Source organism: Zalophus californianus, chromosome 5 (assembly GCF_009762305.2).
Source record: "Zalophus californianus isolate mZalCal1 chromosome 5, mZalCal1.pri.v2, whole genome shotgun sequence".
Classification (NCBI taxonomy): Eukaryota; Metazoa; Chordata; class Mammalia; order Carnivora; family Otariidae; genus Zalophus; species Zalophus californianus.
This window is the reverse complement of record NC_045599.1, coordinates 130,099,615-130,243,793: the sequence shown is the minus strand read 5'-3', so window position 1 is coordinate 130,243,793 and position 144,179 is coordinate 130,099,615.

The window sequence follows — 144,179 nt, the reverse complement described above, 5'->3', positions numbered from 1 at the left end:
TTTTTTTTTTTTGAGCAATTCCCCAATCATCTTAAATATCCAATTATGTTGAATAAATAGAGAGAAAATGGGCACAATTCTTGACACCAGAAAGGTCCAATTAAGCAGAAGTTGCTATTCCCTAAACATTACGATTAACTTAAATTTATATTTTGTTTGTGTATAGAGCATGCAAATCTTGATATCTGAAAGTACTGAGATCTGTACTGAGATATTACTATGGCTTTTTGACATTTACATTCTTTCAGAACTAATTTTAATTTTCTTTACAGAGCATGAATTCTATCAATTTTTGAATATATAGCATGCACATTTATGATATTACTATGTATTTTCCAATGCTTTTGAACCATGGAAATAAAATATATATATATCCATTATGTCCCATAAGATATCTGAGATATTAAGAGTTACTTCTTGGGGCACTGGGTGGCTCAGTTGGTTAAACATCTGCCTTTGGCTCAGGTCATGATCGCGGGGTCCTGGGATCAAGCCCCGCATCAGGCTCCCTGCTTGGCCCGAAGCCTGCTTCTCCCTCTCTCACTCCCCCGGCTTGTGTTCCTGCCCTTGCTCTCTTTCTCTCTGTCAAATAAATAAATAAAATCTTTAAGAAAATAGAGTTACTTCTCAGATAAAGATTTTTGTTTTCAAAATACAATTTAGTAAACTAAATTTCATGGATCTACATGTCTTATATTAGATACATTTTAAAATAAAACAAATAATAATTTTGTTAAAACAATAAATAATTTTGTTAAAATAGTCATTCAATAAAGGTAAAGCTGATTTTCTACAAATACTATGCCCAAATCTAGCTCTGCTCTGTAAATATTATCACCATTACCAGTTTATTCTTTTATTTATAGATTATTCAATATAATTACATACTTATATAAGAATCAAAGAAAAACATGGTATTGTTTCTTTTTTTAGTTTTATATAATTTCTCGGTGACTTGCTCTTCCCATTTGTGAAATGGTTATAACAACATTTCTGTTTGTAAATTTGGGGGGGGATTACTCCTGTTGATATAATTTTTTTCTTAGGTTAATGTCTGGCATATAGAATCATATAGAATTTTTTTAAATACACTAAGTATATTTTTATAAATATGCATAAAATCTAATATTTTTTAACCACTGCAGTGGATTCCATAGAATGTGTGTCTGTGTGGTTTATTCAAATAATCCTATGGATGAATTCTTACATTTGTTTTATTTATTTATTATTTTTTTTTACTATTTAAAATCTCTCTATCATCATCATTCTTGTGAAAGTTGCTTTGAACATATATGTTGAACTATAGAGATGCAAATATGTGGAATTTTTATAGGTATTGTTAAATAGCCTTCTAACATACATTGGATATATTCTTTCAGTTTTTTGTTATGTTGGTTGGTAAATACGGCATTTTTAATTTTAGTTGTTATTTCCTTGATTTCCATTAAACTACACATTTTTATCTATTAGTAACAATTAGAACGTCCTACTCAGTAAATTGTCAGTTCTTACTCTTCACTTCCTATTCAGATGTTTGTCTTTTTCTTTTTAAACTTGTTATAAATATTTGAAATATTCCCTATCAATCTCTTGGTTTTTCAACCTTTTTAATGATATATCTTCCTGGGTCAGAAGTTTATAATCCATCAAAGTAATCTATCTTTTTCTGTGCATCTCATATTGTGTCTAAGATGACATTTGGTAACAAAATGTCATAAACTTACTTTTCTCTATTTTCTTCTAATAAAATATTTTTATCTATTTTGTCTTAAATTTATCAGAAATTTAATTTACTTTGGTAAATAGTATTTTAAAGATTTCTGTTATTTTTCAAATAGCCACTGATCTCAAAACAGTTTATTGACCTGTTCATTCTTTCTCTAATGTCTCAAAATGCCACTGTTACAGTTAATTCTCACACTGAACTTTTTCTGGGCCCACTATTTTGTTTTACGATTTTTACAAAATTGATTTGGCAACCTCCTATTTTTTGCTTTCATCGAGTTTTAGAACCAGTTCATCAGGTTACATGAAAACACTGTAGCAATTTCTTAATAGCATTGCACCAAATGTATGTATAATTAAGGTAGAAATGACATATTACAATACTGAAGATTTTTATACAGAAACATGGTATGTTTCTCTATTCAGTCGGAGTTTCTACTCATTGGGAAAGATTCATACTTCTCTTTATGTGGGTATTATACATTCTGATTAGTTCTATTCCAATTTATTTTATAATTTTGCTACATTATGGCTGACAACTTTCTCTTTTATTTTAAATTGGTTTTTGTTGATGCATAATAAACCTATTAACTTTTATGTTAATCTTATATCTGCTCATATTGTTAAATTCTCTTATTTTAATGTTTCTCAATTGATTTTATTGTATTTTTTAGATTGATTATATTTTCTGCATATAAAAAAGATTGTGTTTAAACATAATGTACTGTTTGTACTTTTATTTCTCTATTTTTTGAACTAGAAATCCAGTGGCTTTTTATTATTGATTAGTATTAATGAGGGCAGTCATCTTATCCATGTTACTTAATTTAGATTGCTACTAATACATACATATATATATATACACATATATATTATTTACTGAGTATGAATTTTGTTGAAAATCTCTCTTCTCTTTCTCAAATACAAACACATATCAGATGGATATGGAATTTTACAAATACATTTAGATTTTCAATTGAGATTAATACATACTCTCTTTAATATATTTATGAATACCTTCGCTTCAATATTATTTTTAATGTGAATCATTTTGCTATGGCAAGGCATGAGTGGGAAACTCACTTGGTTCTAATATATTATTGTGTTGGTACACCAATATACTTAGTTAAATAATGTTTTATTTAAGATGTACACCCCCATATGGATATATGAGATTGACTTTGGGTGTTGGATTTATTTTGTTGTTTGTTTGCTTGCTTGATTTAAAGCTAACCTATGTGTTTTCCTTTATTTTTATATTTCATGCTGCCCTTACCTAGTTTTGATTGTGGGGATATTAGTCTCATTAAATACACTAAATAGCTTTCATCCTCTTTTGTGATCTAGAATACTTTATTCAATTTGGAAATTTTCTGTTCCCAATACTTAGACACTAAGCTTCTTGTCAAGCCGTTTGGAACTGGTGTAAAATATAAGTATAAACTTGTGACTTCCTTATTATATTGTTATGACTTCTCCAATTTTCAGGGGCAAACGTTTAAAATTTCTATAAACAAAGAATATTACCCATTATTTCTAAAATAAGACTATTATTAGAGTCAGGATTGGAATAGTAATAGCTTGTGTCTTTTTCTAATTTGAAACACTTGTTATTAAACCCATTGTGTGGGTTTTTAAAAACCTGAATCCAACCAAAACTGGGTGTAGGGGAGATATGGGAGAAAAAAACTTTAATTTGGTGAAGCTAGAATTTTGAATACCTCTAAATTATGGCTATGTGTTAATACCTGAGAAGGTCCTAACATAAACTATGATATCTGTGCATACTTGTATCTAATGTAGAGGTAAGAAAGAGTGATCCTACAAAGTAAATTTGAAGGAGGTGTAAATAAAAACATAGAAGTTGCTTTCTGTCTACTCCAAACAGATGCCAGCTTGCTCCATAAACCAGTTCCACTAGTGACCAATATTATTAGAATCTTCAGGATACAACTCTTACACAGTAAAGAAATCTTTATATATAAATTATTATGAAGTTCATTTTATCTCCCCATTGCCTAGCCCTTCCTTCTTTAAGAATAGTACCATTGTTTATAGCAGCAATGTCCACAATAGCCAAACTATGGAAAGAGCCAAGATGTCCATCAACAGATGAATGGATAAAGAAGAAGTGGTGTATATATATATATATATATATATATATATATATATATATATATACAATGGAATATTATGCAGCCATCAAAAAACCCCGAAATCTTGCCATTTGCAATGACATGGATGGATCTAGAGCGTATTATGATAAGTGAAATAAGTCAATCAGAGAAAGACATGTATCATATGATCTCACTGATATAAGGAATTTTAGAAATAAGACAGAGGATCATAGGGGAAGGGAGGGAAAAATGAAACAGGACAAAACCAGAGAGGGTTTCTTAACTCTTAAGAGAATCTTAATCTCAGGAAACAAACTGAGGGTTGCTGGAGTGGTGGGGGGTGGGAGGGATGGGGTGGCTGGGTGATAGACACTGGGGAGGGTATGTGCTATGGTGAGCGCTGTGAATTGTGTAAGACTGATGAATCACAGACCTGTACCTCTGAAACAAATAATACATTATATGTTAAAAAAAAAAAAAAGAAGACAGTAGGAAGGGAAAAATGAAGGGGGGTAAATCGGAGAGGGAGACAAACCATGAGAGACTATGGACTTTGAGAAACAAACTGAGGGTTCTAGAGGGGAGGGGGGTGGGAAGATGGGTTAGCCTGGTGATGGGTATTAAGGGGAGAGCATGTATTGAATGGAGCACTGGGTGTTATACACAAACAATGAATCATGGAACACCAACTGAAAAACTAATGATGTATTGTATGGTGATTAACATAACATAATAAAACAAAATTTAAGAAATAATAAAATAAAAAATAAAAAAAGAATAGTACCATTGCTCTTACCACCATATTACTAGTAAAGTATTTTTTTCTGAAACAAAGGAACCTTTCAAAATTAATTCAAACTTCTGTCTCTAATGAAACAGATAGTTATTTTTGATTGACACTTGAAGTCTAAAAATGGCTGCTGTTCTCACTCTGAGCTGAATTCTATTCTTCAACAATTCAGAAAATACAATCACTCTGCAGTTATATTCCCAGTATCTGGTGCTACCACCTGCTATACAATAGGTACTTAATAATGCTTAACATATGTCTCCTACACACACATACTCAACAAAGGCACATACACACAAGATAATGATCCACGTTAACTTTTTCAGATCTATGCTGTTGTGTCCTCAGTCATAGTTAAGTCGGAGCAAAATTGTCTCCAATCTAACACCCTACCCTAATTCAACAGTCTGTAAGCAGAGAACTCCAAAGTGAGGTCTCTTAATTTTATTACCCATTCTTCTCAGAGAAGTAGACAATTGAGATATATTTTCTACTTATCTTTGTTATATTGATTTGCAAATACTAAATTTAGCTAAATTGGAAAAAACAGTTATGTAGAGGTATTGAAACATGATTTTAAATAATAGATTTGGAACTTTAATACATTATTCCCCCCTTTAGAAACCCAGCACCTTTTTGCATATGAGGACATGAGGAAATTAGGGCAATTAAGCAATTTGGTAAGAAATATTTGTGGATTTTTTTCTATTAACATATAATGCATTAGTTGTTTCAGGGGTACAGGTCTGTGATTCATCAGTCTTACACAATTCACAGCACTCACCATAGCACATACCCTCCCCAATGTCTATCACCCAGCCACCCCATCCCTCCCACCCCCCACCACTCCAGCAACCCTCAGTTTGTTTCCTGAGATTAAGAGTCTCTTGTGGTTTGTCTCCCTCTCAGGTTTCATCTAGTTTCATTTTTCCCTCTCTTACCCCATGATCCTCTGTCTTGTCTTTCAAATTCCTCATATCAGTGAGATCATATGATACATGTCTTTCTCTGATTGACTTATTTCGCTTATCATAATACGCTCTAGATCCATCCACGTCATTGCAAATGGCAAGATTTCGGGGTTTTTTGATGGCTGCATAATATTCCATTGTGTGTGTGTGTGTGTGTGTGTGTGTGTGTGTGTGTGTGTATATACACACACACCACATCTTCTTTTTTTTTTTTTTTTTTTTTTTTTTTTTTTTTTAAAGATTTTATTTATTTATTCGTGAGAGACAGGGAGAGAGAGAGAGAGAAGCAGAGGGAGAAGCAGGCTCCCAAGGAGCAGGGAGCCCGATGCGGGACTCGATCCCAGGACCCTGGGATCATGACCTGAGCCGAAGGCAGACGCTTAACCATCTGAGCCACCCAGGCGCCCCCACCACATCTTCTTTACCACATCTTCTTTATCCATTCATCTGTTGATGGACATCTTGGCTCTTTCCATAGTTTGGCTCTTGTGGACATTGCTGCTATAAACATTAGGGTGCACGTATCCCTTTGGATCACTACATTTGTATCTTTGAGGTAAATACCCAGTAGTGCAATTGCTGGGTCGTATGGTAGCTCTATTTTCAACTTTTTGAGGAACCTCTATACTGTTTTCCAGAGGGGTTGCACCAGCTTGCATTCCCACCAACAGTGTAGGAGGGTTCCCCTTTCTCCACATCCTTGCCAACATCTGTCATTTCCTGACTTGTTGATTTTAGCCATTCTGACTGGTGTGAGGTGGTATCTCATTGAGGTTTTGATTTGGACTTCCCTGATGCCGAGCAATGTTGAGCACTTTTTCATGTGTCTGTGGCCATTTGGATGTCTTCTTTGGAAAAATGTCTGTTCATGTCTTCTGCCCATTTCTTGATTGGATCATTTGTTCATTGGGTGTTCAGTTTGATAAGTTCTTTATAGATTTTGGATACTAGCCCTTTATCTGATATGTCATTTGCAAATATCTTCTCCCATTTTGTCAGTTGTCTTTTGGTTTTGTTGACTGTTTCCTTTGCTGTGCAAAAGCTTTTAATCTTGATGAAGTCCTAATAGTTCTTTTTGCCCTTGCTTCCCTTGCCTTTGGCGATGTGTCTAGGAAGAAGTTGCTGTGGCTGAGGTCGAAGAGGTTGCTGCCTGTGTTCTCCTCAAGGATTTTGATGGATTCCCATCTCACATTGAGGTCTTTCATCCATTTTGAGTATATTTTTGTATGTGGTGTAAGGAAATGATCCAGTTTCATTCTTCTGCATGTGGCTGTCCAATTTTCCCAACACCATTTGTTGAAGAGACTGTCTTTTTTCCATTGGACATTCTTTCCTGCTTTGTCAAAGATTAGTTGACCATAGAGTTGAGGGTCCATTTCTGGGCTCTCTATTCTGTTCCATTGATCTATGTGTCTGTTTTTGTGCCAATACCATACTGTCTTGATGATTACAGCTTTGTAATAGAGCTTGAAGTCCAGAATTGTGATGCCACCAGCTTTGGTTTTCTTTTTCAACATTCCTCTGGCTATTCGGGGTCTTTTCTGGTTCCATACAAATTTTAGGATTATTTGTTCCATTTCTTTGAAAAAAGTAGATGGTATTTTGATAGGAAGTGCATTAAATGTGTAGATTGTTCTAGGTAGCATAGCCATTTTCACAATATTTGTTCTTCCAATCCATGAGCACGGAACGTTTTTCCATTTCTTTGTGTCTTCCTCAATTTCTTTCATGAGTATTTTATAGTTTTCTGAGTACAGATCCTTTGCCTCTTTGGTTAGATTTATTCCTGGGTATCTTACGGTTTTGGGTGTGATTGTAAATGGGGTCAACTCCTTAATTTCTCTTTCTTCTGTCTTGTTGTTGGTGTATAGGAATGCCACTGATTTCTGTGCATTGATTTTATATCCTGCCACTTGACTGAATTCCTGTATGAGTTCTAGCAGTTTTGGGGTGGAATCTTTTGGGTTTTCCACATAAAGTATCATATCATCGGCAAAGAGTGAGAGTTTGACTTCCTCTTTGCCGATTTGTATGCCTTTGATTTCTTTTTGTTGTCTGATTGCTGTGGCTAGGACTTCTAGTACTAGGTTGAATAGCAGTGGTGATAGTGGACATCCCTGCCGCATTCCTGACCTTAGGGGAAAAGCTCTCAGCTTTTCCCCATTGAGTATGATATTCGCTGTGGGTTTTTCATAGATGGCTTTTATGATATTGAGGTATGTACCCTCTATACCACACTGTCAAGAGTTTTAATATAGAAAGGATGCTGTATTTTGTCAAATGCTTTTTCTGCATCTATTGAGAGGATCATATGTTTCTTATTCTCTTTTTTATTAATGTATTGTATTGCACTGATTGATTTGCGGATGTTGAACCAAACTTGCAGCCCAGGAATAAATCCTACTTGGTCGTGTTGAATAATCCTTTTAATGTACTGTTGGATCCTATTGGCTAGCATTTTGGTGAGAATTTTTGCATCCATGTTCATCAGGGATTTTGGTCTGTAATTCTCCTTTTTGATGGGGTCTTTGTCTGCTTTTGGGATCAAGGTAATGCTGGCCTCATAAAATGAGTTTGGAAGTTTTCCTTCCATTTCTATTTTTTGGAACAGTTTCAGAAGAATAGGTATTAATTCTTCTTTAAATGTTTGGTAGAATTCCCCTGGGAAGTCATCTGTCCCTGGGCTCTTGTTTGTTGGGAGGTTTTTGATGACTGCTTCAATTTCCTTTCTGGTTATATGTCTCTTCAGGTTTTCTCTTTTTCCTGGTTCAGTTTTATAGTTTATGCATCTCTAGGAATGCATCCATTTCTTCTAGATTATCTAATTTGCTAGCATATAGTTCTCATAATATGTTCTTATAATTTTATTTCTTTGGTGTTGGTTGTGATCTCTCCTCTTTCATTCATGATTTTATTTATTTGGATCCTTTCTCTTTTCTTTTTGATAAGTCTGGCCAGGGGTTTATCAATCTTATTAATTCTTCCAAAGAATGAGCTCCTAGTTTCATTGATCTGTTCTACTGTTCTTTTGGTTTCTACTTCATTGATTTCTGCTCTGATCTTTATAATTTCTCTTCTCCTGCTGGGTTTAGGCGCTATTTACTGTTCTTTCTCCAGCTCCTTTAGGTGTAGAGTTAGGTTGTGTATTTGAGACCTTTCTTGTTTCTTGAGAAAGGCTTGTATTGCTATATACTTTCCTCTCAGGACCACCTTTGCTGCGTGTGGATTGTTTTTTATGACTTTACTAAAGTTCTACTACCAGGAACAAAACACCCAATGTGCTCTAATATATTTTAATTGTATTTTTTTATACATTGATTCTTTAGTCTCTACACCATATTTGATACCTCTATGGTCCTAAGGGCAACAAGGACTGCTTTACATTTCAGTACATTGAATTTCTTATATTGTATGTTTCTGGAGAATGAAAGGTAGAGGCATCCTTAGTTTTTTATATCCCTGTTGCCAGGCTTTATCTATGTTGCTAATAAAGCTAATAGAATTCTGATGGAAGCAGTAATCTGTAAAGGAATGTTTGGCATCAGGTAAAAAAATAACATAGATCCAAACACTGAGGCCTATGAATTCCATAGAAAGGACTTGAAAATACTGAGTGACACAATCCCAACACCATCACCCCTACCTCAGAAAAATGAATCATTCTGAATGTACACAGAAATATATTTACCATCTCCCACCAACTTTCAGAAGCTATGTCTCCATCACCCACATCAGAGTGGAGCATAAATTATTAACAGTGAAAAACAAAAACAAAAACAAAAAAACCTTGAACTGACTCTCAAGGGAAACATGACTCCAAATGGAAACAGCTGATCTGAGGTTGTTAAGGATGAGAAGGGTTTTCTCAAAACAGCCTGGTTTCCTTTTGATTCTTATATGATAAAGAATAGACATGATTACAGGGGTAAATTTCCTAATGAATGTTAAATTTATAAAAAATAAAAAATAAAGGAGTTTATTTGGGACAGAATTCAGGATACTTCTTATTTATGAAAAAATGTATAAAAATCTTTAATATATATGTTGTCCATGGCCAGCAGATGACTTTTATGCAGAAAAGGAGTATTATTACAAATTATTACAAAACCTATCAAACTAAATTTTGTATGGAGACTTCTATATCTTCCAATATATCCTATGTGGTAAACTATCCTTTATTATCAACTTGATCATATTTTGAAATGAAGTACAGAGGCATGAAAGGATATATTAACTCCTATGAATTGCTTAAACTTAAAAAAAAATCACAGATGATGTCCTTTTCCTGGAACATAAAAAATGTTTTGAAAATTAGTTGAAAGAAAGCTAGAACTAAGCTGACATTCAAAGCAAAAACATTCTCATATGAATTCTGGTGACCTAAGTGTCTATCTCTCTTTATCTCTGTGTTTCTCTCTCCTGCACATACATCACTAGTGGACTAAATGAAGAGAATATTAACAATGTTCTCCTAACACAATAGGATATAAGGCTGAAGTTTATTTCTTTATAATTTTTATTTTGCTTGACTACTCAAATCCAAGTAATTTTAAGGATATGTGATCTTTGCAAATGAATGATAATTCACCTTCTAAAAGGTTCATCAGATCTATGGATTTAGCGATGTGGATGCATGAATAGAGTCCAAGTTCACTGAATACTAATCCCAGCCCTGCTGGTGATTTATGGTGTGAAACTGGGCAAACTGCCTCACATCTCAGTTTTCTCATCTACTAAAAGGAAACGATAAAGCACTTCTCCTGAAAGAATTGGGTGTGGTTCAACTAATCAAATATGTTAAAGTATTATATAAACACTTTTTCATAAATTATGTTCATGAAAGAAGGCCTCTTCTGGTTCAGATTTAGAAGAATTCAAGTGAGATTTTTTTTTAAAGTTTGCCCATAATAAATCAACATTTTTGTCCATTCAGGATTCATCAGAAATGTACACTTAGAAAGGTCTTAAAACACAAATATACACTTAGTAAGCTTAAAACACCACACATTTATGGTGAACTGATCTTTCACAAGGGTGGGGTAACAAGAATACACAATGGAAAAGAATAGTCCCTTCAATAAATGGTGATAGGAAAACTGGATATTTACATGCCAAAGAATGAAATTGTCCATATTATGCCATACACAAAAATCAACTCAAAGTAGATTTAACAACTTAAATGTATGACCTGAAACTATAAAATTCCTAGAAAACATAGGTAAAAGGCTTCTTGGTAATAGTAATGATTTCTTGGATATGAACCAGAGTATAAAGAACAAAAGCAAAAATAGACAAATGGGACCACATCAAACTAAAGTGCTTCTCCACAGCACAGCAAACCAACAGAGTGTAAAGCTAACCTATGGAATGTAAGAAAATATTTGCAATACATCTCAAAAAGGCTTAATATCCACAAGAAAAAATGCTCAACATCACTAATTGTCAGGGAAATGCAAATCCAAACCACAATGAGCTATCTCCTTACACCTGTCAGGATGGCTAAAATAAAAAAGACAAGAAATATGGCGAGGATGTGGCAAAAAAGGAACCCTTCCTTATGCACCATTGGTAGGAATATAAACTTACACAGCTGTTGTGGAAAACAGTATGGAGATTTCTCCAAAATTTAAAAAACAGAAATACAATATGATCCAATAATTCTAGTACTATTTACCCAAAGAAAATGAAAACACTAATTCGAAAATATATATGCACTTCTATGTTTATTGCAGCATTATTTACAATAGCCAAGATATAGAAGCAACCTAAGTGTCCAACGATCAGATGAATGGATAAAGAAGAAGTGGTATATCTATATCCCATGGAATATTATGCAGCCATCAAAAGGACGAGATCTTGGGGCAACATGAATGGACCTAGAGAATATTATGCTAAGTGAAATAAGTTAGACTGAAAAAGACAAATACCATATGATTTCACATACGTGTAATCTAAAAACCAAAACAAATGAATAAACAAACAAACAAAAAGCAGAAACAGACCTATAAATACAGAGAACAAACTGGTGGTTACCAGAGGGGAGGGGGCTGGAAGGATGGGCAAAATGGGTGAAGGGGAGTAGAAGATACAGGCTTCCAGTTACGGAATGAGAAAATAATAGGAATGCAAGTTATAGCCCAGGGAATATAGTTAGTGACACTGTAATAGCATTGTATACAGACAGTGGTAGCTACACCTGTGAGCATAACAATGTATAGAGAAGTTAAGTCACTATGTTGTACATCTATACTCAAAAACATTTCTTAGATATACAGGACCAGAGATAGAGGATGTAAAGAGGGAAAAGATAGGAAGAAAGAAATTCATGAGATGCAGAATATGGAATAGTTTTAAGCATAACCATTGTAATTTATTAAATTTCAGTTATAGGGATTTCAAAAATCTTAGTTGATTCCCAAATGCTATAGACACTTAAATCTTGTGTTTTAAGTGCTGAATAAAAAAGGCTTAATATTCAAAACATATAAGGAACTCCTAAAACCCAATAGCAAAAAGCAAAAACCTAATTAAAGAATGAAGTACCTAAATAGATATTTCTCCAAAGAAGACATACAAATGGGCAACAAGCATATGAAAAGATGTTCAATTTCACTAGGCATCAGGGAAATACAAATCAAAACCACAGTGATATCACTTCATACCTCTTAGGATGGCTATTATCAAAAACACAGGATAACAAATGCTGTCAAGGATATACAGCAAAAAGGGGCACCTGGGTGGCTCTGTCGTTAAGCATCTGCCTTCAGCTCAGGTCATAATCCCAGGGTCCTGGGGTCGAGCCCCACATCAGGCTCCCTGCTCAGCAGGAAGCTGCTTCTCCCTCTCCCACTCCCCTGCTTGTGTTCCCTCTCTCACTATGTCTCTCTCTGTCAAATAAATAAATAAAATCTTTTAAAAAAGGGATATACAGAAAAAGGAACACTCGAACACTTTTGGTGGGACTATAAATTGGTACAGCCACTATGGAAAACTAACAGACAGTAGAGGTTTGAGGTTCCTCAAAATATTAAAAATAGAGCTACCATATGATCCAGCAATCCCACTTCTGCATATTTATCCAAAAGAATTGAAATCAGGATCTCAGAGTGATATTAACACTCACATGTTCATTGCAGCCTTATTCATAATAGCCAAGATTTGGGGGAAAAAAACACTTAGGGGCGCCTGGGAGGCTCAGTCGTTAAGCGTCTGCCTTTAGCTCAGGTCATGATCCCAGGGTCCTAGGATCAAGCCCCGCATCGGGCTCCCTGCTCAGTGGGAAACCTGCTTCTCCCTCTCCCACTCCCTCTGCTTGTGTTCCCTCTCTCACTGTGTCTCTCTCTGTCAAATAAATAAAATCTTTAAGAAAAAAAACCTAAATTTTGACAGATGAATGTATAAAGAAAATGTGATATATACATATTAACGGGATAATTATTCAGCTTTAAAAAAGGAGGAAATTCTGCCATATGCTACAACGTGGATGAACCTAGAGGATGGTATGCTAAGTGAAGTAAGGCAGAACAAAAGAACAAATACTGCATGATTCCACTTATAGCAGGAATCTAACAGTAAGGGATACAGAATCCAGTGGTGGAGGGCTCAGGGCTCAGAGGAGGAAGAATTGGGGAGGTATTGGTCAAAGGGTATATAGTTTTAGTTATACAGGGTAAGCATAGTGCATATAGATAACAATACTGTATACTGCAAACTTTTTTTTAAAGATTTTATTTATTTATTCACGAGGGACAGAGGGAGAGAGAGAGAGAGAGAAGTAGAGGGAGAAGCAGACTCCCAAGGAGCAGGGAGCCCGATGCGGGACTCGATCCCAGGACCCTGGGATCATGACCTGAGCTGAAGGCAGACGCTTAACCATCTGAGCCACCCAGGCGCCCTATACTGCAAACTTTGTTAAGAGGGTAGATTTTTTGCTAAATGTTCTTATCTCACACACACACGCGCGCACACACACACACACACACACACACACAGAGGAGAAACTTTTATTTTATTTTATTTTTTAAAGATTTATTTATTTGAGAGAGAGAGAGAAAGAGAGAGGCAGAGAGAGAGAGAGCATGAGCAGGGGAGAGAGACAGAGGGAGAGGGAGAGAAATCCTCAAGCAGACTCTCGCTGAGTGCAAAGCCTGATACAGGGCTCAATCTCAGGACCCTGAGATCATCAAAATTAAGAGTCAGTGCCCTTGGAGGGGAAACTTTTAGCCAGAATGGCTAAGTTTAGAAGCATTGTTTATGGTGATTGTTTCACTGGTGTATACTCAGCTTCAAACTCACAAGATATATATATACATTAAACACGTACAATATTTTTGTATGTCAATCATGGCTTGATAATAAAAAAAAAAAAAGACACAAGCTACACATTTGTCCCCTGTAGATCCATACACATATCTATGTTTTTTGCCGAATGCCAAGCTGAGAGCTGTTATTGACCCAGGAGGGTTAAACTTTAGTGCAGGACGCCAAATAATTAGATGTGACATTAGACCATCATTTATAGTCCTGTGCAGTCATGAATGACAATGTCAGCTGAAACAAGGACAAGTGAATGAAACCAGCAATTCACAGAAGCCCCTGAACAGCACAGCACCTACAAAAAAGTTAACATAAACACCAGTTCAGCACAGAATTCCAATAGAATTTTGAAATAATTATTGGCTGTTTTTTTTTTTTCTAGCAGCAGTCAGTACTAATAAGACAATTCCTGAGCCAAGTCAATAAACTCACAGGAAATGTTATTTTCCCATATGTGCCCTTTCAGGGAAGAAAATTACAGTAAAAGCTATCTTTATCATAACAGTGTAAACATGTCCTATCAAAGAAAATGCTTCCATTTAATAGTGGCTTAAACTGTTCATGGTTATCCCATTCAAGTAAGAAGCATCGTTTTCTAACTCATTTTTGAGGATATATGATTTTCCCTTTTTTTAAATTTTCATTAAATGTTATAAGTAACTAAATATTTATATCTCTAATCTAAAAAAAATCCTGAAACACTCTGTAATCCAGGCAATTCGTTTTTCTTTGTCTTTGCTTCATATTTAAATGAGAAATGTCTATATACTTAAAACACATCAAATTAGATTTTTAAAAGGTTCTGAAAAGCACACTTCAATGGATTTTTCTACTTTAAAATAATTTTATAGCATAAGTATTTTCTCAAATTAAAAACACAATTTGGGAAATAATGCTTTTAGGCACATGTAAAATAAACTTTAATGTGTTCCCATTTAGTATGGTTAATTTAAAAAAAATCAATAAACTAAGACTCAGATAAACAAAAAATATATTATATGTATAAAATAGTTTATACAATTTGTTTATTTAGAAAATGCAGGGGCACCTGGGTGGCTCAGTTGTTAAGCATCTGCCTTTGGCTCAGGTCATGATCCCAGGGTCCTGGGATCGAGCCCCACATCAGGCTCCCTATTCAGCAGGAAGCCTGTTTCTCCCTCTCCCACTTCCCCTGCTTGTGTTCCCTCTCTTGCTGTGTCTCTCTCTGTCAAATAAATAAATAAAATCTTAAAAAAAAAAAGAAAAGAAAGAAAATACAATTTAATTTATGAAATGATTTATGGCATTATATTATATAAAATAATATTGGCCAAACATATGTGCTTGTTTTTTCATACAAATAATGCCACTTAAACCTAACAGTACATGAGGTATACAAATTGTGGTAATTATTTTATATAATATAGTTTGTCATCACTGCCTAGCAAACCACTGCAAAACATAGTAGCTTAAAACAAGAAGATTCGTTATTGCCCATGAGACTACAGGTCAGCTTGGTGGTTCTGTTTATCTGCTCTGGTGATAAGCAGATCTCAGTTGGGTTTGCTCACACATCTATCTGCAATCAGCCAGTGGGTCAGGTGGGGCTGGCTGGTCTAACCTGGCCTCACATGGATGATTCAATGGCTCTGTCTCACACGGTCTCCCTTCTTCCAGTGGGCATGGCCAGACCAGTTTTCTTGTAGAGGAAGGAATCCGAGACAGTGAACCAAAGCACTATGTTTCAAGACCTAGTCCCAGCCCTGGTGCACCATCTCTTCTGCCATGCTCCAGTGGCCAAAGTAAGTTATAGGTCAGTTCAATTCAGAGAGGGAGAAGAAACTCCACTTCTTGATGGAAGGAGCTGTAAGGTCACATTTCAAGGACCGTATATAGGGTAAGGGAAAGAATTGAGGCCACTTTCACAATCATTTGGTCACAATGTCTAAATTCAATAAGGAAACTGTAAGAAATGTAGAAATATGAAAAACGTCAGAGTAAAACTTTTCAACTACAACCTAAGTATTCTGATTTTAAGTATAAAAATATTATGTATCTGTAAGATTGTTCAATGGGTCCTCAAAAATACTTTAAACAAAACCCTGTATCATTTGCCAAAATAGAATACAATAGGTCCTTTATTAAATTATTGTTAGCACCACAGTGTGAGATGAGATTAAAGAACAACAATAATTCCATCAGAATACTTATCATATAGGTTTACTAAAGAGTGGAAGGTATACACAACAGAAGGATTTCAGTACAGTCTCAGTTTGTATCAGGATCAGCGGTGTCCTACTGCTACAATACAATTATAATAATTTTTACTTCATTAATCTGCAAACCTAATTATTTTTACAAAATATCCAAGCAGTTTCAACCTGCTTCTTGTAAATATTTATATCTGAAAGTAATAGTTTGTTTTTCCTTGCAACTTCATTACTCCCATAAAGCATAAAGTGGGGGAAAAAAGTGTAAAATAAATTGTATAAAACCTAATTGGTTCTAATCAAGTAAAAACAAATTATATCTTAGAGTAAATCTAGCTATTTATGTAGTCAAAATCCACAAGATGTGATGGTCACTACTACTTGACTGCAAATTACACATCCGGTAGAAAATCCAGGTATACTTCAACTAGAAGTATTAGTGAGTGATCTTGGGGAGAAAGGTAAACTGTAGATTTAGAACTTTATTTTGCAGAGGTTTGGCATTAACACACATTTCCCAGAAGCTGTAAAGTTAAGTGTCACATAATATGTTGGTTATCCACTACTATATTACAAAGCACACAAAACAGCTATCTATTTGGCCTATGATTCTGTGGTTTAGGAATTTAGGCTAAATTCAGCAGGGATGTTCTTCTGCTAAAGAGTGGGATCCCTTATGATTTGTGGCTAGCTAAGTGTTGCCTGAGTTGTCTTTGCTACCTTGGCCGGGCTCTCTCAGATATATGTATATGGAACCTCTCAGCTGGAACTTCTGGCTAACTCAGCTCTAGTCCATGTTATCTTTCTTCCACCAGTTTCCTAGTTTGGGCTTATTCAGATGAAAGGGAGTGCAAAAAAAAAAAAAAACAAGTGGAAATGCATTCGGCCTTACAAGGCCTGTGATTAGAACTGGGACCCATAATTACTAGCTCGATGTATTGGCCAAAGTAAATCACAAAGCCAGGCCAGATAAAGGGGGTAGAAAAATACAGTCCACCTGAGAAGAATTTGCAGACACATTACAAAATGCACTGATACAGATAAAGGAAGGTTTGTGGCCAGGTTTGCAAATAATCCTGTACGAAACAATAGTTCACAATTTTTTGACTGTCACGATAGAGGATGGTGAGATGGTAGATAGAGACCAGAGATGCTTCCAAGCACCTTACAATACACAGGACAGTCCCTCACAACAAAAAATTATCCAACCCAAAATATCAATAGTGCAGAGGTTGAGAAACCCTGATATAGGGAGCATGACTCCAAATTATTCTGTTCTGGATACACAATAGATTCTATAATACAACATAAAAATGCATTACTTTAATTATTTTTGGTACCCATAGACTTGAATAGCACATATATATTGCATTAACTCTGTTTTCATTGATTTAATTGTTCTGCCACTACATTACAGACCTATTTTCATTTCTTACATATTCCTTTCCAGATTCTCCTATAGGTAGGCATATTTTGATTAATTGACAATAATTTTACTTTGCATCTGTTGTTTTTTTCTCAAAATTATAATAATAAAAGGCTTCTAGGTTGGTATATAATCTTCAAAATTAAAATAGGCCTTAATAATATTCATAATATTTCATTAATCTGCTCGTGTCCAATTTAATCCAATTGATTCTAGATATTTAATTAACTTTGTCATTCTAAATAATAAGTTTATACATAAGCAAATATATATATATAGTTATTTTAACCTTTTTTTTGCTTAGGATAACTTATACATGGGATTGTAATTAAAGCATAAAAACAGCTTTATGATGCTTGAGAAACATTGTCAACTTGATTTCCATTGAGTTAAAGACCTCACCTCCACCAATGTGTATATATATATATATATATATATATATATATATACTTTATTCCAAGATTTATAGCATTGATTATTATTATATTTTTAATTTTCCCTAATCTGCAATGCAAAAATCTATCATGTGGTTGCTTGATTTTCAAGTGTCTAACCATTAGTAAATTTTAATATATTTTCTTATAGCTCTTTATAGCTAGGGGACTTTGGCAAATTACTTAACCTTGATGAGCCCAACAAATATAGATAAAAAGAATACATACTTCAGAGTAAGTCATGTAGAGCACTTAGCCCAGTGCCTGAAAAACAGTGTTCAATAAATGTTGACTTCTGCTGTTTAAGTTAATAATATTTTAAAGTAATTCTCTCTTGTGTATTTTCTCCTTGGTCTTTATCCATTTTTCTATAGTGGGCACAATGTTCTTTTATCAATCTGTATGAATATTTCAATATATTTAAGATATTAACTCATTTTTTCAGTTATTCTAAAATACTATTTTTTCATATTCCTTTCTATACATGAAATCTTCTAGAAAGTATAATCACATTATTTCCATCAATGAATGCCGAACTTATACAAAGCCGGTGTCACAGGGTAAAGTACATACCACTATGATGAAATGGTAATTTTAAAAATGCTTATGTTCCATAACAGAATCTCCAGAATTTCATCTTTATGTATGGTCTCGTCTTATTTACTACTTCTATCAATGGCCTAGATCCCATACTGATTAACATTGTACTTGACATGAAACTAGGAAGTGAGACATAATTTAGACGTTAGATTTTGGATACAAAATGATCTTGACAAGCTGAAATGACGTGCCAAATAAAATTCAATTCAACAAAGATTTATTGAATGTTAAGAATGTGCAAGATATTGTGTTTAGTATAAAAAGCTATTTGTACTGAACTCTAAATAAGCCAGTTACACATTATGAAACAAGAATACTATTTATGTCTAATGAGTACCAAACATAAATTAATTAACTTAAAGCAACATTCTTTCAGGCTGTATTATACAAATTATATTTACCCAGGACAGAATAATCAGAGTTCCATTCTCTATATCAGGGTTTCTCAACCTTGGCACTATTGACATCTGGACTGAATAATTCTTTGAGCTCCTTCACTGTGCATCATAGGATCTTAACTGCATCTCTGGCCTCTAGATACCAGTACCATTCCTCAGTGTGTCAACCCAAAATCTCTCCACACACTGCCAGATGTCCCCTGAGGAGTTCAATGACCCTGGTTGAGAACCACTGGCCTTTAAGTACATCAGCCCACTTTGATACCACTCTTAAAAACAGACATTAACAGATCAGGTAAGAACCAAAATGGCAGAGGACCTCATATACATGTCAAAAGAGGAATGTTTTTTCATTGTTGTCCTCTTAGTGGGCTTGTCTAGAAAACAAAAGCTTTCCAAACTGCTTAAAATCTTCATAACTTTTTTTTTTAATTTGTTTGTATTTGTTACAATCTTTTAAAGCAGAATGTGACTTGAGAACTACATTTCTACTCACAAAACTTGCTGAGTTACTTCTTGAAATTATAAGCCTACTTGGGGCGTATCATAAAGCTGTTCAAACACTTTTTATATGAAACTGCTATCACACAGTAGTTAATCCACAATTACCTTCTGCGTTCCTACTAAATGCCAGGCTCTGAGCATACGGGGCTGGACACAGGAGCTTCTGTGCCTTAAGGGCGGTAGCCTCCAATAGAGAGAACAGTCATTAAACAATTACTTGTCAACACATGTCTAATCAACTTCACTTGTGCAAAGTGCTCTTTATGAGAAGTATCCTGTACCATGAAAAGATATAACACCATACGTTAGCCTAAACTGTGGATTTAAGAGAGGGTTTCTAGAGAGAAAATAATGTTCAATTTGAGACTCAGTAAGTGTGAAGTCAGGGAGTAGGGACAGGACCATTTCAAGCAGAGAGAACCACGCAAGTGACAGTCCACAATGGACCTCAGAAAACCCAAATGGCTCAAATACAGACAGAAAGGCAAAGAGTAGGGCAAAAGGACTGCAGATTGTGCTGGATGTTTTGAGGGCATGTTCGGATTTCAGATTATAAAACAATTAAAAACTGTTGAAGTGTTTTAAGGAGAGAAGAAACAGGGTTGTCTTTTCTTATCCAAACAAAGACTCAGACAGCTGTGTTTTGTGAAGCCCTGGAAGATAACTAAGAACTGTGGGTGGAGAAGGAACCACTTTCCAGCTGTCTTACATCTTATGTCTGTTGTCACCCTGTACGTGATAGCGTGATCAATATACCGGGGCCAAAATTCCCATATGCAGCACTTATTGACGATATAAATGGTTTTGAAAATGGTCTATGTTTTAAGAAACCTTTGTATCCTCAACAAAAATGTTTGTTCTGATTTTTCAATGTTCTGGGTTTTTTTTTTTTCTTTATAATAATTAATGGCCTTGTAAGAGGTTGTAAAGCCAACACTGATCTATTTTAATAGTGTTGAAATCGATCATTCTGTTCCAAAAGAATATCTGACATCATTGCTTAAAAACACTTTGCTTAAGTTATTCTTATGCACACATCCAAAGGGACTTTGGTTTTAAATCCACAGAATTTTATCTATGTGTATCTGTGTCTGATTATGCTTTTGTCAATACAAATTTAGGAGCAAATAAGTAAACATTCAGCAATATTAGTAAATGTCCTATTTCACCTTGCTTCTATGAATTTAGTTAAATAACAAACTTTCACACATGAATTTACATATAATTTTATGTATGTACATATATATTGCATGTTTCTACACATACTGTAGTTTTCAAATACCAATATATTTGATGTATTATATGTATTATATATTTCTGTATTGTATTTCTACATAAAAGTAACTTCACTAAAACTTTCTTCAGACAAAGTTATGCATCTACATGTACTAGTTGAGCAAAAATTTCTAACTTTTTTTGATTCAGAATATAAAACCAAATGAGTATTGCCACAAACATCACTGGTAAAATTCACTCAACTTTAAATCTCATTCATCTTTAAATAATAATTCACTTTGCACAATGGCAAAAATCAGAATTCCCGGACTTAGTCTCAATCACAACTATTCCTGTTTGAAATAATCATAATTTCCCTAAAATGAAAAGGTTCAACAGAACTTTATAATCTACTATCCCACCAAAAATACAGATGCTTTTCTAATTAAAATCATATAGACAAATGGCAAACTATTCATTTACTTTTGAACTTTTACCTACCTTTTGGGAAGAGATCTAGGGTGCTGGCATCAAGGACAAGAGATATTAAATCCCCCAGTCTCACCACTTATGAAGAATGGGCAAATGATCTTCAGTTTCTCACCTTTAAAATAGTATTTATTGTCTTAGTGTATAGAGTTCTTATGAGGAAGGGAATGTTAGCACAGTGCATTTATTACACAATCAAAATTAATTTTGTTCCTCTTAAAGATGGAAATTTTATTTGTAGCATCATTAACAGTTGGCTAGCCAAATGTCTTGCCATTTACAGAATAAAATGTAAAAAGATGGAAACAGGTCATTTTGAAAACTAATTAAAAGGTACCAACAACTATATTACTATCCAACTTACTTCAGTCTTTTCATTTCCATCAATCCAGGAATAAAAAAATATAGTAACATGATAGATAAGTAGGGGAGGATTGTACCCATACTGTGAAGCAATGAAAAGTTTTTCTGATGTCATATTCAATTTTGAGATATGTGCCCCCATCCAACCAGGAACACCATCTAGACACCTGCACTGTCACTCAGGTAATCCTGTTGGTTTCTCATACATTTCCTTCTGAATCTGTTTTCAGATCTTCGTACTTTCACCATGACTAAATGTCCAAACTCCTGAGGTTGCTTTTCCTTTCTTCTCTGCTTCTCCAACTGGCATTCCACAAGTTACCATTATAACAGGAGTTTCATCTTGGGGGGAAATATAGATATATGCTTCACAATTATGCCACCTCATAGGTGAGAAAGCAGAAGTATCAACAGACCATCTCCCATTAGTCATTAGTTGACAGCTTTTCCTAGGCCATTAGTTCTCTTATATTCCCAGGCTGCCACATGGAAGCAAAGAAGGTTTGAATACCAGAGAAAAATCCTCAGTTAAAGAAAATTGGGTGCTGGCAATTGTAAGTCAAATGAAAGTGCAAAAGGCCAAAGGGTTTGGGCCAGGTGCCAACAGCATCTGCTACAGAATTAGAAAAAATTTCATATTATATTATATTACACATGCATGCATACACACACACACCTTCACACACACACACACATGTACACATACTATAGGGTATATACCAGAACTTTCCATTTCTTTACATAGAAAATGAGACAGAATTACTCCATATATAAAAAATAAGTTACCAAGAAATTCAGAATTTCATTTAAATTATCTACTTTAATAAATGTTTTATGTTCAACCTCACCCCCTTTCATATTTGGTTTTAATAATACAAAAGTAGGTGCTTTAAGTTGACTAGAATGTGTACCAATCTGACCCTGAAGATGCTGAAGACATTTAGGTTAACCAAATGTTCTCAATATTGGTAAAGTTTAGACCACGTGATTTAATGAATTTTCACTTTGTAAACTGGTTCAAAAGCTCCAGGCCAAGAAGACAATTTCCATGGAAAATACAGGAAGAAGTGAATGAAGCAAAACAGGTAATTGGTCTGGTGCAGACAAGAAAAGGGCCCCTAAACTCCCTGATATGACTGAAGATACTGTGACATGCAACATTATTTAATTAATATTTGCTTTGGATTTAGACAGAGTTGATGATTAAACTCAATACAATAAATTGATAATGTTTAAATTTTCTTAAATTTCTAATATATCATAATTTGGCTAAGCAATTTGGTGATGTTAACCTTTAACCACATTTAAAGATATGTTGGTTTTAAACCAATAGTGAATAAGAGCAATATATTTACTAAATTTGGGAAGTAAATTATTTTTTATACATTTTGAAAGAACTTATTAGAAAACCTATAAGGTAACCCTTTTCATACTTAGTTTATTCACAGTGAAAACTGCTTACATTTTCTTTTCAACATATAGTATAATGACTTACTCTTATGCCTTTTTATAGAAACAATAATGGAAGATGGCAGTTTTCTTTTGTCATTGTATCTAATTTTATTAATCTGGATTTCTCTTAAAATATTCCATAATTTAGACATTACACTTACAATTAATGACAAATTTACAAATCAATTACAAACACACTAATAAGCAACATTTATAAACTGTATGTTCACACCTATTTTCATGTAAATATTAAGTTACATAGATTAACTCACATTCTTTGCTACTTACATAACAAGATATGCTTTGGGGTCATTAATATTTTAAAAATCATAATTTTTAGGAAGCTTCACATCCTTTTCTTTTTTTGTTTAGTGAAAGCATTCTCATCATTTTTATGACCATTATAATATTTTACATATATAAGAATTCACATTATAAATCCATACATAATTATAGAATGCCTGGCAAAGAACTTAATTTCAGCTGATAAATAAACATATTGTAGATAATGTAGGAAAAAAATGAATCACTCTAAATTGTAGCTCATAAATAGATAGTTCATGTTACAGTGACTCAGAAAAATCAGCAAGGGCAAATGCATTTTCTTTGACTAAACTAATAAAATTAATAGAAGAGGAGTTATGACGGCAGAGTAGTAGGGGGACCCTGAGCCTTCCTCTCCCTCGAACACAGCTAGATCAACATCCAACTATTTTGAACAATTAGGAATATGATCTGAGGATAAAGAAAACAATCTGCACAGTTGGAGGGAAAGAACGTGGCAGATTCGAGGTTCAGAGCCATATGAACTGGGGGAGAGGAAAGCCGTGGGACCCCAAAGGGGAAGGAACCCTTTCTGCAAAGCATTCAGGGAGCGGGATAGAGCAGGAGAGAATGTAGTGTATAGGGATCGCACAATCAGCTGCTGTGAGGAGATCCCCTGGGTCGCACTGGGAGAGTTCACGCCTCTTCCCAAAGTACATTTGGAAGAGCGTATTTTGCCTCTCCAAGGACAAGGGGCCAGCTGGGAGCCATTGAGCGGCCCTTAGCAGCAGGGACAGAGGTGTGCTCAAAGGGCAGATCACCTTGTAGCAGCTTTTCGCTGTGAGCCACGATAGGCTTACACCACCATGTGCACACTGAGCGGCTGCTTTTCTGGGGCAGAGCTGAGCAGAGTGCAGAGACACTGGCAGAATGCAGATAACCTGGTCACCGCTTTTCCCTGTCCGCCACGATAGACTCAAGCCTCTGTGCAACTGCTTTTCTGGGACAGGATGATGCTGGGCACGACTCAAAGTTCTCCTCTAGGAGAGGGGAATGGGCGTCACCTTGCCAGGCCCTTTTAAACGTAGAGTTTTGAAAGAATCCCAGCTCCCGGCCAGAGATAAAATACAGATCTGTGGTGCCGACAGCCTGGGATTAGACAGGTTAAAGGCAGAGATCTGATGAAAGCCCAGGATACAGGAGACTACTTTTTCAATGAGGGCCTCATGAACAGTGGTGGCCGGGAGTTCCCCTCCCCAGGGAGGAAACGGCAGGGTGAAGCCATCTTCCTCCTCCACCACCCCTCCCTCTGCCCCTCTCACCAGCACAGTGGGACTTGGAAACATAGCACCTCCAGCGGAGGCTGGAGTTCCTTACCCTAAGCCCCACCCCCTTGCACCTGGCAGGGGCATCTTTACAAGGGCAAGTCTGCTTGTGAGCCAGCCCAGCAGGACTCTCCCTCAGAGGACCAATACAGGCACCCTGCATATACCATGTCTACTGATTAAAGAGTGCTCCAAAACATCAGCTTCTGGTGGAAATAGGACCAGGCTTGCTTTTCTTTTTTTAATTTTCTAATTTTTTTAATTTTTTTATTTCTTAGTTTTTACTTTTTTATCATATATATATATTTCCCCCCTTTTTTCTCTTTATCTTTTATCTTTTTTTGGTATCAGGCTTATAATTTTTTGTTTATTTTTTTGTTTGTTTCCTTCTCTTATTTTTTTGGATCAGGCTTCTTTTTTCTTTTCTTTTCTTCTTTCCTTACTCTCTTTTCCTTCTTCCTTATTCTTTGAAATCAGGCTTATAGTTTGTTTTTCTGTTTGCATTTTTGTTCCTTTTACTTCTCTCTTGTCTTGGACCAGGCTTCCCCACCCCCACCCCCCACCCCTGCACAGGCTTATCTTAACAAACAAAAAAAGCACACCTAGTTAAAGGTCCAAACACTACCCACTACAAGCAAGGAGAAACTCTGTAGAGGATGGAGCAGTGGGAAAGAGCAGCCAAAATTCAATCAATAGCAGAGTGTACACAGTATATACCAGAAATACTTCCTGAAGTTTTTGTTGTTGTTGTTGTTATTTTTTTCTTTTTTATTCTTTTTTTCTTTTCTGGACAAAATGACAAGATGGAAAAATTCACCCCAAAAGAAAGAACAGGAGATAGTACTGACAGCCAGGAATTTAATCAATATGGATATAAGTAAGACGTTTAGACTAGAATTTAAAACAACCATTATAAAGACACTAGTTGGGTTTGAAAAAGGCATAGAAGACACTCTACAGTATCTCTTACTGTAGATATAAAAGAACTAAAATCTAGTCAGGCCGAAATTATAAATGCTATAACTGAGATGTAGTCCCAAGTGGAGGCCACAAAACAGGGATGAACAAAGCAGAAGAGCGAATCAGTAATATAGAAGATAAAATTATGGAAAATAATGAAGCTGAAAAGAAGGAAAGAAATGAAAGTAGACTTGAGGAACTCAGCAATTCCATAAAGTGAAATAATATCCACATTATAGGAATCCCAGAAGAAGAGTGGAAGCAAGGGGCAGAAGATTTGTTTGAACAAATTAGCTGAGAACTTCCCTAATCTGGGGAAGGAAACAGGCATTCAAGTCCAAGAGGCACCGAGAACTCCCCTCAACATCAATAAAAATAGGTCAACACCATGACATATTATAGTGAAACTTGCAAATTACAAAGATAAAAAGAAAATCCTGAAAGCAGCTTGGGACAAGAGGTCCTTAACCTACAAGGGCAAACACATAAAGCTGGCAGCAGACATGTCCACAGAGACCTGGCAGGCCAGAAAGGACTGGAATGATATATTCAGCGTGATAAATGGGGAAAATGCAGCAAGAATACTTTATCCAGCAAGGCTGTTATTCAGAACAGATGGAGAGATAAAGAGTTTCCAAGAAAAACAAAAACTAAAGGAAGTCATGAACACTAAAGCAGCCCTTCAAGAAATATTAAAGGAGACGCTTCAAGTGTAAAGAGACCAAAAGTAACAAAGACCAGAAAGGAACGGAGACAATCTACAGGAACAGTGACATTACAGGTAATACAATGGCACGAAATTCATATCTTTCAATAATTACTCTGAATGTAATGGACTTAATGTTCCAATCAAAAGACAGGATATCATAATGGATAAAAAAAAAAAAGACCCATCAATATGCTGCTTATAAGAGACTAACTTTAGATCCCAAGGGAATTCTACCAAACATTTAAAGAAGAATTAATACCTATCCTTCTGAAACTGTTCCAAAAAATTGAAATGGAAGAAAAACTTCCAAACTCATCCTATGAGACCAGCATTACCTTGATCCCAAAACCAAAGACCCAACTAAAAAGGAGAATTACAGACCAAAATCCATGATGAACATGGACGCAAAAACTCTCACCAAGAATCTAACTAATAGGATCCAAGAGTACATCAAAAGGATTATTCACCACGACCAAGTGGGATTTATTCCTGGGCTACAGGGGTGGTTCAACATCTGCAAATCAATCAACATCATACACCACATTGATAAAAGAAAGGATAAGAATCATATGATCCTCTCAGTAGATGAAGAAAAAGAAAAGCATTTGACAAAATACAGCATCCTTTCTTGATAAACATCCTCCATATTGTAGGGAAAGGGGGAACATACCACAACATCATAAAAGCCATATCAAAATACCCACAGTGAATATCATCGTCTTTCAGTTTTCCCCCCAAGGTCAAGAACATGACAGGGATGTCTACTCTCACCGCTGTTGTTCAACATAGCCCTGGAAGTCCTAGCCTCAGCAATCAGACAACAAAAGGAAATAAAAGATATCCAAATCAGCAAAGAAGAAGTCAAATTTTCACTCTTTGCAGACAACATGATACTCTATGTGGAAAACCCAAAAGACTCCACCAAAAAATTGCTAGAACTGATACAGGAATTTAGCAAGATGTCAGGATATAAAATCAATGCACAGAAGTCAGTTGCATTTCTATACACTAACAGTGAAACAGAAGAAGGAGAAATGCAAGGAATCAATCCCATTTACATTTGCACCAAAAACATAAGATGCCTAGGAATAAACCTAACCAAATGGGTAAAGGATCTGTACTCAGAAAACTATAGAACACTCATGAAAGAAATGGAGGAAGACACAAAGAAATGGAAAAACACTCCATGCTCACAGATTGGAAGAACAAATATTGCTAAAATGTCTATGCTACCCAAAGCAATCTACACATTCAGTGCAATCCTTATCAAAATACCATCAGCATTTTTCACAGAGCTAGAACAAACAATCCTAAAATTTGTATGGAACCAGAAAAGACCCTGAATAGCCAGAGGAATGTTGAAAAAGAAAATCAGAGCTGGTGGCATCCCAATTCCAGACTTCAAGCTGTATTAGAAAGCTGTAATCATCAAGATAGGATAGTACTGGCACAAAAACAGACACATAGATCAATGGAACAAAATACAGAACCCAGAAATGGACCTGAAACTCTATAGTCAACTAATCTTCAACAAAGCAGAAAGAATATGCAGTGGGAAAAGGACAGTCTATTCAACACATGGTGTTGGGAAAATTGGACAGCCACATGCAGAGGAATGAAACTGGACCATTCTCTTATACCATACACAAAAATAAACTCAAAATGGATGAAAGACCTAAATGTGAGACAGGAGTCCATCAAAATCCTAGAAGAGAAGACACGCAGCAACCTCTTCAAACTTGACCACAGCAACTTCTTACTAGACATGTATTCAGAGGCAAGGGAAACAAAAGCAAAAATGAACTACTGGGACTTAATCAGGGTAAAAAGGTTCTGCACAGTAAAGGAAACAATCAACAAAACTAAAAGGCAGGCTACAGAATGGGAGAAGATATTCACAAATGATGTATCAGAAAAAGGGCTAGTATCCAAAATCTATAAAGAACTTACCAAACTCAACACCCAAAAAGCAAAATAATCTAATCAAGAAATGGGCAGAAGACATGAACAGATATTTCTCCAAAGAAGACATATAAATGGCTAACACACACATGAAAAAATGCTCAACACCACTGGGCATCAAGGAAATACAAATCAAAACCACAATGAGATACCACCTCACACCTGTCAGAATGGCTAAAATTAACGGAAACAACAGATGTTGGTGAGGATGTGGAGAAAGGGGAATCCTCTTACACTGTTGGTGGGAATGCAAACTGGTACAGCCACTCGAAAATAATATAGAGGTTCCTCAAAAAGTTAAAAATAGAACTACTCTATGATCCAGCAATTGCACTACTAGGTATTTATCCAAGGGATACAAAAATAGTGCTTCGAAGAGGCACATGGACCCCAGTGTTTATAGCAGCAATAGCCACAATAGCCAAAATACAGATTGAGCCCAGATTTTCATGGACGGATGAATTGATAAAGAAGATGTATGCACATACACACACACACACACAGGAATATTACTCAGACATCAAAAAGAATGAAATCTTGCCATTTACAATGATGTGAATGGAACTAGAGGGGATTATGCTAATCCAAATAAGTCAGTCAGAGAAAGACAAATACCATATGATTTCACTCATATGTGGAATTTAAGAAACAAAACAGATGAACATAGGGGAGGGAAGGAAAAATAAAATAAGGTAAAAACAGAGGGAGGCAAACCATAAGAGATGCTTCGTTATAGGAAACAAACTGAAGGTTGCTGGAGGGAAGGTAGATGGGGGGAATGAGGTAATTGGGTGATGGGCATTAAGGAAGGCACTCGATGTAATGAGCACTGGGTGTTGCATTCAACTGATAAATCACTAAATTCTACCCCTGAAACTTATAATACACTACATGTTAACTAAATTGAATTTAAATAAAAAATTAAAAAAATAATATACACTTTATAAGCCTGATCAAGAAAAAATATTTTTCACAAATTAAAAATAAAATGAATAATATGAATAATTTTAAGCCAATAACTGTGGAAAAGATCCTGTCAAAATAACTTACCCACAACTCTCATAAGAAGCAATTGAAATTCTGTCAAACTTTTAACATATAAATATCTCTCAACATATAAAATAAACTTTTTTATTCTCTGAATCCAATATTCCAACATGAGTATTCTTTACAAATCTGGTTCTCTCCTGTTGTTTATGAGTGGACCAAGTGTTGAGAAGACTAGAAGATACTTTCAGAAAATAGTTTTATTAGTTTTGATTCTATGTGGCCCATGTCTAATAGAAAAATATATTTCCTTTTATAAAAGGCTCAGAAGGAAGTGTAAAATAGGACTTTAAAAGGTTAGTACCATCACTTTTCTGTCACCTCCCAATTTGAAAGGAAAGAACATCTTAAATGAAGTTAAATGAATGAATGAGTAAATGAATGAATGAATAAATGATTTACTATATCACAAGTAATAAAAATGTATAATAACCAAAACGCTCCCATTGATTATTCACTGAATCTCAGATACAATTTGAATAATTCTGTATAAATACTGCCTGACTACTTGCAGGGCATATCCCACTCCCCAAAACAAAAGGAACAGTATAGATGAATTGAATAAGTGATGATAAGCAAAATATGCATGTAATTTTTAAAAGTATCTCCATGGGACAGCAGAGTAACTTTGCAGAGGTGCTATCCCACTAAAGTCTAAGAAAGTGAAGACAGTAGGTCAGAAAGCTGAGGGATGAGCATGAGCAAGTACCAAAGAGTTGATAGTGACATGTGGAGGTAGCCATTTTCTTGGCAGCTGAGGAAGGGTGATGATGGGGGTGACACGCAGAGGTGAGATAGACTTAACATCTAAGAAGTAGCAGTGGGAGTGGGGGACAAGAGAGTGGAAGTGATGAAGTATCCAACCACCAAAGTTGTGGGGAGGAATTGATCAAATACGTAAATAAATTTAGGGTAACAGAAGCCAGGTTCTTCCATGTCAGAGAAGGATTTACAAATATGGCATGATCTCATACTGGAAAAAATTCTGAGATACTGCACTGGAATTTATAGTATCAGTATGAACTTCAGTTAAAGTTATTAATCATAAATAAATAGAGAAATGGATATAGGTATGTATATACATATATACATTTATTTCCTAAATCTCTCCTTGCTGAAAGAAGCACAAGTGTTTCTAAATGCTTTTTTTTTTTAATTGAAAGACTCTACTGCTTGTGAGAGAAATGGCTGATTTCATGACTGAATTAGGAAAAATACAAGATGAGCCTGCACAATTTTGTGCAAACGAAAAAGTAAATGCCAAAAAAATGATGTCTGTGTGTGAAAAGGATTCAGAAATGGCTCACGTGTTAAAACAATTTCAGCATCAAAATTAATAATGATAGTAACAAAATGCAACTCATTGATTAAAATAAGAATCCATGAGTCACACAGATACAAATTTTTAAAAAATTTCAAGAAAAGGGAAAGTATCTCCTTATAGAAGAAAGACAACTAATAGCTACAAAGGAAATGATGGAAATACAAATTCACAATTAGACAAGATGCATAGTGGTGGTTGATTCACACAGGAATCATCAATGGATGTTTAGGCTGGTGGGTGACGTTTTTATGAAGAGCAGAATATTGGCCTAGGTTCTGAGTATCTTCCGATAAAATACTTAGCAACTACAAATTGGAAAATGCCTTTCCAGTGGAATTTTTCACAAACATGAAATTGACCATATGACCACCATTAGCAGGAAAGGTCCACAGTATGTGCTTCCGGGTGTGATGAACTGAGACCAACACATCATCAGTCCTGTGAGATTCCTGCCAACCAAACAGGGCTTAAATTTGATCACGAGGAAAGCATCAAATAAATTCCCTTTATAAATAGAAAAGAAACTGTCAGGTCTTGAAAGAAGATGGCAACTGGAGATGGTTCTACATTAAGAACACTGGAATGGCATGACAAATAAACGCTACACATGATCCTGGATTGGACACAGGACCAGAAAGGAAAAAGAAACATCATCCACATGGATGTCAACAGAAACAGAGAAATGTGGATGAGGTCTGTGAATTGAATGGTGGTGTTGTATCAAGCTTGATCATCTGATTTAAAGCAGGAGGGGAAGAATGAAGGGGAGTAAGTCAGAGGGGGAGACGAACCATTAGAGACGATGGACTCTGAAAAACAAACTGAGGGTTCTAGAGGGGAGGGGGGTGGGGGGATGGGTTAGCTGGGTGATGGGTATTAAAGAGGGCACATTCTGCATGGAGCACTGGGTGTTATGCACAAAAAATGAATCATGGAACACTACATCAAAAACTAATGATGTAATGTATGGTGATTAACATAACAATAAAAAATTATTTTAAAAAAAGCATATACTTTTTGGCATGCTTGATAATTTAATTTTTGTATCAGTATAATATAAATGACATAAAATTAATATAACATAAATACTCATTACTATATATCAATTGTATTTAATAATGTTTAATATAAATACTGTTACATATTAAATATTATTAATATAAAAAAAAGACAGTGTAACAACCTGTCCTAATATGCTCAGGACTATACAGATTTTACCACAGGAAGTGTAGTATTATGGGAAACTTCTCCCCAGCCACAAAAAAGTCTCTAAAGTCCACTTGCTCTTGAGGACAGGTGTGTGAGGTTGGGGGGGGGTGGGAGTATGACAAAACCCATGCTACAGGGCAAAAAATGGAGGAAGAAAGCCACACTGTGTCACAACATAGATTATCCCCCTTCCATAGTTGCTGGTGTTGTCTTTATACTTTGCCACTGATGATGAGAATGATTTGTGAACCTTGATTCTGGAGTACCCATTGTTGTTTCACTCTGAATGATGTGACAAGTGTGCAATGTATGTGAGTTGTAACCATGATGTCAACAGTTCATCTTTGACATTTCCTGTGGAATAACTGTTGCACTTTGTATCCAAATAGCTTTAGTTTACTTTTCAATATTGTGAATCTTAGGATTATTTTTCTAAGAGTTCCAATAAGGAAAATGAGAATGATCCAGTATTTGTGCCAGCGGAAGACAAATATCACTGAAAAAAAAAGACTAACCTACAGTGCAGTTTTAAGATGGATGCACACAAATGGAGTACAGAGGTGAATAAGGAAAGGAGAGACTACCGTGCAACATGTAGAAAATATTTTGGGACTGGGGATAGCAGAGAAAGACCTGTGAAAGCAAATATGAAGAGTGAATCTAATGAGTATGGGATGAGACAGGCATGTTTTTCTAAATCAGTTAGAAGTTTTCATCTCCCAGAAGAACACAATTTCTTAACTGGAAAAAGTAGCAGTGAATTAATTTGGGCATACCACAGGAACACATTATTGTATTGTTCCTTTAACTGATCTGTGAAACTGAGTAAATTTACATCCCCTGTACCAGAGGTTGCAACTAAACTGACCTGTGGGTGAACAAAAGGAGAGATTTTGATGACAGATGCATTAGACCTTTACAGTGAAGAGCTGATTCTGTAAGATCATGCCAAGGATCACACTTACTATCAAGTGACGCATCGAATCATAGCAACAGCAAAAAATACAAAGCTCCTGAGCTCTTAAGTACTTGGATTTTAAATATGGAGTTTCAAAGTATAGTAGTGAATTCTATAAGGATTTCAAGAAAATATCAGAAAACATTAAACAAATAACTGTTAGTGTCAGACACAAATAAAAATCAGGTTTTGTTCATATACTTGTATATATTCAGCAGACAGGGCAAATGTAAATTTTGGCAAATTCTATTACACCTATAATCTTATCAAAGAAAATGGTATTTCCTTCTAAATGTTTTGCATACCTTGTACATAATGCTACTAAAATCGATAATGATTTTCCTGCCTGCGTTACAATTTTGGGGGTCATTTTCAGTTTCCTCAAAACATGCAAAAGCACTTAATGAGTCTTTTTACTTTATAGAAATTGAAGGAGATAGTCTCCTCAGACATGTGCCTATAAGATGGCTACGACTGTTGCCAAAATATTTTTTTAAGTTAAAATGTTGACTTGATGAACGATCCTATTTTCAAAATGTTGAACAGTAAGAATGCCCTTCTCTAATTCATTTTTTTTTCATTGGAGTGTAAATGATATATAACATTACATTAGTTTCAGGTGAACAACATGATTTGATACTTGAATACAGTGCAAAATGATCACCACAGGAACTATCACCATACATAGTTACAATTTTTTTCTTGTGATGAGAATTTTTTAAAATTTACTCTCTTAGCAACATTCAAATATGCAATATCAATATGCCCTTCTCTAATTTGGAAATACACTGCGGATGAGAATTATTAAAAGGATTACATTAAAAAGACATGTTTAGTTTCTCAAAAATGTTGGTATTATTTGAAAAGATCATAAGGAGGCTAGAAAACAATGAATTGACTGAATATTAGTTGTTCAATCTTATGTGTAGGTTATGACAAAACTATATAGCAAAAAAGATTCAATTTTTGGAAATAAGAATGCTTCAGAACACAAAAAGTCACCAAAACAGTGAAGCCAACCTAAAGAATTTCTCAATTTCTTTACTAAAAATATAACTTATTTGAAATCTACCTTTAATTTCACAAGTGCAAATTACTGCTGTGTTTTAAACCCATTTTTTTTCCTGAGAAAGAGAGATTTACCTTATGTGCTTGAGTGTAGAAATGGATAGTCTATATGATGGATTTATGGATGCAAAGGACCTGAGAGAAAAACGGCTGGTCTACCAGAACAATGAGATGTGCGGATTGGACATTTTTTGAAGAGCTAATTTCTACAAGTCTAAAAATCTGCTGTCACTAGTAGTGAAATTCTAAGTAGTACTCCTACCTCACGCCATATACAAAAATTATCACAAGATCTATCAAAGACCTAAATATAAAAGCTAAAACTATAAAAAAAAAACCTCTGGGAGAGAACACAAAAGTATAAATTCATGATTTTGAACTTGGCAACAGGCCCCGATATGACACCAAAAGCACAAGAAACCAACGAAAAACAGATAAATATGACTTCATAAAATTTAAAATTTTGTGCATCAAAGGATATTACAATAAGGTGAAAAGAAAACTCACAAGAATGGAATATTCTCAAATTATATATCTGATAAGGTCTAGTATCCAGAATACATGTCTTCTTTGATTGAATAAATTTGACACGTAACATTGTGTAAGTTTGAGGTGTATAGTGTGTTGCTTTGATATATTTATATATTGTAATATGATTGCTAATGTAGCAATATTCATTACATTATACAACTGTGGTACAAAAATACTGTCTATATTTGTTATACTGTGCATTATATCTCTATGGCTTATTTACTACTTGTTACAATACAAGTTTGTACTTTTATTTTTTTTATTTATTTATTTTTTTTTTTAAAGATTTTCTTTATTTATTCATGAGAGAGAGAGGGAGAGAGAGAGAGAGAGAAGCAGGCTCCCAAGGAGCAGGAGGCCCGATGCGGGACTCGATCCCAGGACCCTGGGATCATGACCTGAGCCGAAGGCAGATGCTTAACCATCTGAGCCACCCAGGCGCCCAAGTTTGTACTTTTAAACACCATAACTCTTATACTCTACCCCATACCCTGGTAGCCACCATTTTACCATTTTTATAGGTTCAACTTTTTTAGGTTGCACACATAAATGATATCAGAGAGTACTTGGCTTTCTCTGACTTATTTTGCTTAGCATAATGTGTTAAGGTCCATCCATGTTATTGCAAATGGGACAATATCCTCCTTTATTGTAGCTGAATAATATTCCATTGTGTATATGTACTACATCTTTTTTTTTTAATCCATTCATCTCTCTATGGGCATTTGGGTTATTTCCATATTTTGACTATTGTGAATAATGCTGTGATAAACATGGAAGTGCAGATATCTCCTCAAATTCTGTTTTCATTTCCTTTGGATATATCCTGGAAGCAGAATTGCAGTAAATCCATTTTTAAGTTTTTGAGGAACCACCACACTGTTTTCCATAGTGGTTGGACCAATTTACATTCCCACCAACAATGTATAACAGTTTCCTTTTCACCACATCTTTACCAACAACTGTTGTCTCTTCTTGATGACAGCCATATAAATAACTCTGTAACTGACCATAAAAAGACAATCTGATTTAGAAATGAGCAAAGAATCTGAATAGACATTTTTCCAAAGATTACAAAAATGCCCCATAAGTACATGAAAAGATGTGTAATACCATAGTCATTAGGAAAGTGCAAATCAAAATGACAATGAGATACCAACTTCACACCACTATGGCTGTACTAACAATAATAACAATACAAATAATACTGAAAATACCAAGTAGTGTCAAAAATGTGGACATTGTACATTCTGGTAGAAATGTAAAATGCTTCAGCTACTGTGGAAAACAGGTAGTGGCTCCTCAAAAGTTAAACATGGAATTCCATATGATCTAGAAATTACACTCCTAGATACACATGGAAAAAATTAAAAATAGGTATTCAAACAAAAAGATATACATAAATCTATATAGCAGTGCTATTCACAATAGACCCATAGTGGAAACAATCCATACATCCATTAACAGATGAATAAACAAAATTTGGTGCATACCTACAATGGAATATTATTCAATCATGAAAAATGAGTGAAGTACAGACATCTACTACAATGTAGATAAGCCCTGAGACATTTTGTCAAGTAAAAGAAATTGGACAGAAAGGTCACATGTTATATAACTTCACTGAAATGATAAATCCCTGAATAGGGAAATCCATAGGGACAAAAGCAGATTAGTGATTATGAGGGCCTGGGGGAAGAAGAAATGGTGAAGGACTGCTTCATGGGGCAGGGCTTCCTTTTGAGGTGTTGAAAATATTTTGGAACCAGATAGAGATGATGGTTATACAGCCTTAAGAATATACACTTTAAAATAGTTAACAAATGTTGCCCTGTTATGTTGTGGAAATTCTACCTCAATAAAAGTTGTCTTTTAAAAAAATTAACATCTTATAAAATATCTAAGTATTTCATGCTAAAAAGCTTTTGTTGAGAGTATATTTAGCCTGATGTCACCACATTCGATTGACATCAGGAATGCATGTAATATACACTTGACAAAAGCAGAGCGGCAAGTCAAAGTGAATGTTATGTTTGATGGTATTGTTTTACCACTGCATCAAAAAAAAAAAAAAAGAAAGAAAGAAAGGAAAAGAAAAGATGAAATATGTTTTAAAGGCTGTGAATGAAGGCTGTGGGCAGTTCAGAAGTCTAACATTAAAAAAAGAGAGTAAAAGTATCCTATTGTATCATGTGGAGGAAACACATCATTGTTACCTTTGTTAAGAATAGATAATACCTATTTAATTAGCCTTATTGTTTTAACAGTCTCCTTTCAAAAATGCTTTAATTCATTTATTTTAAGAGTATACAATAATATAGCCTATAAAATATAAATATCAAATAAATAATTTTTAAAGTAGGTTAAATAAATTTCCATTTCACAAGACAGAAAGAAACACTATAAAAATTGTTATATTTTTACATATATTATTTTAATTAGTAGTATTAATTACTACTAGTTGAGACTGTTAGCTAGTCCTATTTAAAGAATAGCATTGATGTAAGAGAAAAGTAAAGGCAGAGTAATATATGTATTTTCAAATAAACACTTATTTCCATACCTTTATGTTAAAATAACACATATATGTATATTACAGATTATGTATATATATTATATTGGTGTTGTATGTCTGTGTCCTCAGTTGGCCTTCTAAAAAGTTGGCTATCCTGGGGCACCTGGGTGTTTCAGTCAGTTAAGTGTCTGCCTTCGGCTCAGGTCATGATCCTGGAGTCCCCGGATCGATCCCCACATCCGACTCCCTGCTCAGCGGGGAGTCTGCTTCTCCCTCTCCCTCTGCCCCTCCCATGTTCCTCTCTCTCTTGCTCACTTTCTCTCTCTCAAATAAGTAAATAAACTCTTTTAAAAAAATGAAAAATAAAAATAAAAAGTTGGCTATCCTATTCAGAGGGTTACACTGAAATAATAAAAAAATACCCTTAGCTTAGGGGAAATTCACATGAGTATTTAAAGAAGCATCATGTGTATACCTTGCTTTCAAATGGTTGAGAGACTAATGATAGTGGGTGGATACAGGTATAGATGTAAGTTTATGTGTAAGTGTAGATGTAGATATAAATCTAGTTATAAATATAGGTATAAACCCATCTGATTGAATAATTTATTGTGTGTTAATTATGCCTCAATGAAAAAATAAATTTAAAAAATCACCCTGACGTCACTTTGCTTGTTAGACATTATGTACTAACAAAATTATTTTAATTCTATGTTCTTTGTATTCTTGCATAAGCACACATACATCTAGAGCTCTTTGAATTATAATGATTAGAAATAAATTATCTTACCCTATCCCTCAAAAACGTTTGGTTAAAAAAAAACTACACCATTAGCTACTCCAATACCAAACAGAGTGACAGTATATTCAGATTTAGTGCAGTGCTACTGTGAAGGCAGGTGGCCAGTAAGCAGCTCTTGAACTGCCCGTGAAGAAGAGTTCAAGGAGCAGAGGGATTCATGGAAGACTACCAGAGCTGCCGTGTGCCATTAGACAAGTCACTTCTGAGCTACCATTTATTCTCCATAAACCAGCAGAATCAGAATCTCTGACCCTGTCCGGCCTTACATAGTTACTTCTTTAATTCCACGAATAAGCAACACAAATACGATTATCCAACTCAGTGAGAGATGGCCTTAAGTTAAAACCGAAGTAAAAGGGCAACATTTTTTTTATGATTTACATTGCCATATTCTGACATACTCACAAAAGGACCAAGTGTGTGAAAGGAGAAACTACAGATGTTTGGCTGTTCACATTGGCTTATTATCAAGATGCTAAGCCTGACTGCTTTGAAGTGAAAAGCAAACGGAAAATCTCTGGAGGATGAATCTTCCCCTGAGATTTCTCAAATGCACTCAGTTCTGGCAGGGCCACTCAGCCTTCCAGAGCATCTTTTTACAACAACAATTGCCCACATTTTGAAGTGAAATTCTGAATCATTTTTTGTTTTAATCTTAGAAACAGCTCCACATATTTTAGTTTAAATGCCCTTTAATAAAACTTGTCATGTCCTTAATTTTTCCTGAAAATGTTAGTTAGAATGACAGCTACAGTTGGAGATATGTACAGATACATGATTTTCTTAGAGGAAATATGTACTTATTTCAAAACATTTTTGTTATCCTTACTTTTATTTATATATTATGAAAAATATATAACTTTAAAAAGATGTAATTGGACAATTAAGGCATGTTTCAACTTAGTTCTCATTTTCATTAGAACATATTTCAACTAACAGTCAAATTTATTTTCAGTACTTAGTCAACTTTGTAAAACTGATTTGATTGACTCATAATGTAATTCCACTTGAATTCGGTCATAGGAATGGGGAAAGATAAATAAATGTAAAACTACTCTGATATTCGTGTTAGATATTTTATTACCAAATTGATATTTATTTTCATTCAAATATGGCTCATAACTCAACAAGATCTCCAAGTAGGTGCAAAATCTCTCCCAGTGTTAGGAGTATCAAGAGGCAGAGGAGATGTAGAAAGGATTTATCTCAAGGGGCTTTGTATATACATATTTTATCAATTACGTTCCATAGAAGAATACCTAATTCTATAAGACGCTAATAGGCATTCAGAAAATAAAATCATTTTTTGGTCAACCTTAGCTAGTATAGCATCCTAGATTCGCTTCCTGGAAATTCATAGTACCTATCTGCATTTTAAAGCTCTAAGAAGTCCACAAGTGAAATAAACCAATAATAAAAATGACTTGAGTCAGCTTTTTAAGTTTACCTGACTTTGACCTGCCTGCCAGCCCCACCTAGGAATTCCTATGTTCCAAACCCAGCTTTGGTCTAACCTACCTTAAACATCATAGGTGGTCCTGGGTTGCCCAGACTTTTTTCATGGACTTTAAACTCTATAGTGTTTCCTTAAAAAAAGTATAAAATTCATTTAATTAGTAGAATAAATCATCATTGATGTCCTCCAGCCTTTAAAAATGATTCCTAGTCTATTCCTTACTCAATCTTCCTCTGTTGAAAAACTGATGGGGCTGTCTTAAAATTTCATTAAGTCCTAACACCAAATAATCACCAGTTGAGGGGAGAGGAGATTCTTTTTTTTTTTTTCTTTAGAGAGAGAGAGATGTATAAATACATGATCTGAGGAGGGGAGGAGCAGAGGGAGAGGGAGAAAGAGAATCTTAAGCAGGCTCCACGCCCAGAGAGAAGCCCCACGCAGGGCTCCATCTCAGGACCCTGAGATCATGACCTGAGCCCAAATCCAAAGACCAATGCTAAACTGGCTGAGCCACACAGGCACCCTAGAGAGGAGATTCTTAAAATCTGAGAACTCATTTAGAGCATAAATACATTCTGGCATTGACATCAGCTTCAGTCTGATTGATGCTCTTCCAGCAATGCTTAACTTGAATTTAACTTTTTCCCTTCCCCCACTTGTTTTCATGTAAAATATAAGTACATTCATGGAAGTGTTTCAAGCAGGACAAAGCCCAGTTATATCTCTTTTGTATCCTCTGCCTGCCTATTGGCAACAAATACCTTTCGTAGGTTTTAATCACTCACCATGTCATTTTTGTTCCTTTTTGTTTTTGTTTCTTGCAGTAGTGTATATTTTGAGTGATCAGGTCAGTATTGAAGAAGACATGAACCCCAGTGTTTCAAGGATAAAGTACAATAGCAAAGATGGAAGTAAGGTTCTCTGTGCTTGTCTCTCAGGAACCAGTGACATGTTTTCTCACTCAATACTCAACAGTCCTATGAGGTAGGTATTATGATATCTATGTTGAAGATGAGAATTCAAGCTCAAGGATATTTTCTTCTTTCAGAAAAGATTAATGATTATGCCTTCTAAATTTCCCCAGAATATCCATAGGCTACATGACAGTTTGGTGAAATATAACATTTGGATATTTAAGTAATAGATATTAATAAAATAATTATTTAGAGATAGCTCTTTTGATTAGTTTTTATTCTGACCCTCTTGATTTCAAATCTGAAATAGCATCTTAATCATGATTTCCATAAGATTTATTTATTCCTTATTCAGGACTGATCAGTAATTTTGGTAATGCCTAGATTTTCATAGAGGAAATTCTGATAATTTCCTCTAACTATTCTATTCATTTAAGCAGAGTACTATCACTCAAAAAGGAAGCAAAATAATCCCAGACATTCATGCTCTGTGCACAGTGATGAATGATCTAGCGCTAAGCAGTGCTGGGTATGAGATGAGTTATTTTCAGACGGTTCATACCAGTCAACCAACTGACTTGATCGATACCATTCAGTATGATACAGTACAATTCCAGCTGGAAACACAAAAAAAATGAATGGTTGATGAAATCAAAGCCTGCCAAATTCTTGCCAACCAGTTAATTGTATTTAAATGCTCAACGCTTAAACACTCACACAGATTTACAGGCTTACAGAATTAAATGTAAGCTCTCTAGTTCTAAATTCATTGATCAAGGAAGGCACTGCGGAAAGTAAATTACCACTAACCCCATCAATAAAGTCAAGTTCTAGACACCCTATGCTATATGTCAAAATGATATCAAAATTAATAGTAATGATAGCAATTTAACAAATGTTTTGCTGTGGTCTTTAAAGGATTATTTCAATAAAGCTCCAACATCTTTTAATGGATTAGAATTGGTGCATTCCATTGCTAAAATTTTAGCAATCTACTCTTCCATTTAGCAAAATAAGTAGTTTAAAACTAATTGTGGAATGCATTTTGAGCAAAAGAAGCAAACAAAAATTTTTCACTTGTCTGAAAGGTTTTTATTTGAAAAAGACCAATGAATGGAATGCAATGATTGACTCTCCATATAGACTACAGATATGAAACGTCTCTTTCTGAAAAATGAAGAATGCAAATGAATGGAAGCTGGCTTTACAAAGGAAGGAAATAGGTGTTCCAATACCTTACACATTTCTTATTTTTCAACACACATAACCAGATCTTATGCTATCTGAAACTTATTCAGACATCTGTAATACATCAGTAAGAATCATTAATTATTGAGAGGTAATTACCTGATAGATACTGCTAAATGTTTGCATACACTGAAAAAACTTTAAACAACATAAAGGAACACCCGTGAGAGAGCTCTTGCTAACCCCATTTTACAGATTATGGAAATTGGATTTTAAATGCTTAGTAAATTGCCCACAATAATACTGTTGAAGAATGACTGGTCCAAGGATAATCTGATAGAACCACTGTGTGGAACCACTGCACTCTACTGCCTTTCTGATTCTCCTCATTATGAAGCATAAATTATCTGCATAACTGGCAGGACTTCTTCTCATGCTGCTGTGTAGTACAGACCCAGTGCTAAAGAAACAGTGTGAGTACAGCTAGATGAGAGGCAAGAGGCTTTAGAAATACCCAGCCACCTGGAAAGCCATAACAAATATGACTTGGTAATCAACTCTTTCCCAGAGCTGTGATGTCTCACATGTCAAAAGCGGTAAGCACTTCCCAGAGCTCTGACAAAATTACACCCAAATGAAATTTCTTCCTCACCAGGGAAACTCCAGAACAATGAGTTACACTGGTACAGCATTTATAAGCCACAATCCTGAATGCATAGGGATTTTTTTTTCCTTCTCTAAACAACCATTGATAAACAAATCCATAGACTTGCCCTAAGGGGAGCGATGTAAATGCAAGCCTTGCGGCAAATGCTATGGTCACAATAGTAATTATAGGAAAAAATTGACCTGATACTCTGACCCAAGAAATCAGACACTAGACTAACTGAAATCTTGGGATGGAAACCTTGGTGCCGGCTTATGTGTCTGTGCAGATCTGACTTTCCTTACTTAGCTCTCTTTTGAAACCCTCTGCCACTATGTTGAGTAGAGACTTCTCCAGGGAGTGGAGAAATCACTTCTAAGCTACCCCTCCCCCTGGTATGTCACTTCTCTGCGTGGCTTTTGGACAGGCACCAAAGTATTACAGATGCCAACTGTGCCCAAGGCTGCAGGATGCTGATCAGCAATTCTTTCCTCCACTAAAGAATAAACCTGAATTGGGCAGAGACTTGAGGAGGGAGGGGAAAATATCCCTACTCTGTCAGGGTTTTAGCTGTGGTCATAGGTTTCAATAGCAAAAACATGGGAAAATCAAGCTAAATTATAGTGGAATCTATGTAGCTTTCACTCTGAGCTTAATTTAGTCATCTGGCTCAGCAAATGATAGACCTCTTACAATGTAGATATCTGGCACTATATAATTTAACCATAGCTCATATGGTTAAATTAACTAGATTTGATCACGTAATTCCTTTACTTATAATATGTTTCTATTCATTGAAGTCCAGCTTCCTCAGATCCTTTATGATCCGAAATATTTTCATCATACTAACGTTGTGTTTTTTCCAGTTTCTCTGAATCACATGTTCTTCTCCCACACTATCCTCTGCTTCTCAAACCACATAGATCACTTTTTATTTCCTCTTTAAAACTTTTACACATCACCACCTCCTCCACTCCCTCTCCATTTATCTCTTATTGAAGTATAACTGACATACAACATTATATCAGTCTCAGATATACAACATAATGATTCCACATTTGTATACATTGTGAAATGATCACCACAATAAGTCTAGTTACCATCTGTCACCACACAAAGTTACAAAAAAATATTTTTCTTGTAATGGAAACTTTTACCATTATACTTTCTTGAATCTTTCAAGTTTGCTCTACAATATTATTGACTATAATAACCATGCCCTACATTACATCCCCATGACTTAACTTATTTTATAATTGGAAGTTTGTACCCCTTAATCCCTTCCACCAATTTTGCCTACTCCCCAACCCCCCTCCTTTCTGGCAACCCCTAATCTGTTCTCTATATCTACAGTTTTGTTTTGTTTTGTTTGTTCAATTTGTTTCAGATTTCAGATTCCACATGTAAGTGAAATCATATAGTAGCTGTCATTCTCTCTCTGACTTATTTCACTTATCATTCCATCTTCAAGACCTATCCATGATATCACAAATCTCAAGATTTCATTCTTTTTTATATCTGAGTAGTAGTCCATTATAACCCCCCCCCCCACACACACACACACACACACTACATTTTCTTTATCCATTCATCCATTGATGGACACTTGGGTTGTTTCCATATCTTGGCTATTGTAAATAATGTTGCGATGAACATTGGGGTGCATATATCTTTTCAAATTAGCGTTTGCACTTTCTTTGGGTAAATACCCAGTAGTGGAATGCTGAATCATATGGCAGTTCAACTTTTAATTTTTTGAGGAAGCCCTTTACTGTTTTCCACAGTGGCTGCATCAGTTTACATTCCCACCAACAGTGTGCAAGGATCCACTTTTCTCCACATCCTCACCAACAGTTGTTATTAATTTACAACAAAGGAGGCAAGCATATACAATGGGGGAAAGAAGAGTCCTTTAATAAATGGTGTTGGTAAAGCAGGACAGCTACATGAAAAAGAATGTAACTTGACAACAACTTTACACTATACACAAAAATTAACTCAAAATAGATTAAAGACTTGAATGTAAGGCCAGAAACAAAACTCCTAGAAGAAAACATAGGTGATAAGCTCCTTGACATCAGTCTTGACGATTTTTTTTTTAAATTTGATTCTAAAGGCAATGGCAACAAAGCAAAAATAAACAAATTTATGAAACTAAAAAGCTTTTGCACTGTGAAAAAAACTATCAACAAAATAAAAACGCAGGGCACCTGGGTGGCTTATTTGGTTAAGCATCTGCCTTTGGCTCAGCTCATGATCCCAGGGTCGTGGGATCAAGCCCCATGTGGGGCTCCTTCCTCAGCGGGGAGTCTGCTTCTCTCTCTCCCTCTGCCTGCCACTCTCCCTGCTCAAATAAATAAATAAAATCTTTAAAAAATATATTCTTAAAAAAAATTAAAAAGGCAAGCTACTGAATGGGAGAAGATAGTTGCCACTCATATATATGATGGGAGGTTAATATCCAAAATATGAAAAGAACTTATGCAACTCAATTACAACAACAACAGCCATAAAATTAGATCAAAAATGGACAGAGGAGGGCACCTTGGTAGCTCAGTCAGTTAACTCTCTGACTCTTGGTTTCGGCTCAAGTCATGATCTCAGGGTCTTGAGATCCAGCCCTGCATCAAGTCCCCCATCGAGCCCAGCACTCAGCAAGGAGTCTGTTTTCTCCCCCTCTCCCACTTGTACACTCTCTCTCTCAAATGAATAAATTAATCTTTTTAAAAAAATGGATAGAGGCTCTGAACAGACATGTTTCCAAAGAAGACATAAAGATGGCCAAGAGATGCATGAAAAGATGCTCAGAATCACTCATCATCAGGGAAATGCAAATCAAAACAACGATGAGATATCACCTCACACCTGTCAGAATGGCTAAAGTCATTCCCTCTCCATTTTAAAATGAATGGCTCTCTTCGCCTTTTTTGTGGTCCCATAGCACTGTACCCCTATCTTTAACACAGCATCTAACTGGTTTTGTTATCCTTGGTTCCATTTGTTCTATGACGGTACCAGGGCCTTATTGAATCCTGTGTCCCAGTGTTTGTCAAGGGAAACAATGAGTAAATATGCTTTTTAAGACTATATATCTATTATATTACATAATACATGAAACATAACAGGGACCTAATAAATATTTTTGGAATGAATGAATGAATCACTGATATTTACTAACCATGTACTTTGCAAGTTGAAGCAACATCTTTCTTTTATGCCATAATTATTAGAATATAAATCAAAAATAAGTACATATATTTGGTTTATGATCAGTCCTTTTACTTGGACCTCTTGATCCTGCCCAAGTGAGAAGACCTCCCCCATTCCTAAGAAATGAGTAGAATGCCTTTAACTTAAGTGCACTTTTCCTCTTCCTGGGATTCTAGAGGCATGGGATTGGAGATGGAATGAGACTTCTCTTCCTTGTTAAAACGACACATTCCACAGCAATGAGAAATAAATATTCAAATGTAAACAATAAAGAAAGATATTGACTATAATTAACTGTAAAATTACTAGGCAAAAAGTAAAGAATAAATTTCAAGGGCATATAACTTTTAAAAAATGTCTTCTCAAAATATTTGTAAGATGTGTATATGAAAACATAAGTAAGTCCTCCCATAAAATACCATTGTACTAAATTTGGCTTAGTGATGTGATCAAGATGTCTAGATTCCCTTCTCATTTAAGGGGTGTAGGATGGAGCACCTGGGTGGCTCAGTCAGTTAAGCATCTGCCTTCGGCTCAGGTCATCATCTTGGGGTCCTGGGATCCAGCCCCACCGTGGGCTCCCTGCTCAGTGGGGAGTCTGCTTTTCCCTCTCCCTCTGTCCCTCCCTGTCACTTGTGCTCTCTCTCTCTCCCCTCTCAAATAAATAAATAAATAAAATCTTAAAAAAAATAATAAAGCATATAGGGTAAGCTGGAGGGGATAAATAAATCATCATTGACAAAATATTGATATTTTTTTCTAACTCATGGGGTGTCTATTGTATTATGTTCTATGTATGGGGTAGTCTTACAAGAAAACATAAACTCAGAGTATATTCCCACTACAGGTAAATGTCTTTCTTATCTCTCCTAATGATTTTGCATCCCTATTTACTGTCATTCTTTAAGTTTGTTTTCTTTTTTCTTTTTTTCTTTTATTATGTTATATTAATCACCATACATTACATCATTAGTTTTTGACGTAGTGTTCCATGATTCATAACATACCTCTAGAAATTATTAAGTTGTGTCCAATTATGTTATTTGAAATAATATCAAAGTACTAGTAGATTATAAATAACAAATATGCCTAACAAAATGCCTAGAACTTTGTAGTTGATAAATATATTATTCTTATTAATAGCTTCAATAATTGTTTTAAAGGATTTTTAAAAAAGAGATGAATAAGACATCACCATAATTTTAAAAAAAGGTTTTTCCAAGTTCCCAAAAGTAATGGGTATCATAAAATAAAAAACTCATATTAACTTACCCCTACCACATCAGAGGTTGCAGCCTAATTCCCATAGTTTGTGACAAAAATTAACTGTGGAAGCCACCAAATAATCAAGGTAGTTTTATTTAATATGCAAATAGCTAAAAATTCTGTTTTATTATAATGGTGTCTAAAGGTTAGATCTCTTTATCACTATTTCTCAATTATTTAGGAAATAAGGAGGAAATATTTGTCATGATTTACACAAACTACAGAAATTTGGCAGAATATGAAAATCATAGAATAATTCAAAGCATTTATTAAAATTTATTCATAACACTAAGTTGGTTACATTGGGAAATGGATAATTTAACTCTTGTACAAATTATGCAATTGAGTATAAAATTGCTGTTTCTAAAGTAGAAACATAACTGAGACTTAAAACTGATCACTTTCTTTGTTCCCTAGGCATTAAAAAATATGTCTACACAAAGATAGATTTATAATAATTAATTTCACCTATGTGATTTCAAAATAAGTTCTTTAACTGAGAGATACCTGAATGAGTAAGAACAAGATAAACATACTTAAAATTACCACTCAAAAAAGGAGGGGTGTTAAAGACCCTCAGTGACAACTGGTCACTGGTGAAGAAAAATTCTGGTGAATGACCAAACTCCTTTCCTGGAAATGAAGTGGGTTCTTCATATAGACCCTGCCTCAGCATTCTGGGAGTGTCACATTTTCACTATCTTCTGTTGCCCTCTTAGGGTTTTGCTCTCTTAGAGGTCACTGTTTCTCCATCATCTCTAGTGGCCAAAAATGAAATGGGTGTTAGAGAGTAGATTCCCCATAGAGGTGGCTCATCTCATTGCCTGTCCATTTTCTGCATCTTCATGAATGGAAATTCAAGGGTTACTTTTGGGATTGAAAAAACATGGGTTTTTCAGCCTAGAATTGTGATTTCTTCAGTAACATAATTACCTCAGAACATATTAGGCACTTGGTCTATTTGCTTGCAGCTGATTCCATGTGCCAATAATCATACCTAAACTTGTTTTCTGAACTTGGTGATTACATCAACTCTATCTTATTTACTAGCTTCCTTGCTTGGCCTTAACATCTGTTCTTGGGGCAAAGAGGTAGCCATAGATTTTTTCAGTCTTGTGAAGCCCCAAATTTCTAGATCTTTCCATATCTCTCTCTGCCCACACACTTGAAAATTCTTGCCTGTGACAGATCATCTGTTGTATATAATACTTTGTTAAAAACAGTCAGAAGAAGGTATGATATACCAATGTTATTTTTCTATAGAATTACTTCCCTCAAACCTGTAGGCACTGTGGAACATTTTCCTCCCAGGTTACTATATATGACAATTTTAACAAATGTTTGGCCATGGACTCACAAAGTCCTAACCTGTAGCATCAGGTTCTCTATACCTGTTACCTGACTACTAATCCAAAGCCACATATATTAAGGGTCTCTTATGTTGCACTTATTCCTGGGATCAAATACTATGTCAGGCTGGGTTCAGTAGAGGAACCATAAACTATTATATTTTTAAGTATAGAGCAGTGCCAGGAATGGCCAGCAATCCCTGTACCGAGGGATGAAAGATGACTCCAAACTTTGCCATGAAAGAGAGGAGAAGGCAAGGGGGTCAACGCTCCGAGACGAAGACCCTTTGCTCTTCTTTGCTCCCGCTTTTATTGGTCCTTCACAAATCCTTATCATTGTTTCTCAAGCACATGATGTGTGACAAGGGGTCTTACTGAAACTGAGAGGATTTACGGGAAAGATAAGATATGCTAATCTGCATGTTCTAGAACTTCTGCTAAACACAGCCTAAGGGACAATGCCTACATCTCTTAGATCACAGGGTGGCTGTTTGGGCTAAGATTCAGGAAAGGTAACTCCCCGCGCCATTCCGAGGGCGAGTGGTCACACAGGCTTTGGCATTCCAAAGGCCTATGCCCTTCTCCGAATCCTTCCCTGAACCCCAGCAGCCTCCGCGTTACATTTTAGCAAGCCAGGTATTATGGATGATTTCATGCTCTACATTAACCCCAAGCAAGAAGAATACAAGAGACGAGGCTCTTACAAAAAGCAATAAAAAAATTAAAAAGTATGCTTTGCCTGAGCCTCTTAGAAAGACTCCATGAACAGAGAAACAGCTCAGCAGCGTAGCTACTTCCTTTGAGACCAGCTCTGGGTCCACCACTGGGACCACTCACTGCCATACATCCTGGACAAGATGAAGCTAACGACTGGCCAACTGAAACCATAACTCAGGGAATATGGAGTCAAATCAAGAAGCCAATGCAACCACCACTGTTTCCTGACACCTAGGAAGCTAGAAATGAATACTGGAAACTGCCTTAGGAAAATGACTGCCTCCCTAGAGGATGTGCAAAGGGCTATAAGAGAGTGGCCTTTCTCTAACTTGTACTTTTCAAATCTGCATGAAAGATTTCTTTTGCACAATTCACACCAAGAACACTAACTCCAAAGGAGTGTGAAAAGCCAATTCAAAAAGATACTACCATGGCCAAAGCAAGGTAATAAGGATAGAGGTCAACTTTGTGATAATGGTTGTGGCAGGCAGAATTCTAAAGATGCCTGTTCCCTAGTTATTCTGTCAAATGTTAATCAAGGTACTGCTTGCTGAAACGGAATTTTGCAAATGTAATGAAGATTATGGTCTTTAAAAAATTATTTATTGAATATATTTGACATATAACTTTATGTAAATTTAAGGTATACAACATGTTAATTTGATGCATTTATATATTATAATATGATTGCTCTTATAGCAATAATTAGCACCTCTATCATGTTACATAATTATCCTTTCTTTCTAGTGGTCGGAATAATTAAGTTCTAATTTCTTCGCAAGTTTGATGATTATAGTAAAATATTTTTGTCTATATTCATTATACTGTGCATTAGATCTCGAGGGCTTAGTTTCTACTCATTGCAAGTTTTTACCTTGAGCAACATCTGTTCTATCCCTCCACCCCCCCATCTCCTGGTAACCACCATTTTACTCTCTGTTTTTATGAGATCAGCTGTTTTAGATTCTACCTATAAGTGATAACATACGGCATTTGTCTTTCTCTGTCTAACTTATCTCACTTAGCATAATGTGCTCAAGGTCTATTCATGTAGTCACAAGTGACAGGATATCCTCCTTTCTTATGACTGAATAAATTCCATTATGTGTATGTATGTGCATGTGTGTGTGTGTGTGGATCTATATGTAGAGATATAGACATATACCACATTTTCTTTATCCATTCATGTACTGATATGGATCCAACCACTACAGAAAACAGCATGGAGGTTCCTAAAAAAATTAAAAATAGATCTACCATATGATCCAGCAATTCAACTTCTGGATATATACCCACACCCCAAAAAATGAAAATAGGATTTAACAAAGAGATATAGGCACTCCCGCATTTATTATAGCATTATTCGCAATAGCCAAGATATGGAAGCAAGATTATAGTCCTTAAAATAGATTATCCTGAATTATTCAGGTGAACCCAATGTAATCATATAAACCCATTAAAGCAAAGCAAATTCTCTGGCTAGAGGCAGAAGAGATTCTGCAGAAGGAGAAGTCAAAAAGATTCAAAGCATTAGGACTCAACCTGTTGGTGTGGCTCTGAAGATGGAGGAATGAAGACACTCACCAGGGAACACAGGGACCCCTAGAAGCTGAGAAAGGGCCTCAGGCCATCAACCAGCAAGGAAATAAAGACCTGAATTCTGTGAACAACTTGTATGAACTTGGGAGTGTCATCTCCAGAGCTTCCAGGAAGGAATGCAACCCTGCTGACCCCTTGATATTGGCCTTGGGAGACTTGAGATAGAGAACAAGCTGAGTCATTCTGTGCCTAAACTTATTTCTAAAGCAAAAAAACACTTTACTGAGGTCTAATTAACATGTAGGAAGATGTAGATATTTAATGTATGTGACTCAATGTTTTGGGAATAAGTATGCACTGCTCAACCATCACCACTACCATGTACCTGAAATTCTGACTACTGAATTATGCAATGATAAATTAGTGCTGTTTTAAGCTGCTAAATGCATGCTAGATTGATATGACAGCAATAGATAACTCATATAACAACATGCCATCAACAGAGTACACCCACCCACCCACACACACACAGTACAAAAGCTTAAATGTCGGGGGGAGAGAATTCAGAGAACAGGTAAGTCAATTCTGCCCAGAGTTCTCAAACAAAATCCCTTAAAGGAGCTAGGATAGTGTCTACATACAGTTTACATAAGTGTAGAGGGGTAGAGAAGGGAGACATTTTAGGGGTGAGAAAAATGGCCTAAGTTAGATGTGATTCAAGAGACTATGAATCGGACCCATTTGTAAGGAGAAGGGGATGTCAGAGCAGATGTTGAAGGACAAAGTTGGGAAGAAAAACCAAAATCAGAGACCAGAGTGTGAAAGGGCTAAAATAAGAGCCTAGCAAATTTTAGGGGAAAAAAAAAAAAGATTTACATAACAAAAATCACAATCAAGAAATATGAGACATATGAGTCTATTTCTATAAAATAAGATACTACCAAAGTTTTTATCAAGATGTTTCTGCCTATAGGCTGGTCCATCCAGTTTGTCCTGTGGTCTCTGCAGTTCCCTTCCAACTATGGAAATCTTCACTCCAGACAACATGCCTAATTTTTCCATATACAGATTTGCTGCTGATGTATGCCAATCTATGTCTCATAGTTCCTTAGCCTTATTTATGGCCATGTTTATACAATAACATAAATGAACCAAAAGGAATCAAGGGAGAAAATTCACTATGATGTGCATGCTTGCCAGAGGTCAGGAGAGGAAAACCATCTTTGCTTTCATTTGCATATTGACATTTTTAACATGTGAACATTATCTTTCCCTTAACAAATTAGTTATGTATTATATAATAAGTCTCCACCACTCAAAGTTATTTCATTCAGTTACCTATCAGGCAGTAGCCAGATTTTACGTGAGCATATCTGATTAATCTTTATTCTTCTAAAATTTCCAGATTCCCCCACCCCATTTTCATCAACAAATAGATATTAGTTTCCCAATAAAATATGTCAATATTATTAGAACACAGACACATTCGAAATACATTCATTTTTGCTTGCCAGTGTAGAAAGCTGGTTCTGGATAAACATCCGTAAACTGAGAAATACAATCCCCAAAATAAACAAACACATGCAAAGCCTTTTAGCAGGTTGGTGGATGCCTGTGGAGCTGCTATCCTCAGATGATGCATCCAGCTCATTTCATGCCTCCAACTGGAACAGCATTAAACAAAAATGCAAGGAAATTAGGTCTCAATTTTGGTACATGCTAGCAACAAATTCTGTATATTTCCTTCTTCCCTCTGTCGAATGGCAGCATTTCATGCTAACACAAAACATCAAATTTCCCATTCAAAGTTAGATCTTCAAATACTGTATTTCAAACAATTGGCTTTCTATAACTTCAAATACATTCAAATTGGTAGAATTAGCTGCATACACGTAAATATGCATCCTTAGATTTTAAAGCCAACATTTGGATAATTTTAATTATTTTAATTATCATTTTAATGTGGTCTGAATAACTCAAATACCTCATATTTGGAAAATCTTTATAGATTTTTGTAAATTAAAACTTTTTTTAGAAGGAAATTTTCTAGTATCACATTAAGTTTTATTACATTAAGGTACAGATAATGGATCTAAAAGAATAGCCAACAACAATATTCATCCAAAATTTCAAAAGTTGTGCATATTTTAGTTTTGGTAAATGTACAAAAATATTGCCAGATATTTCTTTTCTTCTCTAGAAAATAGGTCTAGTATTTGAGACAGGATTGAAGGAAACCTCAAGGGTTTCATTATAAAATATCAATTTCCCTTGCCTCTTTTAAGCTCTGAGATAAGAAAATTTGTACTGAACTTTCTAATCAATCTCTCTTTTCCCACTTGGAAACTTCCCCATCTTACCTAAAACCCTTAGCAATGTTCTAAACACAGAAAATAAAAAACAAACAAGCAAAGAAAAAGTTTTACTTTTATTTGGCTCGTGCTATCATAGAGAGTTGGTTAGTTTTCTATTTAGTTTTCCTAATCAAAGAAGAATGTGCTGATATTTGAAATTATCCTGTGCAGATGACATAAATCACAGTATAAACACATATGGCTAGTTATTACTGGGAGTCCTCCCAGTTACCTTCTTTACTACACTTTTGTGAGAATTTCTAAATACTGACCTATGTTTAAAATGTGCTTAAAGAGGAAACCTTTTTTTTCCTTCTAATATCTGGAAGTCAGTCAACTAGGATTGCCAAAGCAAATTAATATGCCACTAGAGGGACAGACAAATTCCAAATCAATATATCAAGAAGCAAACCTATGAAATAAAAACCTAAACTACACTGTCATGTAGTAGGGCTTCCATTGAAGATGGCAGAGTAGGAGAACTCAAGGCTCACCTTGTCCCATGGATACAACTAGGTAATACCCACATCAGGGCAAATAACACAGAAAATGACCTGAAGACTGGCTGAATGGACTTTCACAGCTAAATGTAGAGAAGAGGCCACATCAAAGAGGGTAGGAAGGACAGAAACAGGGTTGAAGCTAAACGGACCCAAAGTAGAAATGAAAGAGAAATAAAAATTGACACCAAAGAAATATAAAGGATGATAAAAGAATATTACAAAAAATTATATACTAGCAAACTGGACAACCTAGAAGAAATGGATAAACTCCTAGAAACATATAATTTCCCAAAACTGAATCAGGAAGAAATAGAAAATTTAAATGGACCAATTAACAACAATGAAATTGCATCAGTAATCAAAAAACTCCCAATGAACGAAAGTCTAGGACTAGATGGCTTCACAGGTGAATTCTACCAAACATTTAAAGAAGAGTTAATACCTATTCTCAAACTATTCCAAAAATAGAAGAGGAAAGACAACTTCCAAACTCATTCTGAGAGGCCAGCATTACCCTGAAACCAAAACCTGATAAAGACATCACAAAAAAAGAGAACCACAGGACAATATCTCTGATGAATATAGATGAAAAAATCCTCAACAAAACATTAGCAAACTGAATCCAACAATGCATTAAAAAAATCATTCATCACAATCAAGTGGGATTATTCCTGGGATGCAAGAGTGGTTCAACACTTGTAAATCAATCAACATCATACATCACATTAAAAAGAGAAAGGATAAAAACCATATGATCATTTCAATAGATGCAGAAAAAGCATTTGACAAAGTACAACATCCATTCATGATAAAAACCTCAGAAAATGACGTTTACAAGGAACATACTGCAACATAATAAAGGCTATATACATATATATATATATATATATATATACATAATAAAAGGCTATATATAAAAAGCACACAGGTAATATCATACTCAATGGGGAAAATCTGAGAGCTCTTCCCCTAAGGTCAGGAACAAGACAAGGATGTCCGTTCTCACTTTTATTCAACATAGTATTGGAAGTCCCAGCCACAGCAATCAGAAAAGAAAAAGAAATAAAAGCCATCCAAATTGGCAAGGAAGAAGTGAAACTTTCACTATTTGCAGATGACATGATATTATATATAGAAAACACAAAAGATTCCTTCAAAAAATTACTAGAAATGATAAATGAATTCAGTAAGGTCACAGGATACAAGTCAATATACTGAAATCCTCTGCATTTCTATACAGTAATACTGAAGGAGCAGAAAGAGAAATTAGAAAATAATCCATTTACAACTGCAGCAAAAATAACAAAATACCTAGGAATATACTTACCTGAGGAGGTGAAAGACCTATACTCTTGACAACTATAAAATACTGATGAAAGAAATTGAAGATGACACAAACAAATGGAAACATATTCCATGCTCATGGATTGGAAGAATAAATATTGCTAAAATGTCTCTACTACCCAAAGCAATCTACAGATTTAATGCAATCCCTATCAAAATACCAACAGTATTTTCCACAGAACTGGAACAAATAATCCTAAAATTTGTATGGAATCACAAAAGATCCCAAGTAGCCAAAGCAATCTTGAAAATAAAGAACAAAACTGGAGGCATCACAATCCCAGATTTCAAGATATACTACAAAGCCGTAGCAATCAGAACACAATAGTAATGGCACAAAAATAGCCACATAGGTCAATGGAACAGAATAGAAAGCCTAGAAATAAACCTACCATTATATGATCGATTAATCTTTGACGAAAGAGGCAAGAATATGCAATGGGAAAAAGACAGTCTCTTCAACAAATGGTGTTGGGAAAACTGGACAACTACCTGCAAAAGAATGAAACTGGACCACTGTATTACACCATACATAAAAATAAGCACAAATTGGATTATGGACTTATATGTGAGACCTGAAACCATAAAAATCCTAGAAAAGAACACAGGCAGTAATTTCTCTGACATTGGCCATAGCACGTTTTTCTAGATATGTCTCCTGAAGGAAAGGAAACAAAAGCAAAATTAAACCATTGGGATTAAATAAAAATAAAATCTTCTGCATGGTGAGATGCCTGGATGGCTCAGTCAGTTAAGCATCTGCCTTTGGCTCAGGTCATGATCCCAGGGTCCTGGGATCAAGTCCTGCATTGGGATCCTTGCTCAGTGGGGAGTCTGCTTCTCCCTCTGCCTTCCACTCCCCCTATTTGTACTCTTGTTCTCTCTCTGGCAAGTAAGTAAATAAAATCTTAAAAAAAAAAAAAAAGAAAAGAAAAAAACTTCTGCATAGCAAAGGAAACAATCAACAAAACTAAAAGACAACCTACTGAATGGGAGAAGATATTTGCAAATGACATATCCCATAAAGGGTTAATATACAAACTATATAAAGAACTTATACAATTCAACACTCCCCCAAATAATCCAATTAAAAATGGGCAGAAGACATGAATAGACATTTTTCCAGGGAAGACATACAGGTGGCCAACAGACACATGAAAAGATGCTCAACATCACTCATTATCAGGGAAATGCAAATCAAAACCACAGTGAGATATCACCTCACACCTGTCAGAGCAGCTAACATCAAATACACAAGAAACAACAAGTATTGGTGAGGATGTGGAGAAAAAGGAACCTTCATGCACTGCAGGTGGGAATGCAAACTCGTGCAGACACTGTGGAAAAAAGTATGGAGGTTTCTCAAAAAATTAAAAATGGAACAACCATATGATCCAGTAATTCCACTACTGTGTATTTATCCAAAGCTACAAAAACACTAATTTGAAAAAATATATGCACCCCCCCATGTTTAGTGCAGCATTATTTATAATAGCCAAATTATGGAAGCAGGCTAAGGGCCCATCAATAGATGAATGGATCAAGAAGAAATGGTATATGTAGATATATGTAAAATGGAATATAACTCAGCCATAAAAAAAAGAAATCTTGCCATTTGCAACAACATGGATGGATCCAGAGGATACAATGCTAAGTGAAGTAAGTCAGAGAAAGACAAATACCATATGATTTCACTTATATGTGGAATTTAAGAAACAAAACAGAGGAGCAAAAGGGGAAAAAAAAAGAGAGGGAGCAAACCTAGAAACAGGCTCTTAACTAGAGAACAAACTGATGGTTACCAGAATGGAGGCAGGTGGGGCGATGGGTTAAATAGATGATGGGGATTAAGGAGCACACTTGTGATGAGCACCAGGTGTTGTATGGAAGTGTTGAATCACTGTATCATACACCTGAAGCTAACATTACACTGTATGTTAACTAACTGGAATTTACATAAAAACTTAAAAAAAAAGAGTACACTTACCATGATGAGCACTAAGTAATTATAGAATTATTGAATCAGTATATTGTACACAGGAAACTTAAAACAGTATATGTTAACTCTACTGGAATTAAAATTTTAAAATAGATAGATGATAGATAGATAGATGATAGATGATAGATAGATAGATAGATAGATAGATGATAGACAGATGAAAGATAACAAGTTGTCATGTAACCAGAAGCTTGAAGGCTTTCTCAAAAATGAGTAGATTTCTTCTGTTAGACCCAGTATCATCAAATCCAGGACAACTTCAAAAATTATTAGCACAGTTGAGATTATAGATGATCTTTGTCTGAAAAATATTTACCTATGATCTATGCAATTAAAACCTGATGATTAAGCCCACCTCTGGATTTTTTTTTCTTCATTAATATTTCTTCATTAAAAAAATAAAAAAAAGAAACTTTTTGAAAAACTTATCTAAAACTTGATTTGTTTTGTCACAATAGATATTATTCAAGGTTTGAAGATGGCAACATGTTCTGTAAATAAAAATCTTAAGAATTTGGGGGATTTTCTGGAAAGTTTTTGTGCTCTTTGTTCACTTATAATAACTTTATGCTAAATAGGTTATCAAAGTTAATTACCTTGACATGGCTTCTGCTGTGAGTTGGAAAGAGGATAAAATAGATACACTTTGGAGAACTTCAAATACTTGGAGGTACAATTTAAAAGAAATGGGGTCGATATGAATTAAGAAAGTAGATATGTTTAGAAACTGAAAATGCTCAGGTGTATTGACTTACAGAAAAATCTAGGTATAAGATCTATTTAATCACACAAGTCCCAGACCATTAATTACTGTTATATGTAATTATTACAAAGAAGAGATTCTCACTTTTCCTAATACTTTGGAAATTTGCCAATAACTCTGTTTCTCCTATAATGAGAAGCCTTAGCATGTATTTATTATCAAATCTCAAAGGAAACTAAAACTAAAAATGGTTCTAATCGAAAGACAGACTACACATGCTATTTCGTGATATTAAGTATGGTTTTCTTGAGTTTATAATCAAAGCCCATTAGAAGTCATTCAGACACTGGTGAGAGATTTCCCTAGAAAACATGAGGAATGGGGCGCTCGTTCTCTCATCCTCCATCATCCACAGAAATTTCTAAGTGGGCAGATCAGATGTGCCAGTTAATAGAGATATTACAGAAGAGATTTCCAACATGAGATTTTCAGATGGTTATGTGAACCCTGCTGCTCTGAGCTCTGAGAGGCAGGTCATAAGTTCTTGCTTAAGTTCACCAGCTCAGTAGTATTTGAGCAGAAAAGACCACCTGTCAGGTGGGACAAACGTCCCAGTGGGAGGTCTACACCAGCCCAAAATGTTATCATGAAACTCATCCTTCGTTTGCCCTCTTTCTATATTTTATCAGCAGTAGGAATGTTGGAAGATGGCAGAAATAAAACATATAAGCATTTTTCTTCTTGAGCAACCATTTTTGAGTTTGGGGGCCCTAGTTTCTTCTCACAGAGGTGACTGTGAGCTGTCAGGAGCTACCTTTCAAGCAGGAACTTTAATGAACAGTGGGAATAACATCTCCATACGCAACTACAAATACTGAGAATAAAAGAGAGGTAATAGCAAATGAAGAATATTATTGAAAACATGGTTTAAAACGGAACCTTTGCATGTTTTCCTCTTTAGGGAGGTGGTGATGATTTGTCACAGCGCAGGCGCAAGCAAGCATTGTTTTTTTTTTTGTGCTCTTACGGATTTGTGATAAGGTGCCAGGGTCAGAACATATGAAAAAGCAAAGATGATAAATAGAAAGATTAATGTCCTGAGGAAAATGAAGTCGTAGGTGTTTAGATGCACATGAAAGCTTTTCAATAAATTTCTTGTATCTGAAGCTTGTGATCTTTTATTTGATAAATAAAAAAGCAAGACACTGGATAATTTGATTAGACTTTGCAATATATTTACCTTATTAACAATAACTTATCAGAATTCAAAGGCTATCCAGAAGTTGAGACAGAAACAAAAGGTGTCCAACAAAAGGTTTATGAGATGGTAGAAGCTAAAATTTCACCAAAAAAGCAGATGTCTGAAAGAACAGTATAGAGACTCTGCAATGTTTTCGATTTAAAACCTACTTCCTTTGGCCTTCTCAAATGAAACTTCCTATGCTCTCTTATCCTTCCCTACTTGAATTACCTCAAGAATCAAGGGCCTACTTAGTGACCTCTCTGCACCTCAATGGCTTTTTATCCTTCTTTGAAATGCCTATTTCTTGGAGGATAAAACATTTGATTCTCCCGCCTGTCTTACCTGTGATTTCAGGAAGCACACCCTGAGAACTGGTGGTGTGTGTAAGTGATTTAGTAAGGGTGGGTTCCCAGGAAAAACTGTAAAGTGTAAGGCAGAAGTAGAACAGTGAGGAGGAAGAAGCTAAGCTAGGGCACAATTTTAGACAAAGGTCCGGCTGCACCATAACCAGATTTCTCACAGCAATACTTAGTGCTGAAAGACAACAGAATAATGATTTCTGAGAGAAAATGCTTTTCAACCAAAAGTTCTTTAATAAATCAACTATGTGGGTGCCTGGGTGGCTTAGTCGGTTAAGTCTGTGACTCTTGACTTGGGCTCAGGTCTCAGGGTTGTGAGATCAAGTCCAGCATCGGGCTCTGTGCTCAGTTCGGGGTTTGCTTATCCCTTTCACTTTGCTTCTCCCCCCGCTCCCTCTCTCTCTCTCTCCCTTCCCACCTCAAATAAATAAATAAATAAATAAATAAATAAATAAATAAATAAATAAAATCTTTATAAATCAATCAATCCAATATCAAGTTTAGTGACTACTTTCATTTCTACCAATAGGTAACCTAAAAATGCTTAAAACAAAGAGACAAAAAATCCTGTGGTGAGCGCATCAGCTAACATTGGAACTGCTTCAGCTGAGGTCTCTGGTTGTAAAGGTGTCTGGTACGGAGGTCTCTGGTGTAAAAATATACATAACCACAAACTTATAATATCTACACTCTCTGAGAACCTGCATGTTGAAAATTAACCTCAGAAATGGCCCCATATCTTGTTAGAAAACGTCCCTGGAGACGAAGCAGAGGAGGTGCGGTCACAACAGTTGCACAACAGCTGCCTGAATAGGAAGTTGACGGTGAAGTCGCCATGGAGCCCAGTAAGCTTTCCACATCTGAACCAGAGGCTGACGCTGAAACACGGCCATGGGGGGCAGTGGCACGAAACTGGAAGGAACTCTTGTTGAGGAAACGCCATCCCAAGATGAAGAGCAGCATAGCTGCTGTGGAGAGTCGGGGGGAGCCAAGAACATCCAGATAAAACCGTAGATAGGAGTGATTTGTCCACCAAGCTCCTGGATAGCTGGAGAGACCTCAAGGAAAGATACCAAATTCCAAAGAAAAGTCAAACTGAGGAGAACACAATAACTGGAAGAGGAAGGGATGCTAGGCTTCAGAGATCAACAACCGCCCCAAAGACTCCTAACAGGTCAAGAGAGATAGACCCAGACAAGCAAACTCAAAAAAGAGAAAAGGAGACAAAGGGGTTCCCTCCAACCACCTTCTTCTGCCTAGGGGTGGGAACAAAAGGCCAGATGGCAGAGATGATACACCAACTTCTGAAAAGAAAGTATGAATTAAAGACCACAATAAACTTCCTAGAGAGGAGCACTGGAAGTTGTGTGAGCAAGAGGTGGCTCGGTGGGAGGCTCAGAAACAACAGCAACAGATGTGGACCCTGGGAAGGATGTCTTCACTGCGCTATGACTCTCTGGGGCTACTGTGCCCCTCATCATCCCTTTGCTGGCCACCCACCAGGTTATCCCATGCAGGCCTACATGGATCCCAGCAATGGACATTGCTGGAAAGGGGCTCCTCCCCACACCCAGCATGGACCCTGTGTGTTCTCCTGCTCCTTACGATCATTCTCAGACCAGACCTTGGTGGAACATTGTATAGAACCCCTTACTGACCCTCCACATGTGGCAGGCCCTGGGAAGTTTCCAGTTCACAGTATGTGACCCAAAGTGATGGTGTGGTTCACCAAGACTCTAGTGTCACCGTCTTACCAATGTCAGCCCCAGGCCCCATCCAGGGACAGAATTACGGGGCTTGGGATTCAAACCAATAGTCTGTCAGTGTCCAGCAGCAGAACTCTCCTGCTGCAGTCTTGAGCAACCATATATTATCAAGGACAGACTTGTCCAACTGTCTACGGTATGACATCACCCTATTCATAGACAACTCCACCAACTGTACAGTTATGCCCAGCCAAGTCTTTAGTATATCCAGGGACAACAGATTTGCACAGCTCATGCACAAGGAGTGATGGTACAGCCAACTGCAGCCATGACTGCAATAGTTGCAACAGGGTAGCCTCGGCCCTTGCAGCCACCTGAAATGGTAGTAAAAATAATCTTCTGGATCTGCCAACCCCCTCTTCTCCCAATCCAAAAAGCCACTGTCTTACCTCCCAACTAAAAGACAGCTCAAGAGCCAGAAGGGAAGATTTATTACTACCATGAGATCATAAGGCAGATGCAATGGGATCCTCCTACTTTGGAAGGCCCAGGAGATGATGCCAGCCTTGAGCATGAAGCTGAGATGAACCTAGGAACCCCAACATATGATGACAACCCCATGATGACCTCAAAAAAGCCTAAGACAGCATAAGCAGACACCTGTAGCGAGCTGGATAAGAAAAGCAAATAACAATCCAGAGAAGAGATGGCTTGAACCCTTACCGGAAACCTGACTGCAAAATGGAAGGAATTACAACTGAAGTTTTCAAACACCTTGGTCGCAAGCTGACTCATGGTGTTATGAATAAGGAGCTAAAGCACTGTAAGAACCTGAGGACCTGGCGTGCAATGAGAATATGAAACACGAAACCAAGGAGTATGTTAAGAAGAACAATGCGAAAGACTGGGGCTGTTTACAAACCCAAAGACGACACCGAATTAGAGTGTTTCGTGGGGCCAGGGTGAGAGGATAGGTGAGCAGGTAGGGTAGACTCAGGAGAAGAAACCCTGTGGGCCCCCTGACACACCCCTCTGTCAGGGCTGTGTTACTGGTGACACACCGCCCTGGAGAACTGAGACCTGCAGGTTTCAACTGAAAGCCATGCAAGCGAGCTCCATGTACAACAACTGATCCATGGTTATGAGTTGTCAGGGTGTGGTTGGAGGCCATCAGAAGGAAGGGCTTAGGGAAGGATCCTGCTGAGATCCCTAGCCCCATTTCCAAAACTGGGCCTCCTCCTTCGAGGTGCTGTCAGCGCACAGACCCATGTGCATCCCCACCCATGGCCCCTCACCCTGACAATCTATATTATATTTTAATGTATGTGTGAATATATTGAAAATAATGGGTTCCCTGCCCCCCGGTTTTGTTTGTTTTTCATTTTGCTTTTAGCCTTTATGTGCTAGATCACAGGAAGGACTTTGTTCTCCTACAAGGTTTAACTTGTTATCATGTAAATATTCCAAAGCAGGCTGCCTTGTGGTTTCGGTCAACCTGGTGCTCTGTTGATAAGATTGATTTACTGCTTAAAATCGTTTTACATTACCTAATTTTTGTTGAAATTTTTATGTAAAAAATAAAATCAGTTACAGAAATAGCCCCCTATGTATGCCCCTGGAGCACCTCAAAGATACAATTGCAAAATTCCCCAGGAAGGACACATCCTCACATCAGGCATAAAGGGTTTTTACAAAACCTCTTTGACAGGCAAACCTGCTAAATTCACAACGCACAAATACCGATCACAACTTCGTGGTTTAAAAGAATAATTTTATTATGACTATGATTCTCTGTGTTAAGAGTTTCAGCATGGCAGAGCAGAAATGGATCCTCTTTAACATACAGTGACTAGAGTCTTAAAGAGACTAAGCAGCTGGGGTGTAACCCGATGGCTGGGAGTGGGAATCATGTAGCTCCAACTTCTTGCACATGTCTAGTGATTGTCATAGAGAAATGAATGAGAAAACTGGCAAAACTAACAGTGGCTATTAAAAATTTCTGCTAAAAACTGCACGCTGTCACTTCTGCTCATGTTTCACTGATCAAACAAGTGAACGACAAAGCTTGATGTTAAGAGGGGACAGGGAGGTGGGATACATGCCTCCCATAGCAAGTCCCCGCAATAGGTGGGGATGCATAAGGCAGTGTGCCACACATGTGTTTCTGTTACAGTACGGGCTATTTCCTTCCTAACACTGAAATCCTATGACCCAATACACAGAAAAATGTTGAGAAGTTTTTTGGGTCATAAAAGTTCAGTCGAGAAGTAAACACTGTGGTGAAAATTCTTTCTCTAAGAGTTCCCAACTTGACTGAGATTTTTTGCTTTTAATTAGCAGTTTTCCAGAGTAAGGCAATCTCTGATTTTGAAAATGGCCACAGGTGGGGTTGCGGATATGGGGCGGAAGGACTATGTGTGACACAGTGTCCGAGGCTGCTCGAACTGCCATTAACAGAATACCACAGACTGCGGCTTAAACAACAGACATTTATTTTTCTCATAATTCTGGAGGCTGGAAAGTCCAAGATGAAGATTCTGGCAGGGATCAGTTTCTGGTAAGAACTCTCTTCCTGGCTTGCAGATGACCTCTTTATCCCTACACGGCTTTTCCTCTGCGTAGGCATCTGTCTTAATGAATTAGGATCCCACCCTTATGACTCCATTTAACCTGATTTACCTCCTAAACACCTTATGTCCAAATACAGTCAAAATGGGGGTTAGGGCTGCAACAGCAATAAGGCATAAGTAAGAAATAAGAAAAGTATTTATGAAGGACTCATCAGTGCTCTAGCATAAAGACAAGAAGTGGGGAAATGAGAAGCTGTGTCTTGAAAGTATACCTGAGAATGTAAAGATTTTTGTAAGTCGAAAATGCCTCTCAATACAACACCACCATTTTAAAAGGAACATGCATAGTAGGAAGGTACCTAGGCCTAGCCTAGGGTTCTTGACATACCATGGCCGCTCGCCAGTCAGTTCATTTCTTGCTTCCATTGCTTCTTTATGAATGAAATGGAAATAAAATGTAAGACTGCATCAGTGCAATCATTTTTCACTCAGTACATGTGAACTCATGTCAAGTTGCCATACCAAAGAGCCGAGAAAGGAAACATTAATATGTAAAAATAAAGGTTAAAATAGAAAAATGCTATGAAAATATTAACATTAATATGTAAAAATAAAGGTTAAAATAGAAAAACGCTATGAAAATATTAACTGCCTATGGGATTATGGTCTACATGAAAGCATTTCTTTGTAGCCTTACCCTTTTCCTTGAGTCTTTCATATGTATTTTCTTCAGCTCCAAAATATAAAGTGAACTTATCTATCCTCTCTCCTGAGTAATTAGCCTTTAAAATATATGCAGCAAGTTGGAAATATGTGTAGTTCATTTGAAGTGGTTAGTACTCCAGAATTCTATCCTTCATCCTACACTATATTACTTTTATTTGGGCAATAATTCACTTTGTAAAATTTAAGCCAACGTTCATATTCGGTTCTGAGATTTCGATGGAAGAATAAAACAGAAAAAGTGCTTATGCAAAGATCTTTTCTCTAGGTCACTCCACCCTATGATTGTCTTGTCATCTAGATGAGGGCCATTTCACTGCAAGAAATAAAATCCCCACTCTCGCTTTACAACTCTCCCCAGTGACCAGTTGCTCCTGTGGTGTCCTTCACACGTAAGCCTTAGCACTGACAATCTGGTCACTTCTTGGGAGTCCATAAAGCCCCCAGGACAGAGAAAGATGCCTGGCACTATTCCAGTTCACATAATTGCACTCTTCTTACTTAACATTCTCCTGTATTTTCAATTAAATGTAACACTTCAGTCTATCAAATCCCTATGTGCCAGCATACAGTTGCTATGTTTCAGGTTTGTTCTTCACCTTCGTGACAGGGAAAGTTTGCAAAGTCTGTGAATTTATAGCCTTGAAGATCCTATGTAAATGCAAACTATAATCAGTACCATCACGGATCTGACTTTCACCATTTATGAAGGATCTACCAGACCCTCAGTATCTCACCCATCATTTTGGTAATTTGCCCGGAACTGTATTTGGGCATTGTCCAAAATTTTGTTGCCAAGTGACCTTTGCTGTTTAATGGAAAAGATAAAAATTTTTATACCAAAGAAACGGAATTTGAATGGATTGGTGGCAACAGGCAGCAAAAGCACATCACATAACCCTGGAAGAAGCCATAAAGCTCCATAAAGGCCACCTGCTTTCTAGGTGATTATGCCAGATAACAAAAGTCAGACTAACTCATTGGTGAATTACTCATATGTTTTCAGTTCAAAGAAAATAACTGTGGCTCGAAAATAAGAATCTCAGCAATGGATTTCTGGTTTCATAGAATAACAGCTTTTAATCACATAACGACCTTTATACAGGTATCTTACGCTTCATTTTGAACATCTACACTTTAAAATCCATAGCAACCCTTTGCTCAACTTACTTCTCCCCACAACCTTTTGTAGTGATCTGTGGGTCATCACTGACTACAGTTGCTAGCCCTGATTTTGCAATGATACTTAGTCTGTAACCAAATAAGTAGAATGAAAATATACCATTTTGTTTTGTCTTTTGTCATGTCTGAAAATCTCCTTCCAGTTAAATCATAAAGTCCTTAGGCTTATATCTATACCTTCTAGTGCTTAATGGTATTTAGGGCACAAGGCACACATTACATGAATGTTTACAGATGAGAACTGTCTGGCCTTGGGAGTTAACTGATTTGAGTCCTCATAGCCAGGTAATGTACATACCAAATCTAACTGTAAGGTTTCTGACTCAGTGTACAGCTTTTCTCTTCATCGCAGAATTACTCCCTAGAGAGAAGATTTGCCCTGAGCATCCTCAGCTGTCCTTTGGCCCACCTTTCTGCGTAGGATATATCATGAGGTAGAACATGCCATTTCAACCCATAACAGCTTTATTGATCTGAGAATGAATCAGTTGTGTTTTTTTTTTTTGTTTTTGTTTTGTTTTGTTTTGTTTTGTCTTTAAATTTGGGGTAAGTGGTAAATCCTATTAGTCCATAAATCCACAGCGTCAGTAAGGGTTTTTCTGGCTGGCTAGGAAATCCACTTAAATCTAGACATGGAACAAAAGCATGTTTAGGTTTTAGGCAGAATATAATCAGTAACACTGCAAACTTTATAGTGCTCTAGTTCCTGGGCCAGTTTCTAGACTGTAAGCAACATCTCTTTACATAGGACAGTGCCTAGAAAAAGAGTAAGTGATCAATACATGTTTAGTGATTTCAGCTGCATTGTTTTGTAGTATATAAACTTTTGAATATGCTTATATAGTTATTCAAGGAGATGTAATATAAAAATAATAGAGAGGATGTGGGAACTTGAGTATCTCCACTTAGGAAGACCATGGGGATACTGCAATTTCAGAGAATATGATTTAGTGGCTGCTGGGACTATGAAGAGCTTATGGGGGAAAAAAAAGGAAGGGGAAGTTAGTTTACAAAGGACTTCCTTGGGGATGCATTCTTGGGGATCATGAGTATGTAGCAGATTAGAAAAGATAGTAGCTTTTAGGTATCAAAGCCTAGACCAAGCATCTCATATGCATTACTTGGTGCCATCCTTGAAGCAATCCCAGGAAATAGATACTGCTATCTCTTCTACAAAGCTAGAAAGTGCATTTCAGAAAAAAAAAAAAAATCACAAACAGGTCTCTCTTACCTCAAAATAGTCGGCCTTACAGTTTATCCTGGTGATAATAAAATACAAGTCAATATGAAGATAAGAGTATAGGAGAATGTTGTTGAATGGAGGAGCGTGAAGGATGATTTTTAAGGAGATAACTGAGATGGAATGCCACCCAGGATTAAATACCTTCTGAGCTTCAAATGGCTCAGCTCAAAGCTCCAGATGTGTGAAGACTGAAACTCTGGAACATTTGTTCAGGGATCCCCCCTTTGAATGCTGTTGAATTTCTCTGGTTTTCCTTAACACACCCCTCCCCAGCTGGAAGTGAATGGGGAAAACTAACTTGGGGAAGTCCAAGCTGGAAGCTAGGAAGCTTCGGGTTTCAAGTCTTGTATTGTGAGAAGCTTAAAAAGACCCAAACTCCAAAGATTCCTCATTTGTGACACAGAAGGGGATCTTAATCTCTGGCTGCAACCTCCCAGTCAGTGGTTCTAACTGATTGTGCTTTAACCCTTAGGTCACCTATAGAATTAAAAATAAATGCTGTTATCTGGACTTCAGTCTCAAGGATTCCAATGTTCACTGTCTAAAGTCTACTACTACTTACCTAGAATTCAATTTTAGTTAGCTAGTTGATGTTGTTGTTTTAAACTCCCCTTGTGATTAGCACTGGCAGCTAAATTTGAGAACAACTGATAATCCTTTCCCTCATCATGAAAGGAGGAGGAAAGTTTATATCTTACAAACAAAAAACAGCATGAAGATAGTCATCGAAGTATAAAATCTGAAACTTTGATAATTTTAAACAGACTCAACCTACATTAAAAACTAAAAAAAAAAAAAAAAACAGAAGAAACAATTTCATATTGCAAAGAACCACATGAGAATAAGCATCACCATTTAGAAAAAGAACTAGATCTATATGGTGTATTTGAGCTGAAAATTCTAATTTGGGACAAAAAGATAAGCAGTTTCCTTAACCTGTAAAGTCTAGAAGAATTAGACAAAGTTACACGTGAAGGCACATAAGCACAGTAGAAAAATCTGTTCTTCTAAAATAATGTTTTTTTTCTTTGTTTTCTTGTATTTTTTGATTAGGAAAATTTTAATCTTTTTATTATTATGATAACAGAAATTGTAAAAAAAAACTGTTAAAGGAGTATTTGTCACTAAAAAGACAGAGAAAGGGACTTAGCAACTAGTTTGATATAAGCAAATTAATTTTCAAAACATACATTTATTTTTACTGTACATCAAACCATTGGAAGTTTAAAATGATATACTGTTAATAAAATATAGAAGGCACATTCTAGTCATTCAACCTCTACATATTTTAGCAAGATTTGTATGGTTTTTGTTGTTGTTGTTTGTTTGTTGCATTGCAGTAAGAAATAATTAGGGTGCATGGGTGGCTCAGTTAGTTAAGTGGCTGCCTTCAGCTCAGGTCATGATCTCAGGGTCCTGGGATCGAGCCCCATGTCAGGTTTCCCTGCTCAGCGGGGAACCTGCTCTCCCTCTCCCTCTGACCTCTCCCCAACCCCAGCTCATGCTTTCTCTCTCCCCCTCTCTCTCTCAAATAAATTAATAAAATCTTAAAAAAAAGAAAGAAAGAATTAGATTTTGCATTCTTCAAAGATTATCACAGTTTACCTGTTTGGTTTTTGGAAGTTAAATTTTGGGAAATCACTCAGAGCACAAGAAATATGGAGGCCTTTGTAATAAATACTTCTATTTCCAACCATATTAAAGTCAGTGCAGTTCTGGAAATTAATATGCTCTGCCTGATGAGAGGAAGCTCAACCAAGATGTGTGCAGACACTTGGCTTTGTTCACTGTGAGAAGCTCTACTAACCAAGCATTGGCCAGCTTTATTAATTCTCCCTGACTGTTGGGTCTTCCTGATTGTTTATTTGTTTGTTACCATTAGCAGAGTTATTTTCTAAATTCTCTCAATGCTGCCATATGGTGCTGCCTACCATAGTCAGGAGTGGACTCCTGCCACTCCTATGCAGCCAGCAGAGGAAATTGAATTATGGCAGAATTGAGGAAGAGGGTAGCTATTTCCTTCTTACTGAAATGCAATTTGTTCTTTTCAGCTGGTGATATGGAATTAGGAAGAACTGCTCAATGAAATAATTGTGGTACCATCCAAATGGACAGAACTTCACTGTTAACTCTCTACAGAAGTGAAAGAATGAAACATCTCATAGCTTTTGTGCCAAAATTATACTAGTCATGTCAAATGTGTTTCTTTATAATTCAATCCCACGTGGTAAATCATCAACACATGTTTTCTTTTTAAGTAGTTTTCTGAGTAAAAATTTAGACAGCCAGATTGTTTTACTGTTGCTGATTATTTTAATAAGAAACTAGCACAACTAAAATTTCTCCCTACAATCAAGAGAAATCTATTGAAAGATCTTCAATAGCATCCATGATTACATAAGAATTTTTTTGAAAATGCTAAAATTATACCAATAGTATTTGAAAAAAAAATGGCTGCAAGGTAGAATTAATCAGAAAGTCAAAAAATAAACCCCATGTCTGTCCTCAATATACAACATGTTTCTACTGAATTTTAAATTTTGGATATCTAGAGAAAAAAACTGTAGAAAGAGATTAGGTTTTAGTCCTTATTCTGCCTTAAACTTGGGGTATTCTATTAGCCAAGTTACATAGTCCATCTACCTCAGTTTGTTCCTTCCATTAGTCAATATTAACTATGTGCCTAATAAGGCCAACAGAGAGAATAGCAGATGCTCTGAGGAGGGGAGTGTATGTTTGATAAACATCAAGGAGGCGAGTTTGTGGATTGAGGGGAGCAATCAAAGGGAAGTGACAAGGGAAAAGAACAAGAGGTAACAAATACACCAAATTGGGCTTTTACTCTGAATAAAGAGGGAAGATACTGGACTGAAAAAACAGAGAGATGACTTCATTTATAAGGTGCATCTCTGGTTACAATGCGGAAAATAGCAGCAAAGGAAGAATAAGACAAAGGGGCATGGAAACAAGTTAGGTTCTATTTCAAGGGAATAGAAGAAATTGTGGTAGCTTGATCCAGAGTAGTAGCAGCACAAGCAGAAGAAAAGAGATAGACTTGAGGTGTATTCTGAAGAATTTGTAGATGGATTGGGTAGGTAGTGAGGAAAAGAGGAAAGTCAAGGCTACCTCCTAGGCTTCTGGCGTTGGGAGCTGGGAGTATTGAATTACCATTTCTGAGAAGATAAGATGAGAGAAGGAGGTCTGGGAGCAACATCAGGACTTCGGTTTTAAACATATTAATTTATGAGATGTTTATTATACATCCAAATGAATCTTTTGGATAGTCAGCTTCATATAAGCCTGGAACTTAGAGAGCTGTCTGGCTTTGAGATATAAATTTGGGAGCCATCAGTTTGTAAACAGAATTTATAGCCATGAAATAGGATGATAAAATTTAGAGAGTAAATATAGGGAAGAAGTTCAAGAAATAAGCCATGAAGCCTTCCAAGAGTGAAAGTCGGAAGAGCAGAGATCAGCAAAGAGGACCCAGGAGGAACAGATGGTGAGGTGGGGTAAAAGCTTATAGAATAATGCCTTGAGGGCCATGTAAAGGAAGTATATCAAGAAAAAAGAGGCTGATCAATTAATTACTGCAAATTCTGATAACTGATGAGTACCATGAGGTCAGGGATTAGACTACACAAGCCTGGATTAGATTTTTTGTGGCAATTTTGAGGTTATTGGTGACTAGGCAAAAATTGTTCCAATGGAATGATAAAGACAAAAGTTTGATTAGACTAAATTCAAAGGAACATGAGAGAGGAGGAAGTAGAGGAGAATATAGATTACCTTTTGAGGAATTTACCTCCACAGAGAAGTAGAGAAATTGGAGCAAGTGATAGAGATCATTCTGGGCTGATGAGAGGGGCATGGTTGCTTTTTTTAAGTGTAGGATATTTATATGCTGGAAGGGAAAAGGCACTGTTGAATCAAGAGAAAGATGGAAGAATTATTGGAGCAATGTCCTTGAGTAGGTGGAAGTAGATGACTCCTACTATACATGTGTAGGCATAAATCATTGTGAATAGCATTGACCATTTGTTCAAGGTAATAATAGGGAAGACGGAGTGTATGTGCTTAGATGTCTGAGGGTAGACAATTGTGGTGATAAAAGCTTACCAAAGTTATCTTCTTACTGTTCAAATTTTCTCAGTAGTCTAGAAAACAAAGCCATCAGCTGGTAATGAAGAGAATAATTGGCAGAAGGTATGGGGAGAAAGGAAAATATTTAAATATTAAAGACCATAGTACTCAAAGTATAGAATTTATAGGGCTGTATACTGCAAAGGAGGAGCTTTTAGGGAAAGACCTCTATGATATGCATAGGAGGCTTCTTGAATTTTTCATCGGTATCAATCTGTATATATGTAAAGTAAAATTCCATTATGCTGAATGAAGGACAACTTTCAAGGAAAGAACAACTGTAGGAGAGCTATAAGTTGAATAATTAGCAGAATACACTAAAAGCCAATGAGTGTTCAAATTCTCACTAGCCAGCATGGAGCAATCTCACTGAATGTAAGATGACTGCAGCTGAATCCACAGGAAGGCCATGCCTTAGCTGTGGAGCTAAATTAGCCCAGTGCAAAGGTTATAACAGATCAGCTTTTAATAGCTTAAAAAATGTTAAAAGGATCAAATTTACCCACAAATAACCAAACTAAATGCAAAAACAAAGTCTAAGACTCTTTAAAGGAAAACAACAAATCACACAATCAACAATATAAAGTACACAATGGCACCACACCAATAAAAAAAAAAAATACCAGATGTGCAAAAACAAACATGAACCATAAACATCAGCGGAGGGGAAAAACACCAGAGAGATCCAGAAAGGACAGAAATAATGAATGAAGGCAAAAAGGAAATAAGAACTAAATAATAAATGAGATAAATAGAAAACAAAGACTAAGATGGTAGATTTAAACCTCAAAGTACCAATAATTACATTGAAAGTAAATAATCTAAATACATCAATTAAAAGCTAGGTCCTATAAGGTCGGATAAAGACAAAACAGAAAATTTTGCCATCTAAAAAGAGATACATCTTAAATAAAGAAGACAAAGAGGAGTTAAAAATAAAATAATGGAAAAAGATATACCATGCACATACTAATCAAAAGAAATCTGAGTGGTGAGATAAATATCAGAGAGTAGACTTTAGGACAAGGAACAAGACCAGGAATAGAGAGGGATATTCCATAATGAAAACAGAATCAATTCATACAGAAGACATTATAATCCTAAATGTTCAAAATGCATGAAGCAAAAACTGAAAGAACTGACAGAAGAAATAAATCTACAATTGTGGTTGGAGATATTAACACTCCTTTCAATAGCTTGATACTGATAAAATTAAGTAGACAAAAATAAGTAAGGGGAGAGAAAACATGAATTATACCATCCACCAACTGAACCTAACTTGCCTTTATGAAACACCTACCCACTACAGTGGGTGGTATAGTGTCCCCCCCCAAAAATCCATATCCACCTAGAACCTCAAAATGTAAAATTATTTGGAATAAGGGCTTCTGCAGATGTAATAAAGATAAGGATCTTGAGGTGATAACATCCTGGATCAGGGGAGGGCTTAAATCCAATGACACTGTCCTTATAAAGACTGTAAGGAGAAGACAAAGAGAATAAGATGATATAAAGATAGAGGAATGAGGTGCAAAGGTACTTCTAAAAACCAAAGAATACCAAAGATTGTTGGCAACCACCAAAAACTAGAAGAGAGGCATGGAATGGATTCTCCCTCAGAGCCTCCAGGAGGAATAAATCCTGGCAACAATTGGTTTTAGAGTTCTGATCTCCCGAATGGTGAGAAAATAAATTTGTTGCTTTAAGTCACCCAGTTTGTGGTAATTTATTACATCTGCCCTAAGAAACTAATATACCCATCCAACGACAGTGTTATACACATTCTTTCCAAGTGCACACAGACCTTTTAACAAAAATTTAAAAGTCTTGATAATTCAAAAATATTCAATTGTATAGAGAATCTGCTCAGACTACAAGATTAAATCAGAAGTTAGTTACAGATATTTTGAAAATTGCAAATATTTTAAAATTTAAACAGAAAACTAAATAAATCATAGATCAAGGAAGAAATCACATAGTTAATTAGAAAATATCTTCAACTGAGTAAAATTAAAACCCAACATATCAAAGTCTGTGGAGGCAGTTACAACTGTGATTAGAGTTACATGTTTTGTTTTAAACACTCCTATCAGAAAATAAGAAAGATTTAAAATCAATAATTCAAGAATCCATTGCTTTTCTAGCTTTTTGCTAGAAAAATATGAGCAAACTAAATACAAAGGAGAAAAAATTAAAATAAGAAGAGTTAATGAAAGAGAAAACAAAACACAAAGAAAAAAATAGGGAAAAAAATCTATAAAACCAAAATGTAGTTCTCTGAAAAGATTAAAAACATTTATACATCTGCAGTTAGAATCATCAAGAAAAGAACCAAGACACAACTTAGTAATATCAAAAATAGAAAGAGATTTACAGATCCAATAGACATTACCAGGATAATGAAAAACTGTAATAAACAATTAATGTCAATAAATTCAGCAATCTACAGGAAACTGACAAACTATTTACAAGACATAAATTACCAAACGGACTCAAAAATAAAATAAAAAATCTAAATGGCTGTACAATTTATCACCAAAATTGATTTTGTAATGAAAAACTGCATGTAAAGAAAACAAAAACCCCATACCCTTATGAGTTCTGTAAACATTGCTAAGAATATATAATATAAATCCCACGCAAACTCTTATAAGTATCAGCATGTACCTGGACATCGTATAGTTCAATCATAATATAGAAAACTACTCAGCAATAAAAATGAACAAACTAATCGTGCAGAAAGATGGATGCATCTACAAGTATTATACTGAGTGAAAGAAGTCAGATCCAAAGGAGAATATATTAAGATTTTATATAGGAAACTTTAGAAATGAGACAGAAAAAAATCAGAACTTAATAATTAGCAATTCGCTTAAAATTTTAAAAATCTGTGAATTGATGGAAATTGTGTTAATTTTCCATCTGTTTACATTTTTTATATCTTCTTAAGATCTATTTCTTTACATTAAAATATCCCTACTTTTCTTATGACATTCCATTCCCAATTAGTGATTGTCTTTCTCTTTCTCCTTCTATACAAAGTTCTACCTATAGAAACTGACCTATTTTTAAGTAAGTTAAACCACTGTCACATACATGGAAAAAATATATCAAATGATGAGAAATGTTGTATTTAAGAAATAACTCGATTATTCAGCTTTAATTAAGCATTAACTTAGATTTTAATCCCATATGTCTTTACACTGTGTATATATCCCTATGTGTGATAAGGACATAATTATTTTTAAAAAATTTAAATGAAGTTTTTTCCATATATATACTATTTTTCTGCCCATTTGCCATTCTTCTCAGATGCCTTATTAGCTTACATGATACCTACATTTGAGAAATGACATATGACTTCTATATCATAATAAAATAACCTTTTTTTTTACCTTTGGACATATTTTTTCTAATAGGTAAGTAAGAATAGATGTGAATATTTCAATTCAATTTAAGTTTGTTTAGTAAACAGAAATTTAAAAGACTGTAACATCTCTTCAATAGATCTTGGGGTTGAAAGGAAAAGTTGGCATTATGTTCTGAGTTATTTAGGTCTCTTATTAAATACGGGAAAATCGGAAGAATCTTATTTAATCTAAAGAGGAGTTCAGACACGGTTCATGTATTCATTCTTACACCTAGAGAGGCTAAAAATTTCTTTTAGAATAGGTTTTCTACTCATTTTTCACATTGATAGTCTCCAGACCCTGACAGAATTAAAAGTTACGGAGTTTCACCTAAACATACACTTTAAAACAATGTATCCAAGTTTTGCTGAGCTTTGGAAAGTATGCAGAAGGTTTATTTTGTGTTCAGGGCAAAGGTTGACTTCTTTCTTATTACAAACTATTTTGCTACCTCAATCTTTCCATGAAACAAGAGACAGAAATTCCCTTCAGAAAGTCGTGGTCTTGCACGGATACAGAATTACAAGGGAAGCAAGCAGGCCCCAGGAAAAATAAAACTTAATAGCAAGTGACCTTATTTGCATGCACATTCTATCAAACAACACTTGCCTAGGCTTGATGGCTTAGTAAGAAAATAATTTTTCCCTAAATTTTGACAGTATGTTCTTGCTTCTTTCCTAATCTCACATGTTAAAATATCTTCTACTGGGGGGATCCTGAGCAAATACGGTATTTACATTAAAAGACAGAAGTATCTATGATGCGTTTCACATATGCAAATCTGCTAAACATCATAATAAAGGATGGCTTAAAATGTGGTAAGCCCTGACCTCTAACAGTAGATAATATAAAGACAATAGTCCAGGAAGACTATGATCATTCCTCTTCAGGATTCACAAGTAAGAAAATAAGTGATCAACATTAATTGTGAATAATAGAAGCATTCCCCAAAAAAGACAGGACAAATAAAAGAAATAAGTATATGTTTACACTTACTGAAGCTTGCAAAAAAATATCTGATTAGCATGCATTATTAAGCATGCAAAAAATAAAAATAACCACATTTTCTGAGAGGATCCAGGTTATATTTAAGAATTCTTGTTTGGAATCATTATTGATACACTCATCTGCCTCTACCTTAAATAAGAGATCAATGTTAATAATTGATATAAGTAAACTTCAGATAATATTTTTACCTTGCATGAATGAGAGCTCATAAAATTCCACATGTGTTTCCATAGAAAGCTCAGTTATCTTCTTTTGAACTTTTAAAAAAATTATCAATGACTGACTTTAATAAAGAAAATATTTAAGACTTGAATCCATGTCAATAAATAATACATATTTGACTGAATAAATGTGTGTATTGTTCATATGCCTGTCTGCAAGGAAAACTCTTCACAGAGAAGAATATAATACACACTTTTGTCATCTATCATCCAATTATGTTATTATTAATTCAGTAAGTATATTTTTAAATGAATATTAATGTTATCTCAATTAATCATGTCTTCCTGATGCATTACCAACATCTGAGTGCTTGTTTCTATGGAAAATACCAACATTTGAGTACCTGTTTTATAGAAAGTACTTACTGGAGGCAAGATACGAAGATAGTTGGGGAATATGTCTACACTCAAAATTCATAGTATAATGAACCTTACTAAATTTGAAATATTAGAAAGATGAATTAAACAATTTCAATCTCTAAAAGGAAAATATATTAAGACTTCTTATTTATCTTTCCAAAGTCTTTTGAGAGATAATCCATATTTTAATCCATTTGCTAAATGTTATTTTAAGTTTGATTTATTATTCTTATTAAAGCAACACATCCTCATAATTTAAAATCCTATGGGCTCAAAAGCCAATGGTTTCCTTCTCTACTGCTCACCTTCTGTTACTCACTTGAAGAACTACTGTTAATTGTTTACATGTTTTCATTTTTCTGATGGCTACTTTCAGATATCTAAATAATATGCTCCTACAGCTGTCTGGATGTTCTATTACTATAGACCCTTGACAAAATTAAGATGTTAGGAAATATATCTTTTCTGTCATCCTTTTACATCAGGGACAGAACTTATTTTCTGCTGCATAATAATAATTAGAACTTCTCTGTTCATTAGTTGGTTTTAAATGTTGAAAACTCACTAAGCCAAACTATGTATTCCTGTGACTTCACAATTATCGTTGAATATACTGTCAAGCAGTGTGCTATATGATTACATTTCCTTTTTGAACAATTTTTTTTAGTATTTTGTATTTCTGGTCTTATCATATATATAATGAGTTAAATAACTTAGTTATACTACATTTTATATGGATTACTTTTAATACTTGTTTTTCTCCAAAAATTAGCATCTCAAATTTTGCTGATCATGAGATTTTTTTTTAAGTTTATTTCTGTTCTCTTAATTATCTCTGTCTGTACTCATTTTCAGATTATCTTGATCTTTATTTCTTCTTCAAATATTTCATAGATTTTTTAAAATTCATCCATATTTAAGAATGAGGCAATAGAAAGCCTGCTGGGATCTCCTGGGATCTCAGTTGTTGACTGGCAGGAAAGGCTTAAGAATAGGTGTTGGGCAGCAAATCCCAAATAGAATACGGAGGCTTTAATTTAGAGCACAAATACCCACATTAGCTGAAGTGTCATGTCATAATTACTTATTATTTTAGAATTTAAATTCCAGTTAGCTAACACACAGTGTAGTATTAGTTTCAGTTGATTGCTTATGTTTTTGTCAGAAATATATTTTTAAATGTGTTTATTTGAATTATTATTAGTTATTTGCCTGTAAATATCTAGCTTTTATTCTTTTCATATGCACTATTTGGAAAGTCAACTACTCTGTGCTGGTAATCTTCAGTTTGTCTTCTGTTTCTTGCCTAACTTGTCACTGCTGCCTTCCATTATCCATCTGAATCAGGAGCCCATCTTGATTTTGCTAAGCAGACCCCATATTCCAGCTGCAATTTCTTTCCTCAATTTCCTCCATCACTACTCTTCCATATGCCTTCTGTTGTTCTATTGCTACACTTTAAAGCCTCTTTTATTTTCATCGTAATGTAGTTTCAGGTAGGGGAGACTATAAATTTTTGTTCTGCCAGTGACCACTTGGGTGATCTAGACCAAGGCATATAACTTATCCGGGTTTCTAATTTTCCATCTTTAAATTGGAAGGGGATTCAGGCATTTGGCTTAAATTAGCATTCCCCTCACTATGTTCCACAGAATACTTGTTCCATTAAGTATTAATAGATATTTTATGATTAAATAATAGATGCAGCATAATATATCTATCGCTAGTGATTTACATAGACTTTAGTATAATAAAATCTAGGAAAATCCAGCAGAGGAACTTGTTTAACATTCAGTAACCCAGCATTACTCAGCATGGAAATCTATAATTAAGGGAAAACCTATAATACCTCTGAGAATTGTCTTTACTAATTTCATACATAATGATTCTATGAAATCTTAGGAAAAATGTATGTGACAAAAGTCTTGGAATGATAAAAGTGGAAAATCTTCACAGCATATTTGATTAATTGTTTAGAAATTCCTATAAAAAAAAGCCTTGGAAAAAGGATCAATTGACAGAATACTAAAAAGGAAAGGCATCATGAATGGAGTCAATTTTCTGTTGACATTTGTAAAACACCAAGACTTCTTCTTACAAATAAAGTCAAAAGTTTAGGCTCTGGTAAACATTCTTGGTCATTGTGCAAATCTGTACTTTATAATACTTTAACAAGATGACCCAATTATTCCAATGCTTAGAGGAAAGTAAGGCAATCAAAACTCTCCAAAAAACATTGTATGAATAGTTTAAATAATGATAGAATACTGATTTTCTTGCATTTTCAACTTACAGAATATTATGACTGTGACACCTAAAAATATTATATATTCAACTATGAAATTCAATGCTGGGCTTTAAAACCTGAAATGAAAATCTTAAATAAAAGATAGCTTTCTAAGGCTGGGAATCATAGAGTTAATTCTAGGCTTCTCTCCTTATTTCTGTTTCTTGTGTAGACTTGCACTTGATGTCACATTGTCTCCCCTATTCTGTGAAGCCTTTCTCAGCTTATGCACACTGACAGAGAAATCACTTTTCTAAACTCTTAGAGTATCTGTAACTTTTGCCATGCAATTTAGCACTTGATTATGGTGATTTTCTATTGTTTTATTATTTATTGGTTCAATGTTTATTTTCTTATCCTCCCTATTTAAGCTGTGGTTTCTTAAAAGGATAGCACCCACATAGTGAACAACCCATTATAATCACCCAAAATGTTTGTTGGTTGATATGAATATAAAAGTGAGAATCAAAAGTTGTTTTTAAGGCAAAATATTAATCATAGGAAATAAAAACCTAAATTATAATTATGGAACTTTTAGAGAATACAGAAATTGATCAATAATCTTGACCCGTCTTTGTTAATAATTCAATGAACATGTAATAAAAGCCCAGCTTTCCACCCAACAAACCGCACTGATAACACTTACAACCTAACTGAGATATGCTTTGGCAGTATTCACAGAACCTTGGAACATAATCTTGCAATCCCCACTTTAAGATCTATGGCTACACAAATGAGTAAAAACAATAAAAATACAAGTGCTCTACAATTTGTCAGACATCAAATAAAGCCAGTAATTACCTAATGAAGCAATATAAATAGAAATATAACATTGCTATAAGTAGAATACATTTCATGCTTTGGGAATTGGCTTTCATATCTTGTCAAATATCATACAACCATGTATTGATACTTTCAGCCATTTGGCATATGTAATTGACATGATTCTATAGAGTATCTTTCAATGTTATTATATTTAGTCCACACTTTTTTTGTGTAACTGAAAATATCTCTCTTGATTAAGTGGGAAAATTAATAAAGACAATTCAAATACAATGGCAATGATACAAAGTTTTGCCAGATATATCAACAACTATTATGTAACATTCCTAACTAAATGCTGTGTAGGATTAAAATTTAATAACCTTACCTACCTAACCTAATCTCAAAAAATAAATACAATAAAATAAATAAAAAGCATAAATGTGCTATATCAATTTTAATTTATAACTAGCTTTTAACATAAAAATAATAGAAGAGGGGGGCGGAGCAAGATGGCGGAGGAGTAGGAGACCTAGATTTCATCTGGTCTCAGGAATTCAGCTGAATAGGGATCAAACCACTCTGAACACCTACAAACTCAACAGGAGATCAAAGAGGAGAGTAGCAACAACTATCTGAACAGAGAAGCGACCACTTACTGGAAGGTAGGACGTGCGGAGAAGTGAATCTGAGGCGATATTCGGGAGGATAGACGGCGGGGGAGGGGGCCTCCGTCTGCCGCTTCTGGCAAGTGATAGAGCCGCGGAGCACAAAATCGGAACTTTTAGAAGTCGGCTCCGCTGAGGGACTCGCTCCAGTGGCTAAGCGTGGGTGGAACCCTCGCGGGACAGTGGGGTCTCAGGACCCTTGGGGTCACAGAAAGACCGGGGGAGCCTGAGTGCGCCAGAGCTCCCAGGTATCGGAGCGGGGAAGCCGGCTGCAGAGACGGAGCCGAGGCACGGGCTCTCAGCTTGGGGTTGCCATAAACTGTGATCCGCGGCCCAGTCGGGCCACTGCTCCTGCAGCAGGGACCCAACAGGTGGCAGATCCGGGGAGACTCCCCTTCCTTCCCGGGGAGGAGCGGCACGGGAACGCACCGCAGGGATCTGCTGGGTTTGGAGACTCCACACGGGGTCGGGTGCCAGAGATACAAACGCTCGGTCACAGGCTGGGTGAACACGGAGAGTGGCCGGAGACCAGGGACAAGGGAGTGACTGCTTTTCTCTGGGGGCGCACTGAGGAGCGGGGCCCCGATTTCTCAGCTCCTCTGGGTGGAGATTGGGAGGCCACCATTTTTGCCCTGGTCCTCCAAGGCTGTACGGAGAGCTTGCTGGGAACAAAAGCTCCTGAGATCAAACCCGAGCAGCTTGCTTAGCCCGGACCTACAAGGGCGGGGCAATTCAGCCTCCGGCAAAGACATTTGGAAACCACAGCAACAGGCCCCTCCCCCAGAAGATCAGCACGAACAGCCAGCAAGCCAAGACCAAGTTTACCGATCAAGGAGAACAGGAGAACTCCAGCGCAAGGGGAATACGGCACATAGAATTCATGGCTTTTTTTACCATGATTCATTAGTTCATCAAAGTTAATTTTTGTTAACTGTTTTTTTTCTTTTTCTTTTTCCCTTTTTCAACCAACATCTTATCAATCTCTTTAAAAAAAAAAAACATTTTTAATTTTCATTTTTAGAGTCATATTTTATCCCTTCATAGTAGTTACCCTTATTTTTGGCATATATATATATAAGTTGTTCTCTCTTTAAAATTTTGAGATACAGTTTCTTCTAACAGATAAAAATATACCCTAAATCACTAGTGTATGGTTCTGTTCTAGTCTCCTGCCTGATCACATTATCTCCCTTTTTTCTCTTTTTTTTTTTAAATCTTTCTTTTTTCAAACAACTTCTTATCTTATCAAGTCCTTTTATAAAATCTTTTATAATTTTCATCTTTACAGTCATCTTCTATCCCTTCATTGTATCAACCCTTATTTTGTACAAATATGTCTTTCTTCCTTTAAAATTTTAGGAGGCACTTTTTTCTAACAGACCAAAATACGCCCAAAATCTAGTGTGTGGCACTGATCTATGCATTAGCCTGATCATATTTGATCACATTCTGCTTTTTTTGTATTGTTCTGTTTTTGTTTTTATCTTTTTTTCTTTTTTCTTTTTTTTTCTTTTTTACTCTTTCTTTTTTCTTTCTTTCCCTTTCTTTTCCCCTGGTTTCAGGTCTTTTCTGATTTGTATACAGTATATTTGCTGGGGACGTTGTAGCATTTTGTTCTCTCATTCATCTATTCTCCTCTGGACAAAATGACAAGACGAAAAAAATCACCTCAGCAAAAAGAACAAGAGGTAGTACCGTCAGCCAGGGACCTACTCAATACGGACATTAGTATGATGTCGGACCTAGAGTTCAGAATCATGACTTTAAAGATACTAGCTGGGCTTGAAAAAAGCGTGGAAGTTATTGGAGAAACCCTTTCTGGAGAAATAAAAGAACTAAAATCTAACCAAGTCGAAATCAAAAAGGCTATTGATGAGGTGCAATCAAAAATGGGGGCACTAACTGCTAGGATAAATGAGGCAGAAGAGAGAATCAGTGATATAGAAGACCAAATGATGGAAAGTAAAGAGGCTGAGAAAAAGAGGGAGAAACAACTACAGGATCATGAGGGCAGAATTCGAGAGATAAGTGATTCGATAAGACGAAACAACATTAGAATAATTGGGATCCCAGAAGAAGAAAGAGAGAGAGGGGCAGAAGGTATATTGGAGCAAATAATAGCAGAGAACTTCCCTAATGTGAGGAAGGAAACAGGCATCAAAATCCAGGAGGCACAGAGAACCCCTCTCAAAATCAATAAAAATAGGTCAACACCCCGACATCTAATAGTAAAACTTACGAGTCTCAGAGACAAAGAGAAAATCCTGAAAGCAGCTCGGGAGAAGAGATATGTAACCTACAATGGTAAAAATATTAGATTGACAACAGACCTATCCACAGAGACCTGGCAGGCCAGAAAGGACTGGCAAGATATCTTCAGAGCACTAAACGAGAAAAATATGCAGCCAAGAATACTATATCCAGCTAGGCTGTCATTGAAAATTGAAGGAGAGATAAAAAGCTTCCAGGACAAACAAAAACTAAAGGAATTTGCAAACACGAAACCAGCCCTCCAAGAAATATTGAAAGGGGTCCTCTAAGCAAAGAGAGAGCCTAAAAGCAGCAAAGATCAGAAAGGAACACAGACAACATACAGTAACAGTCACCTTACAGGCAATACAATGGCACTAAATTCATATCTTTCAATAGTTACCCTGAATGTAAACGGGCTCAATGCCCCAATCAAAAGACACAGGCTATCAGATTGGATTAAAAAACAAGACCCATCCATATGCTGTTTGCAGGAGACTCATTTTAGACCCAAAGACACCCCCAGATTGAAAGTGAGGGGGTGGAAAACCATTTACCATGCTAATGGACACCAAAAAAAAGCTGGGGTGTCAATCCTTATATCAGACAAACTAGATTTTAAAACAAAGACTGTAATAAGAGATGAGGAAGGACACTCTATCCTACTTAAAGGGTCTATCCACAAGAAGATCTAACAATTGTAAATATCTATGCCCCGAACGTGGGAGCAGCCAATTATATAAGGCAATTAATAACAAAAGCAAAGAAACACAGTGACAACAATACAATAATAGTGGGGGACTTTAACACCCCCCTGACTGAAATGGACAGATCATCTAAGCAAAAGATCAACAAGGAAATAAAGACTTTAAATGACACACTGGACCAAATGGACTTCACAGACATATTCAGAACATTCCATCCCAAAGCAACGGAATACACACTCTTCTCTAGTGCCCATGGAACATTCTCCAGAATTGATCACATCCTAGGTCACAAATCAGGTCTCAACCGGTACCAAAAGATTGGGATCATTCCCTGCATATTTTCAGACCACAATGCCTTGAAACTAGAACTCAATCCCAAGAGGAAAGTCGGAAGGAACTCAAATACATGGAGGCTAAAGAGCATCCTACTAAAGAATGAATGGGTCAACCAGGAAATTAAAGAAGAATTAAAAAAATTCATGGAAACCAATGAAAATGAAAACACAACTGTCCAAAATCTTTGGATACAGCAAAGGCAGTCCTGAGAGGAAAGTATATAGCAATACAAGCCTTTCTCAAGAAACAAGAAAGGTCTCAAATACACAATCTAACCCTACACCTAAAGGAGCTGGAGAAAGAACAGCAAATAAAGCCTAAACCCAGCAGGAGAAGAGAAATAATAAAGATCAGAGCAGAAATCAATGAAATAGAAACCAAAAGAACAGTAGAACAGATCAACGAAACGAGGAGCTGGTTCTTTGAAAGAATTAACAAGATTGATAAACTCCTGGCCAGACTGATCAAAAAGAAAAGAGAAATGACCCAAATCAACAAAATCATGAATGAAAGAGGAGAGATCACAACCAACACCAAAGAAATACAAACAATTATAAGAACATATTATGAGCAACAATATGCCAGCAAATTAGATAACCTGGAAGAAATGGGTGCATTCCTAGAGATGTATCAACTACCAAAACTGAACCAGGAAGAAATAGAAAACCTGAACAGACCTATAACCACTAAGGAAATTGAAGCAGTCATCAAAAATCTCCCAAGAAACAAAAGCCCAGGGCCAGATGGCTTCCCAGGGGAATTCTATCAGACATTTAAAGAAGAATTAATACCTATTCTCCTGAAACTGTTCCAAAAAATAGACATGGAAGGAAAACTTCCAAATTCATTTTATGAGGCCACCATTACCTTGATCCCAAAACCAGACAAAGATCTCATCAAAAAGGAGAATTACAGACCAATATCCTTGATGAACATGGATGCAAAAATTCTCACCAAAATACTAGCCAATAGGATCCAACAGTGCATTAAAAGGATTATTCACCACGACCAAGTGGGATTTATCCCTGGGCTGCAAGGCTGGTTCAACATCCGCAAATCAATCAACGTGATACAATACATTAACAAAAGAAAGAACAAGAATCATATGATCCTCTCAATAGATGCAGAAAAAGCATTTGACAAAGTACAGCATCCTTTCTTGATCAAAACTCTTCAGAGTATAGGGAGGGAGGGTACATACCTCAATATCATAAAAGCCATCTACGAAAAACCTACAGCGAATATCCTTCTCAATGGGGAAAAGCTGAGAGCTTTTCCCCTAAGGTCAGGAACGCGGCAGGGATGTCCACTCTCACCACTGCTATTCAACATAGTATTAGAAGTCCTAGCCACAGCAATCAGACAACAAAAAGAAATCAAAGGCATCCAAATCGGCAAAGAGGAAGTCAAACTCTCACTCTTTGCAGATGATATGATACTGTATGTGGAAAACCCAAAAGACTCCACCCCAAAACTGCTAGAACTCATACAGGAATTCAGTAAAGGAGCAGGCTATAAAATCAACGCACAGAAATCAGTGGCATTCCTATACACCAACAACAAGACAGAAGAGAGACAAATCAAGGAGTCGATCCCATTCACAATTGCACCCAAAACCATAAGATACCTAGGAATAAATTTAACCAAAGAGGCAAAGGATCTGTACTCAGAAAACTATAAAATACTCAGGAAAGAAATTGAAGAAGACACAAAGAAATGGAAAAACGTTCCATGCTCATGGATTGGGAGAACCAACATTGTGAAGACGTCAATGGTACCTAGAGCAATCTACACATTCAATGCAATCCCCATCAAAATATCATCCACTTTTTTCAAAGAAATGGAACAAATAATCCTAAAATTTGTATGGAACCAGAAAAGACCCCGAATAGCCAGAGGAATCTTGAAAAAGAAAAGCAAAGCTGGCGGCATCACAATTCCGGACTTCCAGCTCTATTACAAAGCTGTCATCATCAAGACAGTATGGTACTGGCACAAAAACAGACACATAGATCAATGGAACAGAATCGAGAGCCCAGAAATGGACCCTCAACTCTATGGTCAACTTATCTTTGACAAAGCAGGAAAGAATGTCCAGTGGAAAAAAGACAGTCTCTTCAACAAATGGTGTTGGGAAAATTGGACAGCCACATGCAGAAGAATGAAACTGGACCATTTCCTTACACCACACACAAAAATAGACTCCAAATGGTTGAAAGACCTAAACGTGAGACAGGAGTCTATCCAAATCCTAAAGGAGAACACAGGTAGCAACCTCTTCGACCTCAGCCGCAGCAACTTCTTCCTAGAAACATCACCAAAGGCAGAGGAAGCCAGGGCAAAAATGAACTTTTGGGATTTCATCAAGATAAAAAGCTTTTGCACAGCAAAAGAAACAGTCCACAAAACCAAAAGACACCCGACAGAATGGGAGAAAATATTTGCAAATGACATATCAGATAAAGGACTAGTATCCAAAATTTATAAAGAACTTATCAAACTCAACACCCAAAGAACAAATAATCCAATCAAGAAATGGGCAGAAGACATGAACAGACATTTTTCCAAAGAAGACATCCAAATGGCCAACAGGCACATGAAAAAGTGCTCAACATCGCTCGGCATCAGGGAAATCCAAATCAAAACCTCAATGAGATACCACCTCACACCCGTCAGAATGGCTAAAATTAACAAGTCAGGCAACGACAGATGTTGGCGGGGATGTGGAGAAAGGGGAACCCTCCTACACTGTTGGTGGGAATGCAAGCTGGTGCAACCCCTCTGGAAAACAGTATGGAGGTTCCTCAAACAGTTGAAATTAGAGCTACCATTCGATCCAGCAATTGCACTACTGGGTATTTACCCCAAAGATACAAATGTAGGGACCCAAAGGGGTACGTGCACCCCAATGTTTATAGCAGCAATGTCCACGATAGCCAAACTGTGGAAAGAGCCAAGATGTCCATCGACAGATGAATGGATAAAGAAGAAGTGGTATATATACACAATGGAATATTATGCAGCCATCAAAAGGAATGAGATCTTGCCACTTGCAACGACGTGGATGGAACTGGAGGGTGTTATGCTGAGTGAAATAAGTCAATCAGAGAAAGACATGTATCCTATGACCTCACTGATATGAGGAATTCTTAATCTCAGGAACAAACTGAGGGTTGCTGGAGTGGTGGGGGGTAGGAGGGATGGGGTGGCTGGGTGATAGACATTGGGGAAGATATGTGCTACGGTGAGCGCTGTGAATTGTGTAAGACTGTTGAATCACAGATCTGAAACAAATAATGCAACATATTTTAAGAAAAAAGAAAAAGAAGAAGATAGCAGGAGAGGAAGAATGAAGGGGAGTAAGTCAGAGGGGGAGACGAACCAGGAGAGATGATGGACTCTGAAAAACAAACTGAGGGTTCTAGAGGGGAGGAGGGTAGGGGGATGGGTTAGCCTGGTGATGGGTATTAAAGAGGGCACATTCTCCATGGAGCACTGGGTGTTATGAACAAACAATGAATCATGGAACACTACACCAAAACAAATTATGTAATATATGGTGATTAACATAACAATAAAAAATTTAAAAAAAAATAATAGAAGAAAGCCAAGGAGAAAGATGATGGGAAATGCTTTGTAAGAAGATAACAAACTGGATACACTAGGCTTTGAAAAGGCATAAAGAACCTGGAGTATATTCTTCAGGATAATTTTTTCATTTATTCAACAAGTACTGAACGCACTCCTACTATGAACCAGAGATGTTTTTAATAGGAACAAGTCTTCAACTTTTAAGACTAGATATGGTTCATTAAACTTTGCAAAATCACTAAATTCCACATAGTGATGAGTTTAGGTAATACTATGCTTGATCTAAAAGTACACGTGAATTTAAATAAAATAGACTTTTGATTATGGTTTGTAAAATAACTCCAAAGAAATTTTTTTAAAGTGCTACATCGTCTTGCTTGGTTGCAGTAGTTTTTAAAAGAAAAGGATAATTTAGATTGAAAAACATAATCCTAGATGAAAAATAATTATTCTTCATATATTATAGCCACACTAAAGATCCAAAGGCTGAAAACAACCTTGGTATGAACCAAGGTCTAAGATAAGCCAAGGTCAAGACTGAAAATGTCACAGATCATTTAGACATAGCTTGTTTCTTTTACTTCATTGATTAAGATAATTATCAATATTCCATACCTCATACATCTAGTATGATGCTTAAGTAGATCAGACCTATTAAATAATTTGTGTTTTGAAGATAAATTTGCTCAACTCAGTATGAAATATATGTACTGCCAGGAATTAATTAGCTTGATTACTGTTTTCTGAAGTATATTCCTAGGAATCTTAGTCCAAAAAAAAAATGTTCCTATAGTCAAAATAAATTTCAAGCCACAGACTTAGATGTGCAAAGAATGCAATTTCCTATACTTTTCTTTTACTAAGCATAATTTCTAATTTGAGTCTCCATTTCAGCTGGTTGCAGAAATACAATTTCAATCACCCAAGGCTTCTCAGGGACAGGAGGAGTCTTGTTTGGGTTGTCACTGCCTACCCTAGGTGGCATCTGCTGAGGTGTCCCTTTCTGTTTCTGATGTTCAATGATTAGGCCAGGCAGGCCACCCCCACACTGCTTCATTAGGTCCTGTTCGGGGTTCTCCGTGCTGGGTCCATGCTGGTTCATACTCACGTAAGAAACATTCTGCTGAACTTTCAAGGAGCTAGGACACAGATTCTCTTTGCTTTTACTTCTTAGCTCTCTGTTTCCCCTACAACACTCTCTCCTCTCTATCTAGTTCAAAAAAACAAACTATAGTGAGTCTCTGAAGAGGATATATAATCAAATTAGCAGTCTAAACATTCTGAATCCAAACCCTTTTCAATTCGGCCTTCTTCAAATTTATTACAGGACACTTTAAAACAAACAAACAAACTATTAGCATTCACCTGAGCCAATGTTCCCTGGAACACGGCTTGAGAAACACTTGCGTTCACCCTTGAAATAAACTGGTAGCGGTAAAAATGCTATTAAAACTTTCTGTCATTGTTTGGAAATAAGGAAGAAAACTTATTTTGGTTTAAACGAAGTTACTAAACTGTTTTCACATATAATCATATATATTTTTAAATTCTGTTCAGTTATTTTATAAATGTTTTATTTTTGAAAGAAATATTTAAAATAGCTACTCAGTGAACAGCATAGGACATTTTATTATAAATCTAAATTATGTAATTTTGAAATAGTTTCCTTGTTTCAGGGAAATATCTACAGTCTTCACCATGAATCTGACACCATTAATAGATAATGAATTTCCTTAGTAACATTCCCTAGAGAAAGAGCAGTTGGCCTGCCATGTAATGTCATGTTTAGGAGTTTCATTAGGCTTTTATAAGGCCTCACTAGTTAGATCTCTAAAACCTAAGACCTTTTCAAGATTTCTCCTTTTCAGATCTAGTCCACAGTTAGACAACTATTTTAATTTACAAATTTTAATTTACAATGCACATTAATGCATTTGTAAACTTTCTAACAAAAATTTAAAAATAGGTAAGTATGTTATCATAAAAAAAGTATTCCTACATGTTATAAAATCAGCACCTTGTTTAATTTTATGCCATAATGAATGTTCCTTGGGAAACAGTACATAAACTTATGATTGATGATATCATAATTACCTTATTAATTTTGCTCTGCATTCATGAGCAAAATAAGTTATGTATATTAAAATTTCAGTTTCATCTATCAATTCGAAACTTTCCTGATTTATCTAAAGGCTTTTTAAAAGGGGTCCATATTGTAAGTGTGGTAAAGGTAAATCATGATAATGAGGTGAGTGAGGATGCCTTTATTTGTCTTCAGATAGTCAATGACCTTTGAATATGTTAATATTTGATTCTTTAGGACTAGAATCTCTGCACCAAAAAAAAAATAAAGATTAGTGTAAGTAATGTGAGAAACATACTGGGATTATATAGATCAAGACAAATTACCGCATGATATGGAAGAATGAGTATTTTTTTCATGTCATGAAAATTACAGAAACTTTAAACTTCACTTTTACACAACTGAGGTATACTGAAATCTTTTGATTCTTGCTATTGAACAATATGGGGGTTTTTTGAACAATATGTTTTTAAAGATAGGATTTCAACATACAAACATCATTATATTTTTTTAATAAATAAATGGTTTAAAATACAGGAAAACTGGAATCTATAATCTCTGTGATTTAGTTGTTCTCAGACATAATGCTAATAAAATGGGAAACTGAAACTCACAACCAGTTGGAAAGTCATTCTCATTGGTGACTAAGGAGAAGAGAAGGTCAGAAATCATGATCTACCTCTGACTGGCTATTTGCCATTTGGAAAGGAACTTAATTATGTTCCTCAAATTAATCCACTTATAATAAATGTCTGTCTTCTAAAGAAATTTTATGACTCGATTAATATAAAACTGTTGCAACATGTTGCATTCAAGGTCCCCCTAAAGTGCCAATCATTCATTATATACTCACCTTGTTTTGCTTTATCATTGAACTATCTGCCCACCATGTGCTGAAGTCTGTTGGAGGTATGTCTCTATTTGACCAACTTCAACCCTATAATAACAGAGCTTTTTTTGGATAATGATCTTGGGTAGTATTTGGTTTGTCATTAGTGTAAGCCATTGGATAATTTTCAAAATAGTATAGGAAAGCAGAAACAAACACAAACTCTTATTCTAAAATGATAAGATCAATAACAATTTGAATGATGGTGCAAAAATCTTCCTTGGGAAGCTGTCCATCTCTACACAGATGATCAAGTAGTAACTCAGAAGTAATGCAGAATATACTTCTCATACCATACGAGCTCTCAAAATGCAAATGAGTGCCTTAAACTCAGTCAGTGCTGGAAACAAAACTGGGTATGCAGATGCAAAGAGAAATAGAGTCCCCAATATGCCAATGAATGTCAAGTCTCCAGTGTCACCTAATTAATTTATGAGAAATCTCATTAGTGCGGTGTGGATTTCATACATCAAATGTTATTTTGCTGGCAAAATTCTATCAGCATGGCAACACTCTGCAAAAGTCAAAAGTTAAGGTTATCACTAACAGAAAAAAAGTAAAGTAAAAAAAGTAAAGTTATCACTAACAGAAAAAACTTTGTGGCTTAAAAAAATGGGAAAATCTTATTATACATAAAGTTCATCATTTATTCATTGTACTCATTCATAGTTGCTATTATAATATAAATTTTATTAAAAATGGCATTATTTTCAGATCCTTAGTTTTATTTTTTGAGGTACAGCGTAATCATTATCTATATAAAAATTTGGACACTCTTAATTAGAATCACACCAAATGGGCTTTTTCATGGATGAGTTTGTTTGGGATAATGAGGAACATCCTCTACGTAGCAAGACCAGAACTCAAAGTCATTGCACTTTTAATACTTAATACAATGATCCACATCATTCCAGAAATCATTTCAGTGTTTTTCAACTATATCACACATTTAAGTAGTTACCCAGATCCTAATCTTTTCAATCTCTCTTGAGCAAATGATATCCACCATAAAATAAGAAAATACTGGGAAAGCAAAATATTATATTCACATTATTTTGATGTGCCCATATACCCACAGAATTAGAAAACTGAAATAATAACTGCATATAAGTGCAGCTTTCACCTGGACGTAACGTATTGCATTCTTTTTAATAAAATTTATTGTGCTATTTTTAGTTATAAAGTAATCCACGTTCTAACATGGTGCATTTGGAAAACATAAAAATTTCTAAAAATTAACACAAAATCACTCACAATCACACCAGCCAGAGATGACTACTTTGAACTCTTGAGATAACTATTCACCAGACCCATCAAGGCTCCAAAACTGATAAGATAAATACTAGCTATTTGGGCTACCCCAGAGAAGTTGGGATGTTGGACACATGGATCAATTCTTTTCTTCTCCAGAAGAAGCTGAGGGCTGAGTTTTTCATCCACTCACTCCACTGAGCAGGGGGAAGGACCTATGGCATCTACCAGCCCAAGGTGCACTCCCCTTTCTCTTCCAGGGAGCTGGAATGTGCCAGTCTTCTGAGAAGCCCCCTCAGAAAAGTTGGAGAACTGGATGCATAAATCAACCCCTTCTCATCCCAGAAGAACCTGGGAACTAGAGGGTCTCTTGATTGTATGGTTCAATATCAAGGACAGGGATTCAGCAGAAATGTCCTGAATCTCCCTACCGGCATCAGTGAGTCTGGATTCACATTCTCCCAGGATGTAGGAGCCTTTCGATTCATTTCTAGATTTCTCACAAGAAGAATTTTTTGGTGAATTATTGCTGAATCTTTCTGTTTGTGGGAAGAAAAAAAGTCTAGGGCTTCCTACTCTGCCATCTTGCTGATGTCACTGCCCTACTTTCTCTATTATTGTACATTGAGCTATTAGTAATATGGATGTTTTGAAGGAAAGTAATTTGACTTTAAATCTTCTATCTTTTAAGATATTTCTATTTAAATAAATAGGAATCACAAGACTACAGCAAGAAAAGTGAATAAAATCATAAGTAAGATTCTTCAATATGGCAGAAAGAACTCTTCTCAATTATTTCCTTATATTTAAAAATGCCACTTTTCCCCATCACTTGTTTCCAGGTTTTGTGTGAACATATAAATAACAAAAATAATATTGATAATAATGATTATGATAGATAAAGAGCATGTTTACTATGGACAATTATACTATTAATCACCATTAAGTTGCCTCTTCTACCTATTTGAGAACACCTTTGGAATACATACGAATTGTAATAGAAGTAACTGTTGAAGCACAAGTTGAAAGAATGCTATTTACAACCCATACTGTCCTTTCACCTAGTTCAAAATTATATATATAAATTTTCCTACATTTTCTAGTGTTATGTTTATTAAATAATGATGACCAGTCAGAGTAAAAGCAATACTGTGTTGTTCATAAGATGAATTTTGCTAGTTCTAAATAGGAAACTCTCCCAAATAACAACCAGACATAAGTATCTTTACTTTGGAGAAGGCCTGGATTATATAAATTGCAATAATATCATAATTGCTCATTTCTAATAATTTTTTGTTTTTATAAATAAAGTTTTATTGGCACACCCATTTGTTTGCATATTGTTTATGGCTGTTTTCATGCTCTAAAAACAAAATTGAGTAGCTGTAACAAGATATTGGCCTGCAAAGCCTGGAGTATTTAATAATTGGCCCTTTATAGAAAAAGTTTGTTGATCTCTTTCTAGATGATCTAAGCAATCTGGATATAGATGAAAGACAGTGTACCAGTAAGAATCAAGAGAAAATAATTATAAGATATATAAAAAGATATTATTGATAGAAATTAATGATGATTGGAAGAGGCACAGTAAGGAAACAAAATTGTTAGAATGACACCTAAAGATATCCAGTTGTGATATGTGGGTAAACAATGCTGTGTTAACTAAAGGAGGGTAACATGTAACCAGAAAGTTTGGATGAGGAGGTGATACAGAAAGGGAGAAAATGATTATGATTTCACTTAGAGCTATTTTACATTTGAGTGTTCTTGCATCCAAATAAGGAAATACACATGACTTCAGGGTCCAGGAGGAAAATTGGGGCTAAAGAGAAAAAACTGGGAATGCCTTTGTGTCAGAAAAAGAAAATATGGAACCTGAAAAGAAAGTACTCACAATTAAAGATTTACAACACGTACCAATTTCCCCTTCCTACAGACTCAATTAATTGATATTTTTTCAGTATTACAAACAATAGGTTTTATTTTTTTTAAGTTTTTATTTAAATTCCAGTTAGTTAACATATAATGTAATATTAGTTTCAGGAGTAGAGTTTAGTGATTCCTCACTTATATATAACACCCAGTGCTCAACAAAAACAGTGCCCTCCTTAGTATCCATCACCCATTTAGCCCATCCCCCACCAACCTCCTCCTCCAACGACCCTCAGTTTCTTCTCTATAGTTAAGAGTGTTTTATGGATTGCCTCTCTCTGTTTCCCCCCACCACCCATGTTCATCTGTTTTGTTTCTTAAATTCTACATGAGTGAAATCATATGGTATTTGTCTTTCTCTGACTGACTTATTTCACTTAGCATAATACACTCAGGCTCTGTTCATGTCATTGCAAATAGCAAGATTTCATTCTCTTTGATGGATGAGTAATATTCATATTTATTTATGAATATATTATCTGAACATATTATATATTCATATTTATATATTATATATCCATATCATTTTATCTATTCATATATAATATATTCATATTCATATATAATTGTATTTATATATAAATTATATTTATATATTAAATTTATATACATTAAATTATATTTTTATATAATATACATATTTATATATATTTATTTATACAAAATACATATAATATATAATATACATATATATACATTTAAATATACAGCAAGAAAAGTTATATTTTTCTTCTTTATCCATTCATCAGTTGATGGACATTTGGGCTCTTTCCATAATTTGGCTATTGTTGATAATGCTGCTATAAACATTGGGGTGCATGTGTTCCTTTGAATCTGTAGTTTTGTATTCTTTGGGTAAATACCTAGTAGCACAATTGCTGGATCACAGGGTAGTTCTATTTTTAACTTTTGGAGGAACCTCCATACTGTTTTCCAGAGTGGCTGCACCAGCTTGCATCCCCACCAACAGTGTAAGAGGGTTCCCCTTTCTCTGCATGCTCACCATCACCTGTTGTTTCCTGTGTTGTTCATTTTAGCCATTCTGACAGGTGTGAGGTGGTATCTCATTGTGGTTGATTTGTATTTCCCTGATGATGAGTGATGTGGAGCATCTTTTCAAGTGTTTGTTAGCTATGTGGATGTCTTCTTTGGAAAACATCTATTCATGTCTTCTGCCCATTTCTTAACTGGATAATTTGTTTTTGGATGTTGAGTTTGATAACTTCTTTATAGATTTTTGATACTGACCCTTTATTAGATATGTCATTTACAAATATCTTCTCCCATTCCGAAGGTTGCCTTTTAATTTTGTTGACAGTTTCCTTTGTTGTGCAGGTCTTTATCTTGTTGAAGTCCCAATGGTTCATTTATTTTCTAATAATCTTAAACTGTATATTTCCAAATGTAAGTGATGAATAACTAAATCCTACTCCTGAAACCAATATTACTATATGTTAACTAACTAGAATTTAAATAAAAATTTGGAAAAAAAGAAAAATAATAACTGAACCAAATAAATAAATAAATAAAATATATATCTCAAATCCAAAAAGAAACCCAACCAAACAAAAACCTGTATATTTCTATGTAATATACAAACGTATTCCCATGCATTTTTTCCATTTGATCATCACAAAATTAAAACCAACATTTATCTGTAATCAATCTATGGAGCTGGTTGAAATGGACAATTATTTTCCTTCCTGCCAAGAGACCACATTTTTTTAATCAGAATAGTTTGAATCTGACTCTTCATTTTACTATGAATTTCTATAATCATAACACCATGTTGTGATCTTATAGTGAGACCCATCGATAATAATTCTAATATTTGGATTTTCTTCCAGTTTCCAGAATTCTGCTAATGATTCTTAAAGAACAGCAGATGTATGTTGGGATAGGACATGTGGCTTCAAAGGGACCACATAGGAATAATGCCTTCAAAATTCTTTGCACAATTACATGTTAAAATTCATTTCCTTTGCTTTTTGCACCACACTCTGCCACTGATGAAGGCAGACTGAGTTTTGGATTCTGATTCTCACTCAGAGTTAACAACTCATTTCTTTTTACTTGATTCATTACCAGGCTTACTGCTCAACATTATTGTCCCTCTAAGATGATGGGACACCTCCCTCTGTGTTCTGCATGTCCCATCCATGGTCTCATGCTGGCTGTGTTCACATTTTAGAACCTGGGTCAAGTGCATTTCATATGGTTTCAAAAGCACATATCTTAGCAACACCTAAAAATTAACATATCTAAATTTAAAACTTCAAAATGTGCCTTCCTTTACTCCATTTCTTTCAAGCTTTCAATTCTCCATAGTAACACAATCCAGTCAACAGAACTCAAAACCTCTTTAACTTCTCCTTCTCCTTCATTCCCATGCTAGCAGTTTTCAGTTCCCCTCATTTTTTTTTTTAAGAGAGGAGAGGAAGAGAGAGGGGAAGACAGAGAGTCCTAAGTAGGCTCCATTCCCAGGAAGGAGCCTGATGGAGGGCTCAATCTCATGACACTGAGATCAGGACCTGAGCCAAAATCAAGAGTTGGCAGCTTAACCAACTGAGCCACCCAGGTACCCCCAGGTCCCCTCAAGTTTGCTACAAAACCTCTTTCTACCCATTCTCCCTAAAAGAAGCCCACAGGGCGCCTGGGTGGCTCAGTTGGTTAGGCGACTGCCTTCGGCTCAGGTCATGATCCTGGAGTCCCTGGATCGAGTCCCGCATCGGGCTCCCTGCTCGGCAGGGAGTCTGCTTCTCCCTCTAACCCTCCCCCCTCTCATGTGAGCTTTCTCTCTCTCTCTCTCTCAAATAAATAAATAAATAAATAAAATCTTTTTAAAAATAAATAAATAAAATAAAAGAAGCCCACATACTCCTGTCTCTACTCCTATACCCCCATTGAGGAACACCCAGGAAACCTCTAGCAGCTAGACCTTCTTCAATCTTTTTTTTTTAAAGATTTTATTTATTTATTTGAGAGAGAGAATGAGAGAGAGCACAAGAGAGAAGAGGGTCAGAGGGAGAAGCAGACTCCCTGCTGAGCAGGGAGCCCGATGCGGGACTCGATCCCGGGACTCCAGGATCATGACCTGAGCTGAAGGCAGTCGCTTAACCAACTGAGCCACCCAGGCACCCCTAGACCTTCTTCAATCTTACTCTTCTATTCCCTCTGCCATAATACTCATAGAACCATAGGAAAATGCAATTTTAACGTTTGAAGGAGTCTAAGATATTTAATCCAAGGTTCTTACTGTATTTTATTAAATTCAAGCTCAGACTGTGTCTCACTTCACATCCGGGTCAAAATTCTCACTGACTTCCCTTAAATTAAGTTTAAACATGTGATCTTAGCATGGAAACTTGTAATCATCTGTAGTCCATTCATGTTTCCAGCTTTATCTCTCCCTTTCCCCTCCACGATGTGCACCAGACACCAGACTACCAATCTCATCCTTTTCTAGTCATGAACTAATATATTATTCTTTTCTGTCCCCCATCTATGAAGATTTGGTTTTTACCTACCCTCAGGTACCAGTCTATGCTGATCTCATTTCTGTAGTTAACGAGAATTTGGGGCTTCAAGTTAACTATTTCTATGTACATAAAACATAGCATATCAGCATCTTGTGCGCCATTTACTCCTAGAGGTACCCCTTCGTCTTTCTTCCCTATCAAGATAGCAATCTCCTTGAGGAATTGGACTCTATGACACTCACGTTTTTTTCCTTCCTTTTTATAGGTCATCTCCCATTGAGCTTTGCATATAAGAAACTTTCAATAAATCTTTGATGGGTGAGCCAAACAAATCAAGAGATAGTATTTTATTCACCCCCCAAATCATCCTTTGGAATCTTCTGGGATATATGAGGTGAGCTCAAAAATTTTCTAGACTCAGGAAAAAAATACTAGATAACATTTTTTTTTCATGGATCCCTATGTTTCCATAAACATGGAACCAAAGGTCCGTACTTTATTTGTCCTTGCTATTCTGTACAGTTCTAGCTCCATTATTTTTCTTCTGTGATTGGAGGTTCTGTGTTTACAAATCATGAAATCCTTATGGGTTCAGTGACTTTCTATAGTAGATAAATAAGATGATTGTGGCCTCAGTTAATATGGTAACTACACTGTGATAAATGCATTTTACAGAATGCACTCTCAAAAACAAACAAAAAAAAATGATGAGGTACTGCTTTTGCCATTTAATCTTCTTGTTTTTTTTCACAGGAAACTCCCACCTCATGCTTTTTTTCTTTAGCATAAAAATTATGAACTTCGGGGAGAAAAAATAAACCTCCAACTTATTTTTATCATTGTCCTAGTTGCCTCATGTTTAATATTTTTTAAAAAAAGGGCATGGGGTGCCTGGATGGCTCAGTCGTTAAGCGTCTGCCTTCGGCTCAGGTCGTGATCCCAGGATCCAGGGATCGAGGCCCACATCGGGCTCCCTGCTCGGCGGGAAGCCTGCTTCTCCCTCTCCCACTCCCCCTGCTTGTGTTCCCTCTCTCGCTGTGTCTCTGTCTGTCAAATAAATAAATAAAATCTTAAAAAAAAAAGAAAAGGGCACATTACTTACAAATTTAATAAGTGAATCATTTTACGGGTGGGTATACAGTTTTATCATTCTAAAGATCTGTTTATTAACTCTTTAGTTTCATATTAAGGTAAGAGAAATCCATTTGTATTAAACTTCATATTTTCTTTTCATTTTTAGCTACAATATATTAACATTTTAGCCACAGGACAATAAATTTCAAACTCCAGGATGGCCAAGAGAAGCTTTATTCATCTTTTTTTTTTTTCGTACAAAGAATGACAAATTGTGTGAAAGAGTTCAAAAATAAGAATTAAAAATCTGAAAATATGCCATAAAAATAGTTGTGCCATATGATATATATAACATATATAAGTTTAAATTCATTCCAGTCTCAATATCTATATTGTTTCAAATCTTCTTTGAGTACATAGCACAAATCTACCGACCAAAATCCGACCTCGTAGCTTAACTATTTAGCATAGTCAGTCATAGCTCTGAATTTGAGTCTTCTAACGTGAAAAAATATATTATTTTGAAATGTGTTTTTATTGAATGCTGTCTTTTTGCTTATGTAACGTTATCTAATTTGGTAACTTAAGTTATAATGCAAAACTTTTTTCCTCCCTTCATTCATCCAATAAACATTTATTAAGTTCCAATTTTGTACCAGATTCCATGCTTGGCACGGGAGATATAAAATTAAGTAAGGCACATTCCAGACATCAAAGCTCTTACAGCTTAGCAGAGGGAGATATATGTATATAAGTGAGGGCAGCCTTGTCTTATACCTTACGAACACTTACTAGTATATGTATATTAGGGGAAGATATCAAGCTGAACCATACATATGACACTGTGGTTTTATAATTCAAGAGTAGTTGAATAGCAGCAATTTCACATGGTTCTATTTATAGAAAGGAGAGGCAATTCTAAAAGAAGAGGAGAATGATGATGAGAAATAAAACAGGTCTTGAATAATAAGTCTATGTTCTCTAGACCAGGTAAAACGCAGACCTCATCAGTCCTTAGCTTGTTTACCCTCCGATCCACCTCATCCTTCCTCTGCTCTGTGTCATCACAGGACTGACCCAGTTAAATTGCAGTTTGGCCAGTTGAGACTTTGTCTGGGATTGGAAGGTAGCACTGTTCTGTCCCTGGAAGTGCCTTTGACAATGTCTGTGTTTTCCCAATGGCTTCAACTTCCACTGAGAAAGCTCACCACTATTTCTGCTTCTTCTGAATAACAGGAAGCCCTTAGGCTCTGGTCATATCATCTCCCTCCTTTGTTTTTCTAGTTTAGGATTTGCAGTGTCCTTCCTCTGTTGTGAATCTCTTAGTTGTCCCATTCTCCTGACCCACTTCTCAGTTTTTAAGAAAAATCATTTGCTTAAATTACCTGTTGGGGTCAATGTAGAGCATGAAATCATCCATAATACCTGGCTTGCTAAAATGTAACACAGAGGCCGCTGAGGGCAGGGAAGGTTTCGGAGAAGGGCGTAGGCCTTTGGGATGCCGAGGCCTGCCTGAGCACTCTGCCCTTGGAATGCCAAGGGGAGTTGTCTTCCCCGAAGCTTTCTTAGCCCAAACAGCCGCCCTGTGATCTAAGAGATGTATGCACTGTCCCTTAGGCTGTTTTAGTAGAACTAGAACATGCAGATTAGCATATCGAACACGTGGATTAGCATATTGTATCTTTCCCGTGAACGGATCCTCCCAGTTCCAGTAAGACCCCTTGTCACACGTCACGTGCCTGAGAAACAATGATAAGGATTTGTGATTATCCTGAAGGAGCAATAAAAGCGGGAGCAAAGAAGAGCAAAGGGTCTTTGTTTCTGAGCGTTGGCCCCCTTGCCTTTTCCTTTCTTTCACGGCAAAGTTTGGAGTAATCTTTCATCTGTAGGTACAAGGATTGCTGGCCATTCCCAGCAATTACCTGAGATATATATATATATATATATATATATATATATATATATATATATGTAGAATATTTTCTATTTTATGGGTAGACCTGACTGATACAAAATTAAAGGGCAAATGTGCTCATATCACTCTTATTCCTGCCTGCTGTACAGAGATATTTTTTTTTTCCTTCCGGAATAGCATGTGACCCACCTCCATCCTAGGGAAGATAAAGGCTGTCTGTGAATAGCCTCCTCACTTCTTTCAGAGATAAACATGATTAAGCCTACTGATCAGCTAATGATTCTTACTGTCCCTAAATAAACTTCCCTCATACTGCCAACTCTTAAACCTTTCTAGTAACTGGGAATCCTTAACCTAAGCTGAGATATCCTATGCCAAGTAAACCTTTAACCTTCATGGTTCTGTTTGCCTAGGGTTAAGAGCTTAGCAAATCTTCTATATCCACCAAACTATAAAATTATCATGATTGCTTGCTAGAAAATACAGATACTAATATCTCAGAGGGTATGGATGTGGCTAAGGAATCTACATTTCAGCAAAGCACCCAAGAATATTCAGGTGGAGATTTTCCATGTGCTATGCTAAGATAAGGTACACCAAGGAAAATAAATAACCAGATACATCTGGACATTTGGGTTGGGATATGTGGTCTTCTTGTTCAATGCAAGTGTAACAGTTTCCCTGAGCTGTTCTTTCTCCTAAAAACAAGCCAGCAAACAAACAATAATAAAAAAAACAACCTGTAGACCTAGAAACTTTGAAATTATCACATTTCCTGAAGAACTCTTTGGGGATTTTGTTTTTCAGGACTAGACTCCTACAATTCCTGTGTCCTTTTGACATAGGAGCACAAATATGGTTTCCAGAACATGGCCAAGCATGATAGAGAGAGAGAGAAAGAGAGAGAAAGAGAGATAGGAACCTATATATCACTATATATCTACATAATATATGCAAATATACTTATCTGCTGAAATAAGATTCAGGTGGTGTTAATTCACAGATGGCTAATATAAGAGACAGAATGGAAAACATGAGTCCATGTATGTTTACTTTTATTTCTTTAAATAAAATGAGTAAGTGCCCTGCATGCCCCTGCCCAGGAGTTTGTATGGGGTATAAACCCAATATAATTTCATTGAATCATGATGCTCAAGCTCACTAAACATTCATATTATTTACTTTATTTCTTAAGCTATAAGAATCAGTCTGAATGATGCAATATTCAATGAGAAAATACATCAAAATTTGTATTTCCTAGTGATTGCCCTTTCTTTCAGTAATTACTCACTGATTAGGAATAAAGACTACATTAAGCATAATTTCTCTGTCATCACTGGATAGTATAAATAAGTTTGCATGGCCAGATTTACCAGTAGTATATGAAAAAAGATTAGATATTGGCTTAGCTGAAATCTCAGGTTTTCCACTGCAGAAGAAAAAGGCAATGTCTCCTCAAATCATAGGAAGAAGATGAAAGTATTTTCAAGTATCAGCTTTGGGATAAGCTCTCATCCTCAGGTCACATTTTTGGTAAAAGTGTACTTCTTGCAGAGACTTTGGGGGCATCATAGAGAAATGAGAGTCTGGGAGCTCAAACTTCAGCAGGAAGTTGACCAAGAGATCTTTAAAAATTGATAGAATTGGCATACTATACTAAAAAAGATTATTTTTTACATATAGATTTACATTGTTCTTTGTGTTCAAAGTATTTGTGTGCTATTGTGAAATATGTGCACTTTTTTAAGTTATTGCACAAAGGAAATAAGGAGTTGAGCTAGAGAAGACTACAAAAATAATGGACAAAGAATGGCTTTCCCTCATATTATGGTACTTTTATAAAAGAAACTCTCTTGGCTTGTCATGGAACAACCCAGTCTGTACCACTGATGTTATATGTCACAAATTATGAATAAATAACCCCCAGATTCCACTAAATTCTTTTCAATGAAGGAGCTGCTCTTTTATTATAAAATTCATAAAGAAGAAATGTTAAGAAAATAACCCTCTTTCGCCTATATATATTTCCTATACAGAAACTGAACAACTGTAATTTGAAATGATTGCTTTATTGGAATCAACAAGCAGACCATATCCATGTGGCTAAGATGTGGGGCAATCCTTTAAAGGAAATGTAAAGTCCTGCTGTCAATTATCTGGAAAAAATATGAGATACAGGGGGGAAAAAAGGCAAGAAATCTGAGTCATTGCAACACAGACTGAGACTGGGGAAAGAGAGAAACTCCCTACCTCTCTACTCTCTCTGGGTTTTGCTATCTTAGACTAGAACTGTGAGGATTCTAGTTATTTTTAATGAGTACTGTTAGAAGGTAGAGAGAAAGCAGTCTCTGGAACTGGAAGACAGGTTGAGAGCTACATAGGGAGAAAGTCTCAAATGAGGTACATGGCAGCCATGCCAATAGGATAGTAAATATCATCTAGAAGATACATTAAAGCTTGCTGAGCAGGCTTGCTCAATGATACCTCCACTTTTAAACAAGTCCTATACCTAATATTGCCTCAATTATTAGTAAGTCTGGTCACAGAGGGTTTTGTTTTTGTTTTTTTGTTTTTTGTTTTTTTCTCTCCCCATCTCTTTAAAATGATGGGTTAACCGAGTCTTTACTTGAGAGAGATAAATTACTCTCTAAGAGTAATTCCCTTATTTAATCCTCCAGGTTTTTAAAGAGTTCTAATCATTAATTCTTTACTGAAACAACAGGATAACCATGTGCAAGAAGAAGAAGAAGAAGAAAATGAATGTTGACCCCTTTACCTCACAAAATTAACTTGAAATAGGTCATAGACCTAACTATAACAACTAAAACTGTAAAAATTTAAGAACAAAATATTGGAGAAAAATCTTGATTTTAAAATAGTTAAAAATTTCTTAGATTGAACACAAACAGCATAGATCAAAAGGAAAAAAAATCATAAACTGAACTAATCAACAAAAGTAAAATCCACTCTGCAAGAGAGAAGAGAAAAAGAAAGACAAGCCACAAATTGAAAGAACACATCTGACAAGAACTGCTAGGAGAAACAAAGAAGTATAAATCAATAATAAAGACACACAACAAATTTTTTCAAATGGGAAAAAAACTTTGAACTGACATTTAAAAAGAAAATGATGCATCACATGAAAAACTGTCCAGTGTCACTGTCATCAGGAAAAAGCAAAATAAAACGACAGAGATACTACTCCATATACCTCAGAATAACTGCAAATAAAAAGACTGGCAACATCAAATGTTGACAAGGATGTGGAGCAACTGGAGTTCTTAGACGTTGGTGGAAGTGGAAAGTGGTACAACCCAACTGGAAAATTTTATGACAGTTTCTTATAAAGCTAAATGTAAAAATACTCTATAATCCAACAATCTCACTCTTAGGAATTTACTCAAGAAAACTGCCAACATATGTTCACAAAAAGCATTGTACAGGTATGTTTATAGTAGCTTTATTCCTAAAAGACTCAAACAGTGAAAAAAAATCCATCAATGGAGAATGGATAGATAAATATTCAAAGGAATGTTAGTCATAGAAAAGGAACTAATAAAACAACGTGAATAAATCTCAAAAATTCTGCTGAATCAAAATACTAAATATAAAATTGTGAATATTCTATAATTTATAAATCATATTCCAGAACAGAAAAAACTAATCAATGGGAAAAAAATCAGAAAGGTGATTGCAGTTGGGCTTGACTGGAAAATGGCATGAAGGAATATTCTGGGGTGAAGGCAACATTCTATGTATTGATACAGGTGTAATACATAAGTATAAGCATTTTTCTTGCAAAAGTCACATCAAAACTGTGACCATATTACAATCCAGTTATAAATTTCATATTCATGTATTTGAGGAAAAACCAATTTATTCTGAAATAAATAAGACTCATTTATGGGTAGGTAGAAGGACAAATAGATGAATATGATTTTTTAAACCTTGCAGTGAAATGTAATGATTGGCTGTAGGTGACAAATAGATACATATTAACTGTAAAGTTCTTTAACTTTACAGCTAAACCTTAGCTCATGGTTCTCTACCCTCCCAGGGGATTAGAGGTGTGCTTGATGTAGAAATGGCTTCTGTCATCACTGAAGGGAGGCAGAAAGAGGGGTAGGAGCTGTATTTTTGGAATTTTTATAATAATGACTTAGAATAAAAACAAATAAAGATTTCAAATAGATTTTGCAAAAGAAGATAAACAAAATAACCATATGTAAAGATGTTCAGCATCATTAGTTGTCAGAAAAAGGTTATTTAAAACATAGTGACATACCACTACACAGCTGCAAGGATGGCTAAAATTAAAGACTGAAGATAGAAAGTGTTGATGAGGTTTTGGAATAACAGAGACTTTCATACTATGATGATGGAAATATAAAATTATCAACCACTTTGGATAACCATTTGGCAGTTCCTTATACCACAAAACTCCAAAACTCCTTTTCAAAGTATTTAACCAAGATAAATTAAAACATATATCCACATAAAGATCTGTACATGAATCTTAATAATAACTTTATTCATAATATCTCAAAATGAGAAACAAACCAAATGTCTAACAACCAGTGAATGGATAAATATTGTGATATATCCATACAACTGAATATTATTACTGAGCAATAATATGGAGTGAATTACTGATACAATCAACATCATGGATGAAGCCAAAATCATTTTGCTGAACAAAAGAAGTCAAAATCAAAAGAGTACATTTATATGAAATTATAGAATAGCAAGCCAATGTAGAGTTGACCACTGAAAAATGTGGGGGTTAAAAAAACTAACCCCCATCCCCATGCAGTTGAAAATCCACCCATAACTTTTGACTCCACAAACACTTTATCAATAGCTAGCTGCTGAAAGTCTTATCAATAACATAAACAGTCAATTAACAAATATTTTGTGTATTATCTACTGTATTCTTATAATAAAGTAAGCTAGAGAAAAAAATGTTATTAAGAAAATCATAAGGAAGAGAAAATACATTTATAGTAGTGTACTGTATTTATTTGAAAAAAATCTGTGTGTAAGTGGACCCACACAGTTCAAACCCATGCTGTTTAAGGGTCAACTGTATAATTTTAGAAAACAGGACAGGGGCTGTAAAGAAGATAAGTGAAGTTTCTGAGGCATAGGAAATGTTCTGTATCTCTTTTTTTTTTTTTATAGTGGTGTGTATATACATTGGTGCATGTGTTTGTCAAAACTCACAGAACTGTGAACTTAAAATGACAGTATTTAATTATAAGTAAATTATACCTTGATATCGTTAATTAAATATAAAAACATGAATTGCTGTTATTAGCTCTGCTGTGGAAAATTTAGAGAATCTCATGCTTGAGGACAGAGTGGAAAAGCGAAGGACAGTGTCTCCTAAAGTGTGAAGGAGAAGACCAGCCCGCTGCTGAAGCCCTAGCCCATGGTTCTCTACCTTCCCAGGGGATTAGAGGTGTGCTTGATGTAGAAATGGCCTCTATCATCACTGAAGGGAGGCAGAAAGGAGAATAGGAAAAGGAGATAGAAAAGCCAATGTCAAATACCTTGACATTGGGCCTGGTCCTAGAATTAGTTATTTAGAGTGAGCATATGTCCCAATTTGCCCAGGGTCATTTCCTGTTTATTAGTACTCATCTGGTGTCCACAAAGCTAGGAATCAAAAGAAGGAAATAGTGAGTCCACTTAAGAAAAACTTTATCGAGTCGATGCTGAGGCAGGGCAGCCCTGTTATTAGCTTCTATGATCCTCACTTAGGAGGGATGACTACTTTGGAATTTAGTGAAGCTCTACAGCATATAGGAAATCATATTTTAAGAGAATTACTTCACCTTCAAAAGCCATGTAAGCAAAATGGCCTCACACACACAAGGAGATAAATGTAGAAGTAAATATAGAAAGATGCACTTTTTGACCTTTCATCATAAAGTTGCAGAGCACATTAACATCGGTTCCCTCTTTTTTTCTGTTCCAGGTACCACTTTTCTCGGAATAGCAAACATAATGGCATGTTTATCCATCTTTTGAAAGAAAAACATAAGTAATCATTGAAACAATCATACTATTTTGACATTGTATTATTATTACAACTAGTCACCAGCCCTGGTTGCTAAGGGGTGTGGGTGTCTTGTTTGCAATGCACTTTCATAAGTCACTTTTTAATTACAAGTGTGCAAGCCAACTACAATATTAAATTGCTGGAAGAAAAGAGAAAGCAAGGATGAAGCTTTATCTAATCTGCAAAATACAATGATAAAGTGTACTATCCTCAGTAGGGTGTTACAGAAAGTCAAACAATGAAACTTCCAATCATGATTCTGCATTTCGAAGGGAGGAAGCATTCAATAGCAACATTAACAGCCACACGAGTGTCAGGGAGGCAGAAGGAAATTGTAAAATGCTGGCTGTACTTTACAAGGGCTTCTTTCTTTCCCAGACATAAGGAAAACATTGATTGGAGTGATTAAAAAAAATTATATAATTCAGGAATAGTTTAGAGGAAAACTCACACTAAATTATACTCTTTATAACTTGGGGTAATGTGTTAGTTTTAGTCATTGTTTGAGTAGCTGATTCAGAAAATAATAAAAAAACACACACACAAACCCTTAAATTAAAACTCGATTGAGGATGAAAAATGATCCCATAACCCTAAAGGCTTTTTCCTACGTATTATTGCTTTAAAAAGAAAAAATCTATGTTCTCCAACTGACGCATTTTCCCTTTGATGGAGATTATAGCTACTACATAAGAAAAATAAAATTAAAATATGAAGAAAGGACCTTTTATAGCTAGTCTTGTTTTTTAAATTTTCACTTTGAGACCACAGATTGCTTACCTAAACAACAACAACAACAACAAAGTAGAAAGAAACGGGTATGCAGAAACAGTAACACATTCTTTTAATATTATTTTTAAAAAATAATTTTTAAAGTATTTTAAAAATAATTCTCAATTTATATAGCATTTTCACAAATATTACCACACAACTCCATTCTAATTCAGGCAATGTTAGGGGTGCCTGGGTGGCTCAGTCGGTTAAGCGGCTGCCTTCAGCTCAGGTCATGATCTCAGGGTCCTGGGATGGAGCCCCGCGTCAGGCTCCCTGCTCAACAGAGAGCCTGCTTCTCCCTCTCCCTGCCGCTCTGCTTCTGTGCTATCTCTCTGTCAAATAAATAAATTAAAAAAATTTAAAAATAATAAAAAAACCTAATATAGGCAATGTTATTCCCATTTTATAGATGAGCAATGGAGAATTTAAGTGGGTGCCTACAGTCACTAGCTAGTAAAGAACAAAGAGGAGCCAAGCCCCCGTCTACTTTCACTAAAGCTACATGGTTGCTACCCTTGTTATAATCCCACCCGTTGTCTGGGCTCCAAGTCTCCGTAGTCAGTCTGGAAGATGAGGCAAAAGTGTAACTGATAACACAAATCAGCCATAATTTCAACACAGCTCAGCTTTTGATAATACCATGAGTATTTGGAATATCACTGAAATTTCAGATTTATCACAGTTTTAAAACTGCGTGCGTTTGTGTCTATCTTGTATTTATTAGAGCACACATTCCAGAACTGACCATTATATAAATAAGCTTGCTGTGTAAAGCTATCCATTTTTGGAGAAATTATTTAGAATCTTAGGTTTCTTGGGGCGCCTGGGTGGCTCAGTTGTTAAGCGTCTGCCTTTGGCTCAGGTCATGATCCCAGGGTCCTGGGATCGAGTCCCATGTCCTCTCTGCTCAGCGGGAGGCCTGCTTCTCCCTCTCCCACTCCCACTGCTTGTGTTCCCTCTCTCACTGTGTCTCTCTCTGTCAAATAAATAAATAAAATCTTTAAAAAAAAAAAGAATCTTAGGTTTCTTACTGGAAAAATAACAAAAACAACCTACTCAAGTTGAAAAATGCCCATCATTGTTTTTCTGCTTTTAAATGTCATCACAGTTGAGATTTCAATATCATAGTGTCCATACTGTTTTCGTAATCCATCTTTTTTCTGGTTTGTTCTATGAGGAAAGTTTAAAATTGGCATCTGTATTGCTAATAAATGTCTTTGGAAGTGGCAATACCTCAACAGGTTTCTAATGACCCTATGAAAATACCTAAGGCCATTTGGGAACGACTGCTTTCATGGTAATCATCTTAATATAACTTCTCTCCTTTCACCTCTATCTCTTGACCTTTCTGTGTTATTCACTTCACTCCACTTAAGTGAAGTGGAGCTTCTCTAGCTCCTTCCATGAAATGATGAAACAAAATGTGTGGTTATTTTCTCATTTCTCTAACTAGGTCTTCAGCTTTAAGTTGCCTCCTCCCTATCCCATCTAAATCCCTGAATCCCACCTCAGTATGAGAATACCCATGTTTTTGTCTTTTTTCCTTCATCTCACTAAACTATTTGCCTTGGAAGAGAAGCAAACAGCAGTAACAAAGAGCATTTCAAGTCTTGGGCTTGAATATATTCCATCTCCAGTCAGCCACCTGCTAACTGAGTAAATTTTAACGAGCTATTTATGTTTTGTGAGCACCACTTCCACCTCTGTAAATAGGGCAGGGATGCAAATGATAATCCGTGCTTCTAAGAATTGTGAGAATTAATAAAATAACATGTGAAGCGCTAAGCAAAGTGGAACATAATTAAGATTTAATAAATGGCAGTTAATTTCATCATAAATGATGATCTGATTACCTCCCATTGCTTCTGATCCTGGGTACTGTGTACATGATTTCCAAATCCATATCTTTAATAATGCCCAGCATTCCTGTTCAAGTTCTTTGTCTTTCCAACAAAGCTGGTCAAAAACTTTGGAGTACTATTTCACCTTCTCCTCTCCCATTTGATTCATTTTTGGCTGTGGATATATTTATGTTTCTGAAGAATACCTCGGAACATGCTTTTGCCTCAGCACCCCATACCCATTCTTACTTTCTCCTTACTTAAACCCTGTTCAATGGTGTTGACTTTCTATAAATAAAGTTGAAATCCCCCATACATTCATTCATCCATCTATTTTCTATGATGCCTTTGTTTATTCTATTCCTTTGCCTAGAATTCTTTAGACAGTATTTGTATTTAGCTAAACATCCTTCATTGTTGTTTCTCTCTCTTTTTTTTTTAAAGATTTATTTATTTATTTTAGAGTGAGAGGAGAGAGCACGGGGGTGGCGGGCAGTGGGAGAGGGAGAGAAAAATCTCAAGCAGACTCCCGCATTAAGCACCAAGCCACAAGCGGGGCTGGATCTCAGGACCTTGAGATCACGACCTGAGACGAAACCAAGAGTCAGATCCATAACTGACTGCTCCACCCAGGCAACCCAAACTGTCCTTCACTGTTAAGTTTAACTCGAAAACCTTTACTAACCCTACCTCCCCAGATTAATTCTTAAGTTTCTTACATTATCTCCATTTTACATTGTACCCTAGGTATTTGCATTTGCGCCAAATCTCCTCTTTTAGGTGTTATATCTTATTACACGTAATTACATTCTTATGTTTTGTCATTCTTAAGGATACAACACATGTACTTAGAAAGCTTTGATATATATGAGGTGATTGAGTTTGTACATATATGTCTGCCGACTGCATATACCAATATAAATACATGTTCAATCTCTTCCTGATTCATATTTATAAAGAAAATGGTTATTTGCACAGTTGTTTAGGTGATTAATGATGGGGGGGTTGGATCCTTCTCAGTGATTCTCAAAAAGCATTTTGCAACTGGTTCACATCAAAAATTTCTTCCCTATATGCCTCTGATTGTACATATTTTACTGGTTGCCAATTAGAAAGGCAGGGAGTATTAGGATTTACATGGAGAAAGAATTACTAAAATAGGACAGAAAAACCCTGTTTTTCCTTACCTATCTTCATGGATACTATTTCCATTTTCCATTCTATTCCACTATCATTATTTTTGTTCTTTTTTTTTAAGATTTTTATTTATTTATTTGACAGAGAGAGACAGCGAGAGAGGGAACACAAGCAGGGGGAGTGGGAGAAGGAGAAGCAGGCTTCCCGCCGAGCAGGGAGCCCGATGCAGGGCTCGATCCCAGCACCCTGGGATCATGACCTGAGCCAAAGGCAGACGCTTAACCAACTGAGACACCCAGGCGCCCCCCACTATCATTATTAATATATGTTTCTTTATTGAAGCGCACCTGTAAAATCAGGCCATTTTGTAAGTAAGTTTGCTGGTGTGGAGTGAGCCATGTTTATGTAAGTTATTTAGGGTCTCGGGTTGCTTTCACGAGAACAAAACAACCTATTCAAGTTGAAAAATGGTGGTATAAACATTTATATGCTTTTACCATGATAGATAAGAAACATATGCTTAGACATAATTGGATATATTTAAAACTATTCTTAACTGCTGTTGAGTTTCGTACATCCCCAAACTCTAGGCATAACAGCCTTTCTAAACCACGTTGGATTCTACTTCATAGAACATACTCCCACGGACTGCTAACATGTCTAGGACCTCAGGGTAGATAGCAGAGGAAGTTTATTCTCTGGACTTTCATCTCATAGCATTATCACTGATGACTGATTCTACTCCTTCAACCTGTTTAGTTGGTAAGAGGTAATTTAAAGGTCAGCATATATGCCTTACAGACCTTGGATCAATTAAAAGCTATGTGTCATCTCTCCCTCCAAATTACTTTTCATATATTCCCCCACATAGTGAAATCAACTTCAAAGAAATGCTTTGCCAAACAACATGAGGCTTTGGAGGCTAACTTTTGCCTTTCCTTTGCAGCTCTACAAAGTCTTCCCACCCTACGCCTTGTCCTTCACATTTTACCTTTTCTTTGTAAGAAAAATTCTCATTTTTCTCTCCTATCTCAAATATCTCTAGTCACTAATGCAGGTTAGGTGGCACCTGAAATTTGAATACACTAAAAATCCCATCAATCACAGACTCAAGTTTTTAAGATAAACTGACTCAATTGGACAACTTATCAAAAACTTATAACCAATTTTTAAAAATCTATTTTTAACAATCATAGAAAAAATATTTCCAAGATTTTCTATAACTCAGACTCAACTGACTTTCCTCATACTACTTCTGGGATTAGGATTTCAGTCAAAAATTTGGGTCTCCATTGCTATGGAGTATAAATCTCACCCTGCTGTTGCCCACGTTTCATATATTTTGGAAAAGTTCTCCAGAAAACATCTGTTTATTTTCTTAACAAAACAAGAGTGGGAGCCTTGTTGGATGAGAGGACATGGAGAAAGTGTATTTAAGAGAAGAAGAGAGGGTGGGGACACTTGAAAATAGCATCAATATTAAAAGGGAAAGCAGAAGAAACCAAGAAAGAGGAATAAAAAATAACCAGCATGTAGACGTGTAAGGAGAACAGGAGTGACATCTCGGAGAGAAAGAAAAATTTCCTAAGTCATATGCCTCCCCTTTTCAAAAATAGCTTTCTTGAAATATATTTTAGTGTCATATGGATTTGACTATATTTCCTGCCAAAGTGGGAAACCAGTCTCTAAAAGAAGTAACAGGACAAGTCACTCTGGGTGCTATGCGCTTTTGGATGGAAATTGGCAACATCCTGGCAAAATAAAGACCAACATAGTAAACAGTGTCATTTAATGAAAGGTGTGTTATAAATAGGAAATTGAGCATCCATGAAGGTCTGTGCCTTATTAGCTAATTTAAAGCATGACACAATGTTTTCAGTCACGGTTTAATCAAAATAGATGTAAGAAGTTTACTAAAAAATACTTTTAAAAAAACTATGTACATTTCTACAGCTTTCTTATGTTATTTTAGTTTTGCAGTTTTTGAAACAAACACCGCCGCTGATAATTTTTCTCATTCTATGTGCTATTTAATTTTCATTTTAATGGATGCAACTTATGCATATATACTCTAATAATATCCAGCTTCACCCAGGTTTTTTATATTCTTGTGCCCAGAATGTCCAAGACCTGAGATGTCTCCTTGAGTCCTCTAATTCCCTTTTCTGCAGTAGAGTTAAATAGCACATATGTTTGCTTTCTGCCTTCACCTAGTTGCTAGAAGAGTTCAGGCTATGAATAGCTGGTGAAAGAAGGTAAAGATGGCCAATCTACAGGTGAGAATATTTTCATCACAACTAAGAATGGAGATTAAAGACAGAACCAAGAAACTAAAGGGGACAATACAGAGGAAGATATCATTAATATAGTAGTAACTCATACGTATATAGTGCATGGTACTTTTATAGATTGTTTACATATCTAATTAGTTAATTCTTCCCCAAACACTATGGAGTAGATAATACAGTATTTCCCATTTTTCAGATGAGGAAACTGAGGTACAAAACATTTAAATAGCTTGGCAAAGTCATACAGATTGGCAGATTCAAATCCAGGCATTCTCATTTGCATAGAATCCTTAACAGTGATAATGTTTTGCTTCCCAGGAGAAGGAAAACACTTTGACCTCAGCAGGACAGTCTTAGGTTTTGGCTTTTACTCAGGGAAGTTGCCGACTCCTCCTCCTACTGATGTTCTTCCAGCCTCTGAGATTCCTGATCATGGGCCACTAGATGAACAAGACCCAGTTCAGGTGTGGAGTTACACTAATATATAAATGACTAATTTTGTACTACTCTATACTCATTTTAACTCAGCAGGGAAAGTGGGCTCATGAGAATGGACACAAAGGTACTTTTACTCCAGAATTATAAGAGGAAAGAGTTAAAAGGAAATTATATGAGAACTTTGTGGCCATATTGGTGAACTCTCCCAGCTTCTCAGAGAGCCAGCTTCCAACTCAGAGGTCTTGTTGACAAGTTTCAGAACCAATTTTCTACTGATAAAGGCTGATGCATAGCTTACCATTAATTTGTGCCCCATCCCATTTTGACTGGTCACTGCCTATTCCATGCCAGTGAAAACTTTCATCCCTTGTCCCGGTGCTAGTATTTTTCAACATAGTCCTTCTTTTCCCAGGATCCACACCCCACACTTGTAGGTGGAGCAGCAGGTTACAGTCAGAAGCAGAGATGAGAGAATTGCAATATGTTTTTGACTCCTCAAAATGGACGAGGCCAAATGGACTTTATTGTCTACGTAGGAAAACAAAATATAGACTATGAAGGCACAATACAAATATGCTTGATTTCACTTATTCAGAGACATCTCTGAATGTTGTCTTAAGAAATTTTGTCTTTCTTATCCAAGGTACAGATGACTACAAGTTCCTTTCTAGGACCCACCTTGAATTCCACAACCCTGGAAAGCACAATTTGAAGATTTCAGAGAACACAAAATCATTCAAGGATTTTATATCACCTTTAAACTCTTTCAAAGACCATGACTTGAAAGAATAGACCTAAATGGAGCGGGGGGGGGGGGGAGGTATAGTTTCTTGGTTTTCCCTTTTTCTCAACTGTGTCCATATTCAAATAAATATCTTTAGTTTGAGCTTCTTTTCTTCATGTTCTCAGAATTATGCATCCATTTAACATTTGGCCACTGTTCTAAAATTATATCTCTAGAAAATTCTAATGGCTAATATCAGCCCATTTTTCTTTTTCCACAGCCTTCTTATTTCTTTCTTGTTTCTTTGATCTTACATTCTCTTTCAATTCTCATTTCTCATTCTAATATAACTGATTCTAATTCTTCCCCACAGCAGACTTTCTTCATTTTTATTTCACTTTGGAGCAACATAATTTAGATGCTATGAATGTCTTTACTTCAATATAGTATATCCTAGAAATAAGAGCCAAAACTTAAAACAAATACATCAAATAAATAGACATATATTAGAAATAATTGAAAATTCAAGCAGTTAGGAAGGCATGGGAGGCAACTCCATCCTTTAATAAATACAAAATGCTTGTGCCATACCCTAATGTCACCACCCTTGACCATATTTTAACACCTGCCTTAGGGCAGTGAGATGCCCTTTAACTAGTGGACAGTGGTGCCCTCCGTTGAGAGATTAGTACTAGTCATGCAGTGGTTGCACTGAAAGTAATACACATGGGAAACAGTATCGTTTATGAGGTAAAATAGAAGTTTTATTCTGCTAAATTTTAGATGAAGAGTTACTATAGGCTAGGATAACTGCCATTTCCATGGCAGAGGAAAAGATATGACAGATCGTTGGTGGTTCTTAAACGTTTTCTTAAAAGGAACATGCATCACTGCTACTCACAACTCATTGGCTAAACCAAGTCACACGATAAGGTTTCAGTCAATGGATGGAGAAGAAATCTCCTCCTACGGAAGACTAATAAAAACCACATGATCAAGCCTGATTATGGAGGAGGAGGGTGTTTTTACAGGGGAAGGAAGGAAACATTTGGAAATTGGAATTTAATCTACCACAAACACCTACACAATTAAAAGCAAAACCAGCAGTGTAAAATCGAGAACAACTATCAGCACTTTTCATTTTTTAATGAAGGTGTCAAAGTTGAAATCTGCCACAGAATTAGCTTTTCTCTTTTTTTTTTTACATCACTGCCTTCAGACTTTCAATTAGAAATTTGGAATTTAAACATTTAAAAAAGCACTGGAGTTGTGTGGTGGATTTTTTTTCCCCCCAGAACATTTAAATTCCTCCACATCAAAAACTGTTTCTTTTCATATCTCTAAAAGCAACCACATGCCTTTCTATATGGAATTCACTTTCAAACAAGAATATTTATTCTCCCCAGTTGCTGGCACCATAAGGTGGAAAGTGCTTCTCAGAAGTTGTCTCACCACTAATGGGAATTTTTAATCAGGAAATGTTGTCGGGCTAATCTAATAGACTTTAAGTTAAGACCTCAGTGTCACTGAAGCCTAAAATATCCCTGTAGTTCCACATATAGAAATCTCTGAATAATGTAGTCCATCCCTAAAGAGGTATTATGCAAATGAATGCATTTAGTTAATACGTACTGTAAACAGATCACTACTTCTTTATTCCTTTCTAAATCACAGCAGAGATTAAAACTGTAATATTCATATTACCTAACAAAATAGCTAAATATTTAAAGTAGATTTGGAAAGAGCTTCAAGCCCAAGATAACACCCTCTTAAATTTGGATTGGGTTTTTCCTCCAAAGGTCATAGCATCTTCTTACATGCTTTGTCCCAAACTCCCAGGGGGAAAAAAAAAAATTATCCTACAAATAGAATATCAAGTCACACCAGCTTTCTCTGGCCACTCAGAGATTACTGAATATTTATATTCTCATATTAGTAAATTCCAAGCCAGTACTCACTGACAAGGGAAAGAGTGACGATCAGACTTAACATATAAGTTGGAAAAATCAAACCCGAGTTGCAGAACACAATTGATCGGTTACTTCCGATTTAGTGGCCTCACAGTGAGTTAATGTCAGTCTCTGTTAGAACTCATCCCTGTCACATTGACCGATTTTACCACCAGCAAATGATTTCAGGTGAGAATGAAAACTGAATAATGATCTTTTCATTTGTCTTTTAAACCTTTATTGAATACAGACAATGAAGTAGGATGCTATGGCTTTGGCTATATAATTTTAAAAGGTTGATTTTTATGAAGATATTTTTGAGCCATCATAAAAGCTGGATGCGACTGACAGCAAAGCTTTTCCTCTCAATTATGCAGAAGCCAACTGATCAAACAGTGCTGGTTTTATTAAACATGCCCAACATCCCCTTGGGATCACCTATTTTTTGCCAGAGAACTTTCCTTCTCTTTTGAAAGACATAAAAGGCAACATGGGTAAATGATGACTTTTAAATCAGCAAATTTGCTTTTGCTTTTCTGGTTTTAATCGGTTATTAAATCGAGGTAATATATTTCTTTATTGTTCAAGAACAGAGAGAACCAAAGGACCTGAGTACCGTTTTGCAGTTGGAGCAGAAAAGTTGTGCAACCTTACACAGGGCAAAGAAGAGAGGAAACAGATAAATCTACACTGGTCACTCTCAGAGAAAGGGAGACTCAATCAAATGCATTACAGCTTCCTTAGAGAGGAAAATGGGCCTCAGTGCAGCACTGAAAGGCAAGTTTTTAAGAGTCAAGGAAATGATCAGCTCAGAGCAGTGCAGCAGCTGGTACGTAAATGTTGTCAGAGGGTCTTCTGTATTCTCACTAATGGCCATTTTGACTTGCCATTGATACACAATAGATCATTGTCCTGGAGATGTGAAGAGGTCTGAAATGTCCAGAGTGGCAAAAGAGTTTTCCAAAACCCAGCATTCCCTGGGGCAGCGAGACCAGACACATGAATGTGAGGAGGGAGGCAGAAATTACCAGAAAATCTGAGATAGAGCCTACATAGTCATCAGGTTTTCAAATATCTAATTCACTTATGCCTTAACCCTTTACCATGTCAGGTGTTTGGTTTATTTCTCCCGTTTTGCATAAATGCTTCCTTTTTATTTTATTAAAATTCTTCCTTTTTTCGTTCCTCTTCTCTTACAGCAATGCTTCAATGTTTCCAGACCTTTTCTATTATTTTTGTCCTTTGTGACAAAAAAAAGAAAAAAGGTAGCACTTTGACCTTTTACTTCTTACTGGTATTTTATATAACACTCAATTTTATGCAGAAACAGAAGGTTTGTCTGAGTAACTAACGGGATTCATGGCAGGAGTGAAGAAAATCAAGTTGCTTATATAAGCTATGTTTCTGTTTTCATCAAAATTAACCAATTACTTCCCCCCAAAAATATAAAGTTCAGTCAATATTTTCAGATGGTTCCTGTTACAATTTATAAAATTGCATTGTTATTCTGTATTTTACTTTCTAAAATATTTTCATTGCATATACTGATAGGACATAATTAGGAACCATGGCAAAGATTTTAAGCTATAAGACCATTGAAATAAAAATATGACTATCAAAATAAAAATCAAAGCCCCTGTAGTGTGTTGAATGGATCCTCGTAAATCCTTTGTGGGGCATCCAAGAACCAGCAACTCCATTCACACAATGCAGACCCTCCCATCAGTAACAGGCCCTAAATACAATAACAAGTGTCTTTATAAGAAACATAAATACAGAGGAAAGACACACACAGCAGAAAGGCAATGTGAAGACAAAGGCAGAGGTTGGAGTGATGTGGTCCTCAGCCAAGGAAACCAAAGAGTACTGGCAGCCATGAGAACCTGGAAGAGGCAAGGAAGGATTCTCCCCTAGACCCTCTGGAGGGAATGTGGCCCCACTAACACCTTAATTTTGGATATATGGCCTCCAGAATTGTGAGAGAATAAATTTTGTTTTATGTGACCCATTTTGTGTATTTGTTATGGCAGTCATAGGACAATGATACACCTTCCAAATATGTGCGTGAGTGTGTGCATGCATGTGTGTGTGTATAATTGCTCGTTGAACAACATGGGTTTGAACTTCATGGGTCTACTTATATGTAGATTATTTCTGATAAATGCAGTACAGTACTGTAATCTTTTTCCCTGTCTCTACATTTCTCTGTGTGTCTTAGAAAGAGGAGCAACAAAAATAAGGATAGAAGGAAATAAGGCACCATGAACAAAAGCCAGCAACTGACAAAAGAAACTTGTCCAGAAAAAAAAATTTTTAAGGTTTTATTTATTTATTTGAGAGAGTGAGAGAGCACAAGTGAGGGGAAGGGCAGAGGGAGAAACAGACTCCCCGCTGAGCCAGGAGACTGATGTGGGGCTCGATCCCAGGACCCTGAGATCATGACTTAAGCTGAAGGCAGACAATTCACAGACTGAGCCACCCAGACACCCACAGAATATTTTAGATAATAGAATTACACACAGAGATTTTAAAATAACTAGTGATTATGCTTAATAACATAAAATCTAAGCTTGAAATATTTATAGCAAGCAAGAAACAATGAAGAATAATCAAAGGTATTTGAAAAGTAGCTCAATAAAACTGTTAGAAATTAAAATCTGGAAAACTAGAATGAGAACATAGTGGACAGTTTTTACACAGATTAAGTATGGAATTATTAAACTAGACTATAGCTATAAGGAAAGAGTACAACAAAAAGATAAAAAAGATAGAGGAGGGAAGATGTTGATATATGAAGAACAAAGTAAGAAAGTTTAATGAGCATGTAATTTTATTTATTTTTTTTAAAAGATTTTATTAATTTATTTGTCAGCGAGAGAGAGCACAAGCAGGGGGGAGTGGCAGGCAGAGGGAGAAGCAGGCTTCCCACTGAGCAGGGAGCTCCATATGGGACTCGATCCCAGGACCCTGGGATCATGACCTGAGCCGAAGGCAGACGCCTAACCAACTGAGCCCCCCAGGCATCCCAATAAGCATGTAATTTTAGTTCTAGAAGTAGAGGAGAAAGAGAGCATGAGAGAGAAAGTATTTGAAGATATAATGTAAAAAATTTCCAGAGCCAATGAAATCAGAAAACCACTAAAGCCCAACCAAGCTCAGGCAAGATACACAAAAAATACCCATCTCCATATACACATAGTTCAACAGAATATCCCAAAAAGGAGATCACAGGAGTAGGCAGAAGGAAGCAAATTCGTTCTAACGGTGCAGTGATTATACTGACAGATTCCTTCACTTAGGTGATAGTGAAAACCAGAATGGTGGCATCCTATCTTCAATGTGCTAAAAGAAAGTATCTCTCAAACCAGCATACTGTAAGCAGTGAAAATTTATTTCAAGAACAAGAGCAGGCAAATAAAAACTAAGAGTTTGTCATCACCACCTTCAGAACAAAATAAATTTTTAAGTATATGCTTCAGACAGAAGGAAAGTGATCTTAAAAGGAAGATTAGATATTCAAGAAATAATAAAGAACACAGAAAACGATAAATGTGTGAATAAATTTTTTTTAAGATTTTATCTATTTATTTGACAGAGAGAAACACAGCGAGAGAGGGAACACAAGCAGGGGGAGTGGGAGAGGGAGAAGTAAAGCAGGCTTCCCGCCGAGCGGAGAGCCCGATGCGGGGCTCGATCCCAGGACCCCGGGATCGTGACCTGAGCCGAAGGCAGACGCCTAACGACTGAGCCACCCAGGCGCCCCAATGTGTGAATAAATTTTAAAACAAAACAACAATTGACTTCAGAAACAATAATAATGCCTGGGGTCTATTATTATCCATATTTTAGAGATGTGGAAAGAGAGTGACAGAGAGCATGAGTAATTTTCTCAATATCATGTAACTATTAAGTGGCAGACCTAAATTTGAACCTAAGAATACTGATTTGCTAACTCTATGATTCAATCTTCTATTCAACTCCTTTTCTGAATAAAAAAGGCAAGATGAGTAAAAGGATAGGACCCATCTTACAGAATTAGTAAGTTAGGAGACAGATCCGAAAAAAGAATACAGAAGACAGAGACAAAAAGTCAGGATTCACAATTTGTGGACCCACCACCAAATTTCCTAGCCATCTAAACTTGTGTAAGTCCCTTAATATAGCTCGGCTCTGCTAGGGGAATAATATGTGTCCCCTCTGCTCATGTTTTATAAGGACAAACTGCCGAATGGCTTTAGGAATAGAATGAGAAAGTAAGGAACAGCTTCTGCATCCTTCTATTTCACTTAACCATTCAACTCAAGGGAGCTCTTTAAAAAAGGAGAGAGCGCTGTGGGGCGGGGGTGGGGCGCTTGCTGCTGAGACCGCAATGACAGGAGGCAAAGCAACAAAGTTATACATTCCCCTTTCCTGTTCCTGGTTTTCTAAGACTCTTCTTAAGGATGGATGTGGATGATTTTGATTTTGAATACAGGGTTACTAACCTTTTTGGGGTCATAATTTATGCCATTCCCCATATTTTAATGTTGGGCTTACTCTTCAGGCCTGTCATAATAACAGAATCATTGAAATAGAAGCCAGCATCACAGAAATCACTGGCTGTGACAAGTCTTGTCAAGTTTTGATTTCTTCCTCCTCCATTCTCTCATATGTTCTCGATCTTCAGAACCAGACAGTCTCATTTCTCCATATCTCCAAGTACATTGGTTGGGGCTTATTTCTCCCTAGACCTTGGCAAGGGAGACTGGAAGTAGCCATTCATTTGTTTATTCAGTACATGCTGAGCACTGACCATGCATTGTTCCATGTGGGAACTGAACTACCCTCACAGAGCTTGTATTTGAGCAAGGCTGGCAGACAAGTAACAAAATAAACAAGGATTCACAATAGTAATAAAAACCTATGAGTAATAGTAGATGATAAATGGACCCCCTTACAAAAACAAACAAACAAAACAGGAAGGAAGGAAAAAAGGAAGGAAGGAAGGAAGGAAGGAAGGAAGAGGGAGGGAGGGAGGGAGGAAAGAAAGAGGGAGGGAAGGAGGGAGGGAGGGAGGAAGGAAGGAAGGAAGGAAGGAAGACAAACAGATGTGAGCAGTAAGAAGTCAGGAATGCTGGGATTGGATTAGCCCTCCAGGACAAAACTGAAATGTTTTATTTTACTTACTGGATCAACTTTTAGAAAATAATTAGTGATACAAAATTATATACCACCTCAAAATCAAAAGATTAATTCCTTTCTGACTCATCTAAAATTTTTAACCTGTAGCAAACTCAGAATGAACACAAATATCTTCAATATGATTTCATTCCTATTTTCTGAGGAGAGATAAGCATAACAGTTTTCTGTGGGAAATTTCTCATTCACAGAGACCTGCTTCCCTATTTTACTCATTGCCACAAGTCTAGATAATCACAAATAGAACTTAAAGAAAATTTGTATATGGCATCAAAGGAAATGATGTGGGTTCAAATGTACTTCAAGAAAAAGCTGTAAGTAACTATAAGATGAAAAATCTTGTTTCAATCTATAAAAGGTTCTCCATATATGTTTATTTTTAAAAAATTCATTCAGAGGGTTTTGATATACAGCTGATCCTTGAATAATGCTGAGGGGGGTGTGGTTAGGAGAGTGACCTCCTGCAAGGTCAAAAATCTGCATATAACTTTTGACTCCCCCAAAATCTAACTATAAATAGCCTACTGTTGACTGGAAGTCTTACAATAATATAAAACAACTGATTAACACATTTTTTGTATGCTATGTGTATTATATACTATATTCTTATAATAAAGTAAGCCAAATAAAAGAATGTTATTAAGAAAATCATAAGGAAGATAAAATACATTTACAGTAGGGTACCGTATATGCCAGCATGGTCAGTTTCTGATGAATACTGTCTTCCTGGCTTGCAGATTGCCCTCTTCTTTCTGCGTCCTCCTGTGGTGGAGGAAAAGTCCTGTCAGATTAGGGCCTTATGGCCTCATTTAACCTTAATTATCTTGTAAAGACTATGTCTAGATATAGACGTATTGGGCATTAGGGCTTCAACATAAGAATTTTGAGAAAACAATTCAGTCCATAAAACCCTGCTTCTTCATGCAAAATATGAAGACTTTTACAGATGTGAATTTAAGCCATTCAGACTGCAATAAATTCTCTCACAATCCATTAATGTGTACAATACTAGTAAGTATCACTGGACATCAATTTGACACACCCATCTACTTGACACAATATATTATGCAGATGTGTATCTTTAAACCATTAAGTTAAATATTCCATAATTCTTAGCTCATTCTTCGCCAACTCCTTTTTTGGGCCTGTGCGTGGGTGATATGTGGTCACGTGAGTTCCTAAATGAAGTTATAGGGAAAGAACTGAAAATGGAAACGTAAATGTTGATATAAAAAGCCAGCCCTCCTTGAAAGAAATGGAAAGTCAGTGCTATCAGATAGAAAAATGCATTTTTAGAAAAGATTAGAATGAAGCCATTTACATGCGTGGAATGTATAATGACAGTAGGATGCCCGTGTAAATGTGATGAATGCTTATCCAGAAAAGTGGGACAGCTAGTCCAGAGACATTATATAACTGAAGGTATATGGCAGAGTAATCATTTCGAAGCAAAATGTTATAAAGGATATATTTGAATTTGTATCACGGACCTACTGTAAAATTTGACTATGAAACAGTGGATAGCTTACTCATCATCTTTTATTTGAAATACTGTGACTAACCACTAGAGATAGTAATACTAAATATGAGATTACTGAATAAATTCAATTAAGTAAAAAAAAAACACAAAGCCAGGTATGTAAGAAGTGCTTTTCTAAATGTGTTGAGATCATATTTGGCCTTGGTTTTTTACCTGTAAAGTGCTGATAAACAATAGCCCTGGTTTTGTTTTAGTGAATACATGAAATTATTTATGTAACATATTTAGTCCAGTGGCTGGTACAATTAGTACACAAATGCTATATTTTTACCTTTTATTTCTCCCTCAACTTCACTAGTTACTTAAACTGATCAGTAATAAAGAGATTACAGAAAGAAAAGGCCAACAGCAAAACATTGGGTTAGACCTTACACTAAAATTCAAAAAATGAAGAGAACAAGCAAGAGAGTTAAAGAATTCGCAAAGGCAGGAGGAGAAAATCAGGTGAGAAAAATGTGCGGGAAGTGGAAAGTACATGGATTTTATAAATAAGGGGCAGTCAACAACATTTTTAAAACCAACAGAGAAATACAAATTTTGCGTGCTAAGAAAAAGGTATTGATTTTGCAATATGAAACTTGCTGGTTTCTTTGGAGAACAGTTTTAACAGAATGGCGGGAGAGGAGATCATATTGTGTGGAATTGATGAAAAAATGGGAAGTAAGGACATAGTGATAAAAGAATGGGGGAAAAAGTGGTAATTGCCTGAGGGCTGGAGAAACCAATGTGAAATGGGCTTTTTTTCCCTTAATAAGAAAAAAATGTTTTACATGTTTCTGGAATATAGTTAGTGAAAATGACTGATTTAAGAGTGAGAGAAGACAGTAAGGAAAGGAGGGATCAGGAGCATAGGCGAAGGCAACCATTTAGGAAAGAAGGCAACACACCCTTCTCCAAAACAGCCAGAAATGAGGAAAAAAGAAATGGCAGAATGATATGGTGGAGTTTTGAAGAGTCAAGGATATGGTCACAAGCAGATATTCTTTTTTTTTTTTAAAGATTTTATTTCTTTATTTCGACAGAGAGAGACACAGCGAGAGAGGGAACACAAGCAGGGGGAGTGGGAGAGGGAGAAGCAGGCTCCCCACTGAGCAGGAGCCCGACGCGGGGTTCGATCCCAGGACCCCGGGATCATGACCTGAGCCGAAGGCAGACGCTTAACGACTGAGCCACCCAGGTGCCCCACAAGAAGATATTCTGGCAAGGAAGAGACAGGCTATAGAAATACACCCCAGGTGACTGATCTTTTTAGTGAAGTAGCCAGTAAATCCATCTCCAAAAGGGTAAAAAGAACAATGCTTTCTTCTGTGGAAGCCCATGGCAAGTAGAAGAAAACCTAATTGATCTCAGTATTTCAGCACGTAGGAAACTAGTTGCATACTTGGCACAAAAATAACCGCTGAGCTGAAATGTGTGTTTGGGTCTTGAAGAGAATGGAAATGGTCTGGAAGAGCCAAATGAAAAAGAAAAAAAAAAAAAAAAGAAGAGGAATGAATTGAAGACATATGCACACACAACTGAAGAGTTTCAGTGACAGCTCAATTGAAGTTGGAGAACATAAATTTGGAGTGAACCCAGTCTTGGAAGATAAGTCCTATTTTAAATCCTAAGGGAAGCTTGGTCATGAAATCCATTAAGAATACACTACCCAACTGAAAGTTGAAAAGGAGATTAGGGAAGACAAATGTAATTACCCGAATTGTAATTTGGTCAAGACACCGAGGTTAATAACATTCCTCCTTTTTCAAAAGTTGCCATGAATTTTTTAATACCTTATAATGGCCAGTGTCACAATTCTTATTTCTTATACAAGAGGTGAACGCTTTGACATGCATTTTTAAATGTTAAGCATGTACATTAGGGATATGTACTCACCATTACACAGGTGCATACATTTGCACCTATACAGATATTAGAGAATAAATATTTTTAATTAGGTAAAGTGCTTGGATAGAAAATAGCTGCTTCTTTGTATTGCAAATTTGACAAAAAATTGTGATGAAAATCGGGATCTATCATGATAGTTAAAGGCAAAGATAATGTTTGGGCTACAACACTGTTTAGAAGTTAAGAGCATGGTCATTAGACCACAGCTCAAGCCAAACTCCACCACTGTCACGTTATATATCCTTTATAAACTCATCTTTTAACTGTAAAGCAGAGAAACAAACCGTATCATATGACAGGGATTTTGAACAATAAATAAGATAAAACATGTAGAATGCTTAACACAGATAGTAAATTCTCCATAATATAAATTATCATATTACCTACTATTAACAGTTTTAATTTAATGCTCTTTGATCCCAAGTATTGATATATGGACCAGTAATAATGGAAAGCAACGTTAGAAAATACCATCATCCTTTAGTAATATTAGAATATGAAAATCATCTGAACCTTACATATTTATTATACTAAACTTTTCTGGTACATATGTATATTTCTTGACATAAATTTTGACCTATTTGCATTTATATAATGATCCATTTTATAAAGGGATTCTATCCTTTGTTTAATTTTGAAGACCATGTTGAAATGGTATTAAGCATTAAGCCTACATAAAAGTTCCATGAATCTTTAATATCCCTTCAGAAATTGTCTCTTCTCTTTTGAGTAAATTATACTTGTGTTTGGCAAATACATATTCCTAAAAACATATGACAGCTTAAAAAATAAACAAAATTATATATATATATATATATATCTTATATTACTTGAATAAATTTCACTAATATATTATACTTAATTATTGTTTCCTAAGATAACAACATGATAATAATTCAATTCTATAATCACACATGGCACTTGATTTTAATATAAAATAAAATACATTAAAGAAAACTAAACTTTGAAAAACTCCCTGGATGAAAGAGGTGAGGGAGATTTGAAAGCAATACTACACAATAAACTTAACATTGTCATTACCCTTTCCTCCTACAGTGCCTTTAAAGGAAAAGGAATAGGAAGTGTTAGAGAAATAAACAAAATGTGTAACCTATGTCTTTATCAACTTAAAGCCCATATCCAAATATTTTAGTCATAAGTCAATATTCTAATTAGTTTAAACAAAAATGCATTTCATTAGCCCCAGTAATTGGGAAATCCAGGATGGAGTTATTTTAGAGATTATCGAATCTGTGTGTGTCTGTGTGTTTGTGTGCGCATGCGCATGTGCGCACATGCACACACACACACACACACACACGTGCATATGAGTTTCTTTTACCTGCTTGGTTTCTCCTCATTTTCTGCACTGTTAATCTGTATTATCTGTGTGTTGATTTTATGGTTTCTTACTGAAGAATTGAAGAAAATGGCTGAAAACAGCTTTAAACTGACATGAATTCAGTTGGAGAAACTACAGTTCCCAGGGCCTTTATACAAAACCCTGGGATCTACTTGTGTTGGGGTTTGTGTCCATTTCTGGGCTAATTACTCTGACCAGAATAGTGGAGTTTTGGCTGCTAGGTATGTGTCACATACCCACCCTGTATGTTGGCAGGAGCTGGAAAACTGTGATGAGTAACTACATAAACCAGAGCCCACTGACAGCGAATGAAGAGACAAGCTTCAAAGCAAAAGTACTGTGGCCTGAAAAATGGAAAGAAGAATGGTGTACAGATAAAATGAGCAGCTAAGTCAACTTTCTGATGAGATTCCATTAAATACAGATGGTCCCCAACTTACAATGGTTCAACCTGTGATTTTTTTGACTTTATGATGATACAAGAGTGACACATATTCAGGAGAAACTGTACTTTGAATTTTGAATTTGGATCTTTTCCTGGGCTGGCATGTGTGGTACGATTCTCTCTCATGACGAGGCCAGGTCAGCGAATGGCAGGTTCCAGTCAGCCATGTGATCACGAGGGTAAACAACGGGTAACTTGTAAGCTTCCCAGCCCCAAACAACCTTTCCGTTTTCCACTTTCTGTATATTATTCAATAAATTGCATGGGATATTCAACACTTTTTTTTAGAAAATAGACTATGTGTTAGATTATTTTGCCCAATTGTAGGCTAATGTAAGTGGTCTTAGCATGTTTAGTGTAGGCTAGGCTAAGCCATGATGTTCAGTACGTTAATTGTATTAAATGCATTTTCAACTTCTATGGGTTTATTGGAACATAATCCTATTGTAAGTCGAGGAAGATCTGTAAAGGAGACATGAAAATATTACATGAAAATAAATATGTTTTGCACAATATGTTATGCACTGGAGTCTAGGCCCTTTGTTCACTTTGTGTAGGACTTTGTTCAAATCACTGACTTTCTCTATAACTTAGCATCCTCATTTATAAAACTAGGAGACTGAATCTATCTTTATGGCGCCCACTACATTCAAAACATTTTAGCTTTTAATAAGTTAGCAGGTATGTTTCCTGGATATTATCAATTTAAAGAGAAGCAGTAGAAGAAAGTGGATAGGTAATTGGCTTTGGGGTCACAAAGATCTACATCTTAGATCTCTCATTCAGTAGCTGTATAAACTTGTACAAAGAAGCAGTTTCCTCTTCTGTACAATGGTGATAGGCAGACAGTAATATCATCTACCACAGCAGAGTGGTTGCAATGAATACAGGAGATGACTATAGGGCCTGCCATAGAAATACTACTTAATACATGTCAAGTTTTTTTTTTATTCCTGCCATTATTATTTGTTATTTTTATACTCCTCAGAAAAGATTTTGCACATTTCTCATTGGGCACATGTCTAAATACTTGACATTTTTGTTTGAATATAGAAAATAAAAAGTCATCCTTCAACCAATTCCTGAGTTCGGTTGGTGATAAGTCAAAAGTGAAGTGTTTTTAAATAACCTGCAGCAGCATTTGGAATTTATAAAAAGTCAAGGTTCAATTCTATCTAGAGTATTTGGAATATAATTTTTCTACAGACTAATTTTGGGGTCATAGAAACAAGTACGTTGTTGCTTCCCTCTCTCTGTTCCCTTGTCCCTATAGATAGGGACGTGGGGAAAGTGGAACAGTCACTATAGACACTTCTCCATAGAATGATGCCATTAAAAAAATTCTCATCAGAAAATGACACTTAACTGACATGAGAAGTTAAATACTGTTTTACATTGAGTGGTTATCACCAGGGTTTTCAAGACTTAATTAAAGAAAACCACATTTCTTTTGAAAAAGCACTTATTAAACATACTAAATTCAAAATGATCTTTAGGTAATTGCAGAAAGAGGAATGGAGAACTGTCTGCAATTTGTATTATATCTCCGGATGCAACGTTCTATTTTATTGGTGATCATCGTGGGATATGAATGTTACTGAATTCAATAGAGAAACCAAAGGGGAAAAAAAAGAATGAACAAATGGATGAATAACATATCACAATTGCCTATTTTTAAATTCTCAGAGAGTAGGATTGATAGCTCCCTTTAGAATCTATTTCAATATACATATTTATGTGTAAAGATATTAATTTAAGCCACTACACACATGTATCAACAGATAAACCATATAAATATTTTAGTTGAATATCTAAGGGCTAAATGTTGAAATCGACATTTATCCAAAACCAACACCAAAGCCAAATATCTCCATCATAGAACATATTATATGAACTCTGTGGTATAAGAGAAAATCTAAAATGAAAATCAAGGAAACAAGGAAGTGAGGACAATTCAAAACATCTAAACATATCCATATGATGGATTAATTTACAGATGTAATATATATTGGCAAATCTCAGAAATATTATATTGAGCGAAAACAAAGCATAATGCTAAAATTATATGATGATATTTACATAATATTTTATGAAACACAGGTAATACATATAGTTCATGAAGTCATAGTGGCCAGATTAATCAAAAATACAGTTACCTCTGGAGAGTGAAAGAGACTAACAGAGAGGAGGAAAGGACTGAAAATCCAGCTTTACTTTTAATAATTATTATATAAAAAATTGAAACAAAAATGGCAGGGTGATGGGTAAATAGGTATATGGCATATTACCTTTGTTATTTTCTATATGTTTTAAGTCTTCAAGTAAAACCCAAGAGACTGATTCAGAGGAAGTTCACCTCTCTAGTTTTATATTTTAGAAAGGGTAATATGACTGTTCAAAGATTCTCTACTAATCACTACTTCCACTATTGGCAAATTTCAGAGTCTCCAAATTAAATAAAGAATAATATGTAGCAATTACAAACAAATGATGTTGCTGTTTCTTTCCACTAAGTTTAAGAAAAAAATCCTAATTTAAAAATGAAGTTAAACTTCTCATGACTCATAAGATTCAGAGGAGACCGAGACTACATCTGTGTATGTGTGATTAAGGAAAAATAGAAACTAAAGCTGTAGAAACAGCAAAGGAATGACTAACATTTTTGAATACTAAAAGCACTAATCTTTAAAAATTAAAATGTTTTAGATAACAATGACTGCACTGCATGTGTTTTTATTTTTCTGAACAATGAGTATATTGATAGTTGTAAACATTTTGTTCAATAACACTGATGTTGAGATGCTGCAAAGACATCCTACTGTCTATATATTGAGATTTTTCTTTGTCATTCAGCTATATATAATTTGTTTGATGACTCTCTAGCTCTATGCATTACATAGCTGGCCAGTAAGACAAGCACAAAGGTCAGATTGGCTTGGGATTCCTAAAGGTTCCTAGAATCATTTTTATACTTTATTCATGAATAGTTAAAAGAGAACCTACAGGTTTATAAGAAGTTTTTAATTTCTTCTTAAATGTGTTACATTATGAAAATTTTCATGTTTAGTCACTATTTTGGAAATGACTATCCAGAAAGCATGAAATGTGCTCTTGAACATCATGTTCCATATCAACTACTGAACAAAGACACATTCCACATATGTGTATGTAGCTATCCTTAACAGTAACAGTTCTTTCTATTCCAAAATTGTCCCCATATTCAGTAATATCCCCCAAATACTTCACATATTGCTAAATGCTGTTTAGACAACATTATTGTTGACCCCACATCCACTATAATGACAAGTAACTTCTTACTTTTGAATCTTAGGATCTAGGAAAGTTCAGATATTATAATCTGAGGGGGAAAAACACAGGAGATTTTAACATTATAAATTCATTTAATATTTTCATGGTTATAAAAACAGATGTGTTTATCTGTACTGTAGATGTATTACTTCCTAATAAATGACTCCCAAGCTTGCTCAATAATGCTTTGTGTTCTGTACTGAACAGTAACCCTTCCCCATTGTTTTAAATGTTTAGTAAAAACTGCTGCCCTAGAGGCAATTTCTTCTCAGGTGTGATTGGGTAGAATGCAGCAGGGTGATCTACTGTGGAAATGGAATAGTGTATGCATTGGTGATATACACCCTGGAGATCAGTTTGGTAGGAAAAGGTTGTTGGGACCAAGGAAGTCCAGGCGAAATTTAAGCCCCCACCAAAAATCACTGGAGATACAGGTAGCTAAGTTGGGCTTTCGCCTTTGGAGAAAAGGGTATGCAAGGCAATTTTAGGCATACCTTACTAGTTCTATCTACTCAAGTGCGCCAAGAACTTGGGGGGATATCTAGGTGGCTCATTTCTGAGTTATAGTATTTCTTACATTAAATATGTCTTGGTCTTAAAATTATGTCTTATCTATTTTTTTTAATTATGTCTTTTTTTAATGCTTATACATGGGAGATTTTGCCCGAATCCTCAGTATTTTACAACGAACCAGCAACTATTTAGAAGGATATTACCAGTTTTTAAAAGCTCAGACGCTTTCTTGCTATGCCACAGACTTTGTCTTTTACTAACACAAACTCTGAGGAAAGCCATGTTTATATGTAGGCAAGAAGAGATTTCCTGTTATGTTGATTGGAATCTTCAAAGGAAAATCCCATTCAGAAAATATAATTTTCTCCATCTATATGCCAAAGTGCTTAAGAATAAAGAGTTATTTATTTGGATTCATCAGAATCCTCTGTGAGAAATCTCTATTAAACTTCAAATACTCTAGGAAGAAAAAAGAAAGACCCAACAATGAAACAGTCAAGTTACTGCCCTATACCATAAACTACCAGACCATCAGAATAGACAAGTTGGCCACATTAAGGATTTAACATGATGACAAAATCCAGATATGAATGATGTGTGAAAAATCAATTAGAATGGAACTGATAATTACTCAAGTACAGAGATTAAGATGCCTTAAGCAACTGCAAGAGTGGGATGACTGTGGACTTTGATATGAAGACAAAACAAACAACTGGATTCTTCAGTTCTGAAGAGTGAGGAGGGACCTTGCTGGATGCCGTATACATTTGTGTATTACTGTTGAAGGAAATTATGTTTTCCTTCATCAAACACCAAAATACAAATAGAAGGCAGAGCTCCTTAGAATTAGAGTAAGGGACTATTAAGATAAACAAAAGGATTTATTATCACAAGAAAGAAGTTTTGTAGTCAGAAATACAAATGAAAAGTAAATAATTTGGGCAAATTTATGAATGTTTAAATGATAAATTGCCAGTAACTATACAGAACCTTGAAACAACTGCAGGCCCCCTAGGCAGGGCATGACCAGGGGTAATTTATAAATCATTTCTGACAAGAAAACTATGGAGAAGATTAATGTTAACACAGATAGCAATCCCCATGCCTCTATAAACAGTTGAGGAACAAGAATTTCTCCTTTTAGGATTAAAAAGAGGATTCCTCTTTTTAAAGACTGAGCTTTATAAAAAGGAATCAAAATCATGCTGAAATTTCCCATAGGGTCCAATATTTTCCAATACTCTAAATCCTTATTGAGCATATGCAATACATTATTTCTGTATCAGGCATAGTAAGCAAGACACACATGATTTCTGTACTCATCGAGCTTATGGTAAATAAGAAAGATAATCAAGAAGAAACTGCAAGGCCTGTTTTTATTACATTGCTCTTATAGCAATACTGACTTAAAAGAAAGGCACATTATGCTACAGAACTGAAGAACAGAAGTTCAGTGGCATAGAGGAGGTGGGCAGTGGGGGCTGTGGATCAGGGTTGATTTCCTCCTGGGCCAAGTGAAATTTGACTGAAATATAAACAATAATAAAGAATAATCCAATAGATGGAAATAGTACATGTGCTTTTCAAACTAGATATGAGATCTGAAGAAGTAAGCAGAGTTTCCCGTGACTGGGGTTTCCTACCGCAATGGGGACTGGTAAGAGTGAAGGTGAGAAAGGTATAAGTTGGGGCCTTTTAAATCATCCTCACAAATTAGGCATTTTTTTTTCCCCTTCGAAGGGCAGTAAAAAGAAATTGAAGGGATTTCACTAGTAGAGTTAGCTTAGATTTTGGAAAAAAAAATTTACCCAGCAGCAAAAAAACCTTGGATTAGAACTGGAGATTGGACGCGCAGTTGGCAGGCTATGGAAGGAGTCTAAATCTAAAACAATAATTGTACCTCGATACATGATGGTGGTGGTGAGGACGGAGATAAGGCCGCATGAGAAAGACAGGATATTGTGACTCACTGGGAAATAAATGAGGGAAAGAAAAGAGTTAAGAAGGACTCCCCGGGTACTCACTTGGACAATGAGGTGGCTGCTGACACCATGATGTGAATTAGGAAGCACACTGAAGAAGCAGGGTCTGCCTCCCAAGCCCTGAAAGGGGAAGATGGGGTGGGAGGAGTTTGTGGAGATGATACATTTTTTTAGGAAATCCTGAGTTCCAGGTAACAGAGACAGCTCCAATTAAAAATGTTCTCTAGATGGGGCACCTGGGTGGCTCAGTTGTCTGAGCCTCCCTCCGACTCTTCATTTCAGCTCAGGTGGTGATCTCAGGGTCCTGAGAGCCGCCCTGAGTCAGGCTCTGTGCTCAGCGCCAAGTCTGCTTGTCCCTCTTCCCCAGCTCGCTTTCTCTCAAATAAATAAATAAAATCTTAAAAAAAAAATATTCTCTCGGCAGTTTGCTGTATGGGCTTAGTGAATAGAAGGAAGCTGTGTCAGCCAGCCAGGGAACGGATGTTTACCGACAGCCTCCTGTGTGCCCAGACCTGTCTGGCCCTGTGTAGATACAACCAAGGGTCTTTGTTCTCGTGAGTTTATGGTCTGGCTACAGGTACATATTTTGGGGTCATTAACAACCTGGAGAGGGAATAAGTTGCCTAAAAATAAGTCCCCGGTTCAGAAGAGAATCGGACTTAGGAAAGAATCCAGACAAGCCTACACATTTATGAGCAATGTGCAAAAATAATTTAAAAAGAAAGGTTTTTTTTTTTTTCTTTACCAAATACGGTGATCTAGTAGTGACTGACAAAAGGAAGACAGTGACTGAAAGTTTAAATGTGATTTAAATGTCAGTTACTAGTGACCTTGGTGTGAGCTGAGCAGGGAAAGGTCAGTGAAGAAGTTAGATGAGTCTGCTGCAGACAGGGTTGGAGGTGAAAAGACGCAGAGAATGTTTTCCTATTTGTGAGGAGGACGAGACGAGACAAGGAACAAGAACAGCTAGAGCAGTAACTGTGGGAAGATGAAGCATCCACAGGGGAATTTTTTTTTTAAGATTTTATTTATTTATTTGACAGAGACAGACACAGCGAGAGCGGGAACACAAGCAGGGGGAGTGGGAGAGGGAGAAGCAGGCTTCCCGCGGAGCAGGGAGCCCGATGCGGGGCTTGATTCCAGGACCCTGGGATCATGACCTGAGCCGAAGGCAGACGCTTAACGACTGAGCCACCCAGGCGCCCCAGGGAATTTTTTTTAAAGAGACTTTAAATGTTACTGGGAAGGAGCCCACTGAGTGAATATCTGTAAAAATTGCTGTTTGTCCACAGTGTGAAATAAGATAGGACACTGTTCCCTAAAACGAGATGCTCAGGGTCATACCTCCTTCATTGAGGTATATATATTAGTAAAGGAGAACATCCTCATGATCCCCATTCAATGCATAGCCTCTTAGATACCAAATATAATTTAATGAAGGCCATTAAAGGCTAATAAAGTTCAGCCATTGTCAAATGCAAACTGAACATGGGAAAGGTCTTAACAATGACTTAAATCACCCCGTAAACTTTGGTATTAGCACTGTCATTTTGTCCTCTAAACTTTAGGCTTTTCTTGTTTATATTTTATCACAATACCTTAGCCCTCTAAAAGTTATTTTCTCCAGTTATATTAATTACTTGAATTTCAAACGAAGTCCAAAAAGCCACTTAATGGCACTAAAGTTAGGGGAAAAGGGAGAAGATAAACTGTTTTGGCACTCTGTCTTTCTTTAAAGCCTGGCTTTGGGCCTCGTTTTGAAAGATATCACCGAAGGTCTTATCGTATTTCTTCTTGTATTCAATAAACGGTTAAGTGGTCATGCATTCATTATGCCATAAGCTGCACACAGATGCAAATGGATACCATTTATAATATTTTACAGTGTTTTGAAGTTCCAAGCCCATCTAGAATGATAAAGACCTGGAAAATGTTAACCCACCTCAAAGTCTTTTTTTATTGCATTCTTTAATAGATTGGTGCAATTTCTTTGCATGCTATAAAAGTCAGGAAAGTATTTCCATGGTATTAAATGGTAACACATGGAGACCATTTCGTTTTTAAGAAGAATGTTCTCTACTTTGTGATTTGTGTTTTTTAATGCCCTTTTCCTTCCTCTTGTTCTTTCAGGGACAGTTTGATTCAGAGTAATGGAGCGGTAGAAATTAAATGAGTGTGCATGAAGTCCAATGAACTCAGTATACTGCTTATCTTGTAACTATACTTAATCTAAATAACCTTTTTTATGCTCTGCTGGAATGGCATTTTCAAAAGGCTATATAGTAGTAAATGAGAGTATATGTCAGTAAGGATTTGCTAGACAAATCAGATCTCACAGAGAAGTATATCTATCCATTACTATTTAATACACACTTCAGTTTGAAGGACAATTTTTGCGTGTGTGATCAGACCATTAACATTTACTGTCATTTGGGCTATGTTTTCTAACTTTTCTACTTTCCCTTTTTATTTTATTTTCATTTACTTTTTATTTATTTTTTCCAAGGGAGGTCTTCAGACTGAAATTGCCTCCGAAAGGAAGAATGAAGTGATTTATATATGCACAAGTCATTGGCTCAGTTTTTCATATCAGATGTACATTTTCGTAAGTAAAAGATTTCTAAGGGATAATGTCAACACAAATGGTAGTATGCTGGAGAGAATTTCATCCACGTACATAAAACACATGGCAGGCACACCCTTTGATAACAACATTTACCTTCTTTTCATTGATATAGCTTTCCTTTATTATTATGTTGAAGGAATGATTTACTAAAAAGGATTTAGAAAACAGCTTCTCTATCTTAGCTACTGCCCTTTCCTTTGGTCTTTCATGGAAAATGGTTAGGTTTGTGTTCAAGGCACCATATACGTGTAAGTAAATTATCTTATAATACTTTGTTTCTTCTGATAAAGCAAACCTTAAGGTGCATTTGGGCATTTTTGGCTATTCCCTTACTTATGGTGAAGAGGCCTATATCTTCATCCTATCCTACAACAGCAGGAACTGCTCTCTCCCTGCCAGACCCCTTCCCAACATTTTGCCTGAGACACAGTCAACGGTGAGGCCTTCCCACCATGGCCTGATTTGTGCGAAGCTAACTTCCTCCTGCCCACCACCGTGTGTGCCTGCTTGTCCCAGCTGCCCCACTGTTTGAGGCCACCCTAAGAGTGGAGCCAGCAAGTTGTGTTTTAATAAGCTCCCCCATAATTCTGATATTCAATAAAGTTTGGGAACCATTGGTTACTTTTCCCATCTATTTGCTTGTTAGCAAATACCCACATGAATTTTTTTTCAAAAAGAAAACTTCTAATTACACAAACTATATCCTTTGCTTACAACTAAATGGTATTGAATTAGGTAAAAAAATTACACAATTTAAAAACCAAATTACTTGATAATTCAAAGGTACCACGTAAATCTTAAAGAGGAAACCAAAGTTGCAATTATAGACTCTAATAAGAACTCTACTGTATATTAAAATTTATGGAATGCAAACAAAACCATATTTAAATTAATAGTTATATCCATCAATGTTGTAGTTATTAGACTAGAAAGAAATTACAAATTGAACTAAACTTTCAACTCAAGAATTTAAAATAAGAACAACAAAATAGGGGCGCCTGGGTGGCTCAGTCGTTAAGCTTCTACCTTTGGCTCAGGTCATGATCCCAGGGTCCTGGGATCGAGCCCCGCATCAGGCTCCCTGCTCTGCGGGAAGCCTGCTTCTCCCTCTCCCATTCCCCCTGCTTGTGTTCCCTCTCTCGCTGTGCCTCTCTCTGTCAAATAAATAAATAAAATCTTTAAAAAAAAAAAAGAACAACAAAATAATTCCAAGAATAGCATGAATTAAAAGTAGAGTTAATGAATTAGAAAACAATTAAAAACACAATTATAGAAGAAAACAATAAAATGGAGTACCCTTTGTAAAATCTAATAAGGAAAGACAATATAAACACACAGAGAAATTAAACTAAACTTTCTGTCTGACAGAAAGAAGAGAATACCACACTCATATATTGAAAAAATAACATGAAATGGATTTTTGTTTTTGGAAAATATAAATAACCAAAAGTAACTCAATAAGAAGACAAAGATCTGAAAGACAATAAGAACATTTTGACCAATGAGTTTGCTCCAAAAATATTGCTAGAAACAAAAACTTTTATCAATGACTTCTTTCAGAATCTTCAAAAAAATGTATTTCAAGAGTTCCAAAACTTATAAGAATGTAAGCTTTGAGATTTACTTCACTAGTGTGACTTTTGACACCATCGTCTAACAAGAGAACTCAATGACAGGAAATCTCAGTCCTAAACAGTCTGTCCAACTAATACATTAAATTAATAAACACCATGACTAAGCTGATTTTATTTCAAGGTTGTCTGAAATGCAATATACTTACTATTATTAACTATCTCAGCAGGTAAGAAAAGAAAAACATAATCATCTTGTTAATTGTCAAAAAGTCCTATAATGAAAGTAAATGTCTTTTTTAAACAAAAAAAATTTTTTAAATGTCAGAATTTGTTATTAAATATATATAGACTATTTACTATACAGATCTTAAATCAATAACTAACAGTATGCTTAACTCCTAACATAAATATACTCCTAAAAAAGGATGCCTACTAATACTTTTATTATTCAATATACTTTTAGCAGTTGTAGCCAGGCTAGTGAGACAAAAATGAATAAAGTCTACATTTTGCAAAGAAAGAGATAACTTTCTCATTATTTGTAAAAGACTTGCCACTTTGAAAACTCAAGAAAATCAACTGGAAATTATAATTACTAAGAAAGTTTTGTAAGCTGACTAGAGACAGTATAATGCCTCAATAAGTCAACATATTTTCTATTTGTGATTATGAAATATTTAAATAACATTTTATATTATTATTTAGAAATCATAATAAATTTTAATAAATTTAAGATAGTAAGTGAATATACAAACAGAACAGAAAGATTAATCATAAGAACAAGACTAAAAAGATGAAAAGTTCAGAAAGAAAGAAAGAAAGAAAGAAAGAAAGAAAGAAAGAAAGAAAGAAAGAAAGAAAGAAAAAGTTCATAAACTAACCTTGGTATAGAACATTAATTGGTATATGTTAAAAAGTATTTTAAATCAAAGACAATGAATGAATTATGTAATATGTGTTGCTGAGACAATTTACTAACCTCTTAAACAAAAAATGAACAGTAGGTAGTATCTTTTTTAAACTGAAATAAAGGGGTGCCTGGGTGGCTCAGGCAGTTAAATGTCCGACTCTTGGTTTCAGCTCAGGTCAAGATCTCAGGGTCCTGAGATCGAGCCCTGTGTCCAGCCCAGTGTTGGGCTCTGTGCTCAGTGGGGAGTCTGCTTGAGAGTCTGTCTCCCCCCTCTGCCCCTCCCCCTGCTCATGCTATCTCTCACTCTCTCTCTCTCTCAATACATCTTTAAAAATTAAAAATAAAATAGAGAGAAAATATCCATTGTTGATTGATATTAAAACACCATAAAACCACTCTCAGTTTTTAATTTAGATAATGAATATAAAGGATTTCGCAGAGTAACTATTCCATAATAATAACAATAATAGCAAATACCTAATAATAATAATTAGGTAATTTCTAAATACTTGTAACTCCTAAGGCTCTTTGCTATCAAGGATATTTGTTTTTCAAATGCTAAGGAATAGTCAGCTCTTCCTTCCTGTTTTTTACCACTGTTTATATGTCCATGTTTAGAATTACCCTAATGAGAGCATGATTTATCTGAGGTCCATTAGATTCTAACTTTTAAATTATCTCAACCACCACCCCAATGAAAGCCTTTCTTCTGTGAGGATGACATACTTAAACTATAATCCCACCTGGCCTTCTTAAATCAATTCTCTAAATTCCATTCAAATTATCTGAAAAGTATTTCAGCCTTTCATAATTTCATTTCACTACCTCTTTAATTATCATCTACCTCTTCTTGCCTCAAGCTGAAACTCTGCTGCCTGAAATTAACACAATCGCCCATACATAACATAGTATTTCTTGTCATTTACTTAGTAGGCTCTTTTTTTTAGCTAAAACAAATCTCATCCAGCCCCTCAACATGTCTGGCTTTTTTATAAGTCAGTACCTCTGACTGTTTTCCCAACACCACCCCATTTTTTCCCCCTCTGCCTACATAAAATGATCACTTCCTTTTGGCCATTCCAAATACACTTCATCCTTAAACTGTTCCATACCATAGTGATAGCTTCCATCTCTGAAATTGACACTTACAATGTAACAACATCTCTTTATAAATGTAATCTTATTCGCTCACCTAGATTGCAAATTCCCTCTAAAATGTCCAACACAATGATCTGCAAATAATACTCATTAATATTTGCTCAATAATTATATAATTGAAAGGATAAATCCAATCCAATGCCTAGGAGGATGAAATGTTTTCCTTGGGGGAAAGAAAAGGGGGAGTAAGTGCATATCTAATTATGTAAGTGTTAATGAAAAGAAAGAATTTATATCCTCTTCAAAGTATTGAATTTTGGAGATTCACTTCTAATAATTTAGAGGGGGGAAAAAGACAAGAAGCGTAACTGAAATATCCTCTCATTCAAACCACTAAAACTATTTTTAATGACATAATACCCAGAAATTATTTTAAATATAAAAGATAACCAGAAACTCCTTCATGAACAGACCTATGCTAAAACGCCTTTTCAGAACCCTTTAAAATAGGAGTATCTCACAGGCGTTTGAAATATAAATCCTGCAAACATTCATTTGCACTTCTCTTCCCTGTTATTATCATTTCTTTTTTAAAAGATCTCTGGCTGAGTTAATTTATTCTTGATGGTGGCATTGAGTGAATTGGTACCCAAAACAACAACAGAGAATTCTAAGCCAAGGTACATCAGCTTTCAAAAGCAGAGAAAACCCTCAAAAGATGCAGGTCCATGAAAACAAGGAACAGCCCCTGGAATTCATTCTCATCTATTTCATTGACTTGGTAAAGAATCTCCCGTCTGATGACTTTTTAATTAATTGGATTATACATCGTTTGTATAAAAATTTACATAAAAGGAAAATTCATTTTGAAAAGTGCCATGTGTTATATATAGCTTATTATATAATCTAATTCAATGTTGGCAGCCTGATTCTGCTCGATTGATTGATTGATTAAATATGTGATGTTTGTAGACGTCACAATATGGTGAAAAGAAATTTAGCTTTTTTCTCTTTTGCCCTTCTCTGGAACACATGCTTTCTTAGAGTACTCATTATGTAGAGAAATCAAAAGAATAAGTCTGTTTTTAAAAATCCATGTTTCGTCACATTCAACTTAAGCTTTAAATTGTTCAAAAATGTAACGGCTATTTCTTAAGCAAGCCCAGATTTTTAGGTAAGGATGGAAAAGTAAAGCTGAGACAAATAATTTCCCTTCTTCAATTATTATAAAGTGAATAAGAACAGAAGCAGTAGGGGGAAAAGAACCCATAATTCAACGTTAACAACCACACAACCATTCAAGCTTATGCCATAAACCTTAGAAACTATTAGAGAGTTATGGTATAGTGCTGCTTATATACTAACTCTAGTCCTATACCCAACAAGCAATACTGAGGATTGAACAGGAAGTGAAAATAACCTAAGAATTATTATTAATACCCCCATCACTGCCTCATAAACACACGCGCGCGCACACACATACACACCCCACCACCACCACCACAGTGAACTGGAGAAAAAAGAGACCGAGTGTAACAAGTAAGAAAAACATCAGGGCAAAAACAGCAAGCACAGCTGCAGTAGCTTAGTAAGGCAGGGCAAGTGGCCATGATAAACTACTCTTCTATGTTTTCTGCTGAAAAAAACATGTAATATATGAACAAAGAAAAAGAGTATGTGAACTTAGGAACACTGGAAACCAACTGTGTTATGTATGTATGTATTCTCTTTTTTTAAAAAAGCTGAGGGGATTTTTTTATTTTTTTATTTTTTTAAAAGATCTTATCTATTTATTTGACAGAGAGAGAGCAAGAAAGGGAACACAAGCAGGGGGAGTGGGAGAGGGAGAAGCAGGCTTCCCGCCGAGCAGGGAGCCCGATGCGGGGCTCAATCCCAGGACCCTGGGATCATGACCTGAGCCGAAGGCAGACGCTTAACCGACTGAGCCACCCAGGTGCCCCTGTGTTATGTATTTAAAGATCTATTTCTTAATATTTTTGTTTTAACTTGGAATTATCAATTTTTACTTATTTACATATAGAATGTATTTTTTTTTATATTTATAATGTTCTAAAAGAAAACGTCTTTTTGGAGTGAAATATTTGATATATTTTTTCTTGAATTCCTAGTAATAATTTGTCCTTTTTTTAATTCCTAGCAGCTATCAAAGTGTCTGATATATGTAAAAGATAAATACATTTTTATTTAAGAAATAAGTCTAAGAGAAATTCTAAGGCTATCTAAAGATGACTACTTTGGACAAAATAGCATTACTTTTAGGTTTTCATCTTGTACTTCAAACAAAATTTTAATTCTCAGTAATACTGTTTGGCTTGACCATTCTATGACAAAAGCTAAAGCCTAGGTCTGATGCTGGACCTCTTAAGCATTTCTACTGTAATCTTAAATCTCTGAAGCAGCTCTTAACAGATTATCAACATGCCCCAAGCTCAGATGGTGAGGAAATGAGGAATACTTTTGTGAATAGGAAAGACAAATGAAACAAATCAGATCTCTAGGACTTGCTTTTTCTTTCTGGGTAGGAAGACCATGAATATGAAACAATGTTAAAAATTAAACAAAATCCTCATTTTATGATTAAAAAAAAACTGATGAAGTAAACCAGCTACAAAAGTTCAAGACTTTTCAAAACACAAGAATAAAATTGTATAATAAACTGTTTGACTATGTATAAATAACACTAGGTTTTGGAGGCTCTTGGGATTGTTTCACTCATCATAATTATTTACGGAAAGTTATGGTTATTAATGCCTGAAAATCTTACAAACATTAAGGAAACAACTATAATATTAAAGTGTAGCATAAATTAAAATTATTACCATAACTCTTTAGAGGAATAATTTTAGATGAAGTTGTTCTCTAAATTTCAAATTATTAGAAATTGCATTATTTGAGTGACAGTCTAAAAAAGATGCACTACAATTTCAAATGATCAACTGCATGTTTGAATAATAATAGTTATTATGTACATAAAATGCATGTATCTCAATATGAAAAATGAATAGTATTTGTTATTACATACATAAAATGTGTGTATCTCAATATGAAAGTTATAAGTAGCTGTGAACTGAAAACATTTATGAGAATCTTTAGAAAATCAAAACAGTAAAGAATCAAATATTATCTTCAGAAATATGCCATTATCCATCAAATAATTCCAACAGGTTTTAAGCAGATGCTCTTCTCTGATAATTTATAATATAAAAGTAAATAAAATAGCCATATATTATATTGCAGGAAATGAAGCAAACAGAGAATATGAGCTGAATATGTGTGTATACACGTACACATAGGTGTACATATATGCACACATGTTCATATGTATATATGAAACAAAGTGCTGGGGTAAGATGGTACTATTGAGGTATGTCATCTATCAGTATGGGGAAGAGGTAAAATGAAAGCGCTCTACCAGACAATCTCTAATATTTCTACAGTAGCCAGGTATAGCAACATACTTTGAAAGATCTTCAATGGAAAGAAAAACATATTTACAAAATCAAACCCTTCTGCTGCTCAGATCCTATAAATTACGCTCTTTCCTTTCTGAGTGAGTTTCTATTGCATGGCCTATTAAAGTTTCCTCCAACACCATAATTAATTCTCTGCTTAATGCTAATCTGGACTATTCAATATATTATCCTGGGTAGATTTTGGTTTTAAGTTCTATTGATACATGCATTTTCTATGTAATAGCCTCCTACTTTGTCTTCTTGCCTCATGTCTCCTACTTTTGATCAATACACGCACTAGTCTATCGCCTATTATATATAAACAGTACATCCTAATTTAGGATTCAAGTTGATTCTCTCTTGTTTATGTAATACAGGCCAAACTCACATGATGTCAAGGCCCTTAACAATGTAGCACCTATTTTCTTTCCAATTTTATTCCCTACCCCTTCTGTCCCCCATTCTTCCATGCTGCAAAGTCCCTTCATGCATTCATGCACACACACAGACACACACACACATACATATACACAATACCTCTACTCTGTTCACTCTGAACTGCTTGATGTTCCTCAATGAATCACTCTCTATCTTCTAAGCCTTTGTTGAAAAACCCTTTCTACCGTTTTCCCTCTAGAGAAGTTCTACTCATCTCTCAGGTCTCATTTCAAAAGATAGTACCTCCATGTTTTTTCTAACTTCCCAGACTGGTGTCCTTCTCTCCACTAGACACCCAATGAATATCTATCTCATTCATTGATTCAACACTAAATTAAGGTCTCTGCATTCAAACACAGAATAAACACCCACTGTTAGGAATCAAAAAGAAATTCATACAATCACTTATCTCCTTGGTTTGTAATTTTATATATATATATTCAGCTTGAGCACCTAAGGGTTCCAGATGTTGTGCTTGGTACTAGAATTTTAACACCGAATAAGGCAGTCCCTGCCCTCAAATACATTAAGCAAAAAACAATCATAAGCATCATAAAGGAATCAAAGCAAGTACCTAACCCTTTGTAATTTTTAATTATTTTTTGCCTTTCTTTCTAATCTAAACCATAAGAGAAGCAGAGAGGTCATTCCCATGTCTGTAACTCCAACTTTTAGCACAGCATCAGTTACAGAATATTCAAATATATTTTCTTAAAAACAGCTGAGACAACATGATGAATGAAAAAAAAAAATCTAAGGGAAAATAAAACAAAGGCAAACACAAAGTCTACCCCAAATAAAGGAAAATAATACATAAAAATGGAGAAATCAGTAGGCTTAAAAATAAATATCCTTGTCATAAATAAAAATGAAAGTGTTAATGAGACATCTGTGTCAAGCCAGATGGAGTAATAGGGGCCAGATTTACCCTCCCACCTAGCCTAAACAAAAATTACAAAATATGTGAAAACAATTTTCAGGACACTGGGCATCACACAATAAATGGCAATGATCTCCGATCGATAGAGCGTAAATGAGGTGACCCTACATTTGCCCCACTTACCTCCTTGAGAGCCTTTTTAGGCCACATCTCAGAAAAGGGAATGCAAGTGGATGGAGCCCAACAGATTCTCCAAGTGAAAGAGATAGAACTGGGAGTCTAAGGACATAGCAGTAGCCAAAATTTGCGGCTAGAGTACCAGAAATGAGGTACTTGCACAAAGAGAGTTCCAGAGTTCTGTCAAAGACGCCCCTTGGTTATTCAGCTGAGTACTGTTTGGCATGTAAGGAAACTCATTGAGACTATAGGAAAAAAAAAAAAAATACCCTAAAGGATTAGAGGTACGAGTGTCCCATACTGGGGACATGTGTGGATGCCCAAATAGAAAGGAAAAATGAAGCAAGTCAGCTTTCTGCCTTAACTCTCTGTTTAGAAAGACCAGGTACATGAATCAAAATTTAAAATTAAACAAAATCCTCATTTCATTATAAGAAAAATGATCAAGTAAACTAGATATTCTGAATATATAAAGAAGTCTCAAAATTTAGTAAGAAAACAAATAACCCAATAAAACAAAGGGCAAATATTTGAACAGACATTTCATCAAAAAAGATACATGGATGGAAATAAGCATGTGAAAAGATGCCCAACATCATTAGTCAAAATGCAAATTAAAACCACAATGAAATTATATTAGAGATTTACTAGACTCTCAAAATTAAAAAGCTATACCATACCAAAAATCTTAAAAAAAAAAAAAAAAAAGCACCTGGGTGGCTCAGTCAGTTAAGCATCTGCCTTCGGCTCAGGTCATGATCCCAGGGCACTGGGATCGAGCTCCCCATCAGGCTTCCTGCTCAGGGGAGAACCTGCTCCTCCCCCTCCTCCTGCCTCTCCCCTTCCACTTGTGTTCTACCTAACTCTGCTCTCTCAATAATTAATTAATTAATTAATTAAAAAAGAAAAAGCTAGATCATACCCAGGCACTGGCAAGGATGTAGAAGAAGAAGAGCTCTCATCCATTGCTCATAGGAATGGATAAAACCACTTTGAAAATCGTGTATAGTTTCTTAAAAAATTAAATGTGTATCTACTATATCATCCTCACAGTGCACTTCTAAGGTTAGCCAAGATGAAAGAAAGCATATGTCCATAAAAGACTTGTACATGAATCTTCATCACAACTCTGTTTGTAACAGCCAAGGACTGCAAACAACCCATTAATATCCACTGACAGATGAATGGACAAACTATGATGAGTTTATGGTGGAATACTACTCAGTAATAAAAAAGTAATGGACTATTAATACATATAACAGTGTGGATGAATTTCAAAATAACTATGCTGAGTGAAAGAAGATAGACGAAGAAAGAGTACATAATGATGGTGTATGATTCTATTTAAATATGATTCTATAATATGCAAACTAATCTAAAGTGGCGCTGATCAGTGTTTGTTCCAGTACTTCGGAAATGGGGAGAGGTGGCAGAGAGGAATTGCAAAAGAACATAAGCAAATTTTTGATATGACATATACTCATTATCCTTAGTAGGATGATAGTTTTGTGGCTACACATACCAAAATTTATCACATGGTCAACTAAATATGTGTGGTTTAGTGCATGTCACAATTATGTTTACAAAACATAAATTACTGGTTATGTATTATAGGACACTTCAACTAGTGCTCACATCTGCCAAAATATTTTATATACAACCTCTCTTTTTTTCTTTGCAATGTTTGCTTGTGTCCAAAGTATACTCCCAATAATAATTTACTGATCATTTAATCATCACAACATAGCTAACTTAGATATATTTTCAGAATTCATATCAAAACTCCAATTTTTAATTTAAAAAAAAATCACAAAGAAATTACAAACTTTGACTTTGGGAAAATAACCCATTCCAGTAGAGTCAAAGCATTTGATATGTTCCCACATTTAACGGTAGGCTCCTTAACCTCAATGTCTATGCTCAGTGAAGACTAAACTCTGCCGAGTTTCAAATGGTCTTCAGATATGCTTTTTTCCATCAGCTTCACTAACACACTTACCTACTGATTCTGGATGCATGTGTTCTTTGATGGTCCTCTAGCAGCGAGTGTGGCCTTTTCAGTAGAGAGTGTGGTAAAGCTGTGTTCCTCTAAAACCCAGCGGTTAATGGTGTCCAGTCATCAAGGGAACAGATGTTGGTGTAAGGGAGAACTCTATAAAATCTTAGTTTTGTCTCTTTTTTTTTTTTTTTTAAGATTTTACTTATTTGACAGAGAGAGACACAGCGAGAGAGGGAACACAAGCAGGGGGAGTGGGAGAGGGAGAAGCAGGCTTCCCGCGGAGCAGGGAGCCCGATGCGGGGCTCGATTCCAGGGCTCCCTCCCAGGACCCCGGGATCGTGACCTGAGCCTAAAGCAGACGCTTACGACTGAGCCACCCAGGCGCCCCAGTTTTGTCTCTTTTAAATAAGTTGCTTGCGGGGCGCCTGAGTGGCTCAGTCGTAAGCGTCTGCCTTCAGCTCAGGTCACGATCCCAGAATCCTGGGATCGAGCCCTGCATGGGGCTCCCTGCTCCGTGGGAAGACTGCTTCTCCCTCTCCCACTGCCCCTGCTTGTGTTCCCTCTCTCGCTGTGTCTCTCTCTCTGTCAAATGACTAAATAAAATCTTTAAAAATAAATAAATAAATAAAAATAAATAAGTTTCTTTGTGGCATGGCCATACTTCCCTAAGCTTCAATTTCATCATTTTATTTAGTAGTATAACTATACTGAACTCACAGAGTTTTTCTGACAAGTAACTGTGATGATTCATGTAAAACAATTCACATAGTACCTGACATATGGTAAGTTTTTCAACATGTGAATGTTTATAAAGGTTATTATCATTATTTTGACCTGTAATTAAAAAGAAGTGTTAAAAGATGTGACACCATATTATAGAACCTTAGAACCAAAAAAATATATATATATATGAATATAATGCCATGATTTTTCACTAGGTTATGCTTTTGGAGTTATTGTTGTTGTTTTAAGCAACTAAGTATGAACATTAAAACACTGGTAAAAAGGTCAGCTTCATAGAACAGATTTTAAAACTTTAAAAAAGGAAGTAAAAATTACACACTCTACAAACCACGAACTCAGCATTCCCCAAAGTGTACTTGCTGAAAATATAATCCTACAAAATACTCTGTGAACAAAGGAGTCCTATGGTCAAATAAAGTTGGAGAATATTGCATGCTATATGTACCTTTGGGGGATTCACAATACAAATGGTAGAGTAAAGAGTCTGGGAAGTCCTGTAGTTAAAAAAATGTATTTCACTTTGACCCAGTGTTTTCCAAACTTTCCTGACCATAGAACCCTGTTTTCATATAAAACCTATAAATA